Source organism: Dipodomys merriami, unplaced genomic scaffold, assembly GCF_024711535.1.
Source record: "Dipodomys merriami isolate MVZ:Mamm:240054 unplaced genomic scaffold, mDipMer1.0.p SCAF_279, whole genome shotgun sequence".
Lineage (NCBI taxonomy): Eukaryota > Metazoa > Chordata > Mammalia > Rodentia > Heteromyidae > Dipodomys > Dipodomys merriami.
The window spans coordinates 733,771-877,949 of record NW_027204259.1 but is presented as its reverse complement, the minus strand read 5'-3'; the positions used below and the strand labels follow the sequence as shown (position 1 = coordinate 877,949).

The 144,179-nt window shown below is 38.0% G+C and overlaps 2 long non-coding RNA genes and 1 other non-coding gene across 3 annotated transcripts; all 3 read right to left on the bottom strand.

Moving 5' to 3' along the window:
- Positions 1–26,624: 26,624 nt before the first annotated feature.
- On the bottom strand, positions 26,625–79,832 carry LOC138837903 (uncharacterized). Its single transcript, XR_011375499.1, has 4 exons — positions 79,563–79,832; positions 78,420–78,527; positions 73,712–73,762; positions 26,625–26,679 (listed from the first exon to the last, which is right to left on the bottom strand). It is a non-coding gene; the product is annotated as an uncharacterized lncRNA (long non-coding RNA).
- Positions 56,362–56,463, bottom strand: LOC138837912 (U6 spliceosomal RNA). The gene has a single exon (XR_011375503.1). It is a non-coding gene; the product is annotated as a U6 spliceosomal RNA (small nuclear RNA).
- A 26,539-nt stretch (positions 79,833–106,371) lies between the features above and the next one.
- LOC138837902 (uncharacterized) lies at positions 106,372–137,036 on the bottom strand. Its single transcript, XR_011375498.1, has 4 exons — positions 136,771–137,036; positions 124,002–124,052; positions 113,598–113,838; positions 106,372–106,884 (listed from the first exon to the last, which is right to left on the bottom strand). It is a non-coding gene; the product is annotated as an uncharacterized lncRNA (long non-coding RNA).
- Positions 137,037–144,179: the final 7,143 nt, after the last annotated feature.

Genomic DNA, 144,179 nt, shown 5'->3' with positions numbered 1-144,179 from the left:
TTCTATGTTGAAGGTAAGATAAAAGGCAGCTTGAGTTTCTAAGAACTCAGTTTCTAAGCTATATGGCTCCTTCAGAACTTTCCCTCCTCCTGTGTTTTGAGAGCAACAGCTAGTACAGTGCTTCTGTCTCTTAGGTACAATCTTTCTCTTCACACAATGCTTAAAGTAGACAATAGGTGGAAGCTGCTATTAAATCCAAAAAGAATAAAATAGCACAAGTAAGTGCTTCTGCTGAATTCCTGGACCCAACATGTTCCAAATTCTGAAGACAAAATTATTATGGGTGAGTACTAACAACTTCCACAGAATGGTGAGCTTAGAACAATTTTCCCAAGCAGTTTCTGTCCATGTTATTACTATGGCTAAGATCTACTGGATCAATGAGCATACAGACAGTGCAAGACAGAAAAGTGTAAGATATTGAGTCCCCAAAAAAGAAACTGGACCAAGAAGAGAAAACTTATCATTGCTGGAAAAGGAGGAAGACAACTAGGAGAATGTTTCTCTGAATACAGACATGGATATAATTAGAACAAAAATGTAAGTTGTGGCTCATCAGTACAAACTATCAAATCAAATTTCACTAAAGCTAAAAATAAAATATAAAAATAAAAAACAACTATTTGGATTTCAGTACTAACATGTATTTTAAGGAGTGTGTGTGGGGGTGGTGGTCTGAGATTATTATGGGACATCATTGGTTCTTAAAAATCATCATATTGACACTAACCTTTAGGTTTCCCATTCAAGTCCGGTAGCTTTCTAGCTCTACCACTTGAAAAACACAATTCTCGCTTTCTTCTGGTTAACTGGTATTGGATATGTCAACCTGGATTGGTTCAATCTATGACCTTCAGATCTTACTGTATGGAATAGGTAATGTATGAGAGTGAGCCACTATGCTTAGCCCAGTATTTCCTGTAAGTTACTTAATCTTTCTGAATCTCAGTTTCTTCCTGTGTGGAAAGTGAAAAGAATTACTTTGTGGACCTTACAATCTGGTGGGATTTATGACTGGGTACAAGAAGTGTAAGTGTTCAGGATGTTTGGACCGAGTCGGACACTCTCATAAAACTACTGATGTTTATATGAAACGAATTCTAGGAATTGGAAACAAGAGGGATTTTGCTGTTCTCGTTTATCCATTTATGGGCATTGAGGGAGCCAAAGATATTCAAAGAGAACAGGGAAACAAATGCAGCAGTTGTACTCTGTAGATATTATGTTCACAATGAGTTATAACATTGTGGACAGGGACAGGAGGAAAATCAGAGAGAGAGAGTGCAAAGGAAGTGATGAGATTGTCAAACAAGAAATGAACTCATTACCTGACTTACAAAATGGTGATCCATATGTATACTACCTTAACAATAACAATTTTAAAAATCCAGGTTTCTGATTCTTTCCTCCAGTTTTTGTAGGTGCCCTTAAGACTCAGGCCCACCGATGGAGTTTTTGAAGGTCAATTTATATGATAATGAATATAGAGCCAGAATCTCTTAAGAAATGTTATAAAAAGTATTTCATTCTTACTACCAGTTTCTCTTTGAGTGGCAATTCTATATGTTGTTGGCAAAGATTTTTTTTAGTTTTTTTTTAGTACTTGTGAGGTGTTGAAATCCTTCTTAAAGCTTTGCGACAGATGTCTGCTATATCTTGGCACCCTGCCCCTAACTAAGATAATAATCAACCTTTAAAATTAATGTACTTGAGTATGAGTTTTATTTATTTATTTTATTAGTTGATGTTGATGAAGTCTGGACCTAGTTGCTGTCCTTCAGCTCTTCAGCTCAAGACTAGTGCTCTACCACTTGAGCCACAGTACCACTTCCACCTTTTTCTGCTTAGATGCTGCTGAGGAATCAAACCCAGGGTCTCATGCATGCATTCAAGGTAAGCTGTTAACCATTGATCCATCTTCTCAGCCCTTATGAGTGGTATTTTTGTGCAGGGGTGAATCAAGAAAATCTATTGAGCAAATGTAATCATTTGCCACTAGACGTATTCAAACTTATGAATTACCTGATATTTTAATGAATAAAACTATCATTGTTACTAAGAATTTTTGTCTCCCCATGCTAAAAACATATAGGAGGTATTTTAAACTAAAACTACAAAAGAAATTTTAAGATCTTGATACTAACAAATATGTCCAGGTGTTATTACATTAAACAGAAAATTCAAAATGGTTTTTCTTCATGAATACAGAGATCAAAGGTCTTATAATACTTATTTCAAAATCCAAATTAAAGGGAAAATCAGTCAGGAGGTAAAATTTATTTTGAATGTTAGTTTTTAAAGAGGAAAAGAAGATCCTAGATGGCAGACTAAAGTCAAAGCAGTATCAGATCTCTATGTGCTCAGTAATAAATAAGAAGCCTTAATTGAAAAATTGAGCTGGAATATGCACTTAGGACAAAGATAAGCAATCCGAGCCCACCACCAACAAAGAAACACCATAATGTATATCTCAGAAGAAAGAAAAATTTCAGACCAGGGCTCAACATCCTTATCCTTGATTTCAAGGATAACCTTTGATACACATCCATCACCCTACACACACACACACACAAACACACAAACACACACACACACACACACACGAATGTATGCAACAACTCAACCTACTCACATCCATTCAACATGAATCAAAAATCATCCTGTAATATTTGAAACTTTAAAAATTTTAAGTCTTGTAAATCATTGATAACAGATGCATAAGCAATTATTTTCTGAATAACACTCTGATATGGAAATGAGAATTCATGTTGGTTATAACTACTTAAACATTTTTGAATCTTGAAAAAATTAAACAAGAGACAATCCGAATTTTGGGACTATATTTCTACCAGCTATTCTGCAAAGGCTTAATAAGAAGTTATGAAATCCAAAATTAAATACCAAATTAATACAATTAATACTTGTGTAAGTGAAGTGAAAGACACTGATCAGAGACCTATGCTGCCTCCAGTTCTCAGCCGACTGCACACTGTGGCACCTTTGATTCTGCTGGGCCAAGCCCACAGTGTCTTCCCCAGAGCCATGGCCATGTTGGGGTTGGAGCTGGGAGCTCTGTGGATAGGTTGGAAAGCCACGGGGGAGGCCGAGCGGGGGTTGGGGCTGGGGGAAGTAAAGAGAGGACAGGAGGCCCTGGCAGAGGCTGGTGAAGAGAGGAAGGAGTCAGTAGGCCAGTGGCTCAGAAAGCAGCAGCCCCAAAGGCAGCTGGGTTCTGGAGAGTGTCTGTGAGGTGCGGAGTTTGGCCCCTGGGGCCCGGTGGCTGGGTGAAGAGAGGAAGGAGTCTCAAATCATACCCAGACAATGAGAAATGAGACAACCATGGCTGAAGAATTTCAAGAAAAAAGGCAGGGACTTGTAGGTAAACTCAGGGGTCTGGGACGGCAGCAATGCTGGGCCGGTGGTGGTCATGCTTCTCTGGAGGCCCTTGGAAGTGAGGGAGGGACAGCTTTGCTGTGGGCTAGTCCTCAGTCTCCCCTTGAAGCAGGCATCAGCAATTGCCAGCATAACCTCAGTCTGCCACACAGACCTGGCCTGGCGTGGATGCTGCAGACCAGGCAGCTGCTGGGAGGCTTTGTGCAGCTGGGCAAAGGAAGAATGGCAGGTGGGCACTGCTCCATACCAGCCAGACCCAGGGCCACTGCGGAACTTCTGGCTCTGGATCAGGACCAGGGACTGACCCCCAGACAAGTGGCCTGTGGTGACCTGCGTGGTGGCTGCCACGTGTGGGCTTGGAACTTCCTTAACATGGCTGAGGAGTCTGCACAGAGATGCACATTTTTTCCTGTGCCTCTCCCATCTTTTGTATTCCCACTGTCCTCAAACCTCGTGCCATGTCCATCTATAAGAGTCATCTTCTCCAGGCCTCTGAGAGGTCATCCCGGAGATGCTCACAGGGCTTCCCCCTTCTGGTTCACCATGCATGCAGGGATCACAGGGTGCCATCCTCCAGGCAAAGTGTACTCCCATTTCAAGTTGGCCACACTGCTTAAGGGAACACAAACTGCATTCTTACACAGAAAGCCAGGGGAACACAAGGCTGTCCTGCAGTCTAAGTCATCCTTTGACTCCTCCTGTTCAGGTGTGGGGCAACTGTGGAGCCAATCACCCCATCACGTTTGATAATTTAAAAGGAAGAGGAAAAAGCTTCATTGTCACAGATAGAGCTGCCCTTGGAGTTCTCAATGTACACTAGTCTTGTGCTGAGATAAGGATCCCCAAAACCACCAAGGAGCCAATTCCCATGTGAGCACATGAGAGACATTTATTGCAAGTTCGAGACTGGACTCACAACTGTCACCATCCCAGCGGGTCAGAGTTGAGTACCCCGACCCTTCAGTTAACAGTGTTTTTATAAGGTATAGGGCTTAGGTAAGGGGGTTCCTAGCTTGGCAGTTTCATTATTGATTGACATTTAATGAGTGAATATTGTAACAATCTTATTGGCTAGCCTGTACAGGCTAAGCAGTAAGCAGCAAACTATGTTAACTATGCTATTTTAAGAAACATCTGTACTGTTAGGTACCTTCCTGTCATTCGTCATCCATATGAACCTGTCATCCATGGCTATTGCTAGGGGAGTGACGAGCAGAACGTTATTGGGACATTTCCCATTTTTTCCGGGAACCTGAATTATAACTTTCAGTAAAAGTCTTTCAGTAAAGGCCTTCACAATGGATACTTTCTGTAAAGGCCATCAAAATGGAGTCTAAGTCCAGAATGGCTTTTCTTTGGCTAAAACCTCTCACTAGGGGTTTGTGTGTGTGTGTGTGTGTGTGTGTGTGTGTGTGTGTGTGTGTGATGTGTGAGAGTCAGCTGAGGTTTGGGGTAAAACACTTCTTCCTTTAAGCATTGAGTTTTGTATCTAGTAGTTGTTCCCCCTCCCGAATTCTGAATTCTAAAGTTGTCCTTCCATATACTATTATCCTTTGATCTTCTTGATATTCAGATTCCTAAGGTCTGCTTGTGAACTTCAGCATTTGCTTCATGAAAGTGGTGCATTTCTTTTAACTTTTATAAAGCCCTTTGCTCTCATTAGATGCAGTTTGTGCTTTGTTAGTTGTTTTACTTAGCCTAGACTGATAAGGCCCAGGCTGTGACTTTTAATTCTGAGATTAGATTAGACCAATATGAGATACTATGCTTTCAGTCTATATAGTGGAAGAAGTTCAGAATCTTTATTGTAATAATTTCCTGGCTTTAAAAACAAACAAACAAATCCAGTGAAATAAATGTACAATCAGTTGTTTTTGTTAATTGTGCACCATTGTAATGAAAAAAAACCTTTTTACTAAAGTGAGTATTTAGAATGGAAAAAAATCAAATATTATAGAATTTAAGAATTGATCAAATACAAAAAGAAAAAGAAAGTCACTGATCAGGAATGAAGTACAAATGTAAGTTTTTAATAAGTAAATGAAATGTTTGAGATTCTTATCCACATAGGAAATACATAGGAAGATAAATAGGAAAGTCACTGAGATCCCAACTTACACCCCAGAGTAGATATCACCACTCAAATAAATAAACTGCTGGAGAGGTTGAAATAAATCAGGAACTGTATTTGGTTTTGTGGCATTGTAAACTAGGGCAACCCATATGGAGAACATAATGGAAGTTTATATAATACCAAAAAGACACATATGTTAATGACCTTTTCGGCAAGTTGGATACATATTGAAGGAATACAAGTCAACATGAACATCCATGGTCATGGCAGCAATATTCATAGCAACCAAGCTGTGTAATCAACCTAGATGCACAAGAAAGAGGGAATAAAGAAAATGCTCTATTCATAGCTTTCAACATATTCTGTTATATAAAAGAAGTGATTGTTTCTCCTGCATTATTGTTAAATATTTTGGGATATATACCTAATCCTAATTGCATAGGGTTTGTGGCATTGTATTTTTGGTTTAATGAGGGAGCTCCATATTGATTTTCAGAACACTTAAAATATGTTGAAAATAGCCTATAATATGTGTATATTAAAGCAAAATTTAAATATATAAATGAACACATCCAGGACCATCATATATATTTTATAATTTGAAGCAATTTTAAGAAGGCAACAACTGGGGGAAAAGACAATGTTAGAAGATTAATAACAAATATGCAGACATGGAAAAATACAAAAAATGTGCAACTAATTAGTGCTAATAGTAACAAAACATTTACCTCAAGTTTTAAAAATGAAACTATTAAAATAATACTTAATAATATCAAATAAATATGCCATGGAAGAAAATGTACCATAGACATATGTTTCCCCATAATTTGTTTTATTTTATAACAAATGGATTAAAATGTGATTACATGTCTGACGATGATAAAACATTTATGTGTAATTGATTGAACACAGTAAAGGAAAGCAACAGAGAAGTAGAGAGTAAGAACAACCTAGGGTATGGATGAAGATACTCAGTAGAACTTTGTGAGGAAAGAATGTCCACGGTTTTCCTCATCTAAAGAGAGCTAGGACAGCTACTTTTTGACAGAGCACTTGTTATATAGTCAGAGCAGTGGAGTTACTAATTTAGGTAGTAATTTATTACTTTTATTCCCTAATCTTATGATGTGATTCCCAAATGATGTGAGTGGTCCTAGATTATCTGAGCCTTTCTGACACCAAGTTTCTAATTCCTCCCCCTGCCAATGATTTGTCTGTTACTCTCAATTCTTCTTGTTTCTGAACTCAACTCCTGTGACTTTTTGGTTCATGAGAAAGGACTGGAGAAATAGGATGGATGGCCTGGATTCTGACCTAACATCAACTCCAGCTTGAAGGATCTGGTGAGGAACTCCACCTGGGCCTCAGAATCAGAAATTAATTGACCTTTTTGGAAAGGGAGAAACTCACTCCCTTAGGCAGAATCTGTCATTCTTTAATTTTCTCTGAAGAGATTTGGTACTAGGGCACAATTTACAGAATGAGCTTTCCCACCACCCACCACAGTCTTGTCAGGAGGAAGAGGTTGAACACTAAAAGTGGCCTCACTTCTCACAGGGCCAGTCAGAAGCCAAGAGATCACACTTCCCTCCTCATCAGGGACCTTCTGGTAGTTATAGAGTCTGAGCAAAGTCTAAGATGGAGACTGAGACTGGGTCTAAGGAGGACACAAAAGAATGACCTTCTATTTGACTACAAGTGAGTTGTGTAATGAAACATGACAACTTCATTAAAATATGAAAATATACTAGGTGAGTTATCTCATTGCCACTTTACAGGAGGTCAGTTTCCCCAAAGGAGAAGTTGTTAAATGTTTTGACTACCAGTTTGCTCTCTAGGCTGTTGTCTCTCCCACCAATTCCCATGCTAGGAATTCATTGCTTCTTTCAGGCACTCAAAAACTTGTCCTGACTCCTAGGTAGGAATACTGTAGGCTATTTTTTGGCTAACCTCTTGCATTTGAGGTAGAATAGGCCTAGGCTCTGCTCATGCCAAGAGGTAGATGCAAGAAGGTGAGTATAAGCTCAGATTTGTGCTGAAAATCAATCATATTGGAAAAAATTAAATGAAATTAATAGTTGATTGATTCAGGGTTTATAGCTACTAAATTTAGGTAATTATTTGTGACACACCTAGAACCATGGGTTAGGACGAGAACACTGAAGTAGGTTCAAGATAAGATGGAAAAGACACACCATTGCCATTACAGGAGATGAGAGTGTGAAGGAACTATTGGCATAGTTCCATTTACTATCTTAGGAGTGACCTTGGATAGGAGGCTTTTAGAATAATATCTAAAAGAGAGGGATTGGTGGACACTGGTGACTCACACCTGTAATGAAAGCTACCCAGGAGGATGAGATCTGAGTATTATGATGCAAATGAAGCCCAGGCAGAAAAAGCCAGAAGTGGTGCTGTGGCTCATGTGGTAGAGCACTAGCTTGGAGCTCGGGGACACTGCCTAGGCCCTAAGTTCAAGATACAGGATCCGCAAAACAACACCAACAAAACAATAATGATAAAAAGAAATAAAAGAAGGACTTAAATATATGTGATGGAATGATGATCCTGTGTAACTATTTAGGGAACATAAAAGGAGATAAAATTTGGAGCAAAATAATACCTATTCATTACTAATCAAGGATGCAAAACAAATGCCAAATTCCTCTCTGGAAAACTACCTCTCTGGAAAACTTGGGCTGGGAAGGTTGCTCAGTAGTTAGAGTGCTTGCCTTATAAGCATAAGGCCCTGGGTTTGATTCCTCAATCAGAAATGGCGCTATGGCTGGAGTGGTAGAACACTAGCCTTAAGGTGAAGAGGTGAGGGACAGCAACCAGACCCAGAATTTAGGCCCCATGACCGGCAAAAGAACCGCCCCCCCCCAAAAAAAAAAACAGAAAAAAACCTTCGAAACTTATCTTTTATCAAAATTGAGGCGAGGCTTCCTTTACAGGAATTCTCCTTATCTAGCTCAAGGCCATCAGAATTTCAGAAGACTTTTCTTGTTGAGATGTAATGCACCTAACTCTACTGAACCTAATCATGGCTAGGTAAGTATGGACATTGATATGTTTATTGCATTTTTCCTTATAAATTTATAATACTGTCAGGTATTATAAATAATATATATAATATACATATGCATTATATATGATATATTAAATATATTATAATATAACATGTTATATATTAACAGACTTCCTAATTTTAGTGTTAGGTACATAACATATTGAAAGACATATGCTTGAATCTCTGAGTAATTTCTCTACCACTGGAAAAATCCAAGTTTCATTCTTATTACCCAAAGAGCAACATAGGAACGCGATGCCCATGGAGGTGGTTCTCTGGATTTTGGAAACTGTCATCTGCATGTACATATATATATATATATATATATATATATATATATATATATATATGTATGAATATATATATATGTATGAATATATATGTATATTTATACTAGTGAATGTGTAAAACTATAGCAACAGTTACATAAGTGAACACCTATGTGCACACACACTCAATCACTTTCGAGTATAAGACTTTTTGTCTATGTGCCCTATTCACCTACACAGAGAGTACATGATTTGCCCTTTAATTGTCCTGGAAGTTCTTTATCTGGCTACTGTAGCTTCCCATCCTTTGCTGTCTAAGTAGCCAGATTCTATGTATTCAACAACAATACTTGTTACAGGCAACAGTATCCACTCTAACACACAGAGGAACTTGGATTTCAAAAATGCCACAAATAAGTGGGAGGTACAGCAGTAATTTTCAAAATTGAATAGATTATGTATCTATTAGAAAGTTTGTAAGAAAAATAATTTCAATGTAGGATGAAACACTTGAAGAAAACTACAGTTTAAAATACATATGGCCAGGTGCTAGTAGCTCATGCCTTTACTCTTGGCTAATCTGGAGGCTGATATCTGAGGATCACAGTTGAAAGCCAGCTTGGGCAGAAAAGTTCCGGAGAGACACTTATCTCAAATCAATCATTAAGACTAAAATTGATACTGTGGCTCGATGTTGTAGAGAGCTAACCTTGAGTCAAAGACCTCAGGAACAGAGCCCAGGCCCTGAGTTCAAACCCTGCAATAGACAATAAATAAAAATAAAAATAAATTACATATAATTTCTTACCGACTCTCTACAAGGAAAATATGATATGTCACATGACACATATGACTTCAAGTTACAAAGTTCCTGGGCATTTCCCCACTCTTGAGAACTAGGAGTAATCCATATTGAAAAAAATAAAAAGATGAATGATTTATACAAAATTTCAAAACATACTATATATTATACAAAGGAAATGCAATAAACATGCATTTCACAGTCTAGTAACATCATATAGTATAAAGAATCTGATTAACTGATTCATAAAAATCAATACAATGCAATTAAAACATCCAATATCTCAGGTGTCAACTTAGCAGAATACTTTCAATCTATGATGAATATTTTGTAAATTACCCAGCACTATCCATCCCACAATGGCAGAAGGCTCTTCCTGAGAAAGTCCAGAGATTTGTGAGTGCTCCATGTATACCTGTTCCCATTCTCTATTACTTGGGCATGTGATAGACTGAATATCTGATAACTTGACAAAGGTACAATTTAGGACTGGCTTCCAGTAATGCTATTTTCGTTCTCAGAAAAAAAAGGAAATTGAAGACAGTAGGAAAATCTGCCAGATCCTTGAAAAATTTCTATCATTGTGCTAAAACTGTACCCTTCTATTGTCACTTGAACAAACCAGTATTTGTCACTCCAACCACATGTACAAAAAATGTCTTTCCAAATATTGACCTGTTTTCACTTTGGCAAATCAAGACACACTATTGTGGCCCCATTTTACTTAAAATATCAGCTACGGTTGGCCCAAGAGATAATTGAACTTACCAATTTCTTAAATTTTAGGTCATCACCCAATCACTTCATAGCCCTTAAACATTAAAAATGTGTATCCATATAAGTCTGCATTACATACTTATTACTGTTTTTCATTTGTCATCTTTTACATATTTGTGTATCCCAGGTCGTAGTTCTGTAATCTTCCTTCTCATGATTTTACCACTGAGTACATGTAATTATTTCTATTTTTTTCTCCTCCAGCTCTGTTCTTTCTTTAATTCAAGTCCTTAATAGCATCCTGTCTACGGACAACTCCTAGCTATTTATTTTAGCAAACTCAAAAGATTCCAAAGTGAGCTTTAATCTTTAATCTACAAACCCATCCCTCATTACTATTTGATTAAGTGATACCTCTTTTAGTTGTCTTGTCAAAATACCATGGGGTCATTTCAGACTTGCATACATTTTCACACCTCATATGAAATCTATGACCAGGTTTTGACAATTTATCTCACAGAATATATAGTACATGAGTGCTAATACTATGACTTAAATTCAGGGCCTAGGTACTTTTACTTTTCTTTTGTGCTCAGGCTGTCAGTCTTCCATTTGAGCCACAGCTCCACTTTTAGCTTTTTGGTTCTTAATTGAAGATAAGTGTCTAATGGTCCATTTATCTGGTCTAGTATATATACCTAACAGACTATTTTTTATGATTTCTTATATGATTTATATAGATTTCTTATGTTATTCTTTTATGATTTCATAAAGATCCATAAATAAAACTGCTCAGAACAGAAAACAGTAGGTAAGAAGTCATAAACAATACTATTATGGTGGTCTTAATGGCTAAGCATAATGAATATGTAACAAAACTGTTGGAAGATTCATTTGCTCTTTTTGCTATTCTCTCCCCCTTCTTTGTAGAAGGTTCTTACTATGAGGTGCCAAATTGTCTGGACCTTTCAAGCCTTGTCTCAGTGACAGAAGTGATGGAATTAGGGACATGTGCTCCCATGGATGGATTTTAGGAAGTTCACAATATAGCAATACAAATACACATAAAGAAACTTTTGTGAGTGATGTGTATTCACTTCCTCAATTACCAAAATTTAATTCATATGTCAAAACATCAAATTACTTATATTATCATATATGCAGTTCAACTGGCATCACTAGCACCCCCATAAATCAGAAGCAAATTAAAAGTTCTACTTCAAAAATTAACAGATAAGGCAGTGTTGGAAATACAAGAAGATAAACAATAAATCTAAAAAGTGAGATCTTTAATACTGGCAATGAGCAGTGATAGCTCAATTTTAACCAGGCTTGAAAAGTTCGGGTATCCACTAACTTATGTGTTTAAAGTTGCAGTGTTGACCTTAGTACCAACATTGGAGGTAACATTCAAAGCAGTTAAGGTTGCTGCAGTATTGTAGCTCAATACAGTGCCACCCTGCCTGATAATGGTAAAGTACAGAGTAGAAGTTAAGTCAGTAAAATGTATAGGAAGGATTCTCCACTGAGAATAACTGCAGGGGTGATCATCACTCTTGCATTGAAAATGTATTGCCCACCATTCTACTTTAAGCTCTAGCATTTTTCTGATCTGAAGACAATTATAACATACGAATGTGCCATGAGTGCTGAGAGGTGTATATTACTCGAATCTACGTATAAATCCTCACAGGTATGGAATGGGCTGACCCTGATACTTCATTCTGTGTTGTTGCGTTTCGTGAAGAAACAGTAGTAATTAGGCAATTCACACTCACCTAAGTGTAATTCAGGCAACTGGGTCATCACTCCAGTGACGTGGTCTGACCTATGAAATAAATAACATTATTTCACAATGTATATGTGTTTCTGAAAATATGTGCAATACCAAATACCAAATATACAAAAGGGACAATGATCCATCTCTTATGTTATCAGAAGTAAAGATAGTCCTGAATTGTACTTTCTTGCTAGAGGATCACAGGTTAACTGCTGATGTTTGGTATCATTCCAGGTGATCCTATACATTTGTCAGTCTTCTTTGAGGAAGTTTTTTTACGTAGTTTGTTTTGAGTTATTCAGAATATCAGTACTGTCATTAACCACAACCTTGGGACAGCAAATATGATGGGATACCTGGCCAAAGAAATGAGTAATCACAGGAAGTGATAGGAATGAAGACACCAGATGACGCAAAGCCTCATTGCCAGCTTCTGGATCCCCAAATCCTGCTTAACAGACTTTATATTCATTCTAGTATAGGGGGGTGGTCAGTGGCTACATGTATGTCCACAAACTAAGGCATCAATCTAGCTTGTAGTTATAATTATTAACATGAGGTATTGTTTGTAAATATAGTGATAATTGAATCCCTTATTGTTAGGGAGCAGAAGGGAGCAATAGTCATTACAACTATAGCACAGACATCCATCTTGTCTCCAAAGTCTTAATCTTTTAGTGTCCAACAGCTCTATCTTAAATACCCTTGAGGTAATAACTCATACCCCTGTTTTCCCTTGACTGTTTGACCTTCCCAGAGCCCAGTTCTCAGCCTTTTGATTGCTGTTTGAGATGGCTTCCCAATATATCCCTTTCCTGGTCTAAAAGCTTGACTCTAGAATCTCTCACAAGTACGGTGAGGGATGTATTATTTTGAAAAGGATATTTTTTCTAAGATAGGTTCAGTTTTTAAATTTTATTTTATTTCAGAGATACTTTACAGAGTGGTTACAGTTACATGAGTAAGGTAAATTCCTTGTTGTATATTCTTACCCATTCCATTGTTGTTCTCATATCCTTTCCCCCATCCTACCCCTCTCCCCACCCCAAAGTTGTCAAGTTCATTTCTGACATAGTGTCTTGTGAATATCATTGTTGCAGTGGGTCGCTCTTTGTACTTTTTTCATCATTATGTTTTTCCTTTCCTTCTCCAAATCAGATAAATGTATATACAAAATGGAAGGTACCAGAATTAAGACAGAGATTGCCAGACATAAATCAATGGAAAAAGACAAATGAAATAAAATAAGATCTAGATACACTACTTTAGAGATATCAAGGTTGACATCTGAAAAAAAATGACTTGTTTCCATATCTTGGAGTTCATTTCAATTAGCATCATTTCGTAAGGTCAAATGTACATACCTCTGGAGCCAGCAATCCCACTTCTGGGCATTTGTGGAAATGATCTCAAGCTAAAACTCACTAAATCTACAACTATGATTTTGGCAGCATTATTACCATATCTAAGATATTGAGCGAATCTAGAAGCCCCTCTGTATATGAATGGATCAAGAAAAGGTGGTATATATACATAATGAAATTGTGTGTTTCTATCAGAAAGAATGACACAGCCCCTTTCTTAAGAAAATGGAAAGTCTTGGGAAAACAGTCATGGAACCTAGTTCCATGGTTTCCTTCATTTTTATTAATATATGCTTAGGATAGTCCTGGCAGACAGGTTCCCATTTTAAACTCTTAATATTCCCTTTTTTCTCCCTCTTCCTCTCTCATTCCATTTGTGTGTGTGTGTGTGTGTGTGTGTGTGTGTGTGTGTGTGTGTGTGTGTGTGTGTGTGTGTGTGTCTGCGTGCGTGCACGCGCACCGCCCAGCAATGAAACTTGACGTGGAGCCTCAAACTCTTGCTTGGTTTTTTCACTAATAACTGACTGAGTCTGTACTATTTGATACAAGGTTTCAATCTGTCTTTGATTGAACAACTGAACATAAATAATTCATGGATTGCTACCCCAGCCATCGGTGAACTATGAACTTCCAATCTCAGGCTCATGACTATCTAGAAATAGGGATAAGGCACTAGCAACCAGCTCTATTGCCAAGTGTATTTGCTTTGATTTGTTTTTGTTTTTTATTGTTTTTGTGCATCCAAAATCTGTAAGGAAAACAAATCATTTATAAAGAGGACTATTCACATAAAATGTGTGTTGTTTAAAGATTACCTTAATAATGTTATCCTTTTGCATCCACGTTATGTGATTTGATTTTTTTATCTCTACTATTACAAACAGTCAAGTAACATACACATTTTGAATCTTCTTCTCTTGATTTTACAGTTTGTTAGGTGTTTCAAAACAGAGTTTATCAAGGTTTAACTCTTCACTACTGAAGCAAGACGTTTATGATTATTCCATGTCCTGTAAATCGTAAGTTCATCATTCTTGTGGCACCTTATGAGCACAGGTAGATTGTATAATAACTACACTTATTTTAGATCTCAATGCAATGTGCTCTACTGCCAAATATTCAAGGGCATCCTTTGTAATTCTCCTGCTCTTTTCTATACTCTACAGTGCTAAGTCCCGTGATGATCTTGTTGATTTTCCCCGCTGGTACATTCATCATTTCATCTTGGGAACTACTGGTATGCACTACTGTACTTCTTTCCGTTCTCATTGTGCTTTGGCTTAACCTTTCCCCCCCCCCCCCCCCCCGGAGGGCCAGAGATGGGGATATTTTATTCAATCTTTAGCTAAGACATCTATCTTTATACTTTCTAAAAATACATTCATTGAATTCTTTCTGTAAAGTCTAATACCTTGAAAATAATTACTGCATTTTCATGGCCTTTCGATTGGCATTAGGGAAGAATATAGGTCAGTAACTGTAACTTAGGTAAAAGAAGATTGTAATCATTCCTCAATAGCTGTTGTTCATTGGATAATGTTTACTTCAAGATCTGCCTGCCTGCTTCCTTTTCATTGTTTATTTTTCATTGTAGCCTTTTCTTCTGGAATGTATTTATGGGCCTAGTGAAGATCAATTTCTACTGTAATTAGTCATTTATTTTATTCCAACATAACTTCACAGATCCTTCTGACTTTCTTCAGGGTCTGTATAGTAGTGCTTCCCATTCTTAGGTATGTTTTAACATCGATGCATCCAATGATAAAGGCACATTGCTTAAATCACCATTTTGATGACTGCAATAAACCATGTTGCAACCTCACTATATTGCAATTTTCTGGTTTTAAATTCTTTTAGATTAGAATTGATGATTGAGAATGAACTTTCTGCGTACAATTTTATATTTTCCTAATTATTTTTAGTATACTTTACAATATTGCATAAAGTGAAAACATTACTATTTACTTAGTTTTAGGATTTCTAAAATGGTCAGAGTAAAATTTCTATTCATTCACAATTTTAAGACAATAGTGTCCCTTATGACCAAGTGAGACATATTAAACTTTTAATTTGTGATCTTTTATGGTGGTTTTGGGGAATCAAGTCCAGTGCTTCATGTGTTTTAGTCTACTGTGTGCCTCTGAGCTTGATGTTAACTGTGGTTTTATTTTCACTCAACTGGAATAAAGAAAAACTTCCCTAGGAAAGAATTATTACTTGGTTACTTTCTCCAGTATCTCTCACATACATAAAAGTAATATAAGTCTACACTGACTGAAAATAGTGTTCTTCTATTGTATTTATTAGTAGTAACTTTTTATTTTTTGTAGCCCCACTCTTCACTAAGTCTTGCCCCTTTCCTATCCCTCCTTCCCATAAAACTTGACTAGATCGAATGGAAACTCACTTCCAGTCAGCCTCCTCCTTAAAAAGCCCAACCTTAACTAACCTACCCCCTGGTAGCTCTGCTATAAACTTTCAAAGGCCTGACTGCAAACAAACTCCTTCCTGAAAGCCCTCCTCTGCTATAGGGAAATCTCTCTTCCACTCAAAACCTTCCTGGAATACCTGCTCTGCCCCACCAGAAACCAGGCCACATTCATATCTCCTTCTATGTCCCACCTTGCTGCACCAAGAACACTACCTACATCAGGCTCCTCCCTCAAATCCCCAGCTCATCCACCAGATACCCCACCCTAACTACTCTAGTCCCTCATAGTTGCATTGCTCCCCTTTCCTAGTACTTCCAAGCTCTTCCTTTACCTTTCATACCCCACCCCCAACTAGCCTTCTCCCTGGAACCCCTCCTGTTTTCATCAGAACCTCCGTCCATAACTAGCCTACTTCTAAGTGGGCTAACCTCTCAAACCCAGCCTTGAACCTACGTATTCTCACAAAACCCATCATGCAATAACAAAAACCCTTCACCTCCCTATAACTGCCCTTGAAGCCACACCTTGCTTGGCTAGAAGCTTCTCACACAGCCCATCTCCTGACTGGAAAGCCAGTCCTGTTCCCCCACAAGCCTCTCCACCTCCCACAAGTATTCTCTCAATGCCCTGCCTTAGTCTCCAGATGAACTCGACCCCTATTGGCTCCTCCCGCAGATCCACACCCTACTCCACCAGATACCCTGCCCATAATTATCTACACTTTGTATCCCTTGCACTCCTTCTCAAAGCCCCTCCTCCAACTAACCCCATGGCTCCAAGCCCTGCCTTGCTCCAGAAAAACCACACTAGAATACCCCCCCACACTATCCCATCTCTCAACACCCACATTGTTCCACTAGAAACAACTGCACCAGTTGGGCTCCATCTGTCAGCCTCAACAGGCTCAACTGTAAGTCCCTGTCCCTGTCCCTACGTATTCCCTTTTTGAAGGTTGCTTTGCCCTACTGGAAACCCTATCCAAAGACCATGGCCTGCCTTGCAACACTGAAATCCCCACCCAACATTACTCCTCTTTTCAAAGTGGTGACTGACTATACCAGAAACCCCATCTTAACCATTCTAGTGCACTTGATCCTATCAGTGCTCTCACAAAGCTCTGGTTCTGCAAATCTCCTCCATACATTGTGACTACACCCTTCTCTTCAGGAAACCCCACTTCCACCCTAACATACTCCCCAAAGGCCTGCCATTGTCCACCAGTAACCCTGCGCCTTACTAGTCCATGTCTTCCTTTTACCACCCTGACCTCTCAAAGCCAGACCCTGAAAAGCCTCTCCCTCATAGCTCCACATTCCTGCACCAGAATCCCCACCTTCTGTCAGCCTCTTGCCTACATTCACTGCCCTGCCTTATGGCAAACCTCATCCTGCATATCCCACAAGGGCTCACAATGCTCCCACAGCACCCTTCCTCTAAGTAACCTCCTCCTTTGTAGATTTGTTCTTCCTTCTCAAAGCTCTGCCCCAATCAGCCTCCAGCCCTGTGACCCAGCCTTCTTCCTAAAGTCCCGCCTACTCTACAAGAGACCAGACCCCGAACAAGTCTAGTACTTCCTGTCTCCTCTCTGCGGTCTCAAAGCCCTACACAGACTGGTCTTCACCCCCTAAGCCTCACCCTGCTCAACTACAGAGACTGTGCCAATACCAACTCCTCCTTTTAACCAGAGAGGGCTCCACCAGAAACCCACACCATCTCATCCATGAAGGTCCAATCTAGTAACTGTTATTACAAATGTGATTTTGTACTGGCCATAGAATTCATACTAACCAATATGATAAGAAAGCAGTATTGCTAAAAGGCAACAAAAATTAGATAGCTATTAGATGCCTTATTCTATTTTGGGGTTCTGTTACCAGGCAGATACACATTGTGTGAAAATGTATGAAGGTGATTCCTCTTATTGGAAACCATTCTTTAAATATCAGTAAGGTTTCATGAATGATCATTTTATTTCTCACAAATTCGTGCATATTTGTCCCCATTAATTTAAAAAATATTAGTTATTTTAAATCCTCTTTTTTCGTTGAGGAAAGAGTATTAGATGACTCATCTCTATAATAAATAATTTTGGAGTTGCTTACCTTCCTATGTACCAGAGTTTTTAGCAACAGAAATTCTCTACCAGGGGGCTGGGAATGTGGCTCAGTGGTAGAGTGCTTGCCTTGCATGCATGAGACCTGGGTTCAATTCCTCAGCACCACATAAGCAAAAAAGAAAAAGCCGGAAGTGACACTGTGGCTCAAGTGGTAGAGCACTAGCCTTGAGCTGAAGAGCTGAGATACAGCGCCCAGGCCCAGATTTCAGGCCCCACGACTGGACCCACCCCCCAAAAGAAAAGGAAATAAGAAATTTTCTAACAGAATCCACTTAGAATTTCCTCCTTCCACTAAAGTGTCCTTTGGAAAAGATTGAAATGAGATTATACAGATAAAATGCCAGAAATAAAAACGTATTTTAGATCATAACAAAATTATGATAAAGACCCCACCCAATGTGCTTTTAATTTTCTAACTAAGGGAACTTAAGCCTTTAACTGTAGACTTTCTGAAGACTAGAAGACAAAAATATAAGAAATGCCCTGTTATACCATGGTTCTGAAAACAAAACCAAAATAAATAAAGACAACATAATGACACAGAAGTGAATGAAGAACTTGTACATGTGATATAGAGTGTAAAAAATACACTGAATCAGGTAAAAATTATTTTGGTTACCACGTCTGGTTGTTCAATATATTTCATTGTAAATATTGTTCTTTGTTAAGCTGTGAATTAATATTAAAAGTCTCAGCAGAGATCTGCCCAGGTAATTGTGTTGTTAGTCAATTTCATCATTGCAAGATCATCAGGATGAAAAACTCCACCTACCTTAAGACACACCTGCAACCGCAGTAGACATACACTCCTATTGGTCCAACAGTGTAAGCCAGACCTGTGTTTTATCAAAGCTTTGTATGTGGTATGCTCTGGTTTATTCAGGCTGAAGAGCCAAAGTAACTCCAATTTGAGATTAACCCCACCATCTTGTGCTAGGCTTCCCTCAGAGTAATCCCAAGAGAGAGAGAAAAAAGAACACAGGTTGCCACCAATCCTCCCCACCCTTAAGAAATCAAAACAGTTGCCCAAGTGTTCCAGGAACAGTCACATACCAATAGTTCAGAGAAAAGGCAGTGCGGTTCGGGTGGACTCAAACCAATCATGTAACTGCTTGTGTGGAAAGTCCCTAAATTTGTTTGTTCAATACTATAAAACTGTGCTGATTTTGTGCTCAGGGATTCTTAGCATCACCGGTTAGTGAGTGCACAGAGGACCAGCTTGGACTTGCAAATAAAGGACTCTTATACTGTTCATATTGGTCGTGGTCTCTGGGGGTCTTTTGGGAGTCTCAACCTGTACAAAATTTCTGGGTGTTCATGTGGAATCCCCCTCATAAAACTATCCAGATGCCCCACCACAGAGACTCATAAAAAACAGATGTTAAGTCAACGCACTGCTGTTCTGTATATTTGGTTGCCTGCAATTTCTGTATCTGTAATTCTGGTTTCCCACAGGGTCTGTATTCTGGTTGTAAGGACTCTTGATAGACGTACTATAAGACTGTCAACGGGGTCTGTGAGAAGATGTCCCCAGACCCCTCGGGGTAGAGTGCTGTTCAGTACGGACTTTTTTGGGGAAATTTTCTGTCTGTAGTCTGGCACTTTCATGCAGACACTTTTTGGGAAGCTTTCCATCTGTATTGGGAAGTTTTCCATTTTGGGGGAAACTCTCCATCTGTAGTTTGGCACTGTCTGGTTTACAATTTACAATGATGCACTGTGTCTTTGTAAGTTCTGTCTTTGTGTTGAGTGTTCTGTTTGTCATTTGGAGTTTATCTTAGCCTTTGGCCTTGGCCCAGGAGGGTCTGAATATGGGGGAGAATCTGTCAGTCTGAGTAGATGGCCGCTAGGGAATTATTTCCCTTGCCCCAAAATGACGGACTTCTCTTTCACTTTGGAAGGCCCCTGGGTCAACAAATGCTGGTGAGACATCACCCCATTCACTGAGACCTGATTGTTCTCTGTTCTATGTTTCCTGATGTAGGGAAGTTCTGGGTGAGAGTGGCAGGCTCATTCAGCAGACTCTGGATTCAGCTTGCTGAGTGAGAACGGCACTGAGTTCTGATAGGGATAAACTCAACCTTTGGGTATTGAGTTTTCTAGTTCTGTTTTAGAATTGGTATGAGCTTTACATGTGGGTTTTTGGGTTTTGTGTTTTTGTTATTTATTTGAACATCTCTGGGGAAATAAAAGCTCCAGCCTCCAGCTGAGCTCAGTCACAGAGAAGGCTGTGTGGCTGGGTTTCACTTTTCAGCTAGTCCTGAAAATGTAAAGGGCTCTTGTCTAAAATTGGATAAAAATCAGGGTAGTTTAGTTTCCGGTGACCCTCCCCCCCAACATTCCTCCAACAGAGGGGATTCAAAAGACTAATTGGCAAAATGCCTTCATAAACAAGCAAGCCCAGGAAAAATGAAGCTCAACAAAGTTACTTAGTTTAAAAGAAATATTATCTTAAAGTTTTGTTTGAAAATTTTAGAAAATGTATGTACAAGTTGTTTTTATTTTTGCATGCTTAAAGATCTGTGTGAGTGTGTTTTGTATGTGTTTGTTAATATGTTGAAGATAGACATTTTCAGCATTCTGTAACAATTGGGTGAGTTTAAATTTAAAATTCAAAAGGTTATGAGGTTTGGACATTAACAAAAAATTTTAAAGAATTTTTACTTTGTTTCAAATGGCTTTTTAAAGATTCTTTAACTTGAAAATTAGAAAATCTGGTATTTTAGAATGCATAAGTCTCTTTACACTGTAATCAAGTTATCTGGCTTAACAACAAGGAGAAACTTAGAAGACAGGAGAAGGACTATTTTTAGGAGTGAAGGGTGAACATGCAGAACTGCAAGTCAGCTGGTCATGCACAGTGGAACCATGCATGGTGAAAGAAGGCAAGCTGGCACAAACGCAGTTCATCTAACCCTAAAGATCGGACTGGGTGCGTGCCCATTACACAGGAAGGGCTAAGTGGGTCATCTTTATTCTGTACCTTTTACCTTCAGATAGACACTGGAAACATGATGGTAAAACTGAATGATGTAATGATCTGATTAGCATTGCTAAAACTGTCCCTTGGATGTGTTAAAATTAAAATTAAGAAGGCCTTAAAAAGGGTTAAAAAGTTTATTTATATAATGCGATTTGTTCTCAATGATATTCTGCTATTGGATATTTTTTAAGGCATAATGGTGTTAAGTCTAGCTTCTTGGTACAGTGATGGTGATTATAATTTTTGCAATAAGAAAAAATTATTATTTGAGTTTAAATGTTTTAATGTGTATCAGTTTTAAAACAAGCAGCCAAGAGGAAATGAGTGACACCTAGCCTTGAGAGGTCAAGGGATTATTCAAAATGCAACTAAAAACTAAAGTATAGAATATTAAAATGGAGATTACAAATTAGGAATTGATTTCTGTATATAAAGCTTAAAAGTAAAAATGTTCTAATCATTTGCCTCAAAGTGCTAAAAGGAAAAATTAGGATTACCAAAATAATTGCTTAATACTTAGTTTAGTTTGCTCTCATAGGTTTTTCTTGTAACAGTTCCCAGCAGGTCCACAAAAAGGAGTGAAGATTCGTGTAAGTTTATCAGATGTACCTTTGGCTCTTAGTAATTTTCAGGTAAGAACATATTTAAAAGACACTTCTATGTTGACCACCTTGTTGCTTTTAAGTGGAGGAAAGTGGCCTTTTATGAGAATTATTGAACTGTAAACTGGTTCCACGCCAGCCCAGGCAGAAAAAGGTCCTTGTGAAACTGTCACCTCTACTCAGCCAAAAGATATCTGAAAGAGCAAGCAGAGTTGCTTTAGGACTCAAAGTGGCAGAGTGATAGCCTTGAGCTGTAGAGCTGAGGGGCAAAACTCAGGCCCTGAGTTCAAGTTCAGCAACTAAGGGAAATGCCAATGAGGCATTTTTCCCAGTGTGGAGAAGACACTCCTGGGATGAAAGAAATGGAGGAGCATCCAGAGACCATAAGCCACTGCTTGGATGGCAGAAATAATGTCAGATCCTAGAGTCATTTGTGGTTGGCCTTTCAAAAATTGGTCAGAGCCAGGGGGTCATGGGAACATATTTTGTAAGGATGCCTAATGTCTATGCCTATCTACCTTGTAAGGGACAGGAACTCGTCAGTCATCTGTGATAGTACTAAAAAGATAAGGTTTTAAAATGTGGAACATAGTTTAGATCCCAACACCTGTATGTGCCAAAAGCTCTTATTGGCAGTAAATTTTGAGCTGATGCCAGCTACATGAAATTCATCTGCTCAGGAAAAAAATCTTTGTAAACTTGAGAGTGTGTTTCTATTGATATCTGTCTGAAGGCCTGCTTAGGTAACTCAGACATTCTTATGTTACTAGAGATCACATTACTATGCCATCCAGAAAGATCCTTTTGCAAACCAAAAGTCTAAATAAGCTCCACTGCTGTAGCCAGAACAAAGGTCTGTGCATTTTTTGAAAGTTAAAAGATTGTTCTTAATGACATTTAACCCTGATAACCTCTTTGTAAAATAGGCTATGGTTATTGACTCCTGGCTAACTAGGATCAACATCCCTGAGTCAGCTTGAAGAAGTGACAGAAGATGAATCTTTGCCCATCATCCCCTTTTAAGAACAAGGGACCAGATTCACTTTTTTAAAAAGGTGGCAAAACAGACAGAAGGAAAAGACAAGACATGGGAAATAATATTATGGGCCTGAGCCCTCTATATCTGCCTAGAAAATCCTAGCCTTATTAAAAGAACTATCTAGTTTAAAATGTTGGCAACTTTGTAAATTGTCCCGGGCTGTTGTCTAAATAGTTTTAAAATCTAGTGGGGTCACAGCCTGCCAAGCATATGTCATGTGTCCTTAACCAGGTTGTGTAGGAATTTGCAGCTCAGCACGAGGTGTGACTGTTCCTTGGAGCCACTGAGAGACCCTGCCGCTGCTGCTGCTGCTGCTCCTGCTGCTGCTGTTGCTGCTGGTGCTGCTGCTGCACATGCTAATGGGTAAAGTTCAACGACAGCCTGGCAATCACCTGGAGGAAATCTACATCATCACCCAGACCACCTCCATCGCAGTAAAATAGACTGAACTCCTGCTTGATTCCATCACCTGAGAATGCTTCCCTGTTGAAATCTGCTACAAAATAAGATCTTGTGGGACATTTTTTGCTGATATCTAGTAAGCCCCTCTACTCCCACAGTGGATATTGGGGGCAAGGATATCACTGGCTTGCCTTAGGCACTTCAGGGCCATAGCCTAGTTTGTCTCTGGTATGGTAATAACCTGCTTCTTCCTGGGTGTTTTTTAAAGATAAAGGAGAGATTTTTTTAAATCAATGGAGGTAGTAAAAGGAATGAGACCCACCCTAATCTTAGCCTTAAAATCTAGCAAGCTTTTCATCCCATTCCTTGAGGCTTTCTGAGATAACTTGTTTCCACAAGTCAAAGGAAAACAGAGCAGATTTAAACTCTAGCCACAAAGAAGCTCAAGGAATCATAAAGAAGAGGAGGGTAGTAAAGAAAGCCTTACAAAAAGAATTGGAAAAAAAATTGGTATACTCTGGATAAGAAAGGATTTACAAAGTAAGGAATGTCTTAAAATGTTTGTAAAGAGGACAAACCACAGAAATTTTAAGTATGTAGCAAATGGTATGAGTATATTTTAAAATTGGAACTTATGAGTACAGCTGGTATGAAATTAATTGAGCTGGGGCTGGGAAGATTGCTCAGTGGTAGAGTGCTTGCCTTGCATGCCTGAGGCCCTGGGTTCGATTCCTCAGCACCACATAAGCAAAAAGAAAAAAGCTGGAAGTGGCGCTGTGGCTCAAGTGGTAGAGCGCTAGCCTTGAGCTGAAGAGCTGAGGGACAGCGCCCAGGTACAGAGTTTATGCCCCACAACCGGACCCCCCCAAAAAATTAAGTGAGCTGTGATATATGGAGTCAGGATTGCTGGAAGAAAATGAAAGGGCCTTTGGTACTGTTAATTTTGTTACTCACAATTGGACCTTGTAGAGTGATGTCCTTTGTAAAAGAAAGGATCAGCAGAGTCCATCTATTTGTTCTGAGATCCCAATACCAATCTGTAAATATAGAAGACTGTGCCAATTAGGGGACCATGATTGGTCCCCGATGGTCTGGAAGAGGAGGGAATGAAGAGCCAAAGTAACTCCAATTTGAGATTAACCCCACCATCTTGTGCTAGGCTGCCCTCAGACTAACCCCAAGAGAAAGAAAAAAAAAAACACAGGTTACCACCAACTCTGCTCACCATTAAGAAATCAGAGCAGTTGCCCAAGTGTTCCAGGAACAGAATATGGCAATAGTTCAGAAAAAGGACAGTGCAGTTAGGGTGGACTCAGTCCAATCATGTAACTGCTTGTGTGGAAATTCCCTAAAAGTGTTTGCTCAATACTATAAAAGCTATGCTGATTTTGTGCTTGGGGACTCTGACCGGCACCCGTTACCGAGTGCACGGAAGACCAAGCTTGAGCTTGCAAATAAACGACTCTTTTGCTGTTCGCATTGGTTGTGGTCCCTCGTGGACATTTGGGGGTCCCAAGTCCGTACAACAGGGCTTGATACAAAATGTCTCTGTCCAGAGAATTAAATGATGGCATTTATAGCTAAAATGTTTTACGGTTATTATTAACATCTGACACATGCTGAGATGTTTATTTATACCTCTCTTTCTCCTTTTCTTTCTTCTTCCCTTTCTTTCTTTCTTCCTTCCTTCCTTCCTTCCCTTCTCTCCTCCTCCATCTCTATTATCTTTTCTTTCTCTTTCTTTTCTCTTTCTTTCTTCACTTTTCTTTCCTCTTTTAGGAAATGAGTATGAATTTAGATATTTTGTTTGCTCAACAAGTATTCTACCATTAAAACAATCCTTTATCAATTTAGTTACTTTGCTCATAGGTTATCAATTTTGCTGATGGCTGAACAAAGGTTAAGTTCCACAGTTCTTTCTTCAAAGCAGCTGGGAACACAAATGAATTCCAACATGCAAGACTTTAGGATGATATTAAAATCTTATTACTTTCCTTGCACACTGGTTCTGAACTGTGATCCTCTCAAATTCTACCCCTTTAGTTAGTGATGTGAATTCCAAGAGCCTGCCCTGTGTATAGATTGACTAAATGAATGATTGAAGGCAATTTCACTTTAATCTCTTTTTTTGCCAGTCCTGGGGCTGTTATAATTTATTTCTAGACAATTTTTGTGCATATGTGCATAATAGCGTTAAAATTGCTTTCCCCCTTTTTTATCCTTTTTTATTTTTCTTGGTCATGGGGCTTGAACTCCAGGCCTGGGTGCTGTCCCTAAGCTCTTTAGATCAAGGCTAGTACTGTACTACTTGAGCCACAGTGACGCTTCTGGTTTTCTGGTGGTTAATTGGAGGTAAGAGTGTCACAGATTTCCTGCTAGGGCTAGATTTGAACTACCATCCTCAGATCTCAGTTCCTGAGTATCTGGGATTACAGGCATGAGTCACTGGCTCCCAGCTAAAATGTTATTTATTTTAAGTTCTGTGATTTAGATGAGGGACTAGCATGCGTGTGTAGAAAGTTAACTTTCAAGTCATCTTTCTGAATAGTTTCAGAGGTTGATATTCATAATATTTATTGCAGTGTTTAAGAACAGAAGCTCCCAAAGTAACAGAATGATCCTTCATTTTCTCCTTCCCATAGGTATTTTTAGAAGAAAATGAGTGAGATCTAAGTCTAAGACAATATGTACTTGAAATTATAAAAAAATTATTTTGATGACACATAAAGAGCCAGATTATGAAACTGCCTTTCATTTTCTAAAGAAAGGAACGTCAGACAAGTATATTTATTTGCAGGCTTTTTCATCTGAACAACAAAGAAAAAAAACAATATCATAAAAAAGCTGAAGGGGCTGGGAAGGTGGTTCAGTGGTAGAGCGCTTGCCTTGCATGCATGAGGCCATCGGTTTGATTCCTCAGCACAACATAAGCAGGAAAAAAAGCCGGAATTGGTACTGTGGCTCAAGTGGTAGAGTGCTAGCCTTGAGCTGAAGAGCTGAGGGACAGCGACCATGCCCAGAGATCAGACTCAACGACTGGACCCAAAAAAAATAAATAAATAAAATAAATAAATTAAATTAAAACGCTGAAGAAGATCAACATCCATGTAAGTGTGATATAGCATTGGATACTTTAAGACATTAATTTATTAAGGTACAATAATTATTTGCAAATGGTATCAGTTCGTTAAATTTATTCATTGTAATTTATTCATTTTATTTTATTTACATGTCACTTAGTATATAAATATATATATAAATATATATATAAATATATATATACATATATATATATATATATATATATATATATATATATATATATATATATATATACCAAAAATTTAGGAAGTATCAATCTCAACAAAACAGTGGATCATGTTGAATCATGCCATTCATCTCAGCACCACAAGAGGCTAAGTTGCTGCTCAGTACCTGTGTCATATAGATCCCTGGTTCATTGGAGGCAGTCACCTCTCCTGATCCAGAAACTGGGCTGGGATTTAACCAAGAGGAGGAAGGACTCTGCCTCATCTTCCCTGGGTGGACCTCACAGAATGCAATGTATTTGCTTGCTTTCCTCATCCAAAAGGCTTGAAATGCCATGCTGCTAAGTGTTCACAATTTGATTCCAGTGACCTGTGGTAGAGGTGTGAGGAAATATTAAATTAAATTTCACATTTGCCAATTGAGCTGTTCTTCCCAGCCTGTGAGTTCAACTCAGCAAGTGTTCATTATTTGAGAGTTGAGAATACTGAGGTAGAGGAGAGTGGGAGGTTGATTGAAAGAGAGGAGAGATAGAGAGAGGGAGGGAGGGAAGGAGAAAGAAAAGAAAGGAAGGAAGGAAGAAAGGAAGGAAGGAAGGAAGGAAGGAAGGAAGAAAGAAAGAAAGAAAGAAAGAAAGAAAGAAAGAAAGAAAGAAAGAAAGAAAGAAAGAAAGAAAGAAAGAAAGAAAGAAAGTGATAGAGAATGGAGTCAGAAGTCACATGCCAGAGGAACTACCTGTATTTGGTATTAGGTCTGCCCCAGCGTGCAGACCCTATGCAGACACCCCCCCCCCCCATTTCTTGGCTGTTTCCACCCTTTATGTGTTAACTAGGTATCTGACACACCTGGAGATAGCCACCTCCCCCTCCTGCTAAGTCACAACCTGGTCAGCCTCTGGTAACACTTCTCATCCAATCCTTGGCCTAGATATGTCCTGACACTAGGTTAGGTTGCTCCACCTTTTTTTACATGCCGCTCTGCCATGTATGGCATGGGCAGCAGTTAGGTAAATAAACTACTTTACCTGACTGAATACCATGTGGTGTTCATTTCGATGGCTACCTAATGAAACTTACCTAATTAATATACCTTACACTTCAGTGTTTCTTTTTTCTTTAATTTTAATTTTAATTTTTTGTAAACATATTCTACAGAGGGGTTACAATTACGTGGGCAAGATAATGAGTACATCTCTTATCAAGCATTGCTGCCTCCTCCTTTGTTGAACCTTCACATCGCTTCCCAGCCTCTGCACGCCCCCCCACCCAAACCCGCCCCCCACACACCAAAGTTATAAAGTTCGTTTTTGACATGACAACTTGTACTTCTCATAGTTGCATCGGGTCCACCTGTATCCTTAACCAACATATTTGTCCCCATCTCCTCCACAAATTATACCGACATCAAACATAGTGAAATCAGGGGTTGTATTGTGGGGGAGAGACATACAAAGCTACAAAGAAATAATTTGTAAATGAGTTAGAATCAAATGCATGAAAGAAAAAAAAACATTTAAATACTTATCTAAGGGTTCATTTTCCTAACATTACATTATCTGACCTTTCCTGCTTGACTCATACATATACTAGATATTGCAAATTATGGAAACCATGGGACGTTTGTTTCTTTGGGCTTGGCTTACTTCACTTAATATAATTTTTTCCAAGTTTTTCCATTTCCTAACAAATGGGGAAATGTCATTCTTTCTGATGGAGGCATAGAATTCCATTGTGTATATATACCACATTTTCTTGATCAAGTCATCTACTAAGGGGCATCTGGGTTGCTTCCATATCTTAGCTATGGTAAATAATGCTGCAATAAACATAGTTGTGCTGGTAGCTTTAGTGTGGTCTTGTTTGTAAACATTTGGGTAAATGCCCAAAAGTGTGATTGCTGGGTCATAGGGGAGATTTATGTGAAGTCTTTTGAGGAACCTCTATACTGCTTTCCAAAGTGGTTGAACAAGTTTACACTCCCTCCAACAGTGAAGTAAGGTTCCATTCTGTCCACATCCCCTCCAGCATCTGTTGTTGTTAGAGTTTTTGATTACAGCCATTCTAGCTAGGGTGAGGTGGTATCTCAATGCTATTTTGATTTGCATTTTTTATGGCTAGGGATGCTGAGCATTTCTTCATGTGTCTATTGGCCATCCTTCTTTCTTCTTCAGAGAAGTTTCTCTTCAAGTCATTAGCCTACTTATTTATTGGGCAGTTGTTTCTTTGAGGATTTGTTGTTGAGGGATTTAATTTTTTGAGTTCCAAGTATATTTTAAATATGAGACCCTTGTCCGTTGTATGGCTAGTGAAGACCTTATTCCAATCTGTGGGCTTTCTATTGATCTTACTAGCTATGACTTTTGCCATGCAAAAGCTCTGCAACTTCATGCAATCCCATTTGTCTAACCTTTCTTTGATTTGTTGGGTTTCTGGGTCTAAATTAAGAAAATTTCGGCCTGAATCAAGGAGACCTAGGGTTTCTCCTATTCCATCCTGTAATGTTTTCAGAGTGTCTGCTTTGACTTCGAGGTCTTTAATCCATTTGGAGTTGATTCGGGTGCAGGGTGATATATAAGGATCTAGTTTTAGTTTTCTACAAGTAGTTAATCAATTTTGCCAGCACCATTTTCTGAAGAGGGTGTCTTTCTTCCATTCTATTATGTTAGCTCCCTTATCAAAGATTAGTTGGCTATATGCATGTAGGTTCATTTCTGGGTTTTCATTTATATTCCATTGGTCCTGAGGTCTGTTCTTGTGCCAGTACCAAGTGGTTTTGATTATTATGGCTTTATAGTAGAGTTTGAAATTTGGTATTGATATTCCTCCAGCAGTGTTCTTTCCATTGAGGAGCATTTTTGCTATTCGGGGTCTTTTATTGTTCCATGAGAATTTTTGGATTGCCTCTTCTATTTCTTTGAAGAATGAGGGTGGAATTTTGATAGGTATTGCATTGAATTTGTAGATAACCTTGGGAAGTCATGCCATTTTCGTGATGTTAATCTTTCCAATCCAGGAGCATGGGATGTTTTGCCATTTTCTAAGTTCTGTTTGGATTTCCTTTTTCAGATTTTAAAGTTTTCATCATAGAGGTCCTTCAATTCTTTGGTTAAGTTAATTCCTAGGTATTTTATTTTTTGAGGGGCTATTACAAATGGAGTTAGTTTCCTAATTTCAGCCACACTTTTCTCATTGTTTGCATAGAGAAAAGACATTGATTTTTGAGGGTTAATTCTATACCCTGCTACTTTGCCAAATTTTTGAATCAGTTTGAGAAATTTGGGAGTGCAGTCTATGGGATTCTTTAAATACAAGATCGTGTCATCTGCAAAGAGGGAGAGTTTTATTTCTTCTTTCCTTATTTGGAACCCCTTTATGTTTGCATCTTGTCTTATTGCTGTAGCAAGGCATTCTATTACTAGATTGAAGAGAAGTGGAGAGAGTGGACATCCTTGTCTTGTTCCTGAGTTAAGAGGAAATGGCTTTAGTTTTTCACCATTAAGTATAATGCTGGTTGTAGGTTTGTCATATACAGCCTTTATTGTATTGAGGAATGTCCCATGGATTCCTAATTTTTCCAAAACCTTCATCATAAAGGGGTGTTGGGTCTTGTCGAATGCTTTTTCTGCATCTATTGTGATAACCATGTGGTTCTTATCCTTGCTCCTGTTGATGTGATGTATAATATTAATCGATTTGCGTATATTGAACCGTCTTTGCATCTCTGAAATGAATCCTGTTTCATCGTGGTGTATGATTTTTTGTATGAATTGTTGAAGTCGATTGGCCAAAATTTTGTTGAAAAGTTTTGCATCAATGTTCATCAAAGAAATGGGTCCATACTTCTCTTACTTTGATGAGTCCCTGCCTGGTTTTGGGATGAGGGTTATGATGGCTTCATAGAGTGTGTTCGGTAGTGAACTTTCTCTTTCAATTTCATTGAAGAGTTGGAGGAGTATTGGTGTGAGCTCTGCTTTGAAGTCCTTGTAAAATTCCGCTTGAAAACCATCTGGTCCTGGACTTTTCTTAGCTGGGAGGTCTCTTATTTTCTGTTTCTATTTCAATGCTTGATATTGGCCTGTTAAGCTGGTTTAACTCATCTTGGTTTTGTTTTGTCATGTCAATATTTGCTAGGAAATGGTCCATTTCTGTCAAGTTGTCAAACTTATTAGCATAAAGTTTTGAGAAATATTCCCTTATAATGTTCAGAATCTTGGTTGTTTCCGTGGTGATGTTTCCATTCTCATCTCTGAGTTTATTAATTTGGGTGTATTCTCTTCTTTTTCTGATAAGATTTCTAAGGGTCTGTCAATTTTGTTAATATTTTCGAAAAACCAACTCTTTGTTTTGTTGATTCTTTCTATAGTTTTTTTTATTCTAATTCATTTAATTCTGATTTAATTTTAATTATTTCTTTCCGTCTACTGGATTGGAGTTTAACTTGCTGCTCTTTTTCAAGGAGGTTTAGATGTGTCATTAAATTGTTGGTTTCAGATCTCTCCAATTTGTTGATGTAGGAGCTCAGAGCTATAAACTTGTCTCTGAGTACTGCCGTTGCTGTGTCTCAGAGTAGCTGGTAATTTGTGTGCTCATTTTTGTTGAATAGCATGAACATTTCAATTTCCTTTCTAATCTCTTCCATGACCCACTCGTGATTCAGCAGTGTGTTGTTCAGCCTCCATATGATACCGGACTTTCTTTGGTGGCTTTTGGTGTTGAGTTCAAAATTTATTCCCTTGTGGTCAGCGAGAATGCAAGGTATAACTTCAATGTTTCTGAATTTGGACAAGTTTGCTTTGTGGCCTAAAATGTTGTCTATTTTAGAAAATATTCCATGTACTGCTGAGAAGAACGTTTATTCTGATGCTGCTGTGTGAAATATTCGGGAAATGTCTGTTAAATCTAGTTGATCTATGCAGCTGTTTAGATCTGTGGTTTCTCTGTTGAGTTTTGGCCGAGTTGATCTATCTAGTGGGGAGAGTGGTGTGTTAAAATCTCCAACAATTAATGTCTTTGGATTTATGTGGGATTTGACACTTCAGTGTTTCCAGTTTTGAATCCATGGATATTTTTTCTGACACATGTGTGTTCAGTATCTACAAAACATATGTACTAACTTATCATGTAACAGTATAATTTTGCCTGGAATCTTTTTTTTAAATTTTTTTAATTGTGAAAATACCATACAGAGAAGTTACAATTACATGAGCAAGGTAATGAGTACATTTCTTATGAAGCATTGTTGCCTCCTCCTTTGTTTCCCCTTCCTATCCCTTCCCATCCCCCACCTCCCCCGCCAAATTTGTAAAGTTCATTTTTTGACATAAAATGTTGTACATCTCAGTGTTGCAATGGCTCCACCTGCATCCCTATTTAAACCATTTTTCCCTTCCCTTCCACAAAGTATACCAACATCTGAATCTTTAATAGCAGCCTAATTAACCTTAAAGTCTATTTTCCTTGCTTTGTTTCGTTTTTTGCCTAACATAAGCAAAGATTTGGTGGGACATTCTGAAAAGATCTCTGCCCTCATATTTACTAATCTCCCTGGGCTTCAACCCGTGAGGTACCAGCTCAGATGATGGAACTTTGAAATTCTGGAAAGCAGATGCACATCATAAGGCCCATGGCTTTGGGTTTTCTCAGATTATTTTTTAAATGTACTTGTTACTAAGGTGTGTACAGTGAGTTTACCATTCCACAATTCATGTCATGTGTATATTTTTCTTATAGACAATGGCAACCTTTCCTTAGCTTTCTCCCAGTTTCTTTTTTTGTTGTTGTTGATGTTTTTTTTTTATTTGTGTACCTGACCTTCAGCTTGAAATCATGATTGTGTGCTGCCCCTGGGTTTTTTAATCAAGGCTACTCTACCTCTGGAGCCCCAGCTTCCTTTATGGCTTTTTGGTTGTTAATTGAAGAGAAGAGTCACAAATTTTCTCACTCCTGCTGTCTTTGAACTGTGATCATCAGCCTCCTGAGTAGCTAGGATTATAGGCCTGAGTCTTCAGTGTCCAGCTACTAAAGTGTTGGTTTTATGCTTCCCTGGTTGTGTTACAATTTTCCTCGACTCTTAGCACTAATACTACATATTGCCTGGCTAAAATCTGAATTGGTAGAACATACTTGTATTTTGATTAAAACAAGAATAGGAAACTATAGGCCATAGGGACATATAAGCTAAACAATTCCCTTGGAACATGGCATAAAAACGAGTAGGTTTATTGCCAGTTGACTGTGTCTTGTCTTTACTGTTAATTCTACATGGCCTGTGAATGATGTTAAACATATCCAAATGACCATTGGCAGAAATAATGTTTCTCATCCTGTTCTAAAATTAAAACAAAAACCAACCAAAAAAAACTATATATGAGTCCAGCAATTTCCTCTAATTAAAGACCAGTCTGCCCCAGTTTATGAAAAAAAAATCCTTTAGTTAGGTGCTGTTGCTTTTTCTAACTGCAAATATAACGAAATCTGTTGTAGTCTATAGAATTGTATAACACACCTGTCATTTTAATTCACAAGAAATTCAGCCATTAAAAAGTTTATTTATTTTTTGAGTCAGTTGTGGGGTGAACTCAGGGCCTGGGCACTTTCCCTGTGCCTCTGTGCTCAAATTGAGCCACAGGCCACTTCTGGTTTTTGAGTTGCAAATTGGAGATAAGAGTCTTATGGGGACTGGCTTTGAACTGTGATACTCAGATCTAAGCCTCGTGAGTAGCTGGGATTATAGGAATGAGACACTGGCACCTGTCTTCAAATAGACATTTTTGAAATGATGAACTGCTTGGTGCCTCGGGCTCACATATATAATCCTTGCTATAGTTAGTGTTACAGGTATGAGAAACAAATACTAGGTGTGTGTTGTTCATGATAGTTTATATTGGCATCTTTTAATATAATTTGTTTCTTATACTACAATGCTTTTATTTTTATTTTCTCCTAGGTGAGGGTGATAGAAACCCTAGGTCTCCTTGGCTCAGGTGGAAATTTTCTGAATAGAGACCCGGAAACACAACAAATCAAAGAAAGGTTGGACAAATGGAATTGCATAAAGTTGCAGAGCTTCTGCAGGGCAAATGACATAGCTAGCAAGATCAATAGAAAGCCCACGGATTGGGAGAAGATATTTATTAGCCATACAACGGACAAGGGTCTCATATCTAAAATATACTTGGAACTCAAAAAATTAAACCCCCCAACAACAAATCCGCAAAGAAACAACTGCCCAATAAATAAGTGGGTGAAAGACTTAAAGAGAAACTTCTCTGAAGAAGAAAGAAGGATGGCCAATAGACACATGAAGAAATGTTCAACATCCCTAGCCATAAAAGAAATGCAAATCAAAACAACATTGAGATATCACTTCACTCCCGTTAGAACGGCAAAAATCAAGAACTCTAACAACAACAGATGCTGGAGGGGATGTGGACAGAATGGAACCTTACTTCATTCTTGGTTTGAATGTAAACTTGTTCAACCACTTTGGAAAGCAGTATGGAGGTTCCTCAAAAGACTTCACATGGAATTCCCTTATGACCCAGCAATCCCACTTTTGGGCATTTACCCAAATGTTTACAAACAAGACCACACTAAAGCTACCAGCACAACTATGTTTATTGCAGCATTATTTACCATAGCTAAGATATGGAACCAATCCAGATGCCCCTCAATAGATGAATGGATCAAGAAAATGTGGTATATATACACAATGGAATTCTATGCCTCCATCAGAAAGAATGATATTGCCCCATTTGTTAGGAAATGGAAAAACTTGGAAAAAATTATATTAAGTGAAGTAAGCCAGGCCCAAAGAAACATAGGTCCCATGGTTTCCCTTATTTGTAATATCTAGTATATGTATGAGTCAAGCGGAAAAGGTCAGATAATGTGATGTCAGGAAAATGAACCCTTAGATGTGTATTTTAATGTTTTTTTCTTTCATGCATGTGTTTCTAACGCATTTATAAGATTATCTCTTTGTTGCTTTGTATGTCCCTCCCCCACAGTATATCCCCTGCTTTCACTACATTTGATGTCAGTATAACTTGTGGAGGAGATGGGGAAAAACCAGTTGTTTAAGGATACAGGTGGACCTGTTGCAACAATGAGAAGTACAAGTTGTCATGTCCAAAACGAGCTTGACAACGTCGGTGCGGGGGGCGAGGTGGAAGTTGGGGAAGGAGAAGGATTGGGATTGGGGGGAGGGGGGAGGCTGGGAAGGGATGTGAAGAGTAAACAAAATAGGAGGCTGCAATGCTTGGTAAGAAATGTACGCATTATCCTGCCCATGTAATTGTAACTCCTCTGTACAGTATCTTCTCAAATAAAATTAAATTAAATTTTAAAAAAAGACCTATTTTAAGTGGGAAGAAGGTTCTCAGAAAAATTTTTTCAGTGTTTGTGTTGTGTAGTATTACCCAAGTGTACATAAGGTAACAGAAGGAGAAACAATAGGAATAGGAGAAGAGAAATTCTGTATTTAAGTAAAATGGTTCTATACACTATAGAAGACTCTGCAAATAAGACAATTTTGAAATAATAAAGCCATGGCCAGTATGCAGATCTATGGGAGTGACATAGAGAAAGCATTACTACTAAGTGGAACATGAAGGATGAGACCACTCTCTTTCTTCTAATAGCTCTAAATCATTATAGCTAATCATTCAAATTTGTAAAAAGTAGAATGGAAGAATAATTCTGGTTCCAAGCAATTCATATATAAGACCATGGACTTAACTGGAAAAAAGGCCATGTCGAGTGCACAGGAATTATACTAGCAATGAACTAGTGGCTAAGATCACATTTCTTTTTTTTTTTTTTCTTTTCTTTCTTTTTTTTTTTTTTGATGGTAGTGGGGCCTGAAATCTAGGCCTGGGCCCTGTCCCTCTATTGTTCAGCTCAAAACTTTTTCTCTACCTTTGAGCCCCACACCACTTCCAGGTTTCTGTTGGTTAATTAGAGATAAATGCCTCAGAAACTTTTCTACTCATACTGGATTTGAACTGCAATCCTCAGATCTCAGCCTCCTAATTAGCTAGGATTACCAGTGTGAACCACTTGAAACCTGCTTAGGATCACATTTCTAACAGTGTATACTCAGCATAAGTAATGTGTATAGTCATCTGTCTTTATATGAACTCGAGATACAAATCTGTGAAACAGATTAGATTTTACACTCACAAAAATGGTTGTAGTTCAAAAGTTGATACCCATGGAGAAATAAAACTTAAGAATGTAAAGGAGTCTGGGAAGTTCAGTTTGCATCCAGCTTGGGCAAAACAGTCTTTGAGACACTATAATTAACCGGCCAAAAGATGCATTAGAAGAATGTCTCAAGTGATGGAATACTAGTTATGAGCAAGAGTGCTGAAGAAGAGCTTGAGGTTTTTGCATACATATATACATACAAACACGCACATACACACAGAGGCACTTATATGTTCTAACACACATATGGAACAACTGTCAGATTATGTAGAAAAGTTAGAAAATATATCCTTAGTAAGAATAAAATCAAGTGATAATTTTTAATATTAGAAAGTCCTCAAGTGAAATTTCCCCAAAAAGCTTGAGAATATTACATAGGTGAGAACAAAGATAGTAAGAAAGTCAACTCATCATTAATAAAGGGATCAGATCCGGGGAGGAATGAATCAGAGACCCCTTCACAGCATCTGAAAAGGTTCATATCCTGTTTCAAATGTTAGAACATCTTTGAAAATAGTACATGAACAATCTGAGCCATCAGTCTAACGGAAAATATTATTGGAGAAATTCAGAATTGCTAGTCTGTATCTAGATTAAATAAAAAAAGAAAACTATTGTAGGACAATGTGATACAAGCCAGGAATTCTAGCACTCAGAATAAGACAGGTGATTAGAGAGTGGAATGACGTAGTGATACTTTCAGTGGACTAGGTAGTATAATTTGTCTCAATAAAACAAACAAAAGAGGAATAAAAAATAAGCCAGAAAGGAATACACAGTTGGAAATTTGGGCTAATTTTGTCAATATATTTTGAGAAGTCAAATTTCCTATTGAAACGCAACTCATATAATCCTCAGTTGTGTTTAAATGCCGCCTTCATTACAGAATATTACAGTTGTGTTTAAATGTCGCCTTCATTACAGAATATTACTAGATGCAAAAGAGCTCATGATTCCCAACCAAGAATTTGAAAAAGCAACCATCATTCTGTTAGATTCTAAAGAAATGTTGGATTACAAAAGCTTAAGCCTAGAGAAATAGGAAAGTTCATTTAATGTAGGACTTTGTAGACCTGGCTAAATAAGAATTTAGATTTAAAATAAATATTTTTGTTTGTAATTTAATATTCTATAGGATCGTATAAAATTGTTTTTAAGTAGAGATTTAATTTACAAATTAACAAATTATTATGGCATTCTATTTGCCTAAAATATTATTTCAAGTAAGGTATAATTAGTAGTTAGTTAACAGTTAATTTCAACAGTTCATAAGTAACATGATAATGTGAATAATCTAGATAAAGTTGTCAACAAATTGATACTATTAATTTATAAATTTACCAAAAGAGCAACTTTTTGAGACTTTGGTGTAACATGGTATGAAGAGAGTAATTGCGTGACATCTTTTTTTTTTTCTACCAATACATAACACAGGAAGAAATTTCCTTAATTATGTACCTCTGTATACAATGAGAAAAATGCTACGGTTAGGGTTTGTTTTTATTTTGTTTTTGTTATTTGGTTTGTCCTAGGGCTTAACTTCTAGGCCTGGGCACTGTTCCTGAGACTGTTTTTGCTCAAGGCTACTGCTCTACCACTTGAACCTCAGTGCCACTTGTGTCAGGCTTTTCGTGACCAGTTTATTGGAGGTAAGCATCTAAGGAACCGTCCTTCCTGGGTGGGATTTGAACCAGAATCTTCAGATCTTAATATTCAGACATTCAGATCTCCTGATTATCTATGATAGATAAAATATGTAATTATAAATAATATTTGCAAGTGTTCTGATCTCAAGGGTAACACTGGGTGGAAAATGATGCAGCAAAGTTTAGTGTAGTGTTTAGTGTACGAAGGGCATCACATTAGCAGTAGTGTAGTATTTTTCACAATACTTATATGCTAGTCATGTTGTGAATTTAAGGAATTTTAACGTGCACATTACAAGTTGGAAATTGTTGAGCTAGGATGACTTTATGGCATAAAATCTTGGGATTGATGGTTATCTAAATAATGGCTTACTTGATAAACAAATGTTTATTCTAGAGGAATTAATATAGATACTTCATCGTTTTAACTTCTACCAGACTGTGGTTATTTTTTCTGTTGAATTTAAATATGTAACGCCTCATTGAAAACTGCACTTATTACAGAATTAAATAAAATGCAAACAGGTACTGTTTTGAATGTCTCTAGTGTGGCATGTTCAGAATTTGAATATGAATAGCTAGTAATAATAGGAATGTTGAAGAACACATATATTCTGTCCTCCTAACAATTATTAAGTTTGAAAAGTTAAGTGTTTCCATAGAATTGAACTTTTTCTGTTTTAGTATGAGACAATACTAAAACAATTTTTTTCCAAAATAATGACAAGTATATTCTAAAAATATTGTATTGTTTGATAATATTCAAGTTGATGACCCTCTCATAAAGGGATAATTAAATCAAATTAGCAGCCAAAATGTTCATTTCTTTAAAAGGTAATACACTTAGAATAAAATTACTATACCAATACAGTGAAATTATATTTTATACAGCTCAATTTTAATTTAATTTTATTGTCAAGGTGATATATAGAAGGGGTTGCAGTAATTATAAGGTAGTGAATACATAATATGTGCTACTTTTTTTACCCCTCCCTCATTTTTCTCACACTTTTCCTTTACCCCAATACACCACATAAGTTGTAATGTAAATTTCCAACATGTTGTTTTATGAGTATTGCTATTGCATTGGTTTGCCCTTTGTTCTTTGTCTTGCCATTTCATTGTTCCTCTTCCCTTGCTAAATTAAGATAAATGTATATACAATACACAGGATATTGAAATCAAATATAACAGGGATAAACCAAAGGGAAAACACAAAAGAAAAAAGGAATCACATAGTACATTAAAAACAACAACCACAAACAGAAAATTCTGTTCCCATATCCAGGAGTCCATTTTGCTCATCATCATCTTATATGGTCATACATACATAGTTATTGAGCAATTCTGCTCAACTGCTAGCACTATCCTAGACATTTCCTACTTATTACAAATGAGGAAACAACGGAATCTATTTCTTTGTGTCTTGTTTATTTTACTTTGTAGGATTTTTCCAAGTCTTTCCATTTCCGTATGAATTTGAAGTATAGAATTCCATTGTTGGTGGAATGTAAACTTGTTCAACCACTTTGGAAAGCAGTATGGAGGTTCCTCAAAAGACTTCACATAGATCTCCCCTATGATCCAGCAATCCCACTTTTGGGCATTTACCCAAATGTTTACAAACAAGACCACACTAAAGCTACCAGCACAACTATGTTTATTGCAGCATTATTTACCATAGCTAAGATATGGAACCAATCCAGATGCCCCTCAATAGATGAATGGATCAAGAAAATGTGGTATATATACACAATGGAATTCTATGCCTCCATCAGAAAGAATGACATTTCCCCATTTGTTAGGAAATGGAAAGGCTTGGAAAAAATTATATTAAGTGAAGTAAGCCAGGCCCAAAGAAGCATAGGTCCCATGGTTTCCCTTATTTGCAATATCTAGTATAGGTATGAGTCAAGCGGAAAAGGTCAGATAATGTGATGTTAGGAAAATGAACCCTTAAATATGTATTTTAATGTTCTCGTTTCTTTCATGCATATGTTTCTAACGCATTTATAAGATTATTTCTTTGTTGCTTTGTATGTCCCTCCCCCACAGTGTAACCCCCGCTTTCACTATATTTGATGTCAGTATAACATGTGGAGGAGATGGGGCCAAACAAGTCGTTTAAGGATTCAGGTGGACCTGTTGCAACAATGAGAAGTACAAAATGTCATGTCAAAACCAGCTTTACAATGTCGGGGGGGGAGGGGGGTATAATTGGGTGGGGGGAGGGGGGAGGCTGGGAAGGGAGGTGAAGTGTAAACAAAGGAGGAGGCTGCAATGCTTGGTAAGAAATATATGCATTATCCTGCCCATGTAATTGTAGCCCCTCTGTACAGTATGTTCTGAAATAAAATAAAATAATATTAAAAAAAAAAGAATTCCACCGTGCATACATAAACCACATTTTGTCACTTAGTTCATCTACTGAGTCGCATATTGGTTTAAAACATGACGGCATGTAATTATCACTTAGGGTCATTCAAAAATGAGAGATGCCACTTCCCCAGACATTCTAAAAGCATGATTTCTAAGTAAGATAGGATTTTATGGTGGTAGGAGTTTTGAGAAATCTGGATGAGTCTCATGTATATCTTGCACTTAATTAGGCAGGAAGATATCCAATATCAGAAGATAAATATGGTAGTGTCAAAAATATGTCCCTTGAGAAAGATATAGGAGGCTGCCAGAAGTATAAAGTAGTTCAGATAATTTTGAAGAATTTAGAAATGCAAGCTTAAGTATGTCTCTTTAAATAACAATTATGTAAGTGGAAGGGCAAAAGAAGGGGACGAGAAGAAAACAACTGACAGCAGATCATTGTCCAAAGATAGAGTATAAAAAGACATAATCTATAACTTTCAAGTTAAAGAGAGACCAATAGAATACATCTCATTTAATTTAGGTACATGCAAAATAATTACTTGGCTTTTTCCTACTTTAATGCTCCAAAACAATGGAAGATTTGTAAGAAAAGTTATGTGATTGCCATTGCTTCAACCTGAACACCAACTGTGATAAGCCTTTTTTTTCTTACTTTGCAGTTGGAATTTATCCCTAGTTGATGATATTGTGTCTGATTAGAGTCAGAGTTAGCGGCTTGTACTTGTACATTTATCCCAGAATAGGTTAAAGCAGTCCCCCCCCCAAGATATCCAAGTACATTGTCTGAATCTGTACTTTGAACACACCCTCACACCTGAGCACATTATTTGAAAATATACTTCAGCATTTCTTGGCACATTCTACTTTGTGCCCTTGTCTTCTTTGCACATTCCTTTTGAGTTCGTAGTTGCTCTATTTACATTTCATCTGTAAAAACTGCTAAGAAAATTGTTCAACTACCACTTCTTCTTTGCACATGCCCAGTCTATGTATGAAGGTACATTGTCCATGTTAAGCAATAGGGTAGTGCTCACTCTCTGCGGAGAAAAGTTCCACAATATGACCCTGTGTCCACATTAAAGTGTGTAGAATTTAAAGCATTTTAAGACAAACAGTGATATTAGAATTGAAAGGCACCTTATGGACATTTTCTTGGAGCCCATTAGTTTACCCAAGAGAAATATAAATCATCCACAAAATCTGGATTAATATTTTTAATGTTGCCACTGTGCATGCATCCATATTAAAAATCTGCACAAATAAAGAAACAAAAAAAACTAAACCTTAACAGGTAGATTGACTATGTGCTTATAACAAATTATGGAATAGATTTTGGAATTATTGCAAATTCCTAACCAATATGAATTAGTTTCTTCTCTCCCCACCACTACACACAAATATTTAAGAGTGGCAACAGAATTATTTCAAGTAATATACTGTAAATGTTACTGCAATATCATGTGTATCTCTAAAATTCCCTTGAAAGTAATAGATTATACATTCTATTGAAATATTAGTTATTGTATTCTAGGAAACTTTTGGAAGAATAGACTGTATATCTTTGAAATGAAAAAGGTCAAAAAATAGTAGCATAAAAGCTTTAGAGGAAGTCTGTCTTCAGCAATATATATATACATATATATATATATACATATAATATCTAGAAAGACATACATTTTAGAGAATATTTGTCATCAGAAATAAATACATATATTTGAATTTATGTGTGGAACGATGTACATTATAGTGAAACAAAAATCTTAAAACATAATTAAATTAAAAAAAATACATCAAACCAAGTGACTCACGCCTATAATTTGAGCGATTCTGGGTAATGAGATCTTAGAATTGTGTTTGAAACTAGCCCAGACAGGAAAGTACTTTTTAGGGGACTGGGAAGGTGGCTTAGTGGTAGAGCGCTTGCCTTGCATGCATGAGGCCATGGATTATATTCCTCAGCACGGCATACGCAAAAAGAAAAAAGCTGGAAGTGGCGATGTGGCTCAAGTGATCGAGCTCTGGCCTTGAGCTGAAGAGCTGAGGGACAGCGCCCAGGCCAGAGTTCAGGCCCCACGACTGGACCCCTCCATCCCGCAAAAAAAAATACTTGTTCAATTCTTATCTCCATTTAACCACTAAAAACAGGAGTTACCTCTGTGCCTCACATTAATTTCAAAAAAGCACCTTTTAACTGCTGTGAACATTCCTTAGAAACATGAATACATTCCCCTGGAAAATGTTAAGTAAAACCTATAGAATATTTATGTTTATGTTAAAGACATGACTATTCAGTTTAAGGTATTTAGGTAATGATTAGGAATTAAGAATAATGATAATATATTGGGACTGGTCTTTTATTCTATTTTATTATAGTATTAAAATGATATTTGTAATGATTGTATAAAAATACTCTTGTTTGCTATTTGAGTTATAATAAGTAATAAACATTTTAAATTGATTTCCATAGGAAAAAATCATTTTCTTAATGGTATCAATTCTTTTTTTTCTTTTCTTTTTCTTTTTTTCCTTTTCCTCACTTTTTTTAAAAAATTTTATTTTTTATTGTGAACATACTGTACACACGGGTTCCAATTACATGGGCAAGATAAGTACATTTCTTATCAAGCACTGCAGCCTCCTCCTTTGTTTACCCTTCACATCCCTTCCCAGTGTATCAATACTTTAGTAATTACAAAACAATTAAAAAAATTAGTCGAAGGCTGATTTGCTCTAAGACTATATTTGTTTTCTTGTTCTAGTTTTTATATGTTGGTCGAAATTAAAATTCCAAAAATTCAATGGATATTGGTATTCAGGAACATCTTTATATGTACTAATATTGGAGTTGCTTAAGTGAAATTGTTTTATTTCATTTGTTATTTTCACAAATAAGTCAAGATGATTATGTATTTTTATTCTTTTCATTGCTATTGGTTCTTACCTTGATAATAATTTTTTTCCTAGCAAAGTAGAGAATACAATTGGATTGAAGAAGTAACATATGACTTTCTTAGAATTCAGATGCATAGATTTGGGTCATTTGTCATTTGCTAAAAGTTTCTTCCAGAAAAGGTTATCAATTACTTATAAGTGATGCATAATTCCTAGATATTACAGTTATCATATACACTTTTTGATTGAGTTATCTCTGTATAAACTCAAAAAAAACGACCAAAAAACTCAAAAAACACAGAAATCACATCGTTGTTTTAAACGCTGTAGTTTACAAAGACTTTTTAGCCAACAATGAAAACATCTTTTTAGGTATTCTGCAATTTGTGTGAAGTATTTTTAACAATAGTTTTCCTTTTTGCTGACATGAAGTTCACATGCAATATATAATCTCCTTTTATTGTATACATTGTAGTGCTTTGGAAGTAAATTGTACAATAATAGGTTTTCCAAGCCTAATTTTCACAAACTTGCATTTCTTCAAATAGAAATGCCATAAATTTTAGAACAGACATTAAAATAGATATAAAATTCACTTACAGGAATTTGTCCAGCATACATCCTCTATAGTGTGTCTTTTCAAATTTGTTTTTGGGGATTATTTCCAGGTTCTAACACATATTATTCAAGTGTACTGTCAATGAGCTATATTCCCTGTCCAAACAAGTTTTTTACTTCTCTTTAATATATACATAGAAGTGTAATAAATATATCCTGTAAATTTTCTTTGACCTTTTGAAAACTTGCTTGATATAATGATTGTAGTATTGTACAAATTGATTTGCTATGTGGAGTATATCAATTTCTCCATAATTGCACTACTATATTTTGTGTAATCTTTTTATTTTATGGTCATACTAGTGAGTTTTCTTTTGATTTATTCTTAGATACTAAAGAGGAACTTATTTCATTTGCTCCTCCTATTGACTATCAATTTACATATGTTCTTTAAAGAAATACCCTATTCGGGAAAAATTTATATAGAATTAGAAGATATAAAAATACTTAAGATTCAGTAATATTGTAGCATTAACATTGTAGCATTAACAAATATGTTTCCTGTATCTCCTGGATACGTTTTCACTTCGGTTATAGTGTCCTTTGAATTATGAAAAGCTATCACTTGATATAATCCAGATTATTTTTGCTTTTCATTAGCCACTAATGCATTCCATGTCAAAATTTTAGAAACCTTTTACATTTATGCATTATAGGTTTTCACATCTCACATTTAGTTTGATAATCATTTTTTATATTAAATTTTTGTATAAGGATGGAAGTAGGCTCATATCTGTAACCCTGCCAGGCCGGGCAAGAACGTCCATGAGAGTCTTATATCCTATAAACCTCTAGAAAACCAGATCTGGTGTTGTAACTCAAGCCGTAGGGCACTCACATTGAGCAGAAGAACACAGACAGCGCTTAAGCCCAGAGTTCAAGCCCCATGAATGTCAAAAAAACAAAACAAAACAAAAAAGGATTGAGGTAGTAGTCTAAGATCATTCTTTAAATCTCGAGAGACAATAGTGTCAATACACCCATTTAAGATTTTATTTTTTTTCATAAAGTCATAGGATAGTTTTCAAAATCTATTGATCATAAAACTAAGAATTTATTTTTGACAACTCTGTTACATTCTTCTATGTATCTGCTCTTATAGTAGAACTATTTAGTCTTCACTACTAAACATGGTAATACGATTCAAAGTTAGTATGAAGGCTGAAGCTACACAATTTTACAAGATTGTTCTGACTGACCTGTATTCCTTGAATTTACATACGAGTTTATTGAGCAGGTGGACCAATATTCTACAGAGATATCTAGATGTTTGATAGTCACTCATATTTTGTACCTTGTAAAAACACAAGACCCCAGATATTATACATAGAGAAATGTCTTTAGTGAATACTGGAAACAACTAAAATTAATTTAGGAATGAGTTAAGACTTAGATAATGCTGTAGCATCATCAAACTGAATGATAACAACTTGAGCTGTACAACAGAGGAGAGTGAGAGGGGAAATAATGATGGAACACATAGGAGCTATATGTCATTGCTATGGTGTTTCAAAAAACAGAAAGACTTCAGAGAAGAAAAGGAGAAAAGTAAAGTGTCCTGAGTCAAGTTTCTTTTTAATCCATCTAATAGTTTGGACCAAAAGTCAGTGAAAATGGGAAAAAAGAAAATAGAAAATAAAGCATTGTATATACCTGTTACAATGTAAGGAAATTTAATAGGAATATGATAATTAATTCGCAAAGAAATAAGAGAAAAATTAGCTAAACTCTAAAGGGAAAAAGAATGAAGAGAGAAAAGAAGCAAAGTAAAACATTTATCAATAACAAACACAAGACTTTGGAAGTGGAAAGGTAGTGGGAATATTCTATATAACAATAAAAATTGCTAGCGTGGATAGAATAAGGATCACATTTTATCATATATAATTTTGAAAAAACATACTAGGAATGAAATTTTCAATGTCATGATTTGCAACACTATTTGGATTATAACTAGGCAGTATAGCTCAATGGTAAAACATTGGCCTAGCATGTGTGAAGCAATGGTGTGATCTCCCAAACATTACAAAGTACACACAAAGCAAACACACACAAAAACCACATAAACACACACATACACACATTTGGAATATTCATATTATCATATTAAACAGAGGAAATTATCACAAATACTAAAAGTATGTTAATATATGAAATCATAATATTACTCATACTATTTAAAAGTTTAGTAGAAATAAAATAATCACAATATACTTGGATTTTACTAGATTAAGTAAATTGAAAATTAATAGAAGACATGAGAATATTTGCAAATAAGTTTAAAAAATAAGCATTTTGAAACAAATGTCCTTTTATTTTGACAAAAGATTGATGTTACTGGTGTTTTAACTCAAGATTTAGAATATGATAGCGAGGTGCCCTATATAACAGTAGCGAGGGCTATATATCTATTCATTTCATTCTGAATAGTTTTATAATAAGGTCAGAGTTTCTCAGTATCTCTCGAATTACAAACCCTATTTACACTACCCACCATAGCTAGAAAATGGATGCCACAAATCACAATGCCGAGCTCAAACTTTTTTTTTTTAATTCAAGTAAAACTATTTCCAAAAAGTGGCCAAGTAATGAAGCATTTCTTAATAAAGTATGTGCTTCTTGAAAATACAGTAAGGATTTGTTACCTGGACAAATATGTTTATAACTATAAGAAAATAAATTTATTTAAAATCATTAACCATATAAAAATTAAGAAAAAATTGTTTAAATAGTCATGTTAAATATTATAAAAGAAAAATACATGTGTCTGAATAATTTACATGTGTAAAAATCATGCAAAAATAAATTAACTAATCCTACAACTCTGAAAAAAATGAATTACCCTAAAGAAACGAAATCATTTAAGCCCAAAATTTGAAATTTAGAAAATAAAATGAAGTGTGCTCTTTAGTTGACTCAATTAAGTGTAAACCCTCTGTATATCGATTTTATAATAAAAATGCATTAACAAAGAAAGCAGAAGTACCCATGGATCAATAGCAACAAAAAAAGCATCAGTATTTCTTGTTTTGAGTATACAAAATTCAATGGAAGGCATTACAATGTTCCTTCCCTATTAAATGTACTCAATACTTTACCTTATTTAGGTAACTGTAACCTCTGTGTACATTACCATTAAAATAAAATTAAATTGAAATTTAAAATAACCCAAATGATATACCAATTAAGAATTCGTAGAAGCCATTGGTTAAAAACTTTGTAAAAAACTGCCATAAATACCCAAGGAATATATTTGATGATATTATTTAATTACTTCAACTTCAGCAGAAAAGCCAAAAGTTTAAAAATTGTTACAAAGTAAAGTAATAAATCAGAATATATTACTATTAATAATAAACATAAGATTAATTTATAGTGGTAGTCCAATATGTAAGAAATGAGGGAATTTGCCATTCATTTGCACTTAATAAGGGAGAAAGAATGTTTTAGGTCTTTTTAAATTATCATAAGTTTAATGAAGAAACTATTCTGTCACATCATATGATAGTCAGATAAAGCTGATATTAGAGCAAAGAACAGTTTTTTGAATGTTCATGTATATATTTATTTTGGTTGTGGGAAATTGTGGGTATTTCAACTTGGGGTATATTTTTCTTGCTAGGCTGGCATCATATCAGTGGCTCATTTTAGTATAGGGGTTTCCTTGCCACAAGAACTTGGACCTGATCTGTGCTTTTAGCCTTCCCATCATCAATGGCATCCGAGATGAACATCAACTAGTCCAGCCTGCTACCTTGATTGGCCTGGATCCACAGTCCTTTCCATCGTAGTAATTAGATAGTGAAGGATGGTGGAAATGTTCCAATTCACCCAGCTATAGATTGAGAAGGAATTCCACTAAACTTTTGGCCTGGGTTCTGTTCTCAAGCCTCCTAAGTAGTTAAGAGTACAGATAGGAGCCCATGGTGCCAAGCAGTAACAGCATTTTTAAAGCAATTAGACATATATATGACTTAGGCTTGTGATTACCTCAGGAAATGAATAAAAGAGCAGTGAAGCATAGAGGACAGGCAGAATTTTAACTAGCTACTCAGAGGCTGAATACACTTAACTAGCTACACGGAAGTCTGAAATCTCATGACCACTGTTCAAAGCCAGTCCAAGCATGAAAATACAAGTGATTATCTAAACAAACAAACAAAAGAAACAGAAGTGGTTGAAGGGGTAGACCACTATCCTTGGGCACAGAAGCTGAGGAATAGTTCCCAGGCACTATCAAGCCTCAAGAATGATGAATGCATGCATGAGCACATGCACATGTGTGTTTGCATACTCCCATGCGCATGAACACACACACACACACACACACACACACACACACACACACACACACACACACAAATGAGCATTTCAATGTGAAGTTCTTTTTTACCTTGCTGTACTTTATTACCCTGTATTAGTTCACAAATTAACAAAATCAGCTAAGGACCTATTTACATAAAATTCATCATGTTTCTCTAAAATCTACTTTCTTTTTGGAAGCTTGCTTTTAATTGACCCAAAAGTAAATTATTCAGGAAGTCTTCATCACTCTCAAGTCTATAGTATTAGATGATTGTTTAGGTTCTTCCTAGCAATATGATTTTGAGAAATCCTGCATCAAATAATATATTTCTTTCACTAGAAGGGAAGCCTCTGTCAAAAAATTAATAATAGGTTTTTCTCCTCCTGGCATGCATCCGTAGTTATATTATCTTCATATATTTCATGATCTGTGTATGGCAAAGACTACCGTGAAAGTAAAAACACCCTTCTCAGCGCTTAGCATTTTTATACCATTCATAGATATGAAGGTGTTTAAATGTTACTGAAATTGCTTTGGAATAAATAACGTTCACCCTGACTATCTTGAGAAAGAAGAATTCGTTTCTCAGCACGTTAGGTAAGAACATCAGGGAAAGAAACAAAAAGTAAAGTTAGGAACAACTCAACACATACATTCAAATGAAACAAAACAAGACAAGAAAACACAAATTAATTCAGTACTCAAGAACCTGCAGGAAATGCAAAGATTTTTTAAAAATCATCTATGACAAGCTTATGAAAATCCTGACTACATGGGAGTGCACTGTTGTGAGAACATTGGCTAAGGCCCAGACTAGACAGAAAAATCTGTACATAACACCATGCACTTGTTATTCTAAATTCCAGGAAGAATAACATAAAGTGGACTGAGACCAAGATCATACACATGTAGGAAGCCAGTTTCTATCTGAAAAAATTATCAGGATAATTTAGGGCAGGACACATGACAAAGTGGTAAGAACACCCATTTAGTGGGCACAAGATACTGTAATATTAGGGATATTAAAGAAAAAAGCTATGATTTTAATAATTGGAATAATTGTAACACTTGAGTATTTGAGTGGAGAAAAATCCATTAGAGAGATAGAATGAACCCACTTTCCAATGCTACTTTAGTGATAATGTTTAGTGGTTCTTCACACAAAACAGAGTTACCTTGCAAATGAGCATGGATATGCATTTGGGTTATGGAAATACTCTACTTACACAGGTGTAAATTAAATAGAATTTTTGTGTAGATTGTAGTTCTTGAACTAAGAGCCGGGTTATGTCCCTGAGCTTTTTCTCTCAAGGCTACCACTCTATTACTTTAAACCACAGTTCCAGTTCTTATTTTCTGTTGGTTGTTTGGAGATAAGAGGTTAATGGACTTTCATGCCCAGGATGGGTTTAAACCATGTTCATCAGATCTCAGCCTCCCGAGTAACCAGGAGTCTAGGCATGAGCCGTCGATGTTTTTAATAATTTAGTAAATTGTATAGTTACAGAAGTTAAAAATTATCGTTGTAACCTGTGTAATATATGTATTTATGTATATATATCAATACATATGGATAGAAATAGTTTAACATATTTTTGTATCTACAGTACATATATGAAATCATCCATTATAAAATAAAATGGAAACAAAAGTTAATAAGGAGCAAAACAAAGGGAATTGTTACACGTTTCTTTTTGTTGAATGAAATATGAATCAGTTTGGAAAAACCATCTCTAACAAAATGGATAATTTCTATTAATTCTAATCCATCTATTTGCCCATATTGTGCATCCTCACACATGAGTGTCAAAATCAAACCACACTTTTTGTATGTATTTAACTCACCTATTATAATTTAGGGGATAGATGAAGTAATCAAATAAAGATTAAAATAATAGTAAGTGAGGCTATGAGTTAGAGCTGAAAAAGATTTTAAATATGATAATAGCTAATTAAAATGAATATTTCTTACTTTTACTCTTGTTATGTCTCTCATTCGCACATTACGAAAGTACATAGAAGGTTCTCACTAAATTTATGTATTAAAAATATATTGAAAAAATATGGGCATAGTGTGGTTTTAGCTTATTGAGACATGTATGGGATAGTGTGTTTTTGAGGACTTGCAATACGTTGTGATGGAGATGAAAGGAAGGATGTGCTTATTCTGAAAAACTGGCTAGAAGATTGCTCACAGAAAAATATTGATGAATTCTTAGAAAAGGTTACTGTAAAATCACTTTCACAACCTTGTTCATTACTGCTCTATTCACCACAGCCAAGTTATGGAAACAGCCAAGATGCCATTTGGCGGAGGGATGGTTGGAGAAAGTGTGTCATATATACACAATTGGATTGCATGCATCCATTATGAGGACTGTTACATTATTTGCAAAGAAATGGATAGATCTAAAAATATGCTAAGTAAACGAAGTCAGAATCAGACACACAAAGGACCCATGTTCTGTCTCATATTTGGAAGCCAGAATTTTATGCAAGTTAAACAACAGTATTAACCAAAGCTTTCATTTTTCAGAGCAGTATTTAAAAGGTGTAGTAGTATCTTATAAAATTGAACTTTTAATCCAACAAAATGAATACCAGGAAACTATCACCTGGAAGATGTGAGGGGAAGACAAAGGGAAGGAATAAAGAGAGTTATGGAGTAAGAGTGAAGACATTATATTCAATGCAAATAATATGAAAATAGAAAATATTAAAGTGGGGTGAGGTTTGGAAGGGTAGGGAAAAGTTATATAAAGATCCAAACTTAAAAACTCATTTATTGAATGGAAATTCCCGTGTATACCTAGTTAAGATAATAAAAATATAATTAAAAACAATGGAGACATTTGATCTTAAACCCTGTTCTCTTAAACCATGAGTCAATATAATATTTTCTTCCTCAGAAGTTTTCTTTGTAGGTATTTTCCTCATAGTGACAGAAAAGTGATCAATGCAATGAATATCAATACATAACATTGCACATATTAAATCACAGTAAAAATGTTAGAATTCACAACATGATAAAATAAAAGGTAGAATGTGTCAAATGCTAATTGATTGTTTTTCCAAGTACTTTACCTATGGTATATAATTTAATCCTCACAATAATTGCATAAAGTGGAACTCCTTACATTTTTAATTCTCAGTTAATAATATTGAAGTCTTCAGAGTTGGAGTTACTAGTACAACATTGCACACATGGTAAGTGTTAACCTGAGGATCATGTCCCACTGTATCAATTAACCTCATTCTATTTTATGACTAAAATATCAGCACTTAGTCTACAAATTCTAGGAAAATTTCCCAGAATTATTGTTTTCAGTTTCACAATATTTCACTTTATCTTTGTTAGAAAATAGGGAACTGTAATATGAAAAGTCAAAGTTAATAATCAATGCATACCTCCTTGGTGAAAGGAACTGCTAAAGTATTACATTCTTGATTTCTAGCTCAAAATAGTAAAAATCATATTTTATCCCTTTACTCAACACTGCAATGCCTGGGGACCATATTTCTGTTTAACACTGTCTTACTGAAAGAATGACCTCCCCAATTCCTGATGGAAACAGACTGCAGGTCTTATGGACCAATCATTTTCACATTGCAGCTCAACTAAGTTGTTTACCATTCGAAGTATTTTGATTGCTTTTTGTACCTAACATTTTGAGAGAAAGGTACTACTTTAAAATGCTGTTAAAGCAAGACTGATATAAAAATCACCTTTGACCCCACATAAATATGTTACCTTTCCTATACCCAAAAATGCATTCTGACCTATCATTAATGTTAGGAATGAGAGGATAAAAAATCATAGACACCAAGACCTAAGTATGAATTAAAAGACTCTCCAACTTGTGAATACTATTGGTTTAAAAAGAAATGAAGGGCTTGGAAGGTGGCTTAGTGGTAGAGCGCTTGCCTTATATGCATGAAGCCCTGGGTTCGATTCCTTAGCACCACACAAGCAAAAAGAAAAAAGCTGGAAATGACGCTGTGGCTAAAGTGGTAGAGTGCTAGCCTTGAGCTAAAGAGCTGAGGGATAGTGCCCAGAGTTCAGGCCCCACTACCGGACCCCTCCCCTCCCAAAATAAAGACATCAATACTACCAAATTTTTTCAAAATTTCTTATGATACTGAAGACTAATGAAAATAACTCATGTTCATGGGAGTAGAACACAAAACACAAGATTAATCCTAATCATATTAAAAGACCTTTATTTATTCTACAAATTCACTCATAACTACAAAGATTCTAAAAATAACTGAAGCACAGTGACACAAAAATAATTTAACTGCATCATGTACATTCAAAGGACTGTGCTAATAGAAAACAAAATTATACTTATAATTAGGTTACCCAATTCACTTACATTCTTTTATTCTATTTCTTTTAGTTTCATAAAAACTGGCTTTACATAAAATGATGCATAAAAAGCCAATATAGCCACTTACATTTTCAGATCTTAACAAAATTTATTTCACAAATGTCTTTAGCTGTATAGTCAAAGAACTAAAATATTACTAAAACATTTATATGTTTTTATGAAATTGCAAAACTCTCTCTGGGGGGGCTGGGAAGGTGGCTCAGTGGTAGAGTGCTTGCCTTGTATGCATGAGGCCCTGGGTTCGATTCCTCAGCACCACATAAGCAGAAAAAGCTGGAAGTGGCACTGTGGCTCTAGTGGTAGAGTGCTCGCCTTGAGCTAAAGAGCTGAGGGACAGTGCCCAGGCCGAGTTCAGGCCCCATAACTGGCAAAAAAAAAAAAAAAAAAAAAAAAAAAAAAAACCTCTCTCTGGGGTGTTATTTATATTGGAAAAGATATTAGAAAAGCCTTATTTGTTAAAGTTGTGATAGTTACTCCCACAAAAGAACTATTAATGAAGAAAGCTTTGTATGTACAAAACAACTTCAAATGCATCCACAATCTGGAGATAACACATGTTTTTGTTTTTTTAAAAATATATATCTAACAAGTATAGATACAATACTGATTTTCAGTCATTATGATGGGATATTCAAACCTTAAAAATACGGGGTTTATTATCTTGGTGTGAATAGATAAGGTCTTACAAAGAAAGTTATTTTCAACTGAAATCCGGAAAGAGTTTATCCACCTTGAGTTTCACAGAAATACCCTGAGAGTAATACCTATTTGGTCAAGTCGGTCAAAATCACTCCATGAATATTTCTTAAAAATATAACCAATTTAAGAAGTCAAATACACATTTTGTACAGTCATCTTACAGAATAACTTACTACCTAATTATATGTGTATATTTTTACCTAACATATATTAAGAAATAAAAATGATCTCTTTTATCTAACTTATGTTGTAAATGCTTTGATTATGATGATTTTATTACTTAACAAATAAAATTTACTGAAATGACAGGACAGAACACTTATAAATAAAAAACATTGCAACACAGCTCTTTGCAGCCAAACCCTGTTCATATTGGCAAGCAATATTGCAAGAGCAAACTCACACACATAAACACACATGTGTGTGCACGAACACACACATATACACACATGCTAAATTCAGGGTTTATTGTACAAAAAAGTTCAAATAAAATATTAGTGATTTGGACAAATGATAATTTGCCTTATTACAAAATAATACATAATCCAGTCACCATGGTAGTAACATTTTATCTGCCCCGCCACCTGTGACCACTTAATTTATTTTAGGTAATTATTAAACTAATTCATTCCTTCATTAGTTAAATACTAATACTAGAGCTTGAACTCAGGGCCTAGCTCTGTCCTAGAATTTGTTTTTTTTATTTGTTTTAGTTTTCTCAAGGCTATCATTTTATTGCTTGTACCATTTCTAGCTTTTGCTGGTTACTTTCAAACCAGAATCTAATGGACTTTTTTTCTTGGTCTGGTTTCAAACCACAATAATCAGATTTCGTCTTTCTGATTAGCTTGGAATAAAGACATGAGCCACCAATGTGGCTCCTACTTTTTCCTATACTTATATATTGCACATACTTAGCAATTTAATATTGAGAGTATAGAAGCAAGTTGTATAGTGATTATATTGTTCTGTCAGAAATTCAAGTTAGTAATGTAAATTTCTTCTTAAGACCATACACAAAAAATACATACGAAGAAATCTGATGATGTGTGTGTATGTGTGTATATGTGTGTGTATGTATGTGTGTGTGTGTGTGTGTGTGTGTACTGTTGCAATATGTTTCACATATAAGTACTGTGCAGGGGTGTCCAGACATTCACAGTAATTGCGTGAATATCTGCCTTGAGCTACCAATTCATGGACAATGTCTAAGTGTCCACTCTAGGCTTCCCGATGAAGAGGGGTATACTCATCCTCATCCTCAGTATTCATATGACTGGCCTTTTTTGAAAGTAGTCTCCGCACTATAGTAAGTTGCAAGTAAAGCACTCTACCACTGAGCCAGCAACCCAGTCCAAGGATTAAGATTCTTATTTATAATTTGGTCAAAGCTATGTCTCTTTATGTAGGCTACTAAAATGTATTTACTAATTTCAATAAATACATAAATTCTATTTCAATCTCTTTTAACAAATAAAAAATAAAATTCTTTACTTTGTAAATGGATCAGAAGCATGGATTTTTTGGCCAGCTAGGTCATTGAACATCTGTATCTCTCTTCCTCTCTCTCGTTCATGATTCTCATAGACAATAAGTTGATCCATAATTATCCTAATTTATTTTGCTTTTATATTTTTGGTTGCATCATTTCACTTTCTGCTCTGCCATTTTCCAAATCAGCACCACATAAACAGAACCGCAGAAGTGGTTCTGTGGCTCAAGTGGTAGAGCACTTGCCTTGATTTGAAGAGCTCAAGGACAGTGCCCAAGCCCAGAGTTCAGGCCCCACACCTAATTTTTTTAATAAAGAATCTAAATCCTTGATGATTCTATTAACAATTCTGACTGAAATCAGTTGAATCACACTTTTCTTGCACAATGAAAGAAGAGATCCAGGCTAGGAAAGCAGCTAGAAAAGACAGGCAGATTGTATCTGTGACAAAACTTTGTGGAAAATGGTATCAAAGATTACTTACTGGTGATCCATTTGCATTGAAAGTATGATGCTGAACTATTGTTTGCTGATTCTGACCTATTGCTTTGATCATTATATTATCCAAGAAGAAAAACTGAAATTTAATTGATATCAAAGGACTACTAATACATGTGGACTCTTCATTAAGCATCTTCAATCATCAAAATCAACTGAAGAAAATAGATGGGCCTATTTTTTAGATGAAAACAAGTGTCTTTAAAAAAAAACAAGAATTTAGGTAGTCATACAAAGGACTTCTATTTTACTACTGCACTATACATTTTTTTCTAAGGTTGGTTACCAGTAAATAATGGATCTATTAGAAAGCACTTAAAGCTCATATATTGAATAGTAAGTTCTCTTACACTATATCTTGGTATTTTCCAAATCATTTACATAGAAGGCATTGTTTCCTATTTTCTCCTTTCTAGAATAAGCTGCCTATGAAGACAGCACTGGTCCTCATTTTCAGTCTGTGCATTTGAATACGGAGGAAAATCTTTCCTCTGCTCTCTATCAATTCACTACTCTCCAGTTAGAATAATTTAAAATAGTAAAAATGGAAAAAGAGAAAATAAATCATGGTGGATTAACATATGCAGAAAATTCACCAGATTTTTCTGACCAGTACAACCAACCTGAACTATTGGGGACATACATGGACACTTCATTTCCACTGGTACTCAAAGTCTCTGGTTAGGCAATTCTGATGAAGACAAGGAACAAGATGAAAACGTGAGAAAGGTATCAATTGCAAGAAAATAATGGAGAAGAATCCATGCAAATTTCTTCTTTGGGATGTCGAAATGAATCGGCTTACTACAGTACCGAGACTATTTTTCAAAAAGGCCACTCATATGAACACTAGAGATGAGGTAAGTATACCCCTCTTCATCAGGAATCCTAAAGTGGACATTTAGACATTGTCCATGAGTTGGTAGCTCAAGGCAGATATTCATGCTATAATTCTGAATGGCTTGGCAACCCTGCACAGTGCTTATATGTGGAATAATACCAGAATGGATTCTTTCTTACTTCATCATGATGCAGATACCAATCTCCAAACTAAAGTCCTCTTGACCCCCTTGAATCTTGTTGCTGGGAATTGAAATAGCAAAGATATGCTGTACCTCCTTCTGTTGAATCATGATATCAAACCGGATCTGAAAAACAACTTGGAAGAAACCTCATCTGATATTGCCAAAAGGATAAGTATGTATCACTACTTTTGAAGTAGTGGAAGGCTGTACAAATTGTACTCCTATGTAGTAATGGTTTGGTTAAGTTTCTTAAATTTCAAAAGTGCCAGTCCATCCTTTCTGTCCCTACAAAATATTTTCATAATACAAAACAACAGTAATATCTTAATTTAAAAATTTATGGATTCCATGGTATTCTTCCACGTGAATTGCATGACTTTGGTCTCAAAATGTATTTAAGAGTTGTTTGTATGCATCTATAATGATTTCTGCAGAGTTTGGAATATTTTTAATTTTATTTTTTCTGTTGAAATGAATAGTATAGAAATTAAAGATAATCCTGGTGATTGTCTGAAAAAAGTATCTATGTTTCTATAAAGTTCATAATCTATTTCATTGTCTTCTAGATATAATACTTTGCAGTCTATATTGTTTTATAATATAAAGGTTCATTAATAAATGTGTCCTTTCAGATTACATTCTATATAGAAAAAGTTTAAGATTCCTTTTTTCCCGAGGTCCTTATATTATTTTATTTCTTTGGGATAAAAAGATAATGTTATCTAATTTCAAGTTTTTTAAAGGTTATTCTATGTAAGGGCCGTTCGAAGGTGAAGATTTAATACACTGATGTCAAACTAACCTGTAATTCTATGAATTACAGGTTTTGTTACACTTGATTTTTGTAATCAACTTTTTAGTAACTGTTTTTCATTTCTTGCATTTGAAGAATGAAAAATATGGAATACTTCACACATTTTCATATCATCCTTGTGCAAGTGCCATGTTAATCTCTGTATTGTTGTAATTTGGGTAGACCGACTGCTGAAGCATGGAGTATCCTCTTAGTTTAAGTAGTTAATGATGCAATCTTTATACAGGCATATATCCTTGGTTGCCTATTTGTAACAAGGAACCTTTATTGTTCCTAAATATGCTATTGATCTTATTTCTATAAATTTCTGTATATAGTGGGAAAAACTTATATTGTTTGGTCGATTGCTCACATTTGCAATTTTTTGTCAATGACTATTTTGTCGTTTTCATTTGAAATTTGATCATATTTTGAAGCCTTTATAGCTAAGTCCAAAGGTGATGGCTTTTCAAGTACTTATCAACGGAGTTAGCGTTGTGGAGCTAATGGATTCAAAGTAAGCCTTGCATAAGAGCTACTTCTAAACTTCTGCAGCTTAAAATGTCCTAAATGAGGTCTCAGTGGTACAAATGTCTTCCTTACCCTTCACCCTTCTTCCATGTAGGAACAGACCAACCAGAATATCTTACCCTGACAGCATAGTTTTCTTACTGGAACAAAATTAATCTTAGTTACAAGGGTTCATAGAGAGATGAACACTGCAGACCGAAATATTCAGAATAGAAGGTATTTTATCAAAATATAATTGTTTATTATACCTATCATTTTAAAAGTAGCTAAAGCCAAGAATGTGAAAAAATTGTTCATATGCATGTTTACCTAATATCCTGGCCTGTCTACCATCCAACAAGGCAGGAACTTACACTACTGACTTTCTATCACCAGATATTTCCATACCTCCTAGAGAAGTCCATATGTTTCTCCTCGATATTAGGCTTAAATTGGTTATGTTTTAATCAAAGTGTTTCCTCTTGCCTCCAGGCTGTAAATTTACAAATGGTAAAGTTTTAGGTCTAACTCTACTGAAAACTGAGGTAGAGATAATGGAATAATACTTTAAAGCAGAGTTGCCTTTGATACCCTAACCACAACAGAACAATGAATAACAATTTCTCATAATATATATACTTATATATTTTATATTTATATGTATTGATCTTAAATTTCACACAGTGACTCTTACTAGAATTGATTGATAATTTGACAAATAAATTGAAATTTATTCCCATAAATAGATTGAAACATGAATAATTAGGTTTAGAATATATAATAGAATATAAAAAGTATCAATGCAATGTCCTCGGTATAAACTTGTGATACCTTCTAAGTGTTCGTGGTCTTCTGAATTCACATAGTAAAAAAAAACAGTATTGTTTTCCTCTAATCTAGAAGAGATTTTACACTGCTGCTGTGTATATTGTGTTAACTCGCTAGTCCCAAAGTGTTTTTCTCCATATTTCTGAAACATTCTTACTGATTATACCCAAATTTTGCTGATATGATGCCTAAAAGCTATTATTCTTCTGCAGTACCCACGGGTCTGAGGATATCAGGTCCCAGTTATCTGCATCATCAGGTAACATGGGCAAACCTTCTCATCTTGGCCCATGCAACATGCTAACAGAAAGTAATTAAAGACCCATCTCAATTTCTCACTTCCTATGATATTTCAGTGCCCCAATTCATTGCAGGAATTAGCAGTAAGCGATTGTGAAATGTAAGGCAACTTAAAATGAATGATGAGATCACAAAATATGAGAGAAAGTAATGTAGTTCAAACTTTCAATTTACAGATGAGCAGCCCATATGAGTAAACAAAATCCCAAATGTCACAAGATTATTTTTAATACCCCTCTCTTAATGATGAATGAAAGATTGCAGTCCAGCATAAGTAGGCAAAAAAATAATTCCTGGAATGATAGATCCATAATTGTTCTACCAAGGCTAGGAAAACTTGACTTAGAGGTCCAATATAATTTCGAAAAACATTAATTGAGAAGACCCTTAGTACTTCAAAACACTGGTACTTCAGTAAATCTTGGTTCTGTAGTATAAAAATGTTGTCATTCTCAAACCAATGATAACCTACATTTAATCTCTTGAAAGTATATAACTTTTCAAATAAACTTTTTAAAATCATATTCACCAAAATAACACTTGACAAGTAAATGACAGTGACATTAAGTTTTTCAAGTGTAGGAATCAAGTTACAATAGAGTTGATTTATTTACTCAGCACTAATGCCAAATAAGTTCAACCATTCATTAAAGTGTAGAAATAGTATCTCCCACCATTTGCGTTGATCAGTAGGTGCCTTCCAGAAATGTGTAAAATAGATCAGCCTCCCATAATTCAAACCCAAATATTGGATAATAAAGTAAATTTCATCACATAAGAATGCACACTTTAAAAAGTTACTAATAGTTGCCCAATCATGTGTTGCCTTATCATATTTTCCCTATCTGTCTAACATAGTAAGAAATATGACTTTAAGTCTTGATTATGGGTACTGATCAGATATGTGATAAACGTAAAATTTGTCTTCTATTTCTATCATATTACTCTACAGTAATAAAATTTAGTTTTCTTCTTTGTCCAAAACTTATAGGTAGTAGAAAATATCATCCCATGTAAAATAAAATAATCACACACCAATGTACAAAGCCATTTATAAAAACTGGTAGCTAGCTATAAATTCTAAGTGATTTTTAAACTTTCTTGTTGACTAAAGATTAATCTTCCAAAAAGATGAGAATAAAATCATGTCTAGGTGCTTCACGTCTCCAGTCTTACAAATTGTTATTGCAGATGAATGAATTATGGAAATATAAGCTGACATCAGTTCAAGTATATGCAGGATTGAAACTCCATGGAATGTATATAAGCCTTTCAAACTATTAACTGACAGTTTAACAGAATGACTATCAGGATATTGAAACCAGAAAGGAATAATATTAAAGACATAAAATGAATGAAAAATGGAACAAGGGGCAAGTACAGCTAGAATACTCAATGTACACATGTAATAAAGGAAGTGGTAAATCTGAAATAAGTCTTGGAGAAAGGGTTGGTTAAGAATGATAGAAGTATTGCCTCTGATCCAGGAGCATTGGACAATTAGGTGGACACATTTAATTCCAACCCACTTGTGCAACCTTTTGAAATTCAGTTAAAAACACAACTACAAACAAAAACACACAAAAATCACAACCAAACAGCAATCTCTAGAAAGTATTTATATGACCTCACAAAATTTTAAGCAGTTAATGAAGGGCAGTCTTGGGAAAAGCAAACAAAGCTGTTCAAAGATGGCAGGTTAGGGTAGGGGAGAATTTTGAACAGATTTGAATAGACTGTCAAAGGTTATAAATCACCTACATCGACTGAAAATATTTTCTTCTGTGAGTATTCTTTTTTTTGGGGGGGGGGCGGTCGTGGGGCCTGAACTCTGGGCCTGGGCGCTGTCCCTCAGCTATTCATCTCAAGCCTAGCGCTCTACCATTTGAGTCACAGCTCCACTTCCGGCTGTTTTCTTTTTGCCTATGTGATGCTGAGGAATCGAACCCAGGGCCTCAGGCATGCAAGGCAAGCGCTCTACCACTGAGCCACTTTCCCCGTCCCCATTCTGTGAGTATTCTTTGTCTGAACTGGTTACTCCAGTCCTGAGACACTCTTCATAGCTGACGAAAATAGAATGGAAGAAACAAGATAAAGAACCCATTACACCACTGGAGAGATAACAGTCCTCTATGGTTTTTCTCATCTTTCTCCACTACTCTTTTCTCATACTTTTAATAATGTGATTTTGAATTACATCTTTCCTTCTTTTTGAGAGAATTACTGTTTGGTAATTAAATGTCAATTCACAAATTTTGATGTCTTTTTTTTTAAGAACTTTGAATTTAAATTCCACTAAAACCTTGTTTTCACACAGTGAAAATATATTTCCTGGGTAAGGACAATTCTCAAGGGAACCTACAGGATTTACAGCAAGGTTTGTGAGGCTTGTTTGTTTAGTGTGAAAATGAGCCATATTCACCCACATTGCTCCCTCCCAGCTAAGTCTCCAAGGATTTCTTTGCATGAAAGCCTATTTTCCCAGACAATTTTAAATGTCCTTAATAGGCTATGTTGCTAAAAAGTTTGAACAATTAAAATTTACCTGTCATAAATTTTAAAACTTTTTTGAAATTCCTTTATCAGAATCGCGAATTCAACAATCCTAATTCCACCTTTACCATCAAAAAAAGTTAACATGTTGTTTTCATGATATAGTGTCCATGAAACTACTGTTTTCCAGTGGCTTTTTTATGCATATATATGTTCATATAAGCTGATGATGAGCAAAATGACCTCCAAGATATGGAAAGAGAGATATTAATTTGCGGTTGTTGTTTTTGATGTACTATGTGATTTCTATTTTCTTTGAGATTTTCCCCTATGGTTAATCCCCTGCTGTGTTTCATTTTCGTACCCTGTGTATTGTGTATACATTTACCTTAATTAGGGAAGGGAAGAGGAACAAAAAAAATGGCGAGGCAAAGACAAAGAGCAAACCAATGCAATGGCAATTCACACAACACAATAAGTTGGAAATGTACATTACAACTTTTGTGAGAAAAATGAGAGAGGGGATAGCAAGTTTGAAAAGTTATGTATTCAGTACCTTACAATGGCTGTAACCCCAGTGCACATAACTTTCATAATAAAATTAAATTAAAAATAAGCTGATGAAATAAAATTTCACTGTTTTGGTATAGTAAATATTATTCTTTATGTAGTAACTTTTTAAAAATCAGTATTATTTGGCATCTAATTTGAATTAATTACCTCTTCTTTATCACAGGATCACCAACTTGAATATCCAACTAGACAATTTTTCACAATATACTTGCCAATATTTTGAAAATAGAATAAATTTACTACTTTCTTATACTAACACAGAAAACATTTTCATTCTATGGAAACCCATAACTTTTAAAAGTAAATAAGTTGTTAAGAGGACAGAATGTATTTGTTCTTCAAAATTCCTAGGACTAATAACTACTCATTTTAAAATTCTGAACATTCCATACCTGAGAGACTCAAAATATACCTGTTTGCATGTTATGTAATTCTGCAATAGATTCATTTTCCAATGGGGTGTTACAGACTGAGAAGTGAACAGAAAAAGAGCCACATTCTGATATGGGATAAAACTATGAAGCATGTTATAATTAATTCTTCAAGAGTAAGCAGTTTTTTATCAGATTAAGCTATTATTTCATGACCATCAATCACAAGATTTATGTCATAAAGTCATCCTAGCCCACCAGTTTCCAATTTGTAGGGTGTACCTCAAAATTCCCTTAATTCACATCAAGTATAGCTTATCTCCATTGTGAAAATACACTGCATCTCTGCTAATGTGATGCCCTCCTTGTTCTGGAAAGAACACCACTATTAACTGGGTTGCATCATTTTTCCTCCACTGGAATTCTTGCAAATATTACTTATATTTATACTTTTTAACTATCAAAGATAATCAGGATGCTAAGCTTGGAAGATTACAGTTCAAGACTGTGAAATCTCAGGGTCTATGTTGAAGGGGCAGAATGATGCAGGCTCCGGCCTCAGGATTATCTGAGGACTGTGTTTAAGTATTAGGAAAGCTCTTGGTATGCCGGGCTAGAGAGGAAAAATGTTCTCTCCCTATCTCAAAACACATGTCATGGACTCCTGGGAGCTGAGGAAGTAGCTCTTCTGCTTGCTTAAGCATAGTTGAACAGCTGGTCAAGCATTTTCCTGAGATTGGAAAAGTGGTTTGAGCTTATTCTAAAATAGTTTTGATAAATAATATACCAAGACAGGGCTGAGAAGGTGGCTAAGTGGTAGAGTGCTTGCCTTGCATCCATGAGGCCCTGAGTGCGATTCCTCAGCACCACATAAGCAAAAAGAAAAAAGCCAGAAGTGGTGATGTCACTCAAGTGGTAGAGCTCTAGCCTTGAGCTGAAGAGCTGAGAGACAGCACCCAGGCCCAGAGTTAAGGCCCCATGACCAGACCCCCCCCAAATTAATAATATACCAAGGCATTGTCTCATAGGTCAAGTAAAAATGTATCTGTTAAAATTTTTGTGTCAATGTCTTCTGACCAAATCTTGGCAAAGATCATGCTTGCTTGTCTTTAAATACCCACTAACAACAAAGCACAGCATGCAGTGGCAATTGCTGTTTGCACTCTGCATCCCCAGTGCCCTGGTGATTTCGTTACACTTACTCAGGGACCCCAAGGCACTAGACGTTACAATTGGCACCCAAACAGGGACCCTTCATGGTTGAATTCAGGAAGGGATATTCAGGTAAGTACTTTTAATTACAGGATGATGGGACAAGTTAAATCTACTCCATACTTAACTATGCTTAAACATTTACTTGCTGCTTATGGTCTAAATATTTCTTCTGACATAGAAATCTGTATTAATGTAGTTAGGGAATGGAATCCTTGGTTCCCCGATGAAGGAACATTAGATGTCGATAATTGGAAATGAGTAAAGAATAACGTAGAAAGAGCTGTTCGAGAAGGGGAAAAGATTCCTATTAGATTTTGGTCCATTTGGGCTATTTTACATACCCTTTTTAAAGCTTTGAATGAGGAAAGATTAAAAGCAGACTTAAAGAAAGAGGCCACCCCTTTTATAGATTTACAATTGGACTCTGAGGTTAAGGACTCAATAGATAAGGATGCATTGCAGTTCACAGAGAAAAAACAAGAGGTAAAAAAGGCTGAAAAGGAACAAACTGAAAGTGTAAACAAAATGTCTGAGCAAATGGAATGGATATTATCAAAATTACAACATATGGGGTTGGAAATTAGCAGAGTGAAAGGAGAACCTGAGAAACTGAAAGTAAAGCAGCCTTCAGCTCGTTCACTGGCCAATGCAATTTTTACAGCATCATTCCCTCACAAAACACAGGGCTCAGACAGTGACTTTGATGATGAAATGCCTATTTTTTCTTATCCTGTAATTCAACGACCCCCTATGAATGGTATATCTCAACCAGCCAGATATTAAGGTGCTGCTGTAGATGATATTGGTAAACTTAAGAAGGCAGTAATGTTGTATGGTCCGTGTAAGGTCCACTCCAGGATGGCCAGCAGACTCCACACTCCTCGCAGCAAAGTCTCCACCCAGTACCTGCGTTACCTAGGCAACTGGGACACCTGGAAGAGGTCACATCTGCATCCCCTGAGGTCACATCTGAATTTGATGTGGCCACACCTTTCTCTGCCCATACCCTAGATAAGGCCTAACCCAAGCCCAGAGGTGCTCTCTTGCTGCTCTTTTCTTGCTCTCTCTGCTCTCTGCTCTTTTCTAGCTCTCTCACTGTTCATTTCAAACACTCTGCTCTCTTTCGCTGCTTTCTCACTGTTCTTTTCTAGCTCCCTCTGCTCTCTTGCTGCTCTTTTCTAGCTCTCTGCTCTCTCCCAGCTCTTTTATAGCTCTCTGCTCTCTCGCTGCTCTTTTCTAACTCTCTCTTCTCTCTCTTTCCTCTCTTTCTTTCCTCTCTCTTTCCCAGCTCTCTCTTTCCTAGGCCTTCCCCAGCCACGTGGAGTGCCAACTTGCCTCTTCCCAGCAGGTTTACTCAATAAACCTACCCCTTACCTGAATACCACGTGTGTGGTGCTCTTCTTACTCAGCTACCTTTTTTTAAAAACCTAACATAAATGGTGCCGTGACTCGGATAAAGGGCTTAAATTCAGGATTGCTGGGATTTCTCTGTTTTTTTTTTCGTCTTTTTTCTTGTTCTGTTTGTTTTTACCCTTTTTGCTCTGAGGAATACGCACAATTCTGATGGCCTTATGTGAACCCAACTGTCTGCTGCGGACAGAGCTCATCGATACCATTGCTGGCCTTCATAATCCACGTCCACACCACTTCTCTACTCTGGTAAGTGAAGCTACTCTATGGTTCTCTGTTGCTCTCTCTAGAGGGCTCTGGGGAATGTTGGGACGCCGCTTCCGCCTCGTCAGCTCTACTTCACTCACCAGACTGACTCTCCTACTCTTTTAATGGGGTGTTGCGAATCACGCTTGAGCCGTGAAACCCCTTTAAAATGTCTCCTGCTCTCCCTGGAAAGCCAGAGTGCCTCATTTTTATGCCATTCTCAGATGTAGACAGTTTTTGCTACTTCAATGGTAAATGGTCAGAAGTCTGTTTACTTTTGGGCTCTCTCTGTTCTCTCTCTGCCATTCATGTCCAACTTTCCCTATCTCTCGCTTTTTTCTACGTTTTGGCTTGTGTCCTGAAGAGTGTGACGCAGGCTGGTCCCAACGACCCCCTCTAGGTTCTCTTTCAAAGGCTAGCCAATTGTAGTCTTGGTCTATTTGTTCAAGGTGTCTTTGCATTTTTTTTTTCAGAAATTCACCATCTTGAGTTCACCATCTTGGCCACATGGTGACTTTAGGGTTTGGCCCTATATGGCCCTTAACCTTCCACCAAACTTACTATTCCATCCATCTATTCTAAGGTGCCTTGCTAACAAGTTGCGCTCTTCACAGGCCCTGGTAACTGAGGCTCAACCATGTGATGTGCCTTTGTTAGCAAAGATGTCTAAACATTGTTGTTAAAATTTTAGGTTTTGAGTTTTGCCTTTTTTGTTTTGTGTTGTTTATTCTACTGACTACATGGTTCTAAAATACTGGGCATATCTGTGCTAAAATTGTCATCACATCTAATGAGGTTTGTCATTTCAGAATATTTGTTGGCAATTCTTGATAAGCCTTTTTGTTTTGTGTTGTGAATTCTACTGACTACATGGTTCTAAAATACTGGGCATATCTGTGCTGAAATTCTCATCACATCTACTGAGTTTTGTCATTTCAGAATATTTGTCTGTCAATTATTGATAAGAACCAGGTCAGTTCTACTTATTCTACTTGATCTCCTTGTTGCTTTAATTGAAAATAATAAAGGGTTTTTGTGGCATAGATTGCAGTTCAAAGTCAGCCCAGGCTGAAAAATCCCTAAGACTCCATTTCCCAACTAACCTACAAAGAGCCCGGCTGGAATCATGGCTCAAGATTCTTATTTCTAAGCAGCCAAACACTGGAAGTATTAAGGTAACTCAAAGTGGTAGAGCACTAGCCTTGAGCAGAAGTGTTCATGGACCGTGCCCAGGCCTTGTGTTCAAGCCTCCTTGAATACCAACTTGGGCAAGCCATCCCAGCAATGAGCACCTAGACTCAGCCAGTCTGGGGAACAAGGGAACATGGAGAGGAGTAAGAGGAGATGTCACATCAGCTACTTTGTGCCTGCCCTTTCAAAATTTACCAGAGCCAGGAGGTCAGTGGAAGTAAGAAGCCTGCCCATCAAATGTCTATACCTGTCTACCTATTAACTAAACAGGAATTTATATTCTTGCCTTTGTCACCTGACTTCTCTACCTAGTCGCCAGATGTCAGAAGTATCTAGGGACATTTCTACATTTTCAGCCCCAAGTCCTTCCTCTTGCCATTTATTTGCTCTGGAGTATTTTTTTCCAGCCTCTCAATGCTCATCAGACTTCTCCAGGCTTCATCTAAGGACTCATGCCACCAAGGTACCACTGCTGCTCACTGCCTTCTCTGGGAGGGGACCAAATTCCAGCCTTTTACCCCTATTGTCTATGCCCCCTTGTCAGCAGGAAGTAGCCCGAGAGAATCCATGCCCTATTTTATGATTATTAAAAGGCTGGAATATAAGGTCCGCTACTGGATGGTGAGCAGACTCCACCCTCCTCGCAGCAAAGTCTACACCCAGTACCTGCATTACCTATGCAACTGGGACTCCTGGAAGAGGTCACATCTGCATCCGTTGAGATCACATCTGAATTTGATGTGGCCACACCTTTCTCCGCCCATACCCTAGATAATGCCTAGCCCAGACCCAGAGGTGCTCTCTTGCTGCTGTTTTCTAGCTCTCTCTGCTCTCTGCTCTTTTCTAGCTCTCTCACTGTTCTTTACTAGCAATCTGCTCTCTCTCTCTCTGCTCTCTCACTGTTGTTTTCTAGCTCTCTGTTCTCTTGCTGCTCTTTTCTAGCTCTCTGCTCTCTCGCGCTCTTTTCTAGCTCTCTGCTCTCTTGCTGCTCTTTTCTAGCTCTCTCTTCTCTCTCTTTCCTCTCTCTTTCCCAGCTCTCTCTTTCCTAGGCTTTTCCCAGCCTCGTGGAGTTCCAACCTTGCCTGGTCCCAGCAGGTCTACTGAATAAAACTACCCCTTACCTGAATACCACGTTCGTGGTGCTGTTCTTACTCAGCTTCCTCTTTTTAAAAACCTAACAGTCCTCAGTCTCATTATGTTAAGGAATTGCTTAATGGGCTTGCCTGACATTACAATAATTTTGCTCCCTAGGATTGGAAGATGCTTTGTAGAGCCTTGCTTAAGAAACCGAAATACCTACAATGGCAAATGTGGTTTACTGAGTTATGTACAAAAAGGGCTAAACAAAATGCACAGAGCAGTAATCCACACCTGCAGATCATAACCTTTCCCATGTTAAGTGGAACAGAACAATATGTGGATGCTCATATGTAAGTGAACTCTCCTGAAGAGATCCATGAGGAGGTATTGAGGTATTGAGGCATGGGAAAGGATTTGACCAGTAGGAGAGCATTATGGCTTTTGGACTAAAGAAATTAAAAAACCTAATCAACCCTATGTTGAATTTTTATCACGATTGAAATTGACCTTGGAATGTACTGTTGTGGTAGAGGCTGCAGGGCAACAACTGCTACACATGTTGGCTTATGAGAATGCTAATGAGGACTGTAGACGGACCCTATTGCGTATTAAAGAATCTGGGGATGTGAATACATATTTAAGGGACTGCAAAGACGTTACATCTGAATCCAGGTGTATGCAGGTATTTGCTAAATCTATGGCCACTAACCTGGCATGCTTGCAAACAAAACCCTCTAAAGTGTTTTGGATAGGGTCAAAAAGGCTACTGACGTTAACAAGAGAGGACCAGGAATTTGCCCTAAATGTAAAAAATGGAAGCACTGGGCAAGGGAGTTTTGATCAAAAATAGACAATAAAGGAATTCCTATAAAAGATGCTTACCCTATGCAGGGAAAGTCTCCATTGGGACAGCCCCGGGGCCCAGGATTAATAATGGAGGGCAGCCAACCATTTTTTCCCTTCTTCCTGCCACAGCCCACAGCACCGCAGTGGACATACCAGCCTTAAAAGATTTTATTTTGAAAGGTGGTGATAAGCCACAAAAATATCCTACTGGAATTTATGGGCCTTTACCTGAAGGAACATTTGGCCTATTGACCTGTAGATCCAGTCTTAATGCAAAAGGAGTTTTAATATATTTAGGAATTATTGATGCTGACTATATTGGGGAAATAAAATTTTTAATGTCAGCTGCTGCACATATTTCCTTTAAAAAGGGAGAATGAATTGCTCAAATCTTGTTATTATCATATATATCTATTGGAAAGTCATTTACACTCCACATTGGGGGATTTGAAAGTACTAACCAACAAAATGTGTTTTGGACTACTCATATTACTAAAATGCAGCCTAAGATTAGATTAATATTCAGGAAAAGATATTGACAGGACTAATAGATACTGGCTCAGATATTACAATTATTAAAACTCATGAATGGCCTAATCATTTATTATATAAAATAATCCCCTGTAATATTAAAGGAGTTAGCAATACTCCTGTAAATTTTATAGGACAAACAGTGTCATATGTTACTATAACCTCAGAAGACGGACAGAGAGCTATCCTTAAAACTTATATTATGGAAGTTCCAGTTAACATAATTGGTAGAGATGTACTGGAACAATGGGGAGCTTATATTCAATTTTAACATTTTTAGATGGAGCCCATAAAGATATTAGGGAAATTTGAGGAACTTCTTTGGATTGAACAATGTCCTATATCTAAAGAAAAATAAGAAACAGCTCATCAATTAGTTGCAGTACAGTTAACCAAAGGACATATTGAGCCTTCTATGTCAACATGGAATTCTCCAATATTTGTTATTAAAAAGAAGTCAGGGAAATGAAGATTGCAGACTGATTTATGAGGAGGTAAGGCATCCATGTACCCTATGGGGGCTTTACAACCTGGTATACCGTCGCCTGCCATGCTTCCTAAAAATTGGCCAATAATAGTAATAGATTTACAAGATTGCTTTTTTTTTTTTAACCATTCCTGTACATGTAAAGATTGTAAAAGATTTGCCTTTTCTTTACCACAAATAAATCATCAAACCCCTCATCAGCGCTTCCAATGGGAGGTGTTGCCCCAAGGAATGATGAATTCTCCAACTATGTGTCAGATATATGTTGATAAGCCTTAAAACCTGTTAGACAAAAATGGCCTCACATTTATATTTTTCATTATATGGATGATATTTTGTTTGGAGGACCAAATATAACAGAATTAGAAATGGTGTTACAGTGTTTACACTTTATATTTAAAGATTTTTGATTAATAATAGCACCTGAAAAAATACAAAAAGATACGGTGGTAAAATATTTAGGATATATTGTTTGTAGACAAACAGTGACAACTCAAAAAATATCTTTACGACGTGATCAATTACATATATTAAATGATTTTCAAAAGTTACTAGGAAATATTATTTGCATGCTACCAGCCTTAGGAATTCCTACTTATCTATTACATAATTTGTTTCAATGTTACAAAGGGAGCCTGATTGACATAGCAAAGGAACTTTAACTAAGGAAGCTGAAAGAGAAATACAATTTGTAGAACAGAGAATAAAAAAATGTTTTTACATCGAGTAACGCTTATTCAACTCATAAATTTATATATTTTAGATACATGAAAATACCCAACAGGAATTATAAGACAAAATGAGCTACCATTAGAATGGATTTATACACGGCATAGATTTACAAAAAATATTATGCCTTATGAACAACAGTTGGCAGTTATTATTCAACAGGCCAGGCAACTGGTATTTATCCTATCAGGGCATGATTTATTTGAAATCATCTTTCCTTTGCCAAAAGACCAAGTAAAATATTTGTTAAACCTGTCTGAAATGCTACAAAGAGCATTAGTAAATTTTACTGGGCAATTTTCCTATCATTTTTCCCAAAGGTAGATTGTGGGATTGCTTGGGTAAACAACAACTTATCATTAATAATATAATTACCAAGGCCCCTATTTCAACTGCTATTACTGTTTTTACAGATGGCTCCAAAACAAAAAGTGCTATTAGACAACAAATAAATATTGGGTACAAAGAACTACTTAAGCATCAGTTCAACAAAATGAACTTTTTGCTATTATTAAGGTGTTACAAGATTTTGTGGGAGATGTTAATATTGTTACTGATTCTGCCTAAGCTGTAGGAGTTGTGAGTAATATAGTCACTGCAGTTACACATTCATCTAAACCCCAGCTAAACCAATTATTTAAACAATTACAAGCATCACTGCAACAACGTAATGCCAAAGTGTTTGTAGCTCACATTAGAGCTCACTCTTCCTTACCTGGGTACCTTGTATATGGCAATAATCAGGTTGATAAATTAATTTTGTTCTGCTAAACAGGATCATTCTCATTTACATACAAATTCTAGCTATTTACATATGCTTTATAAAATACCTTATTCTCAAGGTAAACAAATTATAAAAAGGTGTCCTATCTGCAGACCAATGCTTTGAGAGTTGTACCTGCTGGAGTAAATCCTCCCAGATTACAACCTATAGAGCTCTGGCAAATGGATATAATCCATGTATAAGCCTTTGGCTGTTTTTCCTTTGTACATGTTACAATAGATACGTATTCCAAATTTGTTTGGGCTTCTGCCCTTATGGGAGAAACTGTTAACCATGTAATAGAACACTTATTGGAAGATTTTGCCATTATGGGAGTGCCTGCCAAAATGAAGACTGACGTGGACCAGCCAATAAAAGTATCAGATTTAAAAGATTTTGTGAACTTTATGATGTGGTACATATTACAGGAATAGAATATAACCCCCAAGGACAAGCCATTATTGAATGTGTTCATGGCACACTAAAACAACAAATGAAAAAAATTAAAATGAGGAAAAGGTTGGATGAAAGTATGGATATTTTGTGGTATTCCATGCAAAATCCTAAAATAATTTTACATCAAGCTCTTTATGTTCTTAATTTTTTAAACTAACCACAAGGAGATATTTTAACTAGAGCTGAGCGCCATTTTGAGCAAATATCACAAAAACCTTATTTAAATGCTCCCGTATGGAATAAGATTGCATTGGATGCAGAATGGCAACTAGGAACATTATTACATAAGGGGCAAGGATAAGGTTTTGTGTCTACACAGGATGGCAAACAATACTAGCTTCCTGCCTGATGGATACAGACGTGGCCCAGTGAGGACAGCCCCATATCTTGCAAGGAATCCGCCACCAGTTGAGGAAAAAGAAATCCCCACTGCCCACCTGGGGGCAGGTTAAAAAGTTGACTGGAGAAGGACAAAAGATGTTACAATTTAATGGTAAACCTGTCACGGCTGAGAACTTGTTCCTGGCCATGTGCCCTGCTTATTGTATACTCTGTCCATGCTAATGCTAATGTAAGTTATTGGGACTTTGTTCCTAACCCTCCTTTATTGGAACCTGTTGTTTGGGGAGACATGTGTATAACAGTCTATACTGTTCCTGCTGTTTTATCTCCTCCTTGGAATAATTTCACATTTTGCAATAAAGATGATGGTACCTTTTTAAATTTTACTTACTATACTCATTCCTTGCCTGTTTTTCTGGGGCCTCCTCCATGTTTAGTAATGAATTGGCAACATTGGGTTTTACCTGGGAAACGCACTTCCAATTCTAAAACACAGCTGCACCAATTAACTACTTGGCCATTAATAGTAGCTGGGAAAGTGTCACTGATGGCGAGTTATCCTTACCTATGTTTCCTGATTTTACTTATATTGATTTAAAATATCAGCCTTTTGTGTGGCAAGAGGGTAGAGGAACATTTGGGAAAATGTTCAATAATTTTATTAATTGAGGACCTTTTGGACAGTTTATTAACACATGTTCAGAATGGAATATTACCAGATGTGATTTATCAAATGTTACTAGGATGCCGGAAGCCATTAATGGATAGCTTACTGGAGCTCAATTGATGGCCTAGGGAGATGGAGGCTTTGCAGATGCTCTATGGGCTTTCATGGCTGCACCCAATGCTGTTCAGACTCATCTTTGGAAGGTCGCAGCGGCGCTGAAACCCATGATGCTATCAAATGGATCGTTTTCAGGGACAGTGAACTCTGCATCCACTTATAATTTTACTTTGTACAAATCTTATGATGCAACTGCTTGTGTAGCTCTGCCTTATGCATTTTTAGTGGGAAATTATACATTTTCTCCTACTATTTCTTGTTTTAATTGTCGCCTGTGTTCTTGCATTAATTCCTCTCTTAATTTTAATGGCAGTATAGTACCATGATATTACAACAAAGAACTCATATTTGGCTACTGTTAAATTAGGAAGAGAATGGTCCCAAAATCCTTTGGATAGTGTTGTTATTGAATTTTTTACCAAACTACTACAATGTACATAGTGCATGATTGGAGCCATGGTAGCTGTCATCTTAAACTTAATTGCTATTACCACTTTTGCTGCGGTGTCTGGAATTGCCCTACACACTTCCTTACAAATTAGCACTTTGTGGAAGAATGTCACCGGGATTCACATGAATTGTGGGTCTCACAGGTAGAAAATGATACTCTATTACAAACACAGATTAATTTTCTTAAACAGACAGTGGGATGGTTAGGAAACAAGTTATTGGTTGTGAAAAAAAGTTATTGTTAAAATGTGATTGCAATTTTACTACCTTTTGCATTACTAATGTAAAATATAATATATATATATATGATTAGAATGTAATACAGCAATATTTATATGGAAATTCTACTGCTGCTCAATTGATTGCTCAGTTACAATTTGATGTACATGATATTTTTGGTAAACAATTTACAAATGATGATGCTTCTAATATTGCTGATTCATTTATTAAACAATTGGAAGGGTTGGATCCAAAAGAAATACTACAAAGCATTTCACATACTGCTAGTGGTGTGGAAATTATGGTTGTTATTATTTTGTTTGCACTTGTACTGTTATATTTGATATTTATGAAACCAATGCAAGCGTCTATGATAACTCTGTGGAAAGCTTTACTTTTAAAACAAAAGAAAAAAGAAGGAAATTGTGAAGACTCAGGGTCTATGTTGAAGGGGCAGAATGGTGCAGACTCCGGCCTCAGGATTATCTGAGGACTGTGTTTGAGTATTAGGAAAGTTCTTGGCATGCCGGGCTAGAGAGGGAAAATGTTCTCTCTCCCTATCTCAAAACACATGTCACAGACTCCTGGGAGCTGAGGAAGTAGCTCTTCTGATTGCTTAATCATAGTTGACCAGCTGGTCAAGCATTTTCCTGATTGGTTTGAACATGCTCTAAAATAGTTTAGATAATAATATATCAAGACATTGTCTCATAGGTCAAGTAAAAATGTATCTGTTGAAATTTTTGTGTCAATGTCTTCTGACCAAATCTTGGCAAAGATCATGCTTGCTTGTCATTAAATACCACTAACAATAAAGCACAGCATGCAGTGGCAATTGCTGTTTGCACTCTGCATCCCCTGTGTCCTGGTGATTTTGTTACCCTTACCCAGGGACTCCAACGCACTAGACGTTGACAAAAGCCCACCGAGGCAGGAAGGTTCTCTAGATTCTTATCTCCAATAAACTTTCCAGCAAAAGCCAGACACAAGTGAGCTGAGATTGAAGTGGTAGGGCATGGGCCTTGCGCACAAAGAGGCTCAGAGACAGTGTCTAGTCCCCGAGTTCAAGCCCTAGGTCAAACTAATAAAATAAACAAACAAAAAAAACAAATCCCAAACCTAGCAGTTTTCTCACTGTATACAGAAGACGTTATTAAGGAAATTGCTACCTGTGTTACATACAGGTAGAAGACAGATGACACACAATTATTCTCTTCATACCATGTTATACCAAAACCTCAAAAAATCGTCTTTTCTAAATTTATAAATTAATATCATCCATTTTTTGCCAACTCTGTCTACATTATTCACATTTTCATTTTATACATGAAGTGTTGGTATTATCTATTAACTGAGTTCTAATTCTCATGAAAGAATATTCTAGGCAAATAGATTGCAAGAAACATTTGTAACTTTATCAATTAAACCCTCTACTTAAAAGAATTTTGTAGTATCCTATAGAATATGAAATTACAAACAAAACCAAAATGTTTATTTTAAATTTAAACTCTAATTTAGCAAGATCTACATAGTCCTACATTAGATTAACTTTGCTATTTCTCCAGGCTTAAGCTTTTGTAATCCTTCATCCTATCCTTGGAATCTATCAGAATGATGATTACTTACTTTTTCAAATTTTGGATGGGAATCATGAGCCATTTTGCATCTAAGAATGTTCTGTAATGAAGAGAACATTTAAAACACAACTAAGGATTATATATGAGTTGCATTTCAACAGGAAACGACTTCTCAAAATATAATGACAATATTAGCCCAAACTTCGAACTGCGTATTCCTTTCTTGTTTGGTTTGTTTTATTAAGACAAAATTATACTACCTGGTACAGGGAAGGTATCACTGTGTAATTCCACTATCTAATCTCCTGTCTTAGTCTGAGTGCTAGAATTCTAGCCTTGTATCACATTTCCCCTCCATAGTTTCTTGGTTTATTTAATCGAGATACAGACTAGCAATTCTGAACTTCTCCAGTAATATTATCCACTATACTGCTCAGAGTGTTCATATACTCTTTTCAAAGATGTTATAACATTTGACACAGAATATGAACATTTTCAGATGTACCTGCAGGAGTCTCTGATTCATTCCTCCATGGACCTGATCCCATTAATAATGATTACTTGACTCTGGTCCCTATCTATGTAATATTCTTAAACTTTTTTGAAGAAGGTTCACTTGAGGACTTTCTAACATTAAAAATTATCACTTGATTCCAATCTTACTCAGGACATATTTTCTATTGTTTTCTACCTTTTCCACATATTCTGAGAGTTGCTTCATATGTGTATTTGTGAGTGCATATATGTGTCTCTGTATATATGTGTATGATTGTATGTATGTATGCAAAAGCGTCAAGATCTTATTCAGCAACCTTGCTCATGGCTGGTATTCCAATACTTGAGCCATGCTTCCAATCCAGCTTTTGGCTGGTTAATTATAGTTTCTCAAAGACTGTTCTGCCCAGGCTGGATGCATACGGAACTTCCCAGACTCCTTTACATTTTTAGGTTTTATTTCTCCAGTAGTATCAACTTTTAAATTACAAACATTTTTGTGAGTGTAAAGGCTAAGCTGTAGCCTAGATTTTCAACGTAAGAATTCATATAAAGATAGATGAACATGCACATTATATATGCTGTGTGTACACTGTTAGAAATGTGATCCTTAGCTGGGTGGTGGTGAGATCTTAGGACAGGGCTCAAAGCTAGGCTGGGCAAGAAAATCCTGGAGACTCTTTTTCCAATTAACTACAAGAAAACTGAAAGTGGCACTGTGGCTCAAGTATAGAGCATTAGCCTTGAGCTGAATAGCAGAGGGACAGCTCCCAGGCCCAGTGTTCAAGTGCCAAGACCATCACTAACAAAAAATACATAAGTAAAGGAAAGAAAATAAATGTGATCTTATCCACCAGTTCATGGCTAGTATAATCCCTGCTCTCTCAGGATGATCTTTTTTTTCCAATTAAGTCCATGCTCTTATATCTGATTTGCATTGAAAACAGAATTATGCTTCCATTCTACTGTCTACAAAGTTGCGTGATTAGCAAGCATGATTTAGAAAGGGAGTGGCCTCATACTTCCTGTTCCACGTACGAGTAATGCTTTCTCTATATCACTCTCATAAATCTACATACTGGACTTGGCTTTATTGTTTCAATGTTGTCTTATTTGTAGAGTCTTCTATGAACCCTTATACTTAAACACAAAACTTCTCTTTCTCTTATTATTGCTATTGTTTCCTTACTGTTAACTCATGAACAGTTGGCAAATAATGCGCAGCACATACACTTACAAAAAAATGATCTGAGAATCTTCTTCCCATTTAAAATTCGCCTTAATCCATAGAGAACTTACAAAGTTTGAACTCAATATACTTATGGAAAATGTATTTAAAAGCAATATAAATTTCATATTTTCTCTTTACTAAGTTGTCTCTGAAACACGTGTAACCTCAGAGCAGGATGTCCTTGTGTTTTTTCGGTGAAGCAAGAAAACATTCATTATATCTCAGGCAGCACCGTAGATTGTTCCTGGAAGTAACTGCTACTGGATGTGGAAACTGGTCCCAGGAAAGGAATGGAACATAGAGGATTGACAAAGTTCAAGTTAAATTGTGCTTTCCTTTTTACTGTTCAAAAAATCCCAAGGCTTGAAGGAAACTCTGTCCCTGACTTTTTCGTGTGTGTATTTACTCATATATAACTTTTCTGTAAACTCCTAGTTGAGAGTATTACAAAAAGAAATAATGTGCCATTTGAAAGCCAGCATAGAACAAAAGGAAATAACGTTGTTTAAAACATGTTCTATTGCAGGGACTGGGAAGTTGCCTCAGTGGTAGAGCACTTGCCTTGCATGGATGAGGCCCAGGTTCGATTCGTTAGCACCACATAAGCAAAAATAAGCCAGAAGTGGTGCTGTGGCTCAAGATGTAGAGTGCTAGCGTTGAGTTGAAGAGCCGATGGACAGCGCTCAGGCCCAGAGTTCAGGCCCACGACTGGACCCCCCCAAAACCATTCTACTGGTAAGAAACAAAGACATGGAGGCTTTAAAGTGTCTTATCGATGGTATTTTCACCCCTGAGATGATTCCCTTGTTTCAGGAGTCAGTTATCAATTCCTTTAGTTTGGTCCTGAATTTTCCAGAGAATAAGGATTCCAAAAAAGTATCCAGTGATTATGATCAGCAAAAGAAGCCTCTTCTCAGACCAGTACTCCTTTAAGGAGGGTCCCAATGAAATATCTGGGGGTTTTATTTGCTTGTTTTTTTAGTTTGTGTTGGTTATGGGGCTTGAACTCCTAGGCTGGATCCTGTCTCTGAACAGTTTTGTTTCCTGCTAACCTGCCCCCAAAGCTCTGCTGCTTGAACTAAAATTACACTTGTGGTTTTTATGCTGTGTAATTACAGATAAGAGTTTGACAGACTCTACTGCCATGGTTGGATTCGAACTAAGATAGTAAGAAAGCCAAGTGACATCAACTGTATAGACATCTCTCTTCAAAGAAGAAATATTAGATGTTTTTTGTAAAGCTAATATTTGACATTTTTTTCTCTTTTGTATTGTGAGAATACCATACAGAGGAGTTACAATTACACGGGGAAGATAATGTGTACATTTCTTATCAAGCATTGTTGCCTCTTCTTTTTTTCCCCTTCCCATCCCTTCCCATACTCTCCCTCTTCCCCCATCCCATCCTCCCCCCACCAAAGTTGTAAAGTTCATTTTTTGACATAATGACTTGTACATCTTATTGTTGCAATGGGTCCACCTGTATCCCTAAACGATTTGTTTTTAGAGAATATGTCCAGCACAGATTCCATAACATAACTCACCAAAAGTAGGTGCATTGAATCATTTTGGAATTAATTTTTTTTGCTTGGGAAGATTATTGATCTTGTCGTTCCTTTTGGGGAAACTTAAAGTCATATTTCACCTTTTTTGTTGGTTCTGAGGCTTGAATTCTGATCCTGGGCACTGACCCTCCGCTCTTCAGTTCAAGTTGACCTCACTACCACTTTAGCTACAGCACCACTTCCTGGTTTCTGGTGGTTAATTGAAGATTAGGTTCACATGGACTTTCCTGACAAGGCTGGCTTTGAACCACAATCCTCTGGTCTCAAACTCCTGAGTAGCTAGGATTACAGGTGTAAACCACCAGCACCCATTTCATATTTGCATTTAGGTGCACTGACACACTGTGTAGACAAAGAATTGAAATTTTAACCAAATGATGACATTGCAGCTTTTCAAAAAAATTGAGGTAGCAGTAAATATGTCCTCCTTTTCCAGTTTGTTACATTAATGAATCATGAGCTATGGGACCCTTACATTAGCATCCTGTGACATCTGTATAAGTGTATTTAGTATCAGGAAATGTTCATAGAGAAATATAGAAAGAATGAGATTTTTAGAAAACAAAGGAGATAAGATATGAAAGAACAGCATAGAAGGAGATACATTTACCACGCAGAGATTAAGAACTAGCCTAAGAGATTTAGAATGCTAAAGGCAATGAGGAAAAGCCTAGTTGACAAATAGTTCTTCAATAACCAAAAATGGTTCTCTAGACCAGTTTCTGGTATACCTTATTTACTATCATTTTTTCCTTCCATCCGGAGTTACTCCTTATTTTCTGTCATAACTATTAATTAGCCTCTGCCTTTTTGATGGCAAAACTGACCAAAAAGATTTCAAAATCACGCAGACTACTTTTCACTTTGTGATTAGCAGTGATGACACAAAATGCTGGAATCCTTGACTTTCCAGAATTAATCTTCAGCGGACATCCAAGCACATTCCTGGCATTAATTGCTGTGACTTAATGAACAAAACTTTTTTCAACACAGTATCCTAACATAAGTAAAGTACATGAATTAGGGGCTATTGTCAGGTGTCAGTATGTAAGGAGCAATTATATATTTCAAGTATGTGTTCTTTCTTTTCCATTTACTAATTTTTTTGCCAGTCCAGGGGCTTAAACTCAGGGGTAGGGAATTATTCCTGAGCATTTTTTTCCTCAAGGCTATCACTCTACCACTTGTGGCCCAGTATTCTTTCTAGTGTTTTTCTTTTTTCTCTGTTACTGAGGAATTGAACCCAGGGTTTCATGAATACTAGGCAATCACCATACCATGAAGCCACATTCCCAGAGCCCTAAATGACTTTCTTAAGAAGGCATTACATTTTCATTCCATAACTAAGTATCATAAGTTTGGCCAGGTGCTAGAAAATGATGTAGAAAGCAATACAATACAATAAGTCCAGTAAGGCTGGATGGACAATGAATTTCATGATCTAGCCAGGGCACAGTGTGGCTTACCTCAGGGTGCTGTTTCAACAGGCTGAGCTAGACAGCTCCTGACCCACAGCCCACCTCCAGAATGAGACGGTCACCTTGGATTCCAGCCACATGGGGATGCTGGGCCCCCTTCACCAGCACCCATTCAAACAGTTTTTATGAAAGAGAGAGGGAAAAGTCAGAATTAAAATTAGGTTGGGTGCCGGTGGCTCACAACTCTAATCCTAACTACACTGGAGGCTGACATATGAGGATCATGGTTCATAGCCAGCCCCCACAGGAACGTCTCTGAGACTCTTATTTCCAAAGAACCACCAGAAAACTAGAAATGGTGCTGTGGGCTCAAGTAGTAGAGCCTTTTGCTGAGGAGCTCAGCAACAGCGCCCATGCCTAGTGTTCAAGCCCCACAACTGACAAGAACTGGACTCCCTACCACAAGAAGCGGATTGAATATCACCCATTGTCCTAGGGAGCATGGTAGTGAAGTCAGGCCGAGCTTCCTGTGAAGTTGAAGTCATAAGGAGGTTACCTGACTTCTCTGTGCCTCGGTTTCCCCAGATGCAAAATTAAACACAGTGAAGGATCCCCATCCTCATGGGTATAGGGTAACGATGAAAGAGACCCATGTTTTGTTTCAAAATCCCCAGCTGTTGCATGATTAATAACTGGCCCCACCTGAGCCCTTTGTGGGTATCTTCCTGTCATTTGCTCACAGAATTGCAGAGAACCTTCTCTGAATGCCACTCCCTCCATGCCAAGCCATGCTCCAGAGATTCCCTCTGTATAAATCCCTTGTTTCCTCAAACTGTCCTGTGAGGAGAATGAGTTCTGATGGTTGTGACCCTTCCCAGAGCTTCACCTGTGGTCAAGAATTGGCTGCTGTGGACCAAAAGCTTGGGATAATCCATCTAAATCGATGACTGAGCATGGTGCTACATGGTTACCATCCCAACTACAGAGGGCCAGGCCTGGTAGAGCATACCTTTCCCAGATAGGAAGACTTCGATCCAGTCCAATCAGAGCATATATTGAGTCTCTGTTTCAGAAATGCCCAAGACAGAAAGATGGCTCCTCAGAGCCAGGGTGAGGAAACAAGCATGGGTCATGGTGCCCAAGGAGGGGTGTCTGATCACAGTTAGTTGTGATTTGGGGGAAGCCACTCACCTGTGTTGCTGGGAAAAGCTGCTGGAGGCTGCTCCAGGTGGGGCAAGAAGCAATGGCAGCGAAACACATGGACCAAGAGCAGAGAACCAGGGCCAGGGACCAGGTCAGGGCTTTAGGCCTGGTTGGCAGTGCACCATTGCCTGAGGTTTAAAATCCTGCAACTTGGGAAGGGGAGGAGGGAGCTGGGGTGCGGGCAGGCATCTCAATTTCCTACTATACTCCAAAGTTGCTTGAGTCTCTTCCTCACCACTTAGCCACCTCTACCTTCCTCAATTGCTGGTAGTGTTGTAAACTAACAGAGGGAATCCAGGGTGCTACTAGGCAGCATGGAATGTGGGCGTGGTCACCATTCTTGTATCCCATTGGTCAGAAATAACCATGAAAGAATGGGGGTGTGGCCAGAGTTCTGTGATGCAAGCAGCATGGGCTGAGTCAAGAAGACAGCGGCTCCCCCAGCCCTTATCCCAGGGACCAATGTCCAATTCAGTTGGAGACAAGAGGGTGACCTGCTTTAGGCAGATGGCTGCACAGATTGTTGTATATGTCTGTTTGTTGCCAGACCCGGACCTTGAACTAAGGATCTGGGCACAGTCTGTGCACTGCTTTTGCTCAAGGCTCGCCCTCCACACTGGAGCCTTGGGCTTCTGGCTTTGTTGGCACTGAAGTTGGAAAAAGGTCTCAGGAACTTTCCTGATTAGGCTGACTTTGACCATGATCCTCCCATCACAGCCTTGTAAGTATCAAGGAGGACTGCTGAGAGCCACTGGTACCTATCTAATCATTGGTCTTGCTGATATTCTTGGACAGAACGGTGAGTACCCTATCCCCAGGTTGAAGTGGAGGGAGCTGGAGCCCACAGTTCGAATCCCGGTCCTGCCACCTCCAAATGGCTGGAGAGCCTATGGAATTCATTCCTATCCATATGAGTACCAATGGAATGTGATGTATGTCATGATTGAATGGGCAGCTCTTGAATGATTCCAGGATAAAGTTATACACAATTATATTATAGGACACTGATCAATTTTAGTTAATTCTTTATTAAGCAGTTAAACAATCACATTCATAAAATTGAGGCATAATGAAATGCCTAAGAATTGGGCCTCACATACTGCAAAGGTACCATTTTTCTGCCAGGACTGGGATTGAAACTCAATGTCTTGGTAACTCTATTGCACTGTGTGGGAATGGGAAGCTGGCCGCCTTAAAGTCAAGAAATTCAGTTCTGTTCCTTATGCCTCAAATAGATCTACACCACTAGAAAACATCCTATTCATGTACAATTTACATACATGATTTATATTTATATACATATGTTGACTCCATATTGCATTCAGTGTAATTACTTTATTTTTTTTATTTTTTCATGTATTGACCATTTATTTTATTGACTATTATGGAATATAAAACATTGAATACATTGATTACACAGGATATAGGTCTGCATATGTATTCCACTTCATACCTGACATACAGGACTTTCATAAAAAGGAAAACATGTGTCACTATCATCTTCTTACTCCACAATTCATTTTTGGTAGTGCTGGCATCTGAACTCAAGACCTACAAGCCTACAAGGCCCAATTCATGAATGCGTGAGTGTTAGCATGCCATCCTAGGACAAATTTTGCTGACAGGCTGTTCCCAGGACCTCAGATCAAGCCCGAGGGGTGACCAAATAAGAAAAGATTGACATGCAGATGGCAGTATGCTAATAAATATATATCTTTATAGAGTGTCAGAGATGTCTATACAATATTCAGTTATATAGACTACATTCCTTCAAATCCCTGGGTATTAATTATGCCTCCATGTAATTAATGTAATTAATGTAATGTAATTAATTAATTGTTTTCATCCTTAAACTATTAATGAAATCAGTGTTCTGAAATTATTGCTTTCCTTTAAGTAATAATATTCTTTCAATGCTTCATAAATATTAAATCAAATCAATCAGCCTCCTGAAATGATGCTGTCTAATTTTATAGGAGCATCATTCATGATCAGTTCATTCAACCGTGACATTGACAATATTCCATCGTTAATCCTATGGATGGGAACCATTTTCTTTATCTCTGGCCATTCGTTGGTGTCAGGACAGGGATTCGAAATCAGGGCCTATGTTGCCACGTGGGCCTATGGCTTCCCTGATATTCTGGCAGCCTTCAGCAATGCAAGGTGAAGTACCCTTTGCAACAGTGTCATTCAGACCCATGAGGGTCACCATGCAAAGGAAGTAACCATAAAATGGCCATATTTTTTCTGTGCATTGCTTTCCATGCAAGACCTGGGGGTCTAGGATCCCAGGAGGAGCTGTAGGTCTAGTGGCTGAAACCCAGACTAGGGTGATCAAAGCTGAGGCAGAGTTGCCACAACCTGAATTCAAGCGCCATATTGAGAAAAGTAAAATAAATTACTCTCCCTGGCTTGCAATTCACACTGTTTATTCTTCCAGGCTTTGGATTTGAACTCAGGATCTGGGTAAATCTGCAGCAAAGTGGATGAAGGGGAAAATCACCGTGTTTGAACATAAGAAAGTTGGTCCTGTTCACAGCCGGGCGCCGGTGGCTCACGCCTGTAATCCTAGCTACTCAGGAGGCTGAGATCTGAGAATTGCGGTTCAAAGCCAGCCAGGGCAGGAAAGACCGTGAGACTCCTATCTCCAATAAACCACTAGAAAACCAGAAGTGGCGATGTAGCTCAAGTGGTAGAGCGCTTGCCTTGAGCTGAAGAGCTGAGGGACAGCGCCCAAGCCCAGAGTTCAAGGCCCATGACCAACAAAAAAAAAAAAAGAAAGAAAGAAAGTTAGGCCTGTTCACTAGTCTTGAATTCAAGCCCCAGCCCTGGAAACATACTATTTATATACATTGTAAAGATAGGATTTATACTTACCTATAGATGTTCAGTCCATACATGTTTGGTGTGGTTGTTCTGGTATTTTTTGTTTCATTCATTTATTTACCATTGATTGTACTAAGATGAAACCCCTTTAATTTATTACACTGATGACATCCTATCACAGAGCATCTAGATTTGTAGAAATGTTCTCCATCATGCCAGGATTCTCAAAATCACCCAGGATATTCAGAGAAAAGGAAAACAAGTTTCACACTTGGCTTCTTACTCCACCATCCGTTTGTTGGTAGTGCTGGGATCTTAACTCAGGTCCTAGTACGACCAATTCGCCTATAAGCCAAGGTGAACACACTAACCTGTGAGCAACTAATGAGCTAAGCTATTCCTAGGATCTGACATTGATTGCCAAGGTGGTCCACTATAGTCTTGAATTCATAATTTAAAAGTACGATCTATATTGATACACATGTGTGTAGAGAATCTTGTGTTCGGTGAATTTCTTCTCCTTATTTTGTCTCTATTTCATGGAGGTATTGTGTATTTTACTAAATATGGTGACAGGTATAACTTTGCTGACATGGATGACAACCTATTCCTATGGTTATAGGGTTGCCTTTGAATTCCTCTTCTTGGTTGAGACTCAGGACTTTCACAGGAGAGGAAAACGTGTGAAACAACTGGCTTCTGACATCAGGATGATGTCAATTCTAAATTCTGACATCAGGATGATGTCAATTCTATTCCATTGGTCCTGAGGTCTGTTCTTGTGCCATTACCAAGTTGTTTTGATTACTATGGTGTTGTAGAAGAGTTTGAAATTTGGTATTGATATTCCTCCAGCACTTTTCTTTCTGTTAATCATCTTTTATGCTATCCAGGGTCTTTTATTGTTCCATATGAATTTTTGGATTGTCTCTTCTATTCCTTGAAGAATGAATTTGGGATATTGATAGGTAATACATTCAATTTGTAGATAGCCTTGGGAAATATTGCCATTTTCATGATGTTGATCCTTCCAATCCAGGAGCCTGGGAGTTTTTGCCACTTTTTGTGTTCTGTTTTGATTTCCTTTTTCAGGTTTTTAAAGTTTTCATCATAGAGGTCCTTCACTTCTTTGGTTAAGTTAATTCCTAAGTGTTTCATTTTTGTGGAGCTATTATGAATAAAGTTGCTTTCCTGATTCCAGCCAAACTTTTTTCATTCTTGACATACAGAAAAGCCATTGATTTTTGAGGGTTAAATTTATACCTGTTACTTTGCCCAAGTTTTGAATGAGCTTGAATAATTTGGGAGTGGAGTCAGTGGCATTCTTTAAATACAAAATCATTCAATCTGCAAAGAGGGAGAATTTTACATCATCTTTCCATTTTATGTTTGAATCTTGTTTTTGCTGTATCTAGGCATTCTCATACTAGATTAAAGAGGAGTGGCGAGAATGGACATCCTTGTCTTGTTCCTGATTTACGAGGAAATGGCTTTAGTTTTTCACCATTAAGTATAATGCTGGCTGTAGGTTTGTCCTATACAGCCTTTATTGTATTGAAGAATGTTCCCTGGATTACTAGTTTTTCCAGAGTCTTCATTATCAATGGGTGTTGAATCTTGCCAAATGCCTTTTCTGCATCTATTGAGATAACCATGTGGTTCTTATCCTTGGTCTCATTTATTTGATGAATTTTATTAATTGATTTGCGTATATTGACCCAGGTTTGCATCCCTGAAATGAGTCCTGTCTGATCGTGGTGTTTGATTTTTTGCATGAATTGTTGAAGTTGAGTGGCCAAAATTTTGTCAGAAATTTTGCATCAATGTTCATCAAAGAAATGGGCCTATAATTCTCTTTTTTTCATGAGTCCCTGACTGGTTTTTGGATAAGGGTTATGATGTCTTCATAGAATGAGTTCGGTAGTGCACTTTCTCTTTCAATTTCATTGAAGGGCTATTGGTGTGAGCTCTGCTTTAAAGGCATTGTGGAATTCTGCTGCAAATCTTTCTGGTCCTGGGCTTTTTTAAATGTGACTTCTCTTATTGCTGTTTCTATCTCAATGTTTGATATGGGCATGTTAAAATGTTTTAACTCATCTTGTTTTAGTTTCGGCATGTCAATATTTGCCATGAAAAGGTCCATTTCTGCCAAGTTCTCAAACTTATTAGCATAGTTTTCATAAGTATTCCCTTTTAATGTTCTGAATCTTGGTTGTTTCTCTGGTGATATTTCCATTCTGATCTCTGAGTTTATTTGGGTGAGTTTTCTTCTTTTCCTGATAAGATTTGCTAAGGGTCTGTCAATTTTGTTAATTTTGTCGAAGAAACACCTCTTTGTTTTGTTGATTCTTTCTATGGATTTCTTCGATCCTAATTAGTTTAATTCTGATTTAATTTTAATTATTTCTTTTCATCTACTGGATTGGTGTTTATCTTGCTGGTCTTTTTCAAGGAGGTTCAGATGTCTCATTAAATTGTTGGTTTTAGATCTCTCCAATTAGTTGATGAAAGAACTCAAAGCTATAAAGTCGCCTCTGAGTACTGCCTTCGCTCTGTCCCAGAAGAGCTGGTAATTTGTGTGCTCATTTTTGTTGAATATCATGAACATTTGAATTTCCTTTCTAATCTCTTCCCTGACCCACTGGTGATTCAACAGTGTGTTGTTCAGCCTCCATGTGTTACAGGACTTTCTTTGGTGGTTTTTGGTGTTTAGTTCTAATTTTATTCCCGTGGTGTGAGCGAATGCAAGGTATAACTTCAATGTTTCTGAATTTGGACAAGATTCCTTTGTGACCTAAAATGTGGTCTATTTCGGAAAATGTTCTATGTTCTGCAGAGAAAAATGTGTATTCTGATGCTGCTGGGTGAAATATTCAATAGATGTCTGTTAAATCTACTTGATATATGCAGCTGTTTAGATCAGCGGTTTTAGACTTGAGCTGAAGAGCTGAGGGACAATGCCCAGTCCCAGATTTCAGGCCCCAAATCTGACCCAAAAAATGCCTCTGCCACATCTGCCTTGCTTGCTTTGACTCACCTCATGTTGGCATACTAGGAGGCCAGCATAAGATGAAGCTCCAGAAACCTTTTTGGATAGAAAAAGTAACCACTGCATGGAAAGTGAGGGGTGTTTTAGAAGAGATTTGGAGCTGAACACAGGCAGGAGGGCTCATGGCTTCAGCCTCATCTGTCTTCTGAATCATTGCTTAGTTACCAGCTGATATTTTTTGCTCCAAAATCAATGTGGCAAAGTCTGCAATTCTTATTGACTCATCCACATACACAGACCTGGTGAGGCATCCAGAATGACTTAAAATGTAGATTTCCTAAATCAGAGAAATCTGTACCAGAGTAAATGGGCAGAAAGAACTTCATTTAATCAGGTTCAATTCATTTTTACTTGCTAATAATTTAAATGAGAGAACAATATCAAACTAACCAAGCTTTCACAAAATCAAAATATCCAATCAACTACATTTTACAGGAAGTAAATATTCACAGCACAAATCAGAATTTCTGAATAGGTGGTGCTCTCAGAAAATAAGAAATTAGGGTTCAGGACACATGTCAGATACATTTCACAACAGCATCAAAATTAAATTCATTACCACAGGTGGCAAAAGTTGCTTAATCTCAGCATGTAAGGACATTATCATTGTTTTCTGGTCCTTAGTAAAAAAGATGGAAGAGTTTGATTTCCCTTCTCAATTTCAATCTTCAAATTCACATTTTCTTCTAAGGAAGTCATTTATCTCACACACCTGACAATACAGAATATGTCTTCAAACCAGGGTCTCCAGGGCATCTGGGAGCAAAATAGGAAGAGAGAAACAGGCTACAAGAAGCTTGATTGTTCAGGAATAAATCATGTTTGTACTTCTGCTTGAAAGACCCCAGACTCCTGGGACACTTTCGTCTATGGGAGGGTGCCCCAGAGACCAAGACTCCAAACCAGTAGATGCAACAAGCAAGAGGAGTTTATTTGACGTTTGCGCAAACGGACTCTCTGTCCCGAGCAGACAGGGAGCCCCAAGCAGTGGTTACAGGCTTTTTTTAAAGGCAGAAACCCCAAGATTTACACATAACACAAGGCGTCTGGTAATTATGGGTCACTATACACTCTACCAGTCATTTTTTTACTACATGGGGAAGTTTATAACACTCTTTGTAATAAAACAATTGGCGCGGATGCTCAAAGGAGATAGTCACTCTGGGAGATAAGGGTCAGGGAGTTTACAGAATTACAGGGTTGAGATTGATTAACATTTGGCCTAGTTTGCTGGACTTGCCAGGTGGTACTTATCTTGGGTCCCTATCTTGGGTCCCTATCTTGGGTCCCATTTGGCCACTTAGGGAATTTTCAAACAGGAACCAGGAAAACATACCTGTGTGTTCTTTATCTATGACCACAAGCCTTGTCCCAGGGGCCGGCATCTGGGCTCCGGCATCTGGGCTCCGAGACTTTTTACTCAATTCCTTATTTCCCATGCAGAAGGGAGGGGGTTAGTGATAGGGCGAGCAAGTTTACAAAAGCAAAATCAGCAGTTAGCTATTGTGAAATGTAATTCTAATTTTTAATCTTTCATTCCCTCCTTTTTCTTTGGGCTAATTTTAATCTTAAAATTCAGGGTGTCTCTATATTATCTTGTGGGATGTCAGTCGTTCTCAATGCTTGGTATTTGGATCTCAGAACTAATAGACAGACTGCGCTGATCTTTTTCTTATACAAAAGACACCAGTCTGTTGAGTATTCAATGTCTGATTGTAACAAAATTAACTGTACCAGGGCCCCTTACATTTTTTTCCCACCAGTCCTGACTCTGTGTATCACAGTTAATTTTATACCAGCTGTACTTGTAAGCTCCAATTTTAAGACATACTCATACCATCTGCTACATACTTAAGCTTTCTGAGGTTTGTCTTGAAGACAATCCTTACTTTTCAAATTTCCCCAATTTCCTTTCCAAGGCTTTCTTTACTACCTTCTTTCTTTACAATTTCTTGAGCATCTTTGTGGCTGCAGTTTAAAACTGCCCAATTTTCCTTTGGCTTGTGGAACCTTTATCTTAGAACAGCTTTAAGGCACCACTGTGATGCAGAAGCTTGCTATAGTTTAAGGCTAAGAGTATTACCTCCATTGATAACACACTCAGGTTATCACCATACCAGAGGCAAACTAGGCTGCGACCATAGAGTGGATTTCCAGTCACTATGCACTGAAGTGCCTAAGGCAAGCAAGCCAGTGATATACTTGTCCCCAATATCCACTGTGGGAAGAGAGGGTTTCTGGATATTACCCAAAAGAATGTCCCACAAGATCTTAGATTTAGCAGCAGTCAACCAGGAAGCAGACTCAGGTGATGGAATCAGGCAGGAGTTTTTCCAGGTGGCTGTCAGGCCGTCGTTGAACTTTACCCATTAGGGTATGCAGCAGCAGCAGCAGCAGCAGCAGCAGCAGGGTCTCTCAGTGGCTCCAAGGGACTGTCACACCTCATGCTGGGCTGTAAATTCCTACACAGACTGGTTAAAGATACATTGCATAGGCTTGGCAGGCTTTGATCCTGCTGGTTTTTAAGATCTTTAAACAATAACCCATCACAACTTTTTTTACTAACCAGATATTTTTGTAATTAGACACAAAAGGCTCAGAAGGCTTAGTCTTGTAACCATCTCTGACAAAAGCAGTCTCCACACCTTGCACACCGACAACTGTTAACACTATTTTTTATGCCTTTTTTTAAAAATTATTTTATCTATTTTGCTTTATTTTTCCAAAACTGACTCTGCACCCTTGATCTTAAAATGGGGGTAGAAGGGTGAAGGTCCATCTTCTAACTTCTTCAAGCTGACTTCAGGGGCGTTGATCTTACCTAGCCAGGAACCTATAACCTTAGCCTATTTTACAAAGAGGCCATCAGGGTTAGATGTCATTAAGAACAATATTTAACTTTTGACAACTGCACAGACCTTTTCTCCAGCTACAGCAGTGTAGCTTGTTTAGCACTCTGGTTTGCAAAAGCATTTTTCTAGATGGCTTTGGAATGTGATCTCTAATGATCCCAAACAATGCCTAATTTACCTTTGCAGGCCTTTAGACAGATATCAATAGAAACACACTCTCTCAGGATTACAAACTTTCCTCAGCAGATGAATTTCATGTAGCTGGTGTCAGCTCAATATTACTGCCAATTAGAGCTTTTGGTACATAAAGGGGTTGAGATTTAAACTATCCCCCACATTTTATAACATTAGCTTTTTACTATCACAGAGGACTGGCAAGTTCTTGTCCCTTACAAGGTAGTCATGAACATTAGGCATGCTTCCAAACTATCTTCCTATGACCTCCTGGCTCTGACCTGTTTTGAAGGGCCACGCAGAAATGACTCTAGGATCTGACATTTCTGTCATACAAGCAGTGGTTTACTGCCTCTGGATGCTCCTCCAATGCTTTTGTCCCAGGAGTGTCTTCTTTACTTTGGGATAAATGCTTCATTGGTATTTCCCTTTAGCTGGTCACTGGACTTGAACTTGGGGCCTGAGCACTATCCCTCAGCTCTACAGCTTAAGGCTAGCACTCTGACACTTTGAGTCCCAGACTCGGGGCTTGAGTACTGTCCCCTAACTCTTCAGTCCAAGGCTAGTACTCTGCCACTGTGAGTCTCAAGCTTGGGGCTTGAGTACTGTCCCCTGACTCTTTAGTCCGGGGCTAGTACTCTGCTGGCTGAATAGAGGTGACAGTCTCACAGGAACCTTTTTGTGCCCGGGTTGGCTTTGAACCAGTTTGCAGATCAATGAGTCTTTAAAAAGGCCATTTTACTCCAATTAAAAGCAACAAGGTGGTCAACATATAAGTAGCTTTTAAGCATGCTCTTACCTGAAACTTATTAAGAGTCAAAGTTACATCTGACAACTTGTAAGAATCCTCTGTGCTTTGCTCTGGGCTTGCTGGAAACTTAAAAAAAAAAAAAAAACAACCTACAAGACCAAACTGGAATAGCAATTATTTTGGTAATCCTAATTTTTTCCTCCATGCACATTGAAGCCAATGTTAAAAACAACTTTACTTTTAAACTTTATATCCAAAAATCCATTCCCTATTTTTTAGTCTCCTATTAATCTTCTTTTTAATATTGTATACTTTAGTTTTTATTTGCATTTTGAAAAGATCCCTTGAAATCTTGAGGTCAAGTGCCACTCATTGCCTCTTGGCTTCTTGTTTTAAAACAGACACACAAATAACAATCATCATAACTGACCCAAAAAGCTAGACTTAGCATCTTTATGACTTTTAAAAATATCTTAATTGTAAAACATTAAAAACAAGTCACATTATACAAATAATTTTTAACCCTCTTTTTAAGGCCTTTTTAATTTTAATGTTAACACATCCAAGGGGAGGTTTTAGCAATACTAATCAGATCATCACATCACTCATTTTAACCATCATGTTTTCAGTGTCTATCTGCTGGGAAAAGAGAGAACAAAGATGGGCCACTCAGCCCCTTCTATGGAATGGGCACACACCCAATCCGACTCTTTAGGGTTAGATGAACTGCCAGCTTGCCCTCTTTCACCATGCATGGACTCCTCCCAGGACCTGTCCCACCATGCATGACCAGCTGAACTGCACTTGTGCTTGTTCACCTCTCACCCCTAAAGATAGGTCTTCTGTTGGCTTCTAGTTTTTCCCCCTGTCTCTTCTCTTGGTTCTTGAATGAAATCATCAGTTTTAGACAGACAGAACAGGTACCATCTTTGACAGTGTTAAACTAACCTTTACATTTAAATTTTTAATATTTATCCCAAATTTTAGCCAAGGGAACTAGATCCCAAACAGCCAATGCATTTATGTTAAGCCATATAACTTGATTACAGTATAAACAGTCTTATGCATTTTAAAACATTAGTTTTTTAAATACCAGATTTTCTAATTTGCAAGTTAAAGAATCTTTAAAAAGCCATTTAAAACAATGCAAAGATTTTTTTTAAAAATTTTTGGTAATGTCCAAACCTCATAACCTTCTGAATTTTTAAATTAAAATTCACCCAATTGTTACAGCATGCTGACAATTTTATCTTTGAACACGTTCACAGACACACACAAAACATTCACACAGATCTTAAAGTGCGCAAAAATCAAAATCAGTTGTATGTACACCTTCTAAAGTTTTTAAACAAAAATTTATGATAGTATTTTTTTAACTGGGTACCTTTGTTGGGCTTTATTTTCCCAGAGCTTGCTTATCTAGCAAGGCAATTCACTAATTAGTCTTTTGAATCCCTTCTGTTGGAGGAGGGCTGGAGAGGGGGTCACCTAAAACCAAACTGGCCAGAATTTTTTAATCCAATTTTAGACAAGAGCACTTCACAATTTGTTACATTGTCAGGACTAGCTGAAAAAGTCCAAACCAGGCACACAGCCTTTTACACCCTCACTGCTGGCAGCCTGCACAAGGAGAAAACGCAGCCTGAGGCTTGAAGGGAACCAAACTAGCCCAGTAACCTTCCATGACTCACAGGGAGGGTGGGCATAGCAGGTCTGTGACCGAGCCCAGCTGGAACTTTTATTCCCCCACAGATGTTTAAATAAATAAATAACAAAAACACAGATAAACACAAAAACCAAGGATCCACATTTAAAACTGGTACCAATTTTAAAACAGAACTAGACAAGAACCAAAGGCTGAGTTGGGGACTAATGGGCCCCAGGTTATCCCTACCGGAATTCTGTGCTGCTCCCACTCAGCAAGCTGAATCCAGAGTCTGCTGAGTGAGCCTGCCACACTCACCCAGAACTTCCCTACCGCAGAAAACATAAAACAAACACACACACTAAAGTTAACAAGACAAACGACAGGCCACAAAGACAAAATCAGGTCTCAGTGAATGGGGCGACATCTCACCACCATTCACTTACTAGGGGACTCAACCCCCCTACTCACCTCTGGAGGATTTTTCTCTTAGATTCCTGCAGACGTTGACCCAGGGGCCTTCCAAGGCAGAGGAGAATTCCCAGTCATCTTGGGGCAAGGGAAAAGAAAAATCCCTAGCGCCTGTCCCCCACACTCAGACCCCCTGAGCCAAGGCCCAAGGCTGAGATCTAACTGGGGCAACTCGCAGGTGGTCAGTGGCAATTTCATAATTGACAAACAAGCAAGTTCCTAAAACCTGACAATCTGGGCTCGAGCTGTAACTTTTTTCCAGTCATCTAAAGTCAGATTTAAGGGGGTTGTTAGTTGCTGCCCCTTCCCTTTAAGGACAGCAAGACAGACAACAGAGACAATTAACACTAAACAGAAACAGAGGAAACCAGACAGGCGCTGCGCAGCAGTCGAAGGACTGCAAACAGAAAAAGCAACTTCAGATGGGAGTGGCCGACCATGGCTAAACTCCCCGGGAAGGAGAGAGATTCCACGTTCCCTCCTTCCTCCAGGTCACCCAGGAGTAGGACTCCCAGGCAGGGCCAGGAAGAGAGAGTTTCCACATTCCCTCTTCCCCCCCAAGTCTCAGGGCACGTCTGCCTGAGTCGGGCCTGGGGTCTCAGGGCACGTCTGCGTCTGCCTCCCCCACTGGCCCAAATACAGGCAAAATACAGGACCTGTACAGGCACTTTTCTTTGGATCACAGAGTAAAGAATGCAGAACAGAGATAACAAACACAGAAGACGCGAAACGCAAGAGCTCTATCTTACCTCCTACCGGTCCTGGAATTCGGGGTCTGGGGGCACAAGCTTCCCGGCCAATGCACCAAATGAAAGACCCCAGACTCCTGGGACACTTTCGTCTATGGGAGGGTGCCCCAGAGACCAAGACTCTAAACCAGTAGATGCAACAAGCATCTACAAGTCCGTTTGCGCAAAGACGGACTCTCTGTCCCGAGCAGACAGGGAGCCCCAAGCAGTGGTTACAGGCTTTTTTTAAAGGCAGAAACCCCAAGATTTACACATAACACAAGGCGTCTGGTAATTATGGGTCACTATACACTCTACCAGTCATTTTTTTACTACATGGGGAAGTTTATAACACTCTTTGTAATAAAACAATTGGCGCGGATGCTCAAAGGAGATAGTCACTCTGGGAGATAAGGGTCAGGGAGTTTACAGAATTACAGGGTTGAGATTGATTAACATTTGGCCTAGTTTGCTGGACTTGCCAGGTGGTCCTTATCTTGGGTCCCTATCTTGGGTCCCTATCTTGGGTCCCATTTGGCCACTTAGGGAATTTTCAAACAGGAACCAGGAAAACATACCTGTGTGTTCTTTATCTATGACCACAAGCCTTGTCCCAGGGGCCGGCATCTGGGCTCCGGCATCTGGGCTCCGAGACTTTTTACTCAATTCCTTATTTCCCGTACAGAAGGGAGGAGGGTTAGTGCTAGGACGAGCAAGTTTACAAAAGCAAAATCAGCAGTTAGCAATTGTAAAATGTAATTCTAATTTTTAATCTTTCATGCTTTTTCTTTTTAATTGTGAAAATACCATACAGAGAGGTTACAATTACCTGAGAAAGGTAATGAGTACATTTCTTATCAAGCATTGCTGCTATGGAAAGACTTGATGGCACAGCTAAGTTAGTTTGGGAGTGCTTGTCCTTTCCAGCACCCAGGTGGGAAGCTGGTTAGTTGGGAGGGGAGAAATGTCTTAAAGTTTCAGAAAAAGGCAAAAGATTTGTGCATGGTTGTTCTTCTCAGAAAATAACCTTTAAATAAGATACGTTTTTCTCTTTACAAAACAATTATACTGTAGTCCACTTCACTGTAATTTCCCCTTCTGTAGTTAGTTACTGCAGAGCACATGGGCAGCAAAGGTGGTGCTGAGAGGGAGTGGAGTGGGCAGAGCCCAATTTACCTTATGTTCAGTGCTTAACCAGCCCGTGAATGCTTAGGTGCATCATAAGGTGTGACGTTGACAGTGATTGGTTGCTCTTCCTCCCATGCCATGCCACCTGCTTCTTTTGGCTTTAAAAAGGGCTGCTCTCTGTTAATAAATGAGTTTTCTTCCTGCTTGACTTGGCTCCCCACTGTGTCTGATTGTCTCCTGGGATGAGGGAGGCTGGAGAATGGGCGAGCACCGCACTTACCTTTCCTCAGACCCCTCTGTCTTTCTTGTTTGCTGGATGGACAAAGAGCCAACCAGTTACCTGTGCTCAACTGTGCTCTGAAAAGCTTAATGGAAAAACATCTCATAATTTGAAAGAGACCACATTCACATAATATCTTTATTTTTTTGGGGGGGGGGTTCTTTTTGGAGCTACAGTTTCACTGTATATATCTTTGATTATTTTCCTGCCTAGGCTTCTGTTTCCTGGAATTACAGGTATGCACTTCCACATCCATTTCACATTACTTTTTATTTTTACAGTATATTGTTACAATTTTTCTATTTTTATTAGTTACTGTTATATTTGTCTTACTGTACCTAATTTATACTTGAAGCTTTATTGTAACTATATTTCTTTGGGTAAAAGCATAAAATGGTCATCTCGGTATTTACAGTGTTGCTTCCAGAACTGATTGAGTATACTAAAATCAGCAGAGGGTCCAGTCCCATATAGAAAATAGCATAGTATATTATACAAAATAAGTTACACTATAAATCACATCAAGGTTATATGTATTACCAACATACATGTAACAGTATGTAAATAGTTGCTATATTGAATGTTTGGGGAACATTTTTTCCCTGAATATTTTAAATTTCTGGTTGATTGAATACCTAGATGTGGAAATTCTGGATACTGAGGGTTAATTCTATAAAGTACTTCATGGATTTCAGGTATTCACTTGAAATGTATATCCAGAGGCTAAACAGGAACTACTGTAACGATCAAAATGAAACTTGAACCTCTTATTTTGCCATAATTATTCATTAAATAAAATGTGGATAAATTTGATTCTGTACGTCTTGCTCCTCCTCCTACTACTACTCCTCTTCTTCTTCTTCTTCTACTCCTCCTCCTCCTCCTCCTCTTCCTCCTCCTCCTTCTTCTTCTTCTCCTCCTTCTTCTTCTTCTCCTCCTCCTCTACTCCTCTTCCTCCTCTTCCTCCTCCTCCTCCTCCTCCTCCTCCTCCTCCTCCTCCTCCTCCTCCTCCTCCTCCTCCTCCTCCTCCTCCTCCTCCTCCTCCTCCTCCTCCTCCTCCTCCTCCTCCTTCTTCTTCTTCTTCTTCTTCTTCTTCTTCTTCTTCTTCTTCTTCTTCTTCTTCTTCTTCTTCTTCTTCTTCTTCTTCTTCTTCTTCTTCTTCTTCTTCTTCTTCTTGTTCGTCTTCCTCCTCCTCCTCCTCGTTTCTCAGTTCTGAAGATCCAGCGCAGGGCGTTGCATATAAATGGCTTGGTCTTTAACACAGTTCTACATCCCAACCCTCTAGAGCTTCTAAAAAGCTAGTTTGAGAATATCACAATGTTTAATTATCAAAACAAACTTTTAATTTCCTTTCTAGGTTCCAGAACAGGGAAAAGTGGGGTGGGGGAATAAATGGGACAGTCACCTAGGGAAAATTTTGCTGATTATCATATTTTTATTCATATGGCATTTAAAAATATATTACCATATAATTTAAATCCTATTTTTAAAATTTCTTCGTAGGAACAATGACCAACTAAAAGTTTTTTTGTTTTTATGTATAAGGTTCACAATGCTGTCTCTACAAGAATCTTTTAAAACATTCTTTTGACAATCTCCAAAGAGGCACAACCGAAATCTATATATTAAATATTCTAATCATCATATGAAACAATTAGGAAGGGCAAATCAATAGAAACAATGAAAACTATGTCAAACACAATGAACAGGACAATTACCCATCAAACAGAGGCTTATCATGTTTGAGAACAGCAGTCTGAAAATTTGCAGAAGTACTGACAGGACAATGTTTGAATTCAAAGGAAAGAGGAAAACCCTTAAAATATTGAAAGACAAACATGCACCAATATGTCATGTCTGTAATCCTACATACTGAGGACGCTCATTAGTGGCTAAAGAAAAGCAAGAATAAACTGGATAACATCAAATGATAACCTTTCATAATTCAAAGGACACTATAACAGAAGTGAAAATATATCCAACAGATACAGGGCACATATGTGTTAATGCTACAATGTTAATGATACAATGATCCTAAGACTTAAGTTTTTTATATCTTATAATTCTCTCTCTGTATATATATATTTTTGGGGTCCGGTCATGGGGCTTGAACTCTGGGCCTGGGCACAGTCCCTCAGGTCTTCAGCTGAAGACTAGTGCTCTACCACTTGAGCCATAGCGCCATTTGCTGATTTTTTCTTTTTGCTTATGTGGTGCCGAGGAATTGAGCCCAGGGCCTCAAGCATGCAAGGCAAGTGGTCTACAACTGAAGCACCTTCCCAGCCCCTAATTCCGTATATTTTTTTCTGAATAGTATATATTTCTTTTTTTAATTGTGAAAATACTGTACAGAGGGGTTACAATTACATGAGCAAAGTAATGAGTACATTTCTTATCAAGCATTCTTGCCTCTTCCTCTGTTTCCCTTTCACATCCATTCTCATGCCCCCACCATGTCTCCCCCTAACTCTCCACCAGGCCAAAGTTGTAAAGTTCATTTTTCAACATAACGACTTGTATAGCTCATTGTTGCAATGGGTCCATCTGTATCCCTATTTAAACTATTTGTTTTTTCCCTTCCCCTCCACAATTTATACCAACATCAAATACAGTGAAAACAGGAGTTATACTGTGGGGGAGAGACATACAAAGCAACCAAGAAATCATCTTATAAATGTTAGAAAAAATCACAAGAAAGAAAAAAAAACATTTGAATACTTATATTGGGGTTCATTTCACCTAACATCAACTTATCTGACCTTTTCTGCTTGCCTCACAAATATACATTACTGCAAATAAGGGAAACCATAGGACCTATGTTTCATTGGGCCTGGCCTACTTCACTTAATTAATTTTTTCCAAGTCTTTCTATTTCATAAGAAATGGGGCAATGTAATTCTTTCTGATAGAGGCATAGAATTCCATTATGTATATATACCAGTTTCTTAATCCATTCATCTACTGAGGGGCATCTGGGTTGGTTCCATATCTTACCTATCGTAAATAATGCTGCAAGAAACACAGTAGTGCTGGTAGCTTTAAAATAATCGTGTTTGTATCATTTGGGTAAATGCTCAAAAGTGGGATTGCTGGGAAATAGGGCAGCTCTATGTGGAGTCTTTTGAGGAATCTCCATACTACTTTCCAAAGTGGTTGAACAAGTTTACACACCCACCAACAATGAAGTAGGGTTCCCTTCTGTCCACATACCATCCAGAATCTGTTGTTAGAGTTCTTGATTATACCCATAATAACAGGTGTGAGGTGGAATCTGAATGTTGTTTTGATTTGCATATATTTTATAGGTAGTGAGGTTGAGCATTCCTTTATGTGTCTACTGGCCATCCTTCTTTCCTCTTCAGAGAAGTTTCTCTTTAAGGTTTTAGCCCACTTATTTATTGAGCAGTTGTGTGTGTGAAGATTTGTTGTTAAGGGATTTAATTTTTTTATTTCTGGGTATATTTTAGATATGAGACCCTTGTCCGTTGTATGGCTAGTGAAGATCTTCTCCCAATCCTTGGGCATTCTATTGACCTTGCTAGCTTCATCCTTTGCCATGCAGAAACTCTGCAATTTCATGCAATCCCATTTGTCCAACCTTTCTTTTATTTATTGTGTTTTTGGGTCTCTTTTAAGAAAATTTCGGCCTGTGCCAAAGAGACTTAGAGTTTCTCCAATTCCATCCTGTAATATTTTCAGAGTGTCTGTTTTGACTCCAGGTCTTTGATGCATTTGGAGTTGGTTGTTGTGCAGGGTGATATATAAGGATGTAGCTTTAGTTTTCTACAAGTGATTAACCAGTTTTGCCAGCACCATTTACTGAAGAAGCTGTCTTTCTTCCATTCTAATTTTTAGCTCCATTATCGAAGAATAGATGGCTATAGGTCTGTAGGTTAATTTTTGATTTTTAATTATATTCCATTGGTCCTGAAGTCTGTTCTTGTCTTCAGTATCAAGCTGTTTTGATTACAATGGTGTTGTAGTAGAGTTTGAAATTTGGTATGGATATACCTCCAGCACTTTTCATTCTGTTTTTTATCATTTTTGCTATTCAGGGTCTTTTATTGTTCTGTATGAATTTTTGGATTGCCTCTTCTACTTCCTTGAAAGATGAGGTTGGAATATTTATAGGTATCACATTGAATTTGTAAGTAGCCTTGGCAAGTATTGCAATTTTCATTATGTGGATCCTTCCAATCCAGGAGCATGGGAGCTTTTTCCACTTTCTAAGTACTGTTTTGTTTTCTTTTTCAGGTTTTTAAAGTTTTCATCAGCTGGGCACTGGTGGCTCACGCCTGTAATCCTAGCTACTCAGGAGTGTGAGATCTCACAATCATGGTTCAAAGCTAGCCAGTGAAGTTAAGTCCATGTGACTCTAATCTCCAATAAACCAGTAGAAAACCGGAAGTGTTGCTGTGCCTCAAGTGATAGAGAGCTATCCTTGAGCTGAAGACCTGTGGGACAGCACCCAGGCAGAGAGTTCAAGACCCATGACTGACAAAAAAAAAAGTTTCCATCATAAAGGTCCTTTTTGGTTAATTCCTAGGTGTTTTATTTGGGGGAGGGGGCTATTATAGATGGAATTGTTATCCTGGTTTTAGCCACACTTTTCTCATTGTTGGATTAGAGAAAAGCCATTGTCTTTGAGGGTTAATTTTATACCTGGCAACTTTGTCAAAGTTTTGAATCATTATGAGTAATTTGGGAGTGGATTCCATGGGATTCTTTAAATACAAGATCATGTCATCAAAAAGAGGGCAAGTTTTAATTAATCTTTCCCTATTTGGATACATTTTATGTTTGCACCTTGTCTTATTGTTGTAGTTTGGCATTCTAATACTAAATTGAAAAAAACTGGAGAGAGTGGACATCCTTGTCCCCTTCTTTTTTTTTTATTGTGAAAATACTTTACAGAGGGGTTACAATTACATGGGTAAGATAAGGAATACATTTCTTATCAAGCATTGTAATCTCCTCATTTGTTTCCACTTCTCATCCCTACGCATCCTCGCCCCGCCCCCACCCAATTCCCCCCTCCCCGGCACCAAAGTTGTAAAGTTCATTTTCAACATTAAGACTTGTACGTCTCATTGTTGCAATGGGTACACCTGTATCCCTATTTAAACGAATTGTTTTTCCCCTTCCCCTCTACAAATTATACCGACATCAAATACAGTGAAAGCAGGGGTTATACTGTTGGGGAGGGACATACAAAGCAACAAAGAAATAATTTTACAAATGTGTTAGAAACAATCGCATGAAGGAAAAAATAATATTTGAATACATACCTTAGGGTTCATTTCCCTAACATTAAATTATCTGATCTTTTCTGTTTGACTCAGACATATACTAGATACTGCTAATAAGGGAAACTATGGGACCTATGTTTCTTTGGGCCTGGCTTACATCACTTAATATAATTTTTTCCAAGGCTTTCCATTTCCTAACAAATGGGGCAATATCATTCTTTATGATGGAGGCATAGAATTCCATTGTGTGTATATACCACATTTTCTTGATCCATTCATCTACTGAGGGGCATCTGGGTTAGTTCCAGATCTTAGCTATAGTAAATAATGCTACAATAAACATAGTCGTGCTGGTAGTTTTAGTGTGGTCTTGTTTGTGAACATTTGGGTAAATGCCGCATAGCCTGAAATATTCTTAATAGAGACCCAGAAACACGACAAATCAAAGAAAGGTTGGACAAAGGGGATTGCATGAAATTGCAGAGCTTCTGCATGGCAAAGGTCATAGTTAGCAAGATCAGTAGAAAGCCCACGGATTGGGAGAAGATCTTCACTAGCCATACAATGGGCAAGGGTCTCATATCTAAAATATACCTGGAAATCAAAAAATTAAATCCCCCAACAACAAATCTTCAAATAAACAACTGCCCAATAAATAAGTGGGCTAAAACCTTAAAGAGAAACTTCTCTGAAGAGGAAAGAAGGATGGCCAATAGATATATTAAGTAATGCTCAACCTCCCTAGCCATAAAAAAATGCAAATTAAAACAACATTGAGATACCACCTCACTCCAGTTAGAATGGCTAAAATCAAGAACTCTAATAACAACAGATTCTGGAGGGGATATGGACAGACGGGAACCTGACTGCATTGTTGGTCGGAGTGTAAACTTGTTCAACCACTTTGGAAAGTAGTATGGAGGTTCCTCAAAAGACTCCACATAGAGCTTCCCTATGACCCAGCAATCCTTTGTCCCCTTCTTGATTTAAGAGGAAATGGCTTTAGTTTTTCACCATTAAGTATAATGCTGGTTGTAGGTTTGTCATATACAGCCTTTATTCTATTATGAATGTTTCCTGGATTCCTAATTTTTCCAGAGCCTTCATCATAAAGGGATTGTTGGATGTTGTCAAATGCTTTTTCTCAAACAATTGTGATAACCATGTGGTTCTTATACTTGCTCTTGTTGTTGCGATGTATTATATTAATTGATTTGCATATATTGACTCAACTTTGCATCCCTGAAAGGAATCCTGTTTGATTGTGGTGTATTATTTTTTGGATGAATTGTTGAAGTCAACTGACCAAAATTTTGTGGAGAAGTTTTGCATCAATGTTCTTCAAAGAAATGTGTTTAAACTTCTCTTTTTTGATGAGTCCCTGCCTGGTTTTGGGATGAGGGTTTTAATATCCTCATTGAATAAGTTCTGTAGTGAACTTTCGCTTTCAATTTCATTGAAGAGTTGGAGTAGTATTGGTGTGAGCTCTGCGTTGAAGGCCTTGTAGAATTCTGATGTAAATCTGTCTGGTCTTGGGATTTTTTTTAGATAGGGATTCTCTTATTGCTGTTTCTATCTTAATGCTTGATATTGGCCTGTTAAAATGGTTTAAATCATCTCGGTTTAGTTTCAACAGCATGTCGATATTTGCTATGAAAAGGTCCATTTTTGCCAAGTTCTCAAACTTATTAGCATAGTTTTGAGAAGTATAACCTTATAATGTTCTGAATCTTGGTTGTTTCTCTAGTGATGTTTCCATTCTCATCTCTGAGTTTATTTATTTGGGTGATTTTTCTTCTTTTTCTGATAAGATTTGTTAAGGGTCTTACAATTTTGTTAATGTTTTAGAAGAACCAACTCTTTGTTTTGTTGATTCTTTCTATTTTTTTTGGAATCTAATTCATTTAATTCTGATTTAATTTTAATTATTTCTTTCCATCTACTGGATTGGTGTTTATCTTGCTGCTCTTTTTCAAGGAGGTTCAGATGGCTCATTAAATTGTTGGTTTCATATATCTCCAACTTGCCCCTGAGTACTGACTTTTCTGTGTACCAGAGGAGCTGGTAATTTGTCTGCTGGTTTTTGTTGAATATCATGAACATTTGAATTTCCTTTCTAATCTCTTACATGACTTACTCGTGATTCAACACTATGTTGTTCAGCATCCATGTGTTACAGGACTTTCTTTGGTGGCTTTTGGCGTTGAATTGTAATTTTATTTCCTGTGGTCTGAAAGAATGCAAGGTATAACTTCAATGTTTCTGAATTTATGCTTTTGTTTTGTGACCCAAAATGTGGTCAGTTTTTGAAAATGTGGCATATGCTGCTGAGACAAAGTTGTATTCTGATATTGCTGTGTGAAATATTCGTTAGATGTCTGTTAAATCTAGTTGATCCTTGGAGCTGTTTAGGCCTGAAGTTTATTGTTTTTGCCGAGTAGATCTATCTAGTGTGGATAGTGGTGTGTTAAAGTCACCAACAATTAATGTCTGTGGATCTACGTGAGCTTTGAAGGAAAGTAGTGTTTCTTGGATAAATTTGCGTGCTCCATTGATTGGCAAATAGATATTTAGAATTGTAATATTTTCCTGAAGGAGCAATCCATTAATTAGTATGTAGTGACCTTCTTTTTCTCTTCTCACTAATTTTAATTTGAAGCCTATTTTATCTGATATTAGGATTGCAACTCCCACCTGTTTATGGGGGTCATTTGCTTGGTAGATTTTGTTCCAGTCTTGCACTTTCAAAATGTGTTTGTTTTTATTGGCAAGTTGTGACTCCTGAAGGCAGCAGATGGAAGGATTTTGTTTTTTAATCCAACTAGACAATCTACGTCTCTTAATTGGAGAGTTAAATCCGGTAATGTTGAGAGATAGTACTGAGAGGTATTTTTTTATTGTGGAAATGCAGTACAGGTGGTTTACAATTACATGGACAAGATAATGAGTACATTTCTTATCAAGCATTATTGCCTCCTCCTTTGTTTCTGCATCCCATCACTTCCCAGACTCACCTTACCCAATCCACTCCCCCCCACCAAAATTGTAAAGTTCAATTTTCAACATAACGACTTGTATATTTCATTGTCGCAATAGTTCCACCTGTATTCCTATTTAAACAATTTGTTTTTTCTCTAACCCTATTCAAATTATACCAACTATAATACAGTGAAAACTGGAGTTGTTTTTTGTTATGTAGAAAAACGAACATTACAACTTTGGCCAGGGAATGGGGGAGGGAGGGAGTGGGGATGAGTGTGGGGGGGGAGGTGAAAGGGATGTGAAGAGGAAACAAAGGAGGAGGCAACAATGCTTGAAAAGAAATATATTCACTACCTTGCTCATGTAATCATAACCCCTTTGTAGAGTATTTTCACAATAAAAATCTTCACTTATTATAATTCAAATACCAAGCAAGAGTAATTTTATATAATCATTACAAGTATCATTTTATCACTATCATAAAACAGAATAAAAGAGCAGTCCCAATTATTACCTATCTATCATTATGCTTAATTTCTAATCATTACCTAAATATCTTAAACAATCTAAATAGTCATGTCTTTAACATAGACATAAATATTCTATAATTTTACCTAAACATTTCCAGGGTCATACATTCATGATTCTAAGAAATGTGCACAGCAGTTAAAAAATGCTTTTGTGAAATTAATGTGAGACATGTTGTTGTTGTTGTTGTTTGCAAGTCCTGGGCATTGTCCCTAAGCATTTTTGTGCTCAAGGCCAGCACTGCACAACCTGAATCACAGGGCTAATTTCTGTTTTTGAATGGTTAATTGGAGAATAAGAAACTCAACTGTAGTTTTCTGTTTGGGCTGGATGTGAAAACAATTGTTAGATTTCAGCCCCCAGAGGAGCTAGATTTACAGGCGTGAGTTACTGGCACTTGGTTTGATGATTTTTTAATTTTAATTATGTTTTAAGATGTTTGTTTCACTATAATGCACATAATTCTATAGATAAATTTATATATATATGACGACAAATTCCCTCTAAAAATGTATGACTTTCTACACATAACATTTATACACACACACATATAGATGTTTCTGAATATATATACTTCCTCTAAAATTTTTATGCTACTATTTTTTTACCCTTTTCATTTCAAAGATATAGTCTATTTTTCCAAAAGTTTCCTAGAGTAAAATGACTAAAGTTTCAATAGAAAGTCGAACATATTATTTTTAAGGTAATTTTAGATATACACATGATATAGTAGTAATATTTATAGTATATTAATTGAAAAATTCTGTTCAAACCCTTAAATATTTGTTTGTAATGGCAGGAAGAGGGGAAGTTAATTCACACTGGTTAGAAATGTGCAATGCTTCTAAAATCTGTTCAATAATTTGTTATAATCACATAATCAAGCTACCTGTTATGATTTAGTTTTTTTGTTTCTTATTTATTCAAAAATTTAACACGGATGCATGCACAGTGGTAATAATAAAATTATTAATAAAATACAAATAATACAAAATCATAGGCACATACCAGATTTTCAATAATTAGCACTTAAGATCCTAATAATAATTTTGTTGAAGATGATGATAAGAATGACTTTGATAATGGCAATGTTATAATTGAAAAGGAATACATTTTAGACATCTTTGAATTTAGATTTCCCACATTGAATACATAATAATAAACAGTGTTGAATTACATACAATAAGGAAGCAGTAGGGAGGTTGTCAAAAGACTTCACATAGAACTCCCCTATGACCCAGCAATCCCACATTTGGGCATTTACCCAAATGTTTACAAACAAGACCACACTAAAGCTACCAGCACAACTATGTTTTTTGCAGCATTATTTACCATAGCTAAGATATGGAACCAACCCCGATGCCCCTCAGTAGATGAATGGATCAAGAAAATGTGGTATATATACACAATGGAATTCTATGCCTCCATCAGAAAGAATGACATTTCCCCATTTGTTAGGAAATGGAAAGGTTTGGAAAAAATTATATTAAGTGAAGTAAGCCAGGCCCAAAGAAGCATAGGTCCCATGGTTTCCCTTATTTGCAATATCTAGTATAGGTATGAGTCAAGCGGAAAAGGTCAGATAATGTGATGTCAGGAAAATGAACCCTTAGATGTGTACTTTAATGTTTTTTTTTCTTTCATGCATGAGGTTCTAATGCATTTATAAGATTATCTCTTTGTTGCTTTGTATATCCCTCCCCCACATTATAACCACTGCTTTCACTATATTTGATGTCAGTATAACTTGTGGAGGAGATGGGGAAAAACCAGTTGTTTAAGGATACAGGTGGACCTGTTGCAACAATGAGAAGTACAAGTTTTCATGTCCAAAACTACCTTTACAATGTCGGTGCAGGGGGGGGGAAGAGAAGGATTGGGATTGGGGGGAGGGGGGAGGCTGGGAAGGGATGTGAACAGTAAACAAAGGAGGAGGCTGCAATGCTTGGTAAGAAATGTATGCATTATCCTGCCCACGTAATTGTAACTCCTCTGTACAGTATGTTCACAAATAAAACAAAATAAAATTAAAAAAAAAGAATAACAATAGGAGAGTTTCAATATCAAGAAATAACAATCACATAATCATGTGAGACAGTAAATCCCTAATGTTATTCTTGTAGTCTCTCTAATGTATATTCACTTTTCTTGGTGGTATTGTTTTCTTATAAATAAAATTGTTTATTTTCACGTTTATTATCCCACATAGATAAAATATAATAAGCTGACTGCTTTGTTATCAAATGATCTTGTTTGTTCTAGCCTTGGGAACTTAGGAGAAAGCCTTTCACCACCCACATAGCCAGTGGCTTAGTTATATATCCCTAGAAGGTAACAACACATGCCACAAGCATGCTTCACTCATTAGGCAGAAATCCTTGGTCGGTTTTAGTTTCTATCCAGTTCACTGAAGAAAATCTATGTATAAATTTATGAAGCACACTTGGCAGCACATAAAGCAATAAGAAAATTCTGATGGACTAAGATTAGTTTTCAACCTAGTGTGATTAGTTCAAGTAACTTCTCATATACATACTATTCAATAACCAATGTTTTTCAGAGATATGTTGAGTATGTTCTTCAATACAAATGTAGACACATGACCTACTTTACATAATATCAATTACATATCTGTGGTTGCCTTAAAAAGACACAGCCCTTAGAGCGAGGAGGTAAAATTTATTTTTATTTCTGCATGAAGCAATTTGTGACTTCATACCAACAAACTGAATTTGACTCTTTCCTTATTTGTAAGCTAAGGTGGAAAATGTAAGGACTCTTCACTTTTCTTTTTTCTTCCTCTAGGAGTAAGCAAAGTATTCTTCAATATTTCTGGTAGATTACATCCATTTATAGATGAGAAATGTAAGGCCAACAGTCAATTTAGTGAGTAAATAATGATACTAGAATTTGTGTCTGAGCTCTTCCCTCTGCACACTTAACAAGGAACAGTAATTTGTTGATGGAGAGGACCAATATGAAAACACTATGTGGAAAAAATATACTTTGTAAAAAGTTGTTTAAGACTAGGTGACCAGTGATGAGTACATGAAACAGACTTGTGTCAGGGGCATAAAAAGGAGTACATAGAAATCATATTAGTGCTGGGCACCAGTGGCTCATGCCTGTAATCCTATCTACTCCGGAGGCTGAGATCTGAGGATCATGGTTCAAAGCCAGCCTGGGCAGGGCTCAATCTCAGGTCCCGGGATGGACCTAACCCTCTATTGGCTCACAGAATGTTGTACTCACCATGACCCATTCATCACTTTGGTTTGCTAGGCCTTGAGTTAAAATCCCAGAACTGTCAAAAGATGAATACTGATGTGAGAAGCCAAGTGATCTTCCTCTTTTCCTGTGCTGTGAGAGTCCTGCTTCTCAACTAGGAATGGAACATTCTATATAGGCAAATCTATAGCCATGAGAACAGGTTGACATCCATGTCAGCACAGTTATACCTGGCACCATACTCAGTAAAGTACACAATACCTCCATGAATTAGACACAAATTAAGGAGAAGTGCACTGAACACAAGATGCTGTCTACACATGTATATCAATAGAGGTCCTATGTTTAAATTATGAATTTATGATCATCCTGGCCCTCCCTGGTGCTCAATGTCAGGTCCTGGAAATGGTCTAGCTCCTCAGTTGATCACATTCCAGTGTCCTCACCTTGACCCTTTCACCAATTCGGCCTGCTAGGTCCTGAGTTCAAATCGTAACACTGTCAAAACATGAATCCTGATGTGAGCAGTACATCAGTTCACCTCCTTTCCAGTCCTGTGAATGTCCTGGGTCTCATCTAGGATGGACAAGGCATATGCTACTCTATAGACATACGAATATGTTGTCATGCATGTCAGCACATTTATATCTATCATCACACTCAATAACATACCAAATTCATCTCTGACTTATACACACAACAAAATAAATAACTAAACTGAAAGCATGATGCATTCCACACATGTATGTAAATAGAGATCCTATGTGTAAAATAGGTAGGCATATGATTTTTGTCAGTGTTGGGCTTTAATTCAGGCACTGGGATCAGGCCTGAACATGTAGTCTTCAAGGAAGGTGATGTTCCCCTTCTTCCACAGTGCAACAGAGTTACCCAGACCTGAGTTTTAATCCCAGCTCTGGCAGTAAAATGGGGAGTATTCGGACTAGGGTGCTTCCTTCATAATTTTTTTTAACAGAGTCAGAGGTTGAACTCAAGTTGTGGCAACTCTGATCAGTTCCGAACATCTTAGGCTGCAACCTCTGGACCTACAACCCATCATCGGATCCTAGGACCCCAGGGCTTGCAGGAACAAAAAAAATAGCCGCGAAGGGAAAAGAAAAGTTGCAGGAAGTTCCACCTGGCACTTTTATGTTCATTTTCCTTTGCATGGTGATCATGCTGGGTCCGAACTCAGCGGCCTGCAGAGTGAAGGTGACCTGGAGTGGCTGAAGGTCTGCTGGCTCTCGCGGAAGCCCAAGGGCATCGGGGTATCGGAGACCTCAAGGTCGAATCCAAGTCAGTCCCCCTCCATTGAGGGAATGGCAGGAGATCCTGAGATACTCTTTTCCAGCACTTGGAAGGGTCGTGGAATTTGATCAATCTCATCTGTGAATGAGTACTTTTTGCAGGATGCACCTAGGAAATGATAAGCAAGACTCATTGTGTATAGATTATTTTCAATGAAGAGTTGATGAAGCTTGACCATAATCATCACAGTCATGAAATGGAGGCATCGGGGAAGATCCAAGAATCGGTAGTCATGGGGTATATTGGATTCCATCACAGGTCGCCATCTCTCCTAATGTATGCAAATATGCAGACTACCTTCAGCTTATGAAGGGATGAGTATTGTGCTCTCCCTCTGCCACTCCTGGGGCTCAATCTCAGGTCCTGGGAACAGCTTAGTTACTTTTTAGCTCTCAGCATGGTATCCTCACCTTGACCCTTTCTCCTGTTGTGTTTGCTAAGCTCTAAGTTCCAACCACAACAGTGCCAAAAGCGGAATGCAGATGTGAGAATCCAATACATCCACGTGTTTTCCTGCCCTGTGAAAATTCTGGGTCTCAGCTAGGATGCAGAAGGCTTAAGCAATGTTACAGACATGGGAATTAGTTCTCATCCCTGCCAGCACAGTTATATCTCTCATCATAATCAATAAAATACAAAATGCATCCCTGACTAAGATACACAATAAAAAGAATAACTACAGTGAACACATGATGCATTCCAGACATGTATTTAAATAAAGATCATATGTTTGAAATAGGTGGGTATATGAATTTTGCCAATGCGGGGGCTTCAATTCAGGCCCTGGGAGCAGACCTGACCTTGTAGTCTTCAAGGATGGTGATCTTCCCCTTCACCCACAGTGCTATAGTGTTACCCATATCTGAGTTGGAATCCTAGCTGTGGCAGAAAAAATGGCAGTGCATGGGAGAGCTGAAGATGTCGGCTTCTGTGGTCAATGATCACAGAATGAGACTGAAATATTCTCTGAACAGCTGCATGATGTGAACCTTCTGCTCAAGGAAAAGGCCAGAATCTTTGATTACCTGGAGCAAGTAAACTCAAAAGTATAGGAGGAGCTGGAAGTGCTCTGGACAACAGGAAGAAAGGAATCTGCAAGTTCCAACAAGCACTGGTGGGCATGAGGTACTGAAGAGACTTCTGGACAACTTGAGCTGACTGGTGAGCACAGTGAATCTAGAGAGAGACATCTTCACAGAAGACCTGAGCATTGAGAGGTCCACGTGGAAGGAGGAGGCCCGGCTGCTGACCCAGTGGATGAACGAACTGACAGAGGAGAAGGAGCAAAAGGGAGAGGGGCGAGGCAGGTGTTTGGCCTAGAGAACAGGCTGGAGGAACTATGGCCCATCTCAGGTCGAGTGACAGTTGCAGGCCCATGCCTACTGCACGCACATGGAGTTGAAAAACCAGGAGGAATAACTTCACATCCAGGTCCAGGAAAACCAGAGGCTCCGTCTCCAGAACCCGGAGCAGCAGTAGCAATGGTGGAGACTGGAGGAGAAGGCCAAGGATTGGCAGGAGATCCCTGAAACCCTATGATGCGCACATATGTGTGACGGACAGCTGGAGGAGCAGCTGGCCCTGCTGAGGGATGCTCTCCACAGGGTGAGCGGTGAGAAGGAGGAGCTTGGGAGCATCCTGGACACAGAGCAGCAGGTGAAGAAACACCTGCGGGAACAGCTGGTCCACACAGAGGAGAAGATAGAGGAATGGAAAGAAGTGGCTGAGATAGAAAGAAAGCCAAGCATCTCAGGACCAGCAGGAACAGTCTCTGGCCCAGCTGCAGGAGCTCAGAGCCACCTGTGAACAGCACAGCATCTCCAATTAGCGGCTGAGCTCCAAGAAGGAGGCCCTGCAGCAGCACCTAGAGAGGCAGACCCAACACCTGTAGCAGCTGAAGCAAGTGCACGGCCCGACCAACTGGGGAGACTAGGTGGTGCCACCAAAGTGGCAGGACACTCTCAAGTGCTTGAAAGCAATCAGACCACAGGAAGAGGGGCGGCAGGCCCAGCTGAGCTTCCTGGCTTTCCCTGGGGAAAGGGAAGTCAAAAACCCTGGAGAAGCAAAAGTTGAGGAGTCGACTCCCCCCATACACATGAACATTGCAGAGGATGGAGACATTCCCCAAATTGATAGGGATGTGGATTTGTGAGCACTCTTAGTGGCTGAAATCCACAGGGGGAAACTCCTGTAGTGGGAGTGGCAGGCCTGCTGTGGGCAACCGGTTCACCTGGCAGCTCAAGTGCCAGAGAAAGCTTGAGCCACAGGCCCTCCATCCCATGAGCTGGCACCACAGCCTGTGTGGGGATGGGAAGAGGGACACCTGGGTGTCCGAGAAGAAAATATACTTTGTCCACGACCTGCCTGATGAGATGGACTTCCATAGTCCAGCGGGTGATCCTCAACATAGATACAGCCAGCTCGGCACACATTGCACTGTTGAGGAGTCCCTCGTGGCATGTAAAGAGCAGATGTTCATTCTGGCTGAGCTGTGTCAGAAGAAACCTGAGCGTGTGTACCAACTGTCCTAGGAGAAGATGGAGAAGAGGAGAGAGCTGCAGGACCCGCTGTCACTCCTCACAGGGGAAGACATGGACAACGGGCTCCAGATGCCAGCACAGGCTGAGCCTCCTGTCGCTGCCGCCGCTTTGGATGCCTCCATGCTCCAGGGCGGGCGAAATGAGGGGGGAGCAGAAAAGTTTTGAAGAATTACCACTTCAACACAGTGTGGAAACTGCAAGAGGAGAGATCGAGGTTCCCAACCCCATAGAGGACTCCCCCACAAAGCACATCCTGCCACGGCTGCCCCACATCTAGAGACACCCACAGCTCATGGGCTCAGGTGAGGAGCACTCCCTCCCTTTCTTCTGTAGAGTGATGCAGATGATGACTATGTGACATGACTCTTCAAGGCCTCAGCAGCCAACATATGTAGGTGGCCAAGTGGCCTTCTCTCAGGCCTACATCTGCTGGGTCATGGTAATGGTAAACTGCGGTTTGGGTAGGGCAAAGGCTTCTGGGAGGTGGCCCAAATTCAAGGGGCATCTAGTGGCCTATTGGTGGCCAGGGAAGAGGGCTATGTTACGCTTATCACAAAGAATAAATTGTTTTCAAAGGAAAAACAAGCCTCCAATAAAGAAGGCTGTGTGCTGAGTTATCCCAATGGGTGCAATATGCTGCATCCTTGAGAAGAGAAGAATGAGGAGAGTGCTGTCTGCCGAGTCCTGTAGACTGTTTGCTCTGTACTGATTTTCAAATGGTGCTGTGTGCTGAGTTCTTCCACAAGGTGTTATGTGCAGAGTCCTTCAAAACTATGCTATGTGCTGAATTTTTAAAAGGGTGCTGGACACTGAGTGTTTTACACAGGGTGCTACATACTCAGCCCTTCAAAGTGTGGTGTGTATGGAGTCTTAACACAGGGTGCTATTTGCTGAGTCCTGGGAAAGAGTGCTACGTGCTGAGTTTTTCAAAGCGTGCCATGCACTGAGTCCTATACACTGCGTGCTATGGACTCCCTCATTCAAAGGGTGCTGTGTGCTGAATCATCCCAAAGGCTACTATATGCTAAGTCCTTCAAAGGGCACATTGTGCTGAGTCTATTACTCAGGGTACTTTGTGCTGTTTTTTGAAGTATGCTGTGTGCTGAGTCTTCTCAAAGGATGCTATGTTCTGAGTCCTTGAGTCTGAGTATCTCTCAGTATCTCAGTCTCTCAGGCTCTCTCTCTTTCTTTCTCTCTCTCTCTCTCTCTCACTCAGTCACTGTGCACGTTCTTGATATGTGGAGTGGAAAGGCTTGGAGGAGTGTCTCCTCTAGTAGTGGAGCTGAGGGGAGATTCGATCCCCTGAGCAAGTGCTAGGGTTGGTGGGGAGTGATGAGCTGAGGTGAGGCGAATGAAATGGAAGGTAGAGTGTCAGATACAGAAGACAGAATACACCAACTGGACCAAAAAGTGACAGATATGGAAAAATCACTCAAATTAAACCAAAGGAAAATTCAAGACCAAGCAGATAATGCCAAGAAATTTAACCTTCGTATAATTGGAGTGAAAGAAGGTGAGGAATTCCAGAGCAAGGGAATGCAACACCTATTGAACAAGATAAAAAAATTATACACTATGAACAGGTAGGCTTCATCCCAGAGACTCATGGATGGTTTAACATACATAAGTCAATAAATGTAATCCAACACATCGACAGAGCCAAGGTGAAGAATCACATGATTATCGCCACAGATGCAGAAAAGGCCTTTGATAAAATTCAACATTCATTCATGCTAAAAGCTCTGGAGAAAATAGGAATAGAAGGAACATTTCTAAAAACAATAAAAGCCATTTATGACAGACCAATAGCCAATATTATACTTAATGGGGAAAAGCTACAACCAATTCTCCTAAAATCAGGAACAGGGCATGGATGCCCACTCTCTCCACTCCTCTTCAATATAGTCCTGGAACCCTTAGCCCGGTTAATAAGGCAAGAAATAGACATTAAAGGGATCCGCATAGGGAAAGAAGAAGTTAAACTACCACTTTTTGTAGACGACATACTATACCGTCACGATCCAAAAAACTCCCTCCACAAACTCTTAGAAATCATTAATCACTTCGGCAAAATAGCAGGATACAAAATAAACCCACAAAAATCAGTGGCCTTCCTGTATACTGACAATGTACAAGAAGAGAGGGAAATAAAGGGAGCATCCCCATTCACAATAACCTCCCAAAAAATAAAATATTTAGGAATTAACCTAACCAAAGGTGTAAAAGAACTATTTAATGAAAACTATAAAAAGTTAAAGAAAGAAATTTCAGAAGACACTAGGAAATTTAAAGACCTCCCATGCTCTTGGATAGGCTGACTTAATATAGTAAAGATGGTAATACTTCCAAAACTAATATACAAATTCAATGCAATTCCTATTAAAATCCCAATGACATACATCACTGAAATACAGAAAACAGTCCAAAAATTCATATGGAACAACAAAAGACCTAGACTAGCCAAAACAATTCTAGGGGATAAAGACAATATGGGAGGGCTATCCATGCCGAACTTCAAACTCTACTACAGAGCTATAATAACAAAGACAGCATGGTACTGGCACAAAAACAGACCCGAAGACCAATGGAACAGAATAGAAGATCCAGAAATAAATCCACAGGCCTACAGCCAGCTGATATTCGACAAAGGAGCCAAAGACATACAATGGAAGAAACACAGCCTCTTCAACCACTGGTGCTGGGAAAACTGGGTGGCCACATGCAGAAAACTAAAAGTGGACCCCAGCCTATCACCATGCACCAACATCAACTCAAAATGGATTAAAGACCTTAACATTAAACCTGAATCTCTGAAACTACTGCAGGACAGAGTAGGAGAAACGCATGAACTAATAGGCACAGGAAGGAACTTCTTGAACAGAGTCCCAGGGTCACAACAAGTTGGAGAGAGACTCGACAAATGGGACTACCTTAAAATAAAAAAGCTTCTGCACAGCTAAATCTATCGCAACTAAGCTAGAAAGACAACCAACTAATTGGCAAAAAATATTTACCAGCAATATATCAGACAAGGGGTTAATATCCTGTATATACAGGGAACTCAAGAAACTAATCCCTCCCAAACCTAACAAACCAATTGCTAAATGGGCAAGGGAACTAAAGAGGGACTTCTCAAATGAAGAAATAAAAATGGCAAAGAAACACATGAGGAAATGTTCATCATCCCTGGTGGTGAAGGAAATGCAAATAAAGACAACCCTGAGATACCACCTTACCCCAGTCAGAATGTCCCACATCCACAAATCAGCCAACGACAAATGCTGGAGGGGATGTGGAGAAAGAGGAACCCTATTACATTGCTGGTGGGAATGTACACTTATACAACCACTTTGGAAAGCAGTCTGGAGGGTCCTTAGAAAGCTAAAGATTGACCTCCCTTACGACCCAGTCATACCACTTCTAGGCATCTACCCTGAACAACGGACACATGCACCTCCATGTTTATTGCAGCACTATTCACAATAGCTAGGATATGTAAACAATCCAGATGCCCCACCACGGATGAATGGATCCAAAAATTGTGGTATCTATACACAATGGAGTATTATGCAGCCATTAGAAATGACAAAATAATGGCATTTGCAGGGAAATGGATGGAGCTAGAAGGAATCATGTTGAGCAAGGTAAGCCAAGAACGATGAGACAAATGGTACATGGTCTCCCTGATAAGTGTATGCTAAATCCAAAATGTTAGGTTATACGACAAAACCAACAGGACTTAAGAAACAAAGAACTCCCACACATCTGGTCGAACCACTACTAAATAACCCATGCTGCTGATCACATGTATGGTGTATAACATGTGAACACCGTTATATGTTACAGACTGTGATAGACAATTTGCTCCAGGAAAGTTAGAATGAACCTATGACTTTAAATGAGCATCATTATTCCATAATACTGTGAAATATGGGAAATTATGTAATCACTTAATCCCAATAAAAAAAAAAAGAACCTCGGGGAAGGTAGGGAGGGAAGGGATGGTAGGAGGAAAACAATGGAGGAGGTAACAATGCTCAATAGGAAGTGTACTCATTACCTCACTCATGTAACTGTAACCCTCTGTATAGCATCTTTACAATTCAAAAAAAAAAAAGTTCTATAGTTTATAGGCAAACACCCGGGGAGATTTTCTCCTGATAGCGTTATGCAAATTGGAGTGGTATCTGTCATTCCTTCATAATTAATTGTTTGAGAAATCATATGAGAATTAGAATAGTCCTCCAAACCCCCTAGCAGGTCACTATTATTTGTCATTACCTGTATTATATCCTTATCCCTCCCATCCCACGGGATGTAGAAGAGGAGGATTAGGAACATAAGTCCAGTATTGTTCTCCTGAAACAGACACTGCCTGCACAGCAATAATGGCAAGCATAGCAAGAAACATATTTTCAACAGTGATAGTCTTTCCTGTAGAAACAACAATCTCCTCCGCAGAATGGCTGAGCTTCTTAATTAGTTCCCAGGTTGGTGGTTGGGCTTCTTTTGTTGTCTTCGCCTGTTCAGGAGAAAGGTGAAGAATTTTGAGCTTTTGCATCGCTTTCTTCATTTGCATCTTCTGTTGTTTTTTTTTTCCCCTGGGTTTGTGATTAATTACAAATAAAGCATGATGGTTTCTCTAGTTAATAGGTCAGCCATCATATTTCCAAATGAAAGAAGACCTGGTAAATTTGTATGTCTCTTATGTGTTCAATAAATAATTTTTCTTTTCTAAGTTGAATTAATTTTTGTAACTGATGTAACAAGTCTATAATTTTTTATTGTCATGATAAAAGAGCTGTCTCTATGGCGGGAAATAAGTTAACCACATGCTTACAGTCTGTGTAAATGTTAGGCTGCTGGGGAAATATGGTTAAAGCTAAAATTACAGCAATAATTTCCGCCTGTTGCTCTGAAATGTCGGATGCCCTTTTAGTAATGGGGAAGTGGTCTGGAATGTATACCACCGAAGTTCCATTTGAGAACCCATCAGTAAAAACTGTTAGAGCTCCTTCTAAAGGTGTTCTTACCACTAACGGAAAATGGTTTTTATCTCTTCCACAAATTTTAATAAAGGATGTTGAGGAACATGAAATTTTTTTTGTCCTGTATAATTTAATAATGCTAATCCCCAATTCTCATCATTCTGTAATAATATTTTAATTGTTTTTTATAATAAGGTATAATTATATTATTCATTTCTTTCTCAAATAACTCTAGGCACCTACTCCTTGCCTTGGCAATGAGTTGGCTGCACAAATATACAAAAGAAGCTATCATTCTTGTCTGACTGTGAGGCAAGTGAAGCCATTCCAGGAATGCATCTTGCCATAAACATCTTGTATGGGTATAAGATGTCTTTAATATTATAAAATCCCAGTCATTATTATAGTCCAATTGGACCACTTTTGCTTGTAACTTTTATTCCACCAATGAAATTTTTCTAACATTATTGGAGTGAATCGTCTCTTAGAGTTAAGATTAGAATCACCTTTTAGGGCTTCAGACAATGGGTGTAATTCTCCTGTGATAATTTTCAAGTAGGGTCTAACCCAATTTATGTTTCCTAGTAATTTTTGAAAATCATTTAATGTTTTTCATTTATCTAGCCTAATACTCATTTTTGTGACATGATGTATTATTTTTCCTAAATAATTTAAAGGTTTATTATGTTGAATTTTATCTGGAAAAATAAGCAAACCAAAGTTGTTTAATTGCTCAATGGTTAATTGTTAAAATTTGTTCTGTTAAATGTTTACTTTCAGCAGCTATTAAAATATCTTCCATATAATGAATAATATAAGCATTAGAAAACTCTTCCCTAGTTTTTTGTAAAGCTTAATCCACAAATTTTTGACACAATGTAGGAGAATTTTTCATGCCTTGTGGCAAGACCTTCCACTGATATCTCTGCCAGGGCCTTTTCCAATTACATGAGGGCACACGAAATGCAAATCTTTGAAAATCATTAGGATCCAATTTTATTGTAGGAAAAATCCTGAAAATAAATGATTATTATATAATCTCCTTTAGGAAGAGCCACAGGAGATGGAAGTCTTGGCTGAAGAGTCCCCATGTCATACATGGTGTTATTAATGGCTGTGAGGTCTTGTAACAACCTCCATTACCCAGATTTTTTTTAATTACAAAAACTGGAGTATTCCAAGGGCTATTGGATTCCTCTAAATATCCTTTCTGTATTTGCTCATTTACCAATTGTTCTACAGCCTGTATCTTCTCTTGAGTTAGGGACCACTGATCAAACCACACTGGCTGATCATTTTTCCATGATATTGCATCAGCAAACTTCTCATCAGCGGCCCCTATGAAAAATTTTGTACACTAATGTAATCTGCGGTAACTAATTTTAGTTCCATGTTTTGCATAATGTCTCTGCCCCATAATGTAAGGGCAAAGAAGATATAATATAAGGTTGAAAGTTTCCAAATCTATTTTCACACTCCCACTTTAAAAATTTTGAAGTTTGAGCAACATTGTTAGCCATATCCAATCCCATTAATGTAGATTCTGTCTTCATAATTGGCCAGGAGGAGGGCGAGTCTTTTCCTGCAATAAATGTTGGGTCTGACCCTGTGTCCACGAGACCTTTAACAGGCTTTGTATCCACTTTTTTGGTTTTCATGGGTCCATCCTTAGAAATAGATTGTACCCAGGCCACAGTTTCTGTGGAACTGAAACCTCCTGTACCTCGATCTTGTTTTAGGATTTCATTTCGAAGATGGACATAATTTAAAATTAAGATTTGAGATAATCTTTGATCCATATGTATTTACATATTTTCTTTTAAAAACCTTACCGTTACTTTAATTTCCCCTTGATAATCTGCATCAACTACTCCAGGTAATATCTCAAAGTTTTGTTATAATTTGAGCTTCTACCAATTATCAAGCCCACAGTTCCTTCAATTACAAGACTGTAAACTTGAGTGTTTATTAGCTGAATACCATACATGATAGAGACAATGTAATCTCTTTTTTGCTGCCAGATCTAACCCTGCACTTCCTGGAGTAGCTCTTGGCAAATCCCATACTGCAAATGAAGGTGACAAGAGATTTAATGGAACTGATCCCTTAGGGGATTTTTGTGTAACAGTAGGTGTTTCCCCTCTTTCGTTTACGGGGCTGAGGGAGCACCCCTCTTCTTGTTTTTTGTCTCCTTTTCTTCTGTTAGGAGAATTCTATCCTTATGATATTTTGATCTACACTCATTTTTCCAATGATTGCCTTTATTTCATTGTGGACAAAGTCCAGGCGCTTTACCCTTTTTATTGTTACTAGGTTTATTTTGCTTTTGTTGACAATCTTTACTCATGTGTTCTGACTGGTCACATGAGAAACAGACCCCATTTCTGGCCTGAGGTCATTTCTTATGTAATTTTTGTACATAAGCACTGAAGGGTTCTCCTTTCATTGCTGCAGCATGTGCCATTCCTTGAATGGCTGCTGGTGAGGCATCTATGCATGCTTTAACATTATCTTGCAATGATCCTGTCAGTAATTTTAAAGTACTTAATTCATAACTTTTCATACTTCTTACCTCCTCCCTCATTTTTCTCACAGTTTTCCTTTTCCTCAATACCTCTCACAAGTTGTTATGTACATTTCCCCTATATTGTCTTGTGAGCATTGCTATTGCATTGGTTTGCCTTTTGTCTTTTTTCTCACCATTTTGTTTTTCCTCTTTCATTCCCTAATTAAGGTAAATGTATACACAAAATACAGGGCACCAAAATCAAATACAGCAGGGATTAAACTATAGGGAGAAAACCCAAAGCAAAATAGAAATCACATACTACATTAAAAACAGCAAGCTAATAAAAAAGCCTCTGTTTCCATATCTTGTAGTTCATTTTGCTCGGCATTAGCTTCTATGGTAATATATATGCATAACAAAGCCACTGGAAAAGAATAGTTGCATGGACACTATATCATAAAAACAATGTTAGCTGTTTCTGATGGTAAAGGTGGAATTAGGATTGGTGAATTCGCGATTCTGATAAAGGAATTTCAAAAGAGTTTTACAATTATGACAGGTAAATTTTAATTCTTCAACATTTTTAACAACTTAGCCTATTAAGAAAATTTAAAATTGTGGAGTTCCAGGAAGATGGCGGAGGACAAGCTGGAGGCTAAACAAGCTCTCACATATTAAGCAGTTTTAGAGTTCCAGTGAACAGTCCTAAACCAGACAATCACGCCAAGTGTGCCATCACACAACAGAGAGTTAGGCCAGAGAGGAAAAATCCAAGCAAGGGGACAGATCTGAGCTCTTCCCAGCAGCTGCCACTGCGGCAGCAGGGGTGGTGGCGGCCTTACTGCCATACCTGAAATAGTGAGAGTCCAGGAGGAAAGAGCCATACACAGCGGATGAGCAGATTCTACTCAACACCAGCAAGAACCGACAAGGAGCAGACATTTTCATCCTGCAGTTCACAGACCAGAGATGATCCAGGAACCAAGATTCGGCAAGAGTTGAAGCCTGATGTCCTCACTCCTTCTTAGGGAGCAGAGGAGGGAAGGCCACCCTTCCCCCCTCCCCAGTACCGGAGACTCCATCTTGGATACCGACAAAGCTTGGCAGAGCTGCTAGCTCCAACTCAGGCCTTGGAATAAAAGGAGTCATTTAGCAGGTCACAAGAACTTAACGGCGTGACATGCCAGACTCAGCTCCACCCAGGGAAAAGTCACCCAGTGAAGAAAGCCACTCAACAACCATGAGAAGGAATATTACAGAGCTAAGCCCTGGGATACACAAGTATGTAAAACATGACAAATGAAGAAAAACAGTAATACGTATGTAATGCAGACTTATATGGGTAGGTATTTTTAATGTTTAAGGCTATGAACTGATTGTGTGATGACCTAAAATTAAGAAATTGATAGGTTCAACTATCCTTTGGTCCAACCATAGCTGATAGTTTAAGTGAAACGGGGCCACAGTAGTGTGCCTTGATTTACCAAAGTGAAAATAGGCCAATATTTGGAAAGCTACCATTTGGACATGTGGTTGGAGTGGCAATTACTTCAGTTTGTTGAAGTGTCAGTAGAAAGCTACAGTTTTAGCACAATGATAGAAAACTTTCAGGGATCTGGTAGATTTTCCCTTTGTCTTCATTTTCCCTTTTTATCTGCGAGCTAAAGTATCATTACTGGAAGCCTGTCCAAATTGTGCCTTTGGCAAGTTAACAGATAGTCTGTCACATGCCAAATAAAAGAGAATTGGAACAGGTCTATATTGAGCACCACAGTAGACGGGTCTCTGGACATTCTCAGGAAGAGCCTTCTGCCATTGTGGGATAGATAGGACTGGATAATATGCAAAATAGACACCATAGATTGAAAGTATTCTGCTAAGTTGACACTTGAGATATCAGATGTAATGCATTGTATTAATTTTTATGAATCAGTTAATCAGATTCATCATACCATATGATGTTACTAGACTGTCATATGCATGCTTATTGCATTTCCTTTGTATAACATATAATATGTTTTGAAATTTGGTATAAAATATTTGCATTTTCACTTATTTATTTTTACTCTGCATTACTTTAGTTCTCATGAGTAGGGAAATGCCCTGGAACTTTGTAATTTGTTGTCATATGTAATTTTTTTATTCTTATTTATTGTCTATTACAGCACCCGGCTATGTGTAATTTAAACTGTAGTTTTCTTCAAGTGTATCCTCCTACACTGAAGTTTTTTTTTCTTACAAGCTTTCTAATAAATATGTAATCTATTCAATTTTGAAAAGTACTGCTGTACCTCCCACTTATTTGTGGCATTTCTGAAATCCAAGTTCCTCTGTGTGTCAGAGTGGATACTTTTGCCTGTAACAGTTTTGTTATTGAATACATAAAATCTGGCTACTTAGGGAACAAAGGATGTGAAGCTACAGTATTCCAATAAAGAACTTCCAGGACAATTCAAGGGCAACTCATGTACTCTCTGTGTAGGTGAATAGGAGCATAGAAAAGAAATTCTTATACATGAAAGTGACTGGGAGTGTGTGCACATAGGTGTATCTGTTGTTATAGTTTTACATATTCCCTATTATTAAACGATATTTCATATATATGAATACACACACACACACACACACACACACACACACACACACACACACACACATATATATATATATATATGATCACAATTTCCAAAATCCAGAGAACCACATTCATGGGCATTGCTTTCCTATGTTGCTCTTTGAGTAATAAGAATGAAACCTGGTATTGTCCTGTGGTAGAGAAATAACTCAGAAATTCAAACATTTTTCTTTCAATATGTTGCCTGTTCCTACATCTAAAATTAGGAAGTCTTTTAATACATAATACATGTTATAATATATTTAATATATTATATAATGTATAATATATTCTATATTATAATATATATTATATATCATAACTGACAGTGTTATATATTTATAAGGAAAAATACAACAAAAGTATCAATGTCCATACTTTCCTAGCCATGATTAGGTTCAGTAGAGTCAGGTGCATTACATCTCAACAGGAAAAGTCTATAAAGTTCTGATGACCTTGAGCTAGATTAGGAGAATTTCTGTAAAAGGAACCTCTCTTCAATTTTGAGAAAAGATAAGTTTGGAGGTTGTTTCTTTTGTTTGATTTTATATTTTTTTGTTTTTATTTAGGCCGGACAAGGGGCCTGAACTTTGGGCCTGAACACTGTCCCTCACCTCTTCAATTCAAGGCTAGTTCTCTACCACTCGAGCCATAGCAGCACTTCTGGCTTTTTCTGCTTATGTGGCACTGAAGAATGGAAACCACGGCATCATGCATGCAAGGCAAGCATTCTACCACTGAACCACATTCCCAGCCCAAGTTTGAAGTTTTTGAGAAGAGGAATTTGGCATTTGATTTGCATCCTTCATTAGTAAAAAAATAGATATCATTTTGCCCCAAATTTTGTCTCCTTTTATGTTCCCTAAACAGTCACACATGATCATCATTCCATCGCATATCTTTAAGTCCTTCTTTTATTTCTTTTATCATTATTGTTTCTTGTTGTTTTGCTGATCCTAAAGCTTGCACTCAGGGCCTGGGCATTGTCTCTGAGCTCAAGGCTCATGCTCTACCACTTGAACCACAGCACCACTTTTGGCTTTTTCTGCCTGGGCTTCCTTTGAATCCTAAAATTCAGATCTCAGCCTGCTGGGTAGCTAGTATTATAGGTCTGAGCCACCAGTGCCCAGCAAGTCCCTCTCTTTTAGATATTATTCTAAAAGCCTCCTATCAAAGGTCACTCCTAAGATAGTAAATGGACCTATGCCAATAGATCCTTCATACTCTCATCTCTTCTTATGGCTATGGTGTGTCTTTTCCATTGTATCCTGAACCTACTTCACTGTTGCCTTCCTAATCCATAATTCTAGATGTATTACTAATAATTACCTAATTTTTTGTGGCTATAAACCCTAAATTACTCAACTATTAATTTATTTTAATTTTTTTCAATATGATTGTTTTTTCTGTACAAAGCTTATATTCACTTCTTGCATCTACCTCTTGGCATGAGGAGAGCCTGGGCCTATTCTACCTTAAATGCAAGAGGTTAGCCAAAGAATAGCCTACAGTATTCCTGCCTAGGAGTCAGGACAAGTAGTTGAGTGCCTGAAAGAAGCAATGCATTCCTGACATGAGAGGGGGTCAGAGACACAACAGCCTAGAGAGCAAACTGGCATTCACAACATTTAACAACTTCTCCTTTGGGGAAACTGACCTCCTGCAAAGTGGCAGTGAGATAACTTACCTAGTGAATTTTCTTATATGAAGGAAGTTGTCATGTCTCACTACACAACTCACTTGTAGTCAAAGAGAGGGTCATTCTTTTGTTTCTTCCTTAGGCCCAGTCTCAGTTTATCTCTATCTTAGATTTTGCTCAGACTCTATTCCTACCAGAAGGTCCCTGATGAGGAGGAAAGTGTGATCTCTTGGTTTCTGACTGGCCCTTTGGGACCTGAGGTCACTTTTAGTTTTCAACCTGTTCCTTCTGACAATGGGAAAGCTCATTCTTTGAATTGTGCCCTAGTATCAAAACTTCAGAGAAAGTCAAGAAATGACAGATTCTGCCTGAGGGAGTGAGTTTCTCCATTTTCAAAGATGTCAATTAATATCTGATTCTGAGACCAAGGTGGAAGTCCTTTACCAGATCCTCCAAGCTGGAGTGGATGTTAGCTCAGACTCCAAGCCATCTTCATCTTTCTCCAGCTCTTTCTCATGAACCAAAATGTTACAGGAGTTTAGTTCAGAAACAAGGAGAAATGAGAGTAGCAGAAGAACCATTGGCAGAGTGAGGAATTAGAAACTGTTGGTGAAAAAAAGGCCTCAGAAAACCTAGGATCAGGGGGCTGGGAAAGTGGCTCAGTGGTAGAGAGCTTGCCTTGCATGCCTGAGGCACTGGGTTTGATTCCTCAGCACCACATAATCAAAAAGAAAAAAGCTGGAAGTGGCTCTGTGGCTCAAGTGGTAGAGCGCTAGCCTTGAGCTGAAGGGCTGAGGGACAGCGCCCAGGCCCAGAGTTCAGGACCCACCACCGGACCCCCCCCCCAAGAAAAAGAAAGAAAATCTAGGAACACTCACATCATTTGGGAATCACATCATAAGATTAGGGAATAAAAGTAATAAATTACTACCTAAATTACTAACTCCACTACTCTACATTACAAGTGTTCTGTCAAAAGTTAGCTGTCCTAGCTCTATTGTGATAAGGAAAACGGAGCACATTCTTTCCTCACAAAGTTCTACTGAGTATCTTTATCCATACCCCAGGTTGTTCTTACTCTCTACTTCTCTGTTACTTTCCTTTGCTGGATTAAATCAATGACACTTGAAAGTGTTAGCATCTTCAGACATGTAGTTACACTTTCTTCTAATCCATTTGTTATAAAGTAAAACAAATTATGGGGAAACGTATAGCAATGGTACATTTTCTTCCATGGCATATTTATTTGATATTATTAAGTATTATTTTAATAGTTTCATTGTTAAAACTTGAGGAAAATGTTTTACTATTAGCAGTAATTACTTGCACATTTTTTGTATTTTTCCATGTCTGTGTATTTGTTAAGCTTCTAACAACATCTTTTTCCCCAACTGTTGCCTTCTTAAAATTGCTTCAAATCATAAACTATATATGATGGTACTCTATATGTTCATTGATATATTTAAACTTTAATCTAATATCCACATATTATAGGATATCTTCAACCTATTGTAACTAGTCTGAAAATCAATATGGACATTCTTCCTTAAAGCAAAAACACAATGCCACAAAACGTCGTGAAAGTAAGATTAGGTATATATTCAAAATATTTAGCAATGATACAGTAGAAACATTCACTTCTCATATATCAGAGCATGTTTATAGCTATGAGTAGCACATTTTCTTCATTCCTTCTTTCTGGTGCATCTAGGTTGATTACACAGCTTGGTTGCTAGGAATATTGCTGCCATAAACATGGATGTTCATGTTGATTTATATTCCTTCAATATGTATCCAATTGCGGTAAAGGACATCAACACATCTGTCTTTTTGATATTGTGTAAATTTCCATTAAGGTATCCCTATGGTTTGCGCTGGTTTACAATGCCACAGAACCAGATATAGTTCCTGATTTATTTCAACCTCTCCAGCAGTTTATTTATTTGAGTGGTGATAGCTATTCTAGTGTGTAAGATAGGATCTCAGTGACTTTCCTCTATTTTCCTTTGTATTTGCTACATGGATATGAATCTCAAACATTGTATTTATTTATTAAACACTTACATTTGTACTTCATTCCTGATTAGTGTCTTTCTTTTTATTTTAGTACTTGATCAATTTTCAAGGTTTGTAACATTTGATTTTTCCCATTACAAATACTCATTTTAGTTTAAAAAGATTTTTTTATTAGAGTGGTGCACAATTAACTAAAAACAACAGATAGTACATTTATATCACTGGATGTTTTTGTTTGTATTTACAGCCAGGAAATTGTTTCAATAAAGATACTGAACTTCTTTCACTGATATACCTGAAAGTATAGTATCTCTTATTCGCCTAAACTAATCTCAGAATTAACAGTCACAGCCTGGGGCACCACAGTCTGGGCTAAGTAAAACCATTAACACAGCACAAACTGCATTTAAACAGAGCAATGGGCTTCATACAAGTTAGAATAAAGGCATCACCTTCATGAAGCCAATGTTGAAGTTCACAGGCAGACCTTAGGAATCTGAATATCAAGAAGATCAAAGGATAAATGTATTTAGAAGGCAACTTTAGAACTCCAGATTGGGGAGGTGGGACAAACAATAGATACCAAAACTAAATGCTGAAGGGAAGAAGTATTTTATCCCAAACTTCACCTCTGTCTGACTCTCTCACACAACACACACACACACACACACACACACACACACACACACACACACACACACACACACACACCAATTAAACCCTCTACTTAAAAAGAATTTTGTAGTATCCTATAGAATATGATATTACAAACAAAACCGAAATATTTATTTGAAGTCTAAACTCTAATTTAGCAAGTTCTATAAAGACCTACATTAGATGAACTTTGCTATTCCTCCAGGTTTATGCTTTTGTAATCCTTCATCTTTCCTTGGAATCTAACAGAATGATGATTACTTACTTTTTCAAATTTTGGATGGGAATAATGAACCATTTTGCATCTAGGAATATTCTGTAATAAAGAGAACATTTAAACACAACTGAGGATGATATACCAGTTGCATTTCAATAGAAATCTTGGCTTCTCAAAACATAATGAAGAAATTAGCCCAAATTTCCAACTGTGTATTCCTTTCTTGTTTGGTTTATTTTATTAAGACAAAATTATACTACCTGGTCTAGGGAAGGTATCAGTAGAAATTCCAGTCCCTAATCTCCTGTCAGTCTGAGTGCTAGAATTCAAGGCTTGTATCACATTGCCCAACCATAGTTTCTTGGTTTATTTATTTTGTTTGTTTGTTTGTTTGTTTGTTTGTTTGTTTTTGGGTCCAGTAATGGGGCCTAAACTCTGGGCCTGTGTGCTGTCCCTCAGCCCTTCAGCTCAAGGCTAGCGATCTATCACTTGAGCCACAGAGCCACTTCCGGCTTTTTTCTTTTTGCTTATGTGGTGCTGAGGAATCGAACCCAGGGCTTCATGCATGCAACACAGCACTCTACCATTGAGCCACCTTCCCAGCCCCTTCTTGGTTTATTTAATCTAGATACTGACTAGCAATTCTGAACTTCTCTAGTGATATTATCCGCTAGAATTCTCAGACTGTTCATGTACTATTTTCAAAGATGTTCTAACATTTGACACAGGGCATGAACATTTTCAAGTGCACCTGCGGGGTCTCTGATTCATTCCTCCATGGATCCAATCCTTTTAATATTGATTACTTGACTCTCTTACTATCTCTGGTCCCTACCTCTCTAATATGCTCAAACATTTTGAAGAAAGTTCACTTGAGGATTTTCTAATTTTAAAAATTAGCACTTGATTCCAGTCTTACTCAGGACATATTTTCTATTGTTTTCTAACTTTTCTACATATTTTGAGAGTTGCTTCATTTTTGTATATGTGTGTGCACATATAAGTGCCTCTGTGTGTATGTATATGTTTATATGTATGTATGCAAAAGCCTCAAGCTCTTATTCATCATTCTTGCTCATGACTGTTATTCCATCACCTGAGCCATTTTTCCAATCCAGATTTTGGGTGGTTAATTATAGATAGTGTCTCAAACACTCTTCTGCCCAGGCTGGATGCAAACTGAACCTCCCAGACTCCTTTACATTCTTAGGTTTCATTTATCCAGTAGAATCAACTTTTAAACTACAAACATTTTTTGAGTTTAAAGTCTAAGCTGTAGTCCAGATTTTTAACTCAAGATTTCATATGTAGATAGATGAATATACAAATTACATATGCTGAGTGTACACTGTTAGAAATGTGATCCTAAGCTACGTTGTGGTGAGATCTGAGGATTGGGGTTCAAAGCCAGCCCAGGTAGGAAAGTCCCGGAAACTCTTTTCTCCAATTTACTGCAAGAAAACTGGAAGTGGCACTGTTGGCTCAAGTGGTAGAGCATTAGCCTTGAGCGGAATAGCAGAGGGACAGTGTCTAGGCCCAGAGTTCAAGTGACAAGACCACCACCAACAAAAAATATATAACTAAAGGAAAGAAAAAATGTGATCTTATCCACCAGTTCATGGCTAGTATAATCCCTGCTCTCTCAAGATGGACTCTTTTTTTCCAGACAAGTCCATGCTCTTATATCTGCCTTGCATTGGAAACAGAATTATTCTTCCATTCTTCTTTCTACAAAGATGTGTCGTTAGCAAGTGTGATTTAGAATACACTTCGTGTTCCACGTAGGAGTAATGCTTTCTCTATATCACACTCATAAATCTACATACTGGATTTGGCTTTATTGTTTCAACGTGGTCTTATTTGTAGAGTCTTAAACACAGAATTTCTCTTTCTCTTATTATTGTTATAGTTAACATGAGTTAACAAATTTATGTAAACTTGGGAAATAATGCGCAGCATATACACTCAGAAAAAAATTATCTGAGAACCATATTCCCCTTTAAAATTCACCTTAATTTACAGAGAATTTACAAAGTTTGAACTCAATATACTCATGGATAATGTATTTATAAGAAATGTCAATTTCATATTTTCTCTATACTAAGTTGTCTCTGAAACACGTGTTACCTCAGGTCCAAAGGTGTCCTTGGGTTATTTCGGTGAAGCCAGAAAACATTCATTATACCTTAGACAGCACCATAGATTGTTCCTGGAAATAACTATTACTGGATGTGGAAACTGATCCCAGGAGAAGAATGGAACATAGAGGATTGACAAAGTTCAAGTTAACTTGTGCTTTCCTTTTTACTATAAAAGAAGAGAATCCGAAGGCTTGAAGGAAACTCTGTCCCTGACTTTTTTTAGTGTGTTTTTACTCATATATAATTTTTCTGTAAACTTCTAAATTGAGAATATTACAAAAAGATATAATGTGCCATTTGATGGCCAGCATAGAACAAAAGGAAATAACGTTGTTTTAAATATGTTCTACTGCAGGGACTGTGAAGGTGGCTCAGTGATAGAGCATTTGCTTTGCATGCTTGAGGCCCTGGGTTCGATTCCTCAGCACCTCATAAGCAAATATAAGCCATAAGTGGTGCTGTGGCTCAATTGGTAGAGCGCTAGCTTTGAGTTGAAAAGTTGAGGTAAAGTGCCCAGGCCCAGATTTCAGGCCCACGACTGGACCCCCCAAAAAATCTACTGCAAAGAAACAAAGACATGGAGGTTTTAAAGTGTTTTATGGATGGATATTTTACCCCTGAGATGATTCTTTTGTTGCAGGAGTCAGTTATCAATTCTTTTTGTTTGGTCCTGAGTTCTCCAGAGCAATAAGGATTCCAAAAAAGCAACCAGTATGTATGAACAGCAAAAGGAGCCATTTCTCACACCAATAGTCCTTTAAGGAGGGTTCCAATGAAATATCTGGTTTTTTGTTTGCTTTTTTGTTTAGCTGGTGTTGGTTCTAGGGCTTGAACCCAGAGGCTGGACCCTGTCTCTGAACAGTTTTCTTTCCTGCTCACCTAGTCCCAAAGCTAGTACTCTACTGCTTGAACCAAAACTCCACTTCTGGCTTTTTTCCTGTGTAATTACAGATAAGACTTTGACAGACTATCCTGCCTGGTTTGGCTTTAAACTAGGATAGTAAGAAAGCCAAGTGACATCAACTGTATAGACTTCTCTTTTCAAACGAGAAATATTATATGAATTTTATTGTAAAGCTAATATTTGACAATTTTTACTTCCTTTTTATTGTGAGCATACCGTACAGAGAAGTTACAATTACATGGGCAAGATAACCAGTGCATTTCTTATCAATCATTGTTGTCTCCTCTTTGTTTCCCCTTCCCATCCCTTCCCATATACCCCCTCCTCCCAGGCGACCCTCCACCCCCCACCAACGTTGTAAGGTTCGTTTTTCAACATGATGACTTGTACATCTCATTGTTGCAATGGTTCCACCTGTATCCCTAGTTAAACGATTTGTTTTTAAAGAATATGTCCAGCATAGAATCCATAACATAACTCAGCAAAAGTAGGCCCACTGAATCATTTTGGAATTTTTTTTTTGCTTGGGAAGATTATTGATCTTGTCGTTCCTTTTGGGGAAACTTAAAGTCATATTTCACCTTTTTATAGGTTGTGGGGCTTGAACTCTGATCCTGGGTGCTCAGCTACAGCACCAGCTCTGGGTTTCTGGTGGTTAATTGAAGGTTACGGTCTCATGAACTTTCCTGAACAGGCTGGGTTTGAACCACAATCCTCTGGTCACAATCTCCTGAGTAGCTAGGATTACAAGCGTAAACCACCAGCACCTGGCTCATATTTGCATTTATGTGCACTGAATGACACAGTGTAGACAAAGAATGGAAATTTTAACCAAATGATGACATTAAAATTGAAGTCCTCCTTTTCCATTTTCCGACATTAATAACTCATGAGCTATGGGACCCTTACATTAGCATCCTCTGCCATCTGTATAAGTGTATTTAGTATCAGGAAATGTTCATAGAGAAATATAGAAAGAATGAGATTTTTAGAAAGTAAAGGAGATAAGGTATGAAAGAATAGCATAGGCGATACATTTATCACACAGAGATGAAGAGCTAGCCTAAGAGATTTGGAATTCTAAAGGCAATGAGGAAAAGCCTAGTTAACAACTAGTTCTACAATAACCAAAAATCGTTTTCAAGACCAGTTTCTGGTATACCTTAATTACTATCATTTATTCCTTCTATCTGGAGTTATTCCTTATTTTCTGTCACAACTATTAATTAGCCTCTGCCTTTTTGGTGCCATAACGGACCAAAAAAATTTCAAAATCACACTTAGCCTACCCTTCTTTTTGTGATTTTCAGTGATGACACAAATCCTGGAATCGTTGAATTTCCAGAATTAAACTTTACCTGGCATCTAAGCACATTCCTAGTATTAATTGCTGTGACTTAATGAACAAAGCTTTTTTCAACACAGTATCCTCATATAAGTAAAGTACATGAATTAGGGACTGTTGTCAGGTGTCAGTATGAAAGGAGCAATTATATATTCCAAGTATGGGTTCTTTATTTTTGATTTACTAACTAAATGGTTTATTTGTTTTGTTTTGTTTCGTTTTTGTTCTTTTTGCCAGTCGAGGGGCTAAAACTCAGGGGTAGGGAGTTTTCCTGAGCTTTTTTTTTTCTTGCTCAATGCTAGCTCTCTACCACTTGAGGCACAGCACCACTTCCAGTTTTTCTTTTATGTGTTACTAGAGGAATTGAACCCAGGCTTTTATGGATGCTAGGCAATCACTGTACCATGAAGCCACATTCCCAGAGCCCTAAATAACTTTCTTAAGATGGCATTACTTTTTCATTCCATAACTACGTATCATAATTTTGGCCAGGTGCTAGAAAATGATGTAGAAAGCAATACAATAAGTCTAGTAAGGCAGGAGGGACAATGAATAACTGTCACGGTCTAGCCAGAGGGGCTTATCCCATGGAGCTGTTTCAATAACTGAGCGAGACAGCTCCTGACCCACAGCCAACCTCCAGAATGAGAGGGCCACCTCGGGTTCCAGCCACATGGGGATCAGTACTTTTGAAAGAGAGAGAGAAAAAAAGTCAGAATTACAATTAAGTCTGGTGCTAGTGGCTCAGAATTCTAATACTAACTACACAGGACGCTGAGATATGAGGATCATGGTTCATAACCAGCCCAGGCAGAAACGTCTGTGAGACTCTTATTTCCAAAGAACCACCAGAAAATCAGAAGTAGTGCTTTGTGCTCAAGTGGTAGAGCACTAAATAGCCTTTTGCTGAGGCTTTCGGGAACAGTGCCCATGCCTAGAGTTCCAGCCCCACAACTGACAAGAAGTGAACTTCCTAACACAAGAAGTGGACTGAATAGCATCCATTCTCCTAGGGAGCAGGGTATCAAAGTCAGGCAGAGCTTCCTGTGAAATTGAAGTCATAAGTAGGTCAACTGGCTTCTCTGTGCTTTGGTTTCACCAGCTACAAAACTCAACATAGTGAAGGATCCTCTTCCTCATGGCGATAGGGTAATGATGAAAGAGAGCCATGTTTTGTTTCATAAGCCCACATCTGTTGGACAATTAATAACAGGCCCCACCTGAGCCCTTCCCAGCTATCTTCCTGTCATTTGCTCACAGAATTGCGGAGAAACTTATCTGAAGGCTGCTCCCTCTGTGCCTAGCCATGCTCCAGAGTTCCCTCTGTATAAATCCCTTGTTTCCTCACAACTGTCCTGAGAGGAGAATGAGGTCTGATGGTTGTGACCCTACCCAGAGCTTCACCTGTGGTCAAGAATCATCTGCTGTGATTATTCTGCCTGCTCAAACTGACTTAAGAAACCATTCAAGCCACAGGAAAATCAAAAACCACAAACAGACCAGAGACTGCAACAAGAGACAGCTTAAGGACACAAGGGAGATACATTATATTACCATCCCCACCCAAAAATATCAAAGAACTCTTTTTTTGTACCTTTATAAAAAATGTTTTTCTAAAAGTTTTTTTTTTAATTTTGAATTTTTTACTTTAATTTTTTTTGTTTTTTGTTAACATTTTTTTCTTCCCCTCAGAATTTTCATTTTAGGGGTATATGTGTGTGTACTTTTTTCTCTTGTCTTCTTAAAATTTTTTTTGTTTAGCTCTACTGACCATTTGCCCTTTGTTTCTTTCCTTCTTACTCTTTTCACTTTTTCTTCTTTCCTATCTTCTTTGCGTGACTTAATTGTTATTCTGCTAATCCTCAGATATGCCAATAGTCGATTATTAGACCTTAGCCCCATTGTGTACACCCTTAATCCAGAAATTTATTACTCAATTTAAAACCTCTTAGCCTTAAATTTCTTAATAGCAGTACTACCCTTTTTACCTGTATAATATTTTAAGAATTTTTATTTTTAAGTTTTTCACATCTCCTTTCTATCCATCCCCTTCTCTTATTCTATCCACGTTCTTCTCTGAATATTACGTTTTCATTTTGCATAATTTTTAAGTGTTGAACTTCTTAATTTTTATTTTTTTGTTTTTCTATTTTTTCTTGTCTTTTTTCTTTCTCTTTCTTCTTATTTCTCTCTCTACTATCATTCTATCCAACCTATTTCCCGCTTTGAGATTAGGATTGAGTTAAGTTAACTATCCCACTGCCTTTCCACATACTTATGTGCCTATTTTTACCCATATCTCTCCCTAAACTTAATCATTTCTGTTTGCCAAATTCTTCTTTGCGGTTTGTAGCCCATTAATACATAGTTGTTTGATGTTGAATAGGTATATCTGTAGAACTAGATTGTATCTGCAGATTTTTGAGTGTGGAACTACAGACTTTGGTTGATGCTTGCCTTAAAATAGTGTGCTAGCACAAAACTGGCATTACTTTCATCCCAAATGGGCAGAGCAACCTGGAAAAACACAAGAAAAATGACAAGTCCGGGTATCTCAACTCCCACTCATGGTAATCAGGGGTCAGAAAAGATAATCAATAATCCAGAGGAGAGTTCTCAAAAAGCTCTATAAACACTACTGGTAAATATAGTAAATGAAAAGAGTGAAAACCTGCAAAGGACTCCGCATGAGCGTGATAGGGAGAGAGAGGAGGCAAAACAAAGATTAATACAAGAATATCATGAGCGTGAGGAAGCTACTCAAAGATTGATACAGGAATTGCATGCGCAGATGGAGAGCACTCAAAGAGAAATAAAGGAATGTCATGAGCAGGCTGAGATCAGTCAAAGAGAACTACAGGAACTGCGTGAACGTGAAGAAGCTAATCAAAAAAAATACAGGAATTGAGAGAGTGAGATGAGAATGCAGAAAGATCACTAAAGGCATTCATGGAATCCATAAACAGAGAACTGAAAGAAGTCAGAGAGACCACAAAGGGAATGCTGAATGGAACCCCAACAGAAGGAATGGGAATAACAAATCAACTAAGGGATTTGAGAATAAACACTGAAAACCAAATTAAGGAAGAAAAGAAGTTCATACAAGTTCTAAAACAATGCTGCAACAAAGAATTTGAAGCCAACAAAGTTGACCAACTAGAAGAAGAAATTTAAAACAAAGTATAAAGTCTCTATTGTAGGTTAGACCATGCAGAAGATCGACTCTCAGGGATTGAAGAGAGCCTAGATATTATAGAGAAAGAACATACAACTATTTAAGACAAATCCAAGAAATATGATAAATCTATCCAACATTTGGAAGACACCATCAGAAGGCCTAATCTGAGGCTAACGGGTGTAGAGGAGAAGCTAGAGACAGAAGTTAATGGTCTAGGAAATTTGTGTAACAGGATCCTAGCAAAGAACTTCCCAAACACGCAAAAAGAAAGTCCTATTCAGAAACAAGAAGCTGGTAGAACTCCAAATAGACCAGCCCAGAATAGGACATCCACCATCAAATTATAATCCACACAGGATCAATTCAGACCAAAGAAAAGATCCTTAAAGATGACAAGGAGAAAAGATCAATCACCTATACATGGAAATCAATTGGAATCACCTCAGATTTCTCAGCGGAAACAATCATTGCAAGAAGAGCCTAGAATGATGGATTCCATGCCCTAAAAACAAACAACTATCAAACAAGAATTTTGTACCCAGCTAAACTCTCCTTAACTGGAGGTAAAATAAAAACCTTCCATAGCAAAGAAAAATTGATACAATATATCTCCACAAAACCAGCCCTACAAAACATTCTTAAAGATGTCCTACACATAGAAAACCAACAAGATCACAATAAAGGCCAAGAAATCGCACCCAAACTGAGAATCCAAGAACCATAAGAAGAACCCAGTTGACTCAGCACTCAAGAAGGTGGATAAAATGGCAGGTACTCCCAAATACCTCTCAATCTTAACTCTCAACATTAACGGACTTAACTCTCCAATTAAGCATCGTAGACTATCTAGTTGGATTAAAAGCAAGATCCTTCTATCTGCTAGGATCAGGAGTCACATCTTGCCCATAAAAACAAACACATTTTGAATATGAAAGGCTGCAACCAAATCTACCAAGCAAATGGCCCCCATAAACAGGCAGGAGTTGCAATCCTAATATCAGATAAAAGAGACTTCAAAATGAAATTTGTGAAAAGAGATAAAGAAGGTCACTACATACTAATTAAGGGATCTATCCTTCAAGAAGATATTACAATTCTGAATATCTATTCGCCAAGCAATGGAGCCCCCAAATTTATCCAAGAAACACTACTTTCCCTCAAATCTGACAGAGATCCAAAGAGATTAATTTGTGGGGTATTTAACACACCAGTTTCCTCACTAGATAGATAAACTCAGTAAAAACTCAACAGAGAAAACGCAGATCTAAACAACTGCATAGATCAACTAGATTTCACAGACATCTACCGAATATTTCACACAGCATCATCAGAATACACGTTTTTCAGAAATATTGAAGTTATACCTTGCATTCTCTCAGACCACAAGGAAATAAAATTAAAACTTAATACCAAAAGCCACCAAAGAAAATCCTATAACACATGGAGCCTGAAAAACACACTGCAGAATCACGAGTGGGTCATGGAAGAGATTAGAAAGGAAATTCAAATGTTCTTGAACACACAAATTACCAGCTCCTCTGGGACACAGGAAAAGCAGTACTCAGGGGCAAGTTCATCGCTCTGAGTTCCTACATCAACAAATTCGAGAGATCTGAAACCCACCATTTGATGAGACATCTGAGCCTCCTTGAAAAAAACAGCAAGATAATCCCCCATCCAGTAGACGGTAAGAAATAATTAAAATTAAATCAGCATTAAATGAATTAGAATGCAAAAGAAATCATCAAAAGGATCAACAAAACAAAGATTTGTTACTTCAAAAAATTAACAAAATTGACAGACTCTTAGCAAATCTTATCAGAAAAAGAATAAAACACACGCAAATAAATAAACTCAGAGATGAGAATGGAAACATCACCACAGAATCAACCAAGATTCAGAACATTATAAGGAAATATTTCTGAAAACTTTATGCTAATAAGTTTGACAACTTGACAGAAATGGACCTTTTCCTAGCAAATATTGACATGCTGAAACTAAACCAGGATGAGTTAAACCATCTTAACAGGCCCATATCAAGCATTGAAATAGAAACCACAATAACAGACCTCCCATCTAAGTAAAGCCCAGGACCAGATGGCTTTAGAGCAGAATTCTATAAGGCCTTCAAAACACAGCTCACACCAATACTCCTCCAAATCTTCAATGAAATTGAAAGAAAAAATTCACTACCGAACACATTCTATGAAGCCATCATAAGCCCCATCCCCAAACCAGGCAGGGACTCATCACAGAAAGAGAACTATTTACCCATTTCTTTGATGAACATTGATGCAAAACTTCTCAACAAAATTTTGGTCAATCGATTTCAACAATTCATCCAAAAAATCATACACCATGATCAAACAGTATTCATTTCAGGGAGGCAAAGCTGGCTCAATATACAAAAATCAAGTAATATAATTCATCACATCAACAGGAGCAAGGGTAAGAACCACATAGTTATCTCAATTGATGCTGAAAAAGCATTTGACAAGATCCAACTCCCCTTTATGATTAAGGTTCTGGGAAAACTAGGAATCCATGGAACTTTCCTCAATATAATAAAGACTATATAGGACAATCCTACAGCCAGCATTAAACTTAATGGTGAAACATTAATGCCATTTCCTCTTAACTCAGGAATGAGACAAGAATGTCTCCACTTCTCTTCAATCTAGTGTTAGCATGCCTAGCTACAGGAATAAGACAAGACGCAAACGTAAAGGAGATCCAAATAGGGAAAGAAGAAGCAAAACTCTCCCTCTTTGCAGATGACATGATCTTGTATTTAAAGAATCCCATAGACTCCATTCCCAAATTACTCTAGCTGATTTAAAACTTTGGCAAAGTAGCAGGGTATAAAATTAACCCTCAAAAAACAATGGCTTTTCTGTATGCCAACAATGAGAAAAGTGTGGCTGAAATTAGGAAAGCATCTCCATTCGTAATACCACACAAAAAATAAAATACCTAGGAATTAACTTAATCAAAGAAGTGAAGGACCTCTATGATGAAAATGTAAAAAACCTGAAAAAGGAAATCAAAAGAAATCTTAGAAAGTGGCAAAAACTCCCATGCTCCTGGATTGGAAAAATCAACATCGTGAAAATGGCAATACTTCCCAAGGCTATCTACAAATTCAATGCAATTCCTATGAATATTCCAACCTCATTCTTCAAGGAAATAGAAGAGGCAATCCAATAATTCATAGGGAACAATAAAAGATCCCGAATAGCAAAAATGATCCTCAACAGAAAGAACAGTCCTGGATGAATATTAATTCCAAATTTCAAACTCCTCTACAAAGCAATAATAATCAAAAGAGCTTGGTACTGGAACAAGAACAGACCACAGGACCAATGGAATAGAATTGAAAACCCAGAAATGAACCTACAGACCTATAGCCATCTAATATTCGATAAGGGAGCTAAGAAAATAGAATGGAAGAAAGAAAGCTTCTTCAGGAAATGGTGCTGGCAAAATTGGTTAACTACTTGTAGAAAACTAAAACTAGACCCTTATATATCACCCTGCACCAGAATCAACTCCAAATGGATCAAAGACCTCGATGCCAAAGCAGACACTCTGAAAACATTACAGGATGGAATAGGAAAAATCCCAGGTCTACTTGGCAAAAGCTGAAATTTTCTGAATAGAGACCCTGAAACACAACAAACCAAAGAAAGGTTGGACAATTAGGATTGCATGAAATTGGAGAGCTTCTGCATGGCAAAGGATATAGCTAGCAAGATCAATAGAAAGACCACAGACTTGGAGAAAATCTTCACTAGCCATACAACTGACAAGGGTCTCATATCTAAAATAAATCCCCCAACAACAAATCTTCAAAGAAACAACTGCCCAATAAATAAGTGTGCTAAAACCTTAAAGAGAAACTTCTCTGAAGAGAAAAGAAGGATGGCCAATAGACACATGAACAAATGCTCAACCTCTCTAGCCATAAAAGCAATGCAAATCAAAACAACTTTGAGATACCACCTCACCCCAGTTAGAATGGCTATAATCAAGAACTCTGATAACAACAGATTCTGGAGTGGATTTGGACAGATGGGAACTTTATTGCAGTGTTGGTGGGAGTGTAAATTTGTTCAACCACTTTCAAAAGCAGTATGGAGGTTCCTCAAAAGAGTCTATGTACAGTTCCCCTATGACCCAGGCAATCCCAATTTTGGGCATTTACCCAAATGTTCACAAACAAGACCACATTAAAGCTACCAGGACAACTATGTTTATTGCAGCATTATTTACGATAGCTAAGGCATGGAACCAACCCAGATGCCCCTGGGTAGATGAATGGATCAAGAAAATGTAGTATATATACACAATGGAATTCTATGCCTCCATCATAAAGAATGACAGTGCTCCATTTGTTAGGAAATGGAAAGACTTGGAAAAAATTATATTAAGTGAAATAAGCCAGGCCCAAAGAAACATAGGTTCCATGGTTTGCCTTATTTGCAATAACTAGTATATGTCTGAGTCAAGCAAAACAGGTCAGATAAGTTGATGTTAGGGAAATGAACCTTAAAATATGTATTCAATATTTTTTCTTTCATTCGATTGTTTCTATTACATTTATAAGATTATTTCTTTGTTGTTTTTTATGTCCCTCCCCCACAGTATAATCCCTGCTTTAACTGTATTTGATGTTGTTATAATTTATGGAGGGGAAGGGAAAAAACGAATCATTTAAATAGAGATTACAGGTGGACCCATTGCAACAATGAGACATAGAAGTCGTATGTCGAAAATGAACTTTACAACTTTGGTAGGGGGAGGTGGAGGGACAGGAAGGGAGGCGGGGAGAGGATGGGATGAGAAGGGGAAACAAAGGAGGAAGCTACAATACTTGATAAGAAATGTACTCATTATCTTGCCGATGTAATTTTAAACCCTCTGTACAGTATTTTCACAATAAAAAAAAAAAAAGAATCGCCTGATGTGGACTAAAAGTTTGGGATAATCCATCTAAATTGATGACTGAGCATGTTGCTACATATCTACTATACCAACGACAGAGGACCAGGCCTGGTGGAGCATACATGTTATAGATAGGAGGACCTCGATCCAGCCCAGCCAGAGCATATATTGAGGCTCTGTTTCAGGAATGCCCCAAACAGAAAGGTGGCTTCTCAGAGCCAGGGATTGGACAGAAGTAGGGGGTCATGGTGCCCCCAGAAGGGTGTCTGACCCGGGGTAGGGGTAGTTTTGGGCCAGCCACTCACATGTGCTGCTGTGAAAAGTTGCTTGAGGCTGCTCCAGGTGGGGCGAGCAGTGATGGCAGTTGCATTTCAGACACATGGCCTCAGAGCCAGGGACCAGGTTGGGCTTTACGCGGCCTGGCAGGGTATTGCCTGATGTCTGAAATCCTGAACCATGGGCAGGGAGGGCACTGGGGCATGGGCAGCCATATCATTTTCGTTCAAAATTCCAAAGTTGCCTTGAGTCTCTTCCTCACCACTCAGCCATCTCTACCTTCCTCAACTGCTGGTAGTGGTGTAAACTAACAGAGGGAATCCCGGTGCTACCTGGCAGCATGGAATGTGAGCGTGGCCACCATTCTTGTATCTCATTGGTCAGAAAGAACCATGAAATAATTGGGGTGTGGCCAGAATCCTGTGATGCAAGCAGCATGGGCGGAGTCAAGAAGATAGCAGCTCCCCCAGTCCTTTTCCTGGGGAACAATGTCCAATTCAGTTGGAGACAAGAGGGTGACCTGCTTTAGCGGGATGACCACACAGATTGTTGTGTATGTCTGTTTGTTCCCAGTCCCAGACGTTGAACTGAGGATATGGGCACAGTCTGTGAGCTGCTTTGGCTCAAGGCTAGCCTTCCACACTGGAGCCATAGGGATTTTGGCTTTGTTGGCACTGAAGTTGGACTTTCCTGCCTAGGGTGACTTCGACCATGATCCTCCCATCACAGCCTTGTAAGTATCAAGGAAGACTGCTGAGAGCCACTGGTGAGTGCCTAATCATTGGTCTTACTGATGTTCTTGGACAGACTGGTGAGCTCCCTATCCTCGGATTTAAGTGGTGGGAGCTGTAGCCCATAGATGGAATCCTGGTTCTGCCACTTCCAAATGGAAGGAGATCCTAAGAAACTTAATCCTGTCCATATGATTACCAATGGAATATAATGTATGTCCTGATTGAAAGAGCAGTTCCTGAATGATTCTATGATAAAATTATATACAATTGCCGGGCGCTGGTGGCTCACGCCTGTAATCCTAGCTACTCAGGAGGCTGAGATCTGAGGATCGAGGTTCAAAGCCAGCCCGGGCAGGAGAGACCGTGAGACTCCTATCTCCAATAAACCTCCAGAAAACCGGAAGTGGCGCTGTAGCTCAAGTGGTAGAGTGCTCGCCTTGAGCTGAAGAGCTGAGGGACAGCGCTCAGGCCCAGAGTTCAAGCCCCACGACCGACAAAAAAAAAAAATAAATAAATAAAAATTATATACAATTATGTTATAGGAAACTGATCGATGTGAGTTAATGTTTATGAAGCATTTAAACAATCACATTCATAATACGGAATCATAATGCAATACCTAAGAATTACTATTCTATTACATAATATAAAGGTGCCATTTTTCTGCCAGGAATGGGATTGGAACCTATGGACTTGGTAACTCTCTTGCAGTGTGTGGGAAGGGGAAACTGGCCTCCTTGAAGTCAAGAAATTCAAGTCTGTTCCTTAGGCCTGAAATAGATCACCACCACTAGAAAACATCCTATTCATGTACAATTTACATATGATTTATATTTATATACATATATTGACTCCATATTGCATTCAGTGCAGTTATTTTTTTTGTTTTATTCATGTATTGACCATTTATTTTTACTATTATGGCACATAAAAATTGATTACATTGATTACATAAGATACAGGTCTGCATATGTATTCCACTTCATACCTGACACCCAGGACATTCACAGAAAAGGAAAACATGTGTCACGATCAACTTCTTATTCCATAATTCATTTTTGGGGAGTGCTAGCATCTGAACTCATGGCCTACAAGCCTACAAGGCCCAATTCATGAATGGGTGAGGGTTACCATGCCATCCTGGGGCAAACTGAGCTGACAGGCTGTTCCCAGGGCCTGAGATCAAGCCACAGGTGTTAGCAAAATAAGAACAGATTGACAGGCAGATGGCAGAAAGCTAATAAATATGTATTTTTATAGTTTTTAGAGATGTCTATATATTATTCAGTTATATAGACTACATTCCTTCCAATTCCTGGGTATTAATCATGCATCCATGTAATTAATGTTATTATTTTCATCCTTACACTATTAAAGAAATCAATCAGTGTCCTGAAATTATTGTGTTCCTTTAAGTAATAATACTCTTTTTATGCTTCACAAATATTAAATAAAATCAATTAGCCTCCTGAAATGATGCTGTCTAAATTTATAGGAGCATCATTCATGATCAACTCATTGAACTTTGACATTGATAACATTCCATTGTTCTTCCTATGGATGGGAACCATTTTCTTAGTATTTCCTGCCGTTGATTGGTGTTAGGAGGGGGATTTGACGTCAGGGCCTATGTTGCCACGTGGGCCTATGGATTCCCAGATAGTCTGTCAGCCCTCAGCAATGCAAGGTGAAGTACCTTTTGCAACAGTGTCATTCAGAGCCATGAGGATCACCGTGCAAAGGAAGAAAATATAAAAAGGCCACATTTTTTCTGTGCATTGCTTTCTCTGCAAGACCAGGGGGTCTAGGATCCCAGAAGCAGCTGTAGGTCTAGTGGCTGCACCCCAGCCTAGGGTGATTGAACCTGAGGCACAGTTGCCACAACCTGACTTCAAGCCCGTACTGAGAAAAGTAAAATAAAAAATTTAGCTCCCTCCCTTGCAATTCATGATGTATATTCTTCTAGACTTTGGATTTGAACTCAGGATCTGGGTAAATCAGCAGCAATGTGGATGAAAGGGAAGATCACTGTACTTGAAGATAAGAAAGTCAGGCCTGTTTACTAGTCCTGAATTCAAGCCCCAGCCCTGGAAACATAATATTTATATACATTGTAAAGATAGGATTTATACTTACCTATAGATGTTCAGTCCATACATGTGTGTGGTTATTCCTTGAATTTTTTGTTTTATTCATTTATTTACCATTGATTATACTATGATGATACCCATTCCGTTTATTACATTGATGACATCCTATCAGAGACCATCTAGATTTGTATAAATGTTCTCCATCTTGTCAGTGTTCTCAGGTTCACAAATGATATTCAAAGAAAGGAAGACAATTTCACCCTTGGCTTTTTACTCCACAACCCACTTGTTGGTAGTGCTGGGATCTTAGCTCAGGTCCTAGTAGGACCAATTGGCTAAGAAGTCAAGGTGAACACACCAACCTGTGAGCAACTAAGGATGTAGGCCATTCCCAGGATCTGACATTGATCCCCAGAGTCGTCCAGTATAGTCATAAATTCATAATTTAAACATACAATCTATATTGATATACATGTCTAAACATGTTGCGGCCGTCTACTTGACCAGCGAGGAAGAACGACCACCACACCAGGAGTCTTCTCAGATCACACTTTATTGGAGAGCCTTTTAGTTGTAGGAGAGCTTGGGCGCGAGAGAGCGAGCACAGAAAAAATGGCCGCTTATATAGGGAATAGGGACACGTGTCGTCCTATCATTGGTCGTCTGCCTTTCACCGTCACCAAGTGCCACGGGATTGGCTGGGGACTCTACGTGGCTCGCGCATGCGCAAAGCCCAGGACCCACCGTCCCGCCAAGCACTGCCTAATATGGAGTTGTTTACCTCAACGCTGGAAGGGAGTGGGCGGTGGGCGGAGTCTAATTGCGTTCGCCCCGGCTCCCCACAGTTCCCCCTTTTTGTTTTTTGGCGACAGGTAAGAGTAGAGGTTGGGCCTCTGTCTAAAACATTAATGAGAGGACCTTGCACTGGTCTTCGCCTGAGGGGCGCCTTCCCCAGTGATGACCAGGCCCGTCCGATGCCTTTTTGCAGAGGTGGGATCTTGGGCATCATCCCACATGCAACCCAACATGCTCTTCTTGAGGCGATGGTCCTCCTCAAGTGCAGTGCACTTGCCTCGCACCCTGTCCCAAATTGCAAGTTGCATACCTGTCCTGGTGCAATGGGATCCCCTGATCCCTCGGGGTGCTAAGGCTATGCAAAATGGTAAGGCTTAATTGCCTCTCAGGGCCTACAGACAGATCTGGGGTGAGGATCCACTCTCCAAAGCGGCTAATGCTTGTGAGATAACAACCTTGTCCCTTCTGGTTTGGGCTCGAAGGCGACAGACCAACCATAGGCAGACCACGCATCCTCCCAAGCAGCAGGCTAAAAATAATCCAACTCCCACCCACTCCTTAAACCAGGAAACAGCAGAGGAGATCCAAGATTGAAGTCCCTCCACGAATTTAGGGTCCACGCGTGTAGAGTTTACGGTCACAATGGCAATCCTCAGCTGGTCAAGCATATCATCAAACTCGCCAGACCAGTTACCTAGAAGATAACTTGACAACTGCTTAGACAAGTTTGCAGCCTGCGTAGCGTTGTTATACTGTACGCTTGTTACACATAACCCCTCATACTTCCACTGACATCCCAGCTGGGCAATCTGCCACAACGTATCTACCTGTTCTTGGACTAAATCAATCCTCTGATTAACCACCATCAGCCCTCCCCTCAATTGTGAATTAATCCCTTGTTGTACATCCAAAGCATGTGCTGTATTGGCAGAAAGGTCATTTAGCGTTTGTGCCATTTGTATTGATTGCCCCATGGCAACAGCTGCCGTTGCAGCTCCCACGGCAGCTAACGAAATAGCTGTCACCACGGCAGCAGTAATGCCGAAATCTCTTTTTTGGCGTAAAAGGGTCAAGGCACTGGAAGCTTTAACAGGTACTGGCACCCAGCGAGGAATGCGAGCAATAAGCGCATACTCATATTTAGAAGCATTCCAGCATGAAGTATAAAAACAAGAATCATTAGTACAGGTCTGCAGACCTTTGTCACTGACTATAAAAACAAAAGGGGGATAAACACAGACTGGGGTAGCCTTATAGCTAATATTATAATATGGTTGAACTCCATCCCCCCCACAACCCACGGTGGATGACCAAGCGACAACGCTATCGGTCCTGGTAGGGCTCTCGATCTCTGGATCCCAAAAGGCCCAAGGTTTGGAAGTGCTCCACCCAAACCGACTCACTCCAATCTTTCCCCCTCCTATCATTGCCATAGGCTCTAAATTTATACAACTGCCTTTTACGCCACACAGCAACCAAATATCAAATGGATTGGAAACATAGGCCTGTGAAGGGTTTTGGTCAGTATAATTCTTTCCCTTATAGGTTTGATTAAAACTTGTGCTAATGCCGGGGGAGAAATAAAAGGTTTGGTCTTGCGTAACCCAGGCCCCCGTACGGGATTGACAGCCCGTCCAGGGCCAAGTGTCTCCAGAGTGCCGACCCATGCAAAAGGGGGCCCACTTTGGAAAGCTAGCCAAACCCTTTTCCTGACGCTTTGCCGGCCACCAGCCGGAAAACCAAGTGGCATTGGACTGTTTACAGGGGCCACCCCCGTGGGGAACATCAAACCAGCCTGCAGTCTGAGATAAAAGCAAAATGCATGGGGAAAAGGAGGGAGCCGACTTGTCTTTCACTAACTGAAAACAAAGACTCCCCCCCAAGTGGAAGGATCTATTTTCCCCAATGGGGGCTTCCTCTGGGTCCAACAAAAGATACGGAAGGTCCATGGTCCTATTGGTGCCAAACAGGCGGGGAAAAAGTCTCGCATCATGTCGAACCGGCAGCGGCCTCGGGAACGCCAACAGAATTGCCCATCTGTGTTCCTCCCTGCTGAGATGAGTCTTGATCATCAATTGTATCACCAACAGCAGGAGCCTGGTCATTTTGTTCAATTTTTTCTTGACCTTGTAGGACCGGCCGCGTCAGCCGACTCGGGACCCAGTGAGGTACTTCTTGATCCTGTGGAAAAACACAAACAACTCCCCTGGATCTCGTTATTACCGGATCCGGTCCATACCATTTGTTATTAATAACATCCTTCCACATGACCATGTCTTTAGTATCCATGGAGTCTCTTGTCATATGCCGATCTGCGGCAGACTGATCATTGTCATTTAAAATCAGAAAATTGAGGGTAAAGAGTGTAAGAGAAAGTCTTTCCCTGGGGGACGCAGACTCAGCAACTCCCCCTTTTTGTTTTTGAAGCACTTCTTTTATGCTTCGATTAGCTCTTTCCACTATACCTTGTCCTTGAGGATTGTAGGGCAATCCGGTGGTGTGGGCAACCTGCATTTGTGCGCAAAAGGCGCGAAAACCATGGGAAGTATAAGCAGGGCCATTATCCGTCTTGAGTCTAAGGGGCTTTCCCCAAGCTGCCCAAGCTTCCAAGCAGTGTATTCTGACGTGGGACACCTTTTCTCCTGCCAGAGGTGTGGCATGAATGACACTAGAAAAGGTGTCCACAGACACATGTAAATATTTCAATTTACCAAATTCCGTCAGATGAGTAACATCCATTTGCCATAGGGCGTTTGGTCTCAACCCCCTGGGGTTTACCCCCACATGGGGAGGATGAAGAAAGGTAACACAAGATTTACAGGCCTTAACAATATCTCTTGCCACATGCCTGGACAAATTATATCTTTTCCTAAGGGTATTAGCAGGTACATGATACAATCTATGAAAGTCTTTTGCCAATTCTACAGGATCAGCAGCAACCAGAGCCACAGCCCGAGTTGCCTGGTCCACCAAATCATTACACTTTGTCATTGGGCCCGGCAACATAGAGTGGGCACGAATATGTCCAATATAAAAAGGGTATTTTCTGTTTAAAATAAAGGATTGAATCTGTAACAAAACATTAGAAATTGTACTGGCCTGCTTAACTGAAGCAGCAACTTCAAGAAAGGCAACGGCATTTACAACATATAATGAATCCGAAAACAAATTAAAAGGTTGATCAAATCTTTTAAAAACTTCAAGCACAATTAAACATTCAACAGCCTGTGGGACATTCGGCCGAAAATTAAAAACTACCAGCTGTTTGTGTCCTTGAACAAAAAAGGCACCCTGTCCGGATTTTGATCCATCCGTAAAGATGGTCAGAGCATCAACCAAGGGCTCCTTTGAAGTGACAACAGGAAAATACACTAAATTTTTGTTAACTATGGCAAGCAGAGGATGCTTAGGATAATGATTATCAATTACATTTGGAAATGAGCAAACAAGAATTGCCCACATATCCATTGTGGCTGCTAAAATTTCAACTTGCTCACGGGTGTAGGGAATAATCAATTTATCTGGAATTTTTGCAAAGTGTATCAAACAATACTTCATACCCAAAATTGCCTGTTTTGCCACTAATTCAGGAAAATATTGAACAGTTTTTGCTCCCACAGAATTACCATGGAGCCACAATAAGGGGCCATTTTGCCAAAGAACCCCCGTGGGATAATTTTTTGTTTTCAATATACATAAATCAATAGGTAAGTTTAAATCAACCCGTGAAAGTTGAGCCCTAGACAAAGCTGCCTCAACCTTTTGTAGGGAATTTAGTGCTAAAGGTGTCAGGGATCTAGAGGAGGTGACTTCAGGGTC